At 41.4% G+C, this 107982-nt stretch overlaps 3 protein-coding genes across 3 annotated transcripts; 1 reads left to right on the top strand and 2 right to left on the bottom strand.

Annotated features, from left to right (window-relative positions):
• Positions 1–23339: 23339 nt before the first annotated feature.
• Positions 23340–40877, bottom strand: LOC143041467 (uncharacterized). Its single transcript, XM_076213365.1, has 7 exons — positions 40742–40877; positions 38375–38593; positions 32457–33204; positions 29420–29522; positions 28888–29041; positions 26201–26317; positions 23340–25032 (listed from the first exon to the last, which is right to left on the bottom strand). The coding sequence occupies exons 2-7, from the start codon at positions 38562–38564 to the stop codon at positions 24776–24778; spliced, it is 1569 nt and encodes a 522-aa protein (XP_076069480.1). The 5' UTR covers positions 38565–38593; positions 40742–40877; the 3' UTR covers positions 23340–24775.
• A 2909-nt stretch (positions 40878–43786) lies between these two features.
• On the bottom strand, positions 43787–92664 carry Rab3-GAP (Rab3 GTPase activating protein). The gene is made up of 25 exons (XM_076213364.1): positions 92459–92664; positions 84389–84577; positions 79613–79694; positions 79288–79411; positions 78949–79156; positions 78638–78814; positions 76176–76326; positions 75625–75711; positions 74361–74497; positions 73019–73187; positions 70249–70383; positions 69103–69344; positions 67414–67574; positions 64285–64380; positions 63578–63725; positions 63240–63431; positions 62696–63106; positions 57058–57303; positions 56480–56653; positions 55326–55507; positions 54838–55056; positions 51178–51327; positions 50868–50993; positions 49457–49609; positions 43787–48519 (listed from the first exon to the last, which is right to left on the bottom strand). The coding sequence occupies exons 1-25, from the start codon at positions 92574–92576 to the stop codon at positions 48352–48354; spliced, it is 4245 nt and encodes a 1414-aa protein (XP_076069479.1). The 5' UTR covers positions 92577–92664; the 3' UTR covers positions 43787–48351.
• A 170-nt stretch (positions 92665–92834) lies between these two features.
• On the top strand, positions 92835–105654 carry LOC143041464 (uncharacterized). The gene is made up of 6 exons (XM_076213363.1): positions 92835–92906; positions 98227–98273; positions 98542–98753; positions 99275–99665; positions 100995–101441; positions 102303–105654. The coding sequence occupies exons 1-6, from the start codon at positions 92887–92889 to the stop codon at positions 102911–102913; spliced, it is 1728 nt and encodes a 575-aa protein (XP_076069478.1). The 5' UTR covers positions 92835–92886; the 3' UTR covers positions 102914–105654.
• Positions 105655–107982: the final 2328 nt, after the last annotated feature.

The raw sequence follows: 107982 nt of genomic DNA, 5'->3' as shown, positions 1-107982 counted from the left end.
AAGTAGAAGGAAGGGTAGTAGCATTATGAAATGAAGATGGTAGTAGAAGAAAAGAAATAAGTGGATTAGTTGCAAAGTAGGACTTGAGAAGCATATGAGAGGTACAAGAAAAAGACAGGAAAAGCAAAACATAAGAAAAAGTAGGCAAAGAGGAGAGCAGATATAAAATAGTGGAGGGGGTTGAGTTAAGTAGAGAAGAAAAGCTAAAAGGTGCAGATGGACATATGCAAAAAAAAAATAATAATAATAAATAAATAAATAAAGGGGGGACTCGCAGATTTGGCCCAAAATCGTCAGGTCACTGATTTGGCCCAAGCTTACCCCAGAGGGACAGAGTCATGCACAGAGGGCTTGTTTTCTTTTTCTCATTTCTGCCTCCCTTGCAAGGTGGAAAAAGCTGTTGATATATGAGGCCCCACATGGAGAAGTGTCCCAGGCGACACAATGGCCGGTTTTGAGTTACGCACATATAACACTATTTTGGCCCTTCTACTTCAATCCGAGCATGTCGGAAATGACAAAACGTGACCTGCAATATGGTTGAAACGCTCCTAAAACAAAGTGAAAACCTCACGCTCGCTCGGCCGGTGCAAAATAGTGTTTTATGTGCGTAACTCAAAACCGGCCATTGTGTCGCATGGGACACTTCTCCATGCAGGGCCTCATATCTATAGAGGGATTTCTCGATTTATGCGAGGGATATGTTCCTGAGGGGAGTGTGATGTAAATATTGCATAAAGTGGACAGTTTAGTTTTACTATTGTGTACTTGACTTTTTACATCACGTTATTCTAAATAATCCATGTAATATGAAAAAAATTATTAGGTTTTTTTACCTTGTGTTATTCCAAAATCACATATTCTAAACACTCATAAATGGAGAATTCCCTGTATATGTATTTCTGCCTTTGGCCTGAGTGGTGTCCAAGCACAATCCACAGGAGGCCTGGTGGCCCTCAACCTGTGGGTGATGTGGTGACCCAATCAATGCAAGTGACCAAATTAACCCCCAAAAAACTCGAGGATTTAATCCAAATTCGTCAGCTCACCAAGTTGGCCCAAACTTACCTCAGGGGGAGACCTGTGGGTGAGATTTGGCCCATTTAGAGCAGGTGACCAAAATGAAAAAATCCTCAAGGCAGATCACTAATTTGGCCCATATTGTAGGCCTGAGTGGTGTCCAAGTGAAATCTACAGTAGCCCTGGCTGCCCTTGACCTGTGGGTGAGATGGATAAATCGGAGCAGGTGACCAGAATGACCCCAAAACAAAAAAACTCCTCAAAGAGTAACCAGGAATTTTACCCAGATTTAGTCCAGAGGGAGAGTCGGGCACATTGCACAGCCAGGTAGACATGAGGAGCTTGGGCCCAAGGGCATGCTGGTGGCGCCCCTCAATACTTGAGCCTTTTCTCCGATTTTTCACATTTCCATCTCTGGTGCCAGTACTGCTGGCCTGAGCGGTGACCAATAGGAATCCACAGAAGCCCTGGCCACTTTCAGTGAGATGGTGTATTAGTATTAGTACTAGTGTACTAGAACTAGTGTATTATTACTAGAGTACTAGTGCTCTAGTTCTAATCTGATAGTACTAGTGTAATAGCACTAGTAAACTTGTGTACTAATGTAATAATACTAGTGTATTAGTACTAGGGTACTAGTACTAGTGAACTAGTACTAATGTACTAGCATATTACTAGTTTATAAGTACTAGTGTACTAGAATACCAGTAGTCTACTAGTACACATGTTCTAGTATATGCATACTAGTGAATTAATGTACTAGTTCTAGTGTACTAATACTAGTGTATCAGTACTAGTATACTAGTTATAGTGTATTAGTACTAGTGTACTGATATACTAGTACTAGTGTACTAAACTTTTGTACTAATGCTAGTGTACTGATGTACTAGTACTAGTAATAGTGTACTATTACTACTTTGTTAATGTACTAGTACTAATTCATGAATGCACTAGCATTAGTGTACTAATACTACTGTACTAATACTAATGTGTTAATAATATTAGTAATGTACTGGTACTATTATACTACAACTAATGTGTTACTACTAGTGTACTAGTACCAGTGTGTTACTACCAGTGCACTAGTGCTAGGGCACTACTTAACTAATACTAGTGTATTAGTACTAGTGCACTATTACACTAATACACTAGTACAGGGTGGGGCAGAACCGATTGAGCAGTTTTGAGGAGATATAAAAAAGTAATGGAGGTACATAGAGAATAAAGTTTATCATTCTCGAGGTTAGCATAACATACCATTTAGAATCCTTATGTTCTGAAAATAATGTCAGCAAGATGGCGGCCGTCAGCTGCAACACACTGTTGGAGTCGTTCTCTGAAGTTTCCTACAGCACGTTCACACATACTGCGGGGTATGGCGTTAACCTCTTCAATAATCTGCTCCCTTAGCTGTGGTAGGGTGTGAGGGCGACTTTTGAACACCTTTCCTTTCAGATGTCCCCAAAGAAAGAAGTCGCAAATGCTCAAATCAGGTGACCGCGCAGGCCACCCTAAATCACCCCTCAGAGAAACCAGACGTCCGGGAAACATGTTTCTCAAAACATTGAGCCATCATCATTTTGTAGGGATGGAAATTCAAATCCATATGCAGAATCCTCCTCAAACTGCATGAGGAGATTCCCAAAGCAATGGCATGCCTTCGTGCAGAACGTCTTGGCGACTGGATGATTGCTGCTCTCACCCTCTCGACATTTTCTGGTGTTCTGATGGACCTGCGTCGGCCATGTGTATCTCTTCTTAGTGTGCTACCAGTTGCCTCCAACTGCCTACTCAGGACCGAATTGTGTTCGCCTGAGGAACAGCATTGTTGTGTGGAATATTGAACCGTTGCCAAAAAGCTCTTTGTGTTGCAATCACAGATTGATTGTTCTCAAAATATGCGTGCACAGCAAAGCCACGATGTGCTCCCGTCCACACCATGTCGGCTACTGAAATGGGGATGTCTGAGGAGCGGAACAAAACCACCCGCACCCCCCTCCCCTCCCCCCGAGCACTGACTCCTCTAAACTGCTCAATCGGTTCTGCCCCACCCTGTATTAGTACACTAGTACTAGTTTACTAGAAGTATACAAGTACTAGTATGTTAGCAGTAATACACTAGTACTAGTACATTACTAGTAATAATATATTAGTATTAGTACACTAATTCTTGTATTAATAAACTAATACAATAGTACAGTGGTTCTTAACCTTGTTGGAAGTACTGAACCCCACAAGTTTCATACATGCAACCTTTCGTAGTTGGAAAAATAAAATGTTTTTATTTTTTACATTCAAAATAGGAACTATATACTGAATTAGTGCACAAACTGTGCCATTGATCATTTGCACACAAAATTACTGTGTTCAAAGAACAAAACCAACAAAACATGAATTTCACATAAAACAAAAACGTAATGAATATTTACTGCAAATCAATGTGACTTTTGCTGTTGCCTCTCAGAGACAATTTCAGAAATGTGCGGCTTCACCTTGACAAGTACCACTCTCATATCATTTTCGCTAATGATGGCCAAGCAGAGCGTGACGTCACGAATCATACGAGTGGGGTGAACCAAACAGCCGAACCCCGGAAACTAACTCACTGAACCCCTGGGGTTCGATCGAACCCAGGTTAAGAAACACTGCACTAGTACAAGTGCATTGCTACTATTAGGAATGTACTGATACTATTATACTAGTACTAGCATATATTAGAACTAGTGTACTAGTATACTATTAGTAGTGTACTAGTACTAGGGTACTACTTCACTACTTGTGTATTAGTACTAGTGTAATAGTGTACTATTACTAATGTACTAGTACTTCCCTGTGGTGGGGGAAAAGAATACTGCCACCAAGTATTTCCACTTGGATCGTAAGAGGCGAGAAGAAAGGGACAGGGATTGGGACTAGGCATCCTTCTCCTTGTAGCCCCACAGGGGACATTCCTAAACAAAAAAGTAAAGGCATAAGAGGGTCTGGGAGTTTTCGGAACAGCACCCTAAGGTTTGGGTCTTTTAATGTGTGTGGATGTGGTACAGATGAGAGTAAAAGGGAAGAGATAGGTAGTATGTTTGTGAGAAGAAAGATGGATGTGTTGGCTTTGAGTGAAACTAAGTTGAAAGGGAAGGGTGAGTGTAAGTTTGGGAGTGTAAGTGGGAGGTTATCAGGAGTGAAGAGAGGGTGAGGGAGGGAAGGGGTGGCTATTCTAGTAAGTGAAGAGATAGGTAAATGGGTAGTGGAGTAGAAGGAGGTTTCCTCAAGGATAATGTGGATGAAGGTGAAACTGGGAAAGATGTGGGTCTTTGTAAGTGCATATGGGCCTGGCAGTGAGAAGAGTGTAGAAGAAAGGGAGACCTTTTGGATAGATTTAAATGAGTTCATAGAGGATTTAGGAAGAAATGTTAACGTAATAGTACTGGGAGACCTTAATGCTAAGGTAGGAAATGGTCCAATTGATGGAGTGGTTGGGAAATGTGGAGTTCCAGGAAAGAATGGTAGTGGAGAGTTGATGGTGGAAATGTGTCTAGAAAGAGTTGATGATAGCAAAATGTAATTTTCACAGGAAAATTAATTTTTCCCTGATACAAACCTGAGGTACTCCTTACCCAAGGATACGCAGCGCGTTTCTACCGCTAACACTGTGTGTGCTTGAAAACACCTCACTCCGAGGGTCTGGGCAACCATTATCCTCAGTAAGGGGCCCTCCTGGGGCAAGGGCCCCCCCCCCTCCCCCCACAAGGGTAGGAGGGTAGAAGCTCCATTGTCTGAGCCAGGTATGAAATTAGTCACGAGGGTTGACCGGCCAGGGAGAAGGAACTACTAGCGGGGTGGATGAGGAGGGCCATTAGAGGTAAGGAGTACCTCAGGTTTGTATCAGGGAAAAATTAATTTTCCTGCGAAAATTACATTTGTTCCGAAGAATACAAACTCTTCGGTACTCCTTACCCAAGGAGACTTGGACTTAGGGGGGAAGGAAGTATTTATCTAGCCTGGGAAACCCTCATAAGGAGAAAATGTAGAGTGCTAAGATCTACGTTGACCAGACCCTTATACATTCCCCGAAACTGTGAAGGGCACCTGGATCTGTTCCCAGAGTGGAGACAGACAGGGCATACTCACTTTGTACCCCTTGTAGGGCTCGAACTGATTCCCTTGGAATGCTTGAGAGCCCTCGGTGAGGTAAGGGAATGTAGGAGTATGAGAAGGACTTGAGATAGGTATCCCCGTGGTTGCCGATCCAGAACTTGGATGAGGCTTCAGGGTTGGCTGTGTGCCATTGGTACGGGGTATGTTATCTCAGGACTTCTTGGGCGGCCACTATGGGGCCTAGAGAGAAGGTCCCTAAGGATTCCCACATGACATCTTTGAGGTAAAAGGAAGTGAACGTAGTCTGGGACTTCCATATACCTGCTTGAAGGACCTGGTTGACTGACCGATTCTTTCGGAAGACTAGGGAGGGCCCTATTGCCCTGAGGTCAAGAGCTTTTGCTCCAGGGTAATCCGTGGGGCTCGAGGCGTAGGCCCTGCGGATGACTTCCTTGATCCAGTAAGAAATGGAAGTCTTAGTGACGGGCTTGGGTGTACCCCTGGTAGAGACGAACAGTCTTGGCAAGTCTGGTCTAAGATGCTTCGTCCTCTTGAGGTAGGTCCGGATAGCACGTACCGGGCATAGGACCATTTCTGCATGTTCGCCCCCTACAAAGTCGTCCAAGGAAGGAATACTAAAAGACCAGAATCTAGGGTCGGCTTTGGCCGGATCCTGGTTTTTGGCAACGAATTGGGGCAGAAAAGTGAAGGAGACCTCTTGCCATCCTTTCGAGTGGGCGACTCGATAAGATATGGCATGCAACTCCCCGACCCTCTTGGAAGACGCCAGGGCCAAGAGAAAAACTGTCTTCAAGGTGAGGTCCTTGAAATTAGCATCTCGGAGGGGTTCGTAAGGGGGGCCCCGCAGAGCGTTGAGGACTAATGCCACATCCCATGGAGAAGAAGTGATCTCCCTGGGGGGGCATGATTTTCTGAAATGTCTGAAGAGCATGGAAATTTCTGGAGACAGGGCTAGATCCATGCCCTTCAGAGAAAACACCTGATTAAGAGCTGCCCTATAGCCCTGCACTGCCGAGAGGGAGATCTTCTTGGACTTCCGGAGGAAGTGGAAGGAGGCAATCAGAGGAATGGTGGCTTGCTCTGGGGCTATTGCTCGGGAGTGGCACCATTCTGTAAAAGCATTCCACTTCCCTTGATAAAGGGCAGCTGAGGAAGAGTGAATAGGGGAGGACATGTCTTCTGCCACTTCTTTGGGGAAACCCTTCTCTAGGAGGATCCGGACCATAGTCTGAACGCGTGAAGCGCCAGGGCTGACGGGTTCTTGTGCCAGGCCCCGTTGACTGGTTGATGTAGAAGGTCGGGTCTTCCCTGAAGGGCCAGGGGCTCCTCCACTGCTAGCTCGAGGGCGTCTGGAAACCATGGGGCTTCCGGCCACCAGGGAGCGATCAAAGTCATCCGAAGGTTGGATGCGGTTCGTACTCTCTGGAGCACCTTCTGGAGCAAGGGAAACGGTGGGAAAGCGTAGGTGTCGAGGTTGTCCCAGCTTTGCAGAAGAGCATCCTCTCCCGCTGCCAGCGGATCCGGGAGAGGGCTGAAATACACCGGGAGCTGGTGGTTCCATCTGGTGGCGAAAAGGTCCACCAGAGGGGAGCCCCATTTGTTGATGAGGAAGGTCGCCACTTCCGGATGGAGGGACCACTCCGTGCTGATTACCTGACTCCTTCTGCTGAGGTGGTCCGCCCAGACATTCTTCTTCCCTGGGATGTAGCGAGCTTTGAGTGCCACTTGGAGGTTCTCGGCTAATAGGAGGATCTCCATAGTGAGATGGCAGAGGTCCTGGGAGACTGTGCCCCCCTGCTTGTTCAGGTAGGCTACTATCGAGGAATTGTCCGACATGATGCCCACAACTTTCCCCGAGATTTGACCCGAGAAGTGACGGAGAGCCAGCAGTACCGCTTTCAATTCTAGCCAGTTGATATGGGCTGTCCGCTCGACCGTGGACCAGGAACCGCTGACGTGATCGTCGTTGAGGTGGGCCCCCCAGCCCTCCTTGGAGGCATCGGAGAAGAGGAGGACTTCGGGGGGAGATGGGCCGAGGGGCATCCCCACGAGCAGGTTGCACGGGTCCTTCCACCAGAGAAGAGAATGCTTGACCTCTCCGGTAAGGGTGATGTGTTGACGGGTGTTTCCCCTTAGCGGGGACCACTGGGACTTGAGGAGCCACTGTAGGGGTCGCATTCTCAGTCTGCTCCTGGGTATTAACCTCTCGACGGAGGCCATGTGGCCCAGGAGGACTTGGCACTGTTTGGCCGTGAGGAACCCGGTCGATAGTGCCTGCACGACGAGAGAAGAGAGATTCTGGATTCGCTTCTCTACTGGGAATGCCTGCATGAGGGAAGAGTCCAGAACCATACCCAGGTACGTGACTCTCTGTCTTGGAATGAAATCTGACTTCGTCTGGTTGACCATGGAGCCCAATTTGCGGATGAAAGCTAGGACCGTCCCCAGGTGGTCGCGGCATAGCTGGGCGGAGTGTGCCAGGATCAGCCAATCGTCCAGGTAACGGAGTAGGCGAATCCCTCTGGAGTGGGACCACGCTGAGACGAGTTTGAACACTCTGGTGAAGACTTGGGGTGCTGTGGAGAGGCCGAAGCATAGGCAGGTGAATTGAAAGGTGGTGCCCTTGTGGACGAAGCGGAGGAATTTTCGGGATGAGGGATGCACAGGTATTTGGAAATAGGCGTCCTGGAGGTCCAGTGACACCATGAAGTCCCCTTCCCTGATAGACGCCCTCACGGCCTCTGGGGTGTCCATCCGGAACTTCGTCAGGGAAAGGAACTTGTTGAGAGGAGACAGATCGATGACAGGTCTCCACCCCCCTGTAGCCTTTGTTACTAGGAATAGCCTCGAGTAGAACCCCGGGTCCGGAGTTGAGACTTCCTCGAGTGCTCCTTTCTGGAGCAGAGTGGAGATTTCCTCCACTAGGGCCCGCCCGCGATCCGAGTCCGGATGGTAGTTGCTGACTTGGATGGGATAGGGGGAGAGGCTGGGGATGGTGTGAAAAGGAAGACGATAGCCCGCCTTGATGACCTGGATGGTCCAGTCCTCCGCCCCGGCAGCCTCCCATTCTCTCCAGTAGAGAGAGAGAGGCAACCTCCTATCCTGTGCGGGAGGGCAGGCGAGTTCCTAGAATTTCCTGCGTTGGGGTCCAGAGCCTCTATGATGTTTGCGCCCCTGTTCTCTATTGGGGAAGGGGCGGGGCTTTCCTGCCTGGGCTTTGGACTTCGAATGGGGAGGGGGCCCGTCTTCCCGCTTAGGGAGACGAAAAGGCTGCCTCTGCGTCTGAAAGGACCGTGGGGTCGATGGGGGGGGGGGGTGGTCCTTGGCCTCGAGCTAGAGACGGCTGTTCTCTCGATGGCTCTGTTGTGTAGCAACTGGTTGGTGCTAGTGATTGCCGAGTCCACCACATCCGGGGGAATCAGCGTGTGGGTGAGCAGGGGGGCCCTCCTCAAAGGAGCATAAATCTCCCTGAGGAGGGGGTCACTGGGGTCCCCGAGGATGGTGTCTCTCCTGCGGGACTCGAAGTTGGCCCAGGACGTTGAGAGACAGGAAGCCTGATGCTTCAGGGCTCTGCTCGCGCTTGCCAAAAAAGCCTGGAGGTCGCATTCTTCCTGGGGTTGTAGTTCGGGTAAGAACTCCCTCGCCGAGGCAAGGAGGCGTTCTAGCCAGGAGTTCACCGCCAGGGACAGAGCCATTGAATGAATGTGGTCGCTGACTTCCCTGCCGGAGAGGAGGACGTTTCGTCTGCGCAGCGACTCGGCGTCCGCCTTAACCAGCTCTGGTAACCTCGCCGGGATCGAGGCTGCTTTGAGGGTTGACCCCGATGGGGTGTAGAAGCGCTTCTGGTGTTCCAATGGGACCGGAAGCCAACGCGCCTTCTCGGTCGTCCTTGTTGCGAGAGCGTCGGAGGCCTGGGCCATGGCTCTCGCCGTCTGCGTACTCCATGGAAGGTGGAGGGGAGTAGGCTGGGCTTTTTGAGAGTTGGCCGTCATGAAGATGTCAGACTCGAATGTGGCTTCCTCTTCTTTCGGGGGGGCCAGTCGATTCGCCCTCCGAACCCTCGCGAGGACGTCCGAGAAGGAAGGTGGGACCACCATCGAGGATTCCGACTGGGAAACGGGAGGGGAAAGGGAGCGTGCCCCCCCCCCCCCCTACGGCGCTGTGGACATCGTCGTCGGCGTAGGAGGGGTCGGCACGGGCAGAGAGGAACCGCACGCTACCATCCTCGTCACTGATGGGTTCAGGGGGGGGGGGGGGGCTGAGCAAGTGGAAGCTGGTCGAGGGGGGCCCTTGGGGGCGGAGACTCCTCACGAGCTTCCGTGCGGTGCACGAACCGCGCTTGAGAAGCGCGGAAAAATTCCCGTTGGGCCTCCATCTGTTCCTTCAACGTAGTGACGAGTGAACAGAGAGTGGGGAGGAGGTCCGGGGAATGTCCTCTTGGAGAGTCCCGCCTGGGTGCGGATGGTACGGGAGACGCCAAGGGGAGACTGCCTCCTCTGGACGAAGCTGAGTCACCTACGACGAACGCGCGTGTGGGTACACCTCGGGCTTCCTGCCCACCGGGCATAGAAAGGGTTCCGGTGATGACCCGGCTCGTCTGACGATAGGTGGAAGGGGGACTGGGGGTCACCCGAGAAGGAGAAGAGGCTGACGCGCTCCGAATCTCCGAACTCGGTTCCTTTGTCCGTGGGGGGGGGGGGTGGAGCTGCCGGGTAGCATCGCGGGGCCGGCGGACGCATCCGGGAAAAAGCTCGTACCCGGGGGGTAGTTCGCGGGGGCCAGAGGCGCGTGCCCGTCGAAGCTAACCACCCTGTGGGAAGGAACAGGAGACAATTTAGCCTGAGACTGACTCGGGGCGGCTATTGTACAACCTTTCCGTTTACTACGCTTAGGAGGGGGGAGACAACTGCCCGCGTCCTCCGCCGACGTAGCATGCCTTCTCTTTGTGTCGGGTGAGGGGGGAAGCCATCTTCCTTGCCCGCGTACTTTGACCCGTGGCTGCACCTTCCGGTGAGCATGAAAATACGCGGACCACTGCTTATCATCCCATTGAGCGCACGTAGTACACGGGGATGAAGGGGAACATTCCAGATTCCGACAATGGATACACCAAGAGTGTGGGTCCACAGTTGTCGGTGGGAGAATAGCCCGGCAGCGAAATTCACCGCGGGCGAAGGCACACATGCTATCGCGAACAACAACACTAGGACCAGATTCCATACTTACAGAGAAGCGGAGAATACCCGGTGGAGATTAAAGAGTGCGAAAGGGAACAGGGGTCTCAAGCGCTTCCAAGCAGGGGAATGGCGGCGATGCAGGACGTTCCACACAAAGGACGCCGTTGGAAGGGTGTAGAAGGCCGAAGCAGAATGCGTGCCTTCCGTTCGACACAATCGAACGGGTCGGGTTTGGCGCAGGAAATTAATTTTTCCTGATACAAGCACGGGAGCGTGGAATACTGTCCCCGAACTGAACTTCAGTGTTAGCCGGACTGTGAGAGATGTTGACTCGATCGCTACCGCTTAGACAATGGAGCTTCTACCCTCCTACCCTTGTGGGGGGAGCCCCCCTTGCCCCAGGAGGGCCCCTTACTGAGGATAATGGTTGCCCAGACCCTCGGAGTGAGGTGTTTTCAAGCACACACAGTGTTAGCGGTAGAAACTCGCCGCGTATCCTTGGGTAAGGAGTACCGAAGAGTTTGTATTCTTCGGAACAATACAGTGTTTTGGAAGAAAGTCAAGCATAAGTACACATGGGAGAGGGTGGTGGAGCATTGATGGATTATGTAGTGGTAAATAGGACGATGATAGGAAGGTAAGTTGAGAGTGGAGGATAGATGGAGAAAGAGGAAAGGGGCAAAAGGTAGGGAGGTGCTTACAGTGAACTCTTTAAAGGAAAAGAAGAAGGAGTACAAGAAGAAGCTGAAGGAGTGGGAGGGTGTGAAGGATAGAGTAGAGCTAGGTGTGGAGGAGGAATGGGGATGGTTCAAGGAGGGAGTCACAAAGTGTGCAAGGATGGTGTGTGGAACAAGAAGGACAGGAGGAAATAGAAGGAAGGGTAGTGAATGGTGGGATGAGGAAACAAAGAAGGTTGTAGAAGAGAAGTAGCGAGCTTTCACAGATTGGTTACAAAATAGGACGAGGGAGTCATATGAGAGGTACAAAGAAAAGAAAAGAGAAGTAAAGAAAAATGTAAAGGAGGCAAAGAGGAGAGCAGATGTGAAGTGGGGTAAGAGTATGACAGAAAATTTTGAAAGTAATAAAAAGATGTTTTGGAAAGAAATTAAGAGAGGAAGAGGAGGCGAATCAAGTAGAGAAGAAAAGGTTAAAGGTGCAGATGGAGAGATGATAATGGAAGAGAAGGCAGTAAGGGGAAGATGGGCAGAATATTTTAGGGAGTTGCTAAATGTGAAGGAGGATAGGAAGGGAAAGATAGCTGCAGTGGGAAATGCTAAGAAAATGACCGTGATGAGTGAGGAAAATGGAGGAGAAATAAGGAAGGAGGAAGTGAAGGCAGTTGTTAAGATGATGAAAGCAGGTAAGGCACCTGGTCTGGATGGATGCCATGCAGAATGTCTAAAAAAAGGAGGTACAGTGATGGTGGACTGGCTGGTGAGGTTATTTAATGTTTGCTGGAGAGAGGGTAGAGTGCTGGAGGACTGGAGGAGTGCCTGTATAGTTCCACTTTACAAGGGAAAAGGGGACAAGTGTGAATGTAGTAGTTTCAGAGGGATTAGCTTGTTAAGTGTAATTGGGAAGGCTTATGGGAGGATCTTGATTGAGAGGATTAGGAGAGGAACAGAGGGAGTGTGGATTTAGGACGGTAGAGGTTGTGTAGATCAGATCTTTGTGGTAAGACAGATATGTGAGAAAGCTATAGGAAAGGGGAAGGATATTTTTTGGGCTTTTATGGATCTGGAAAAGGCTTATGATAGGGTAGACAGAAAGGCACTGTGGGAGGTTATGCAGATATATGGGATAGGAGGAAAGCTTCTAGCTGTCAAGAGTTTTTATGAGAGTAGTAGAGCTTGTGTCAGCATTAGAAATGGAGAGTGAGTGGTTCGAGGTAAAGGTGGGACTTCGTCAAGGATGCGTTATGTCACCCTGACTGTTCAGCTTATACATGGATGGGGTGGTGCGAGAGGTAAATGCTAGGGTAGTGGGTCAGAAATTGGAGATGGTTAAAGAAAATGGAGAAAAGTGGGAGGTGAGCCAGCTGTTATTTGCGGACGACACTGCGCTTGTGGCAGGATCGGAGGAGGGATTGAGGAAGTTGATGACAGAGTTTGGGAGAGTATATGATAGAAGAAAGCTAAAGATAAATGTGGATAAAAGTAAGGTGATGAGATGTACAAGGAGTGAAAGTGGTAGTAGACTGGAAGTGAGCATTAATGGAGAGTGACTGGAGGAAGTGGATAGTTTTAGATACTTGGGTGCAAATGTGGCAGGAAAAGGTGGAGTGAAAGTGGAGGTAGAATGTAGATTGAGAGAAGCGAGTAAATGCCTTGGTGGATTGAAGACTGTAATGAGGAATAGACATTTGGGAATGGATGCTAAGAGGAGACTATATGATGGAGTGATTGTGCCAACAGCACTGTATGGGGCAGAAACATGGAACATAAGAGAGGAAGAGAGAAGGAGTTTGAATGTGTTTGAGATGAGGTGTCTGAGAAGTATGATGGGGGTTACTAGGCTAGATAGAGTGAGAAATGAGAAGGTGAGAAGGAGAACAGGGGTGGAAAGGGAGTTGGGAGATAGGGTTGATGAAAGAGTATGAGTGAAGAAAGACTAGTAAAAGAGGTATGGAAGGCAGATGTGGGGGGAGTGAACATGAAGGGACGTCCTAGGATGAGGTGTATGGATGGGGTGAAGGGGGCTTTGGGGAAGAGGGGAATGTCTGTTGAGGAAGGACGGGAGAGGACAGAAGACAGGGGTGAATGGAGAATGGTTGTATATGGATGATGTTGTGATGCATGAGGTGGAATGGGCGGGGGGATGGGGGGTGAGGTAGTATGTGTGAGCAAAATTTGACGCAGCCCGAAGGGATTTCTCCCCGTCTTCTCCTTTTATGCATGGGGGGACGGAGAGGGGATGTCGCCGATTTAATGAAGCGGCCTTGCTGTGGATGTGCTGTGTCTTGCGACACTGCTTCTGACCCAGGGCAGTGGACAAGGTGCAGGGATGACCCATCATCCAGGAGGTGCTCAGATGAGAGGGAGGGTGGAGGGGTGTGGAGTGTATTCAGGGATGGAATGGATGGGAATGATTTTAGGCCTTTTCCTTTTTGGCTAACTCCCTTGTAAGGGGAAAAAAGCCTTGGTATATCTATATGTATGTATTAGTACTAGAGAAATACATATATATACCAAGGCTTTTTCCCCCTTACAAGGGAGGTAGCCAAAAAGGGAAAGGCATAAAATCATTTCCACCCATTCCATCCCTGAATACACTCCACACCCCTCCACCCTCCCTCTTATCTGAGCACCTCCTGGATGACGGGTCATCCCTGCACCTTGTCCACTGCCCTGGGTCAGAAGCAGTGTCGCAAGACACAGCACATCCAAAGCAAGGCCGCTTCATTAAATCGGCGACCCCCCCTCTCCGTCTCCCCATTGCATAAAATGGAGAGGACGGGGAGAAATCCCTTCGGCTGCATCAACTTTTGCTCACACATACTACCTCACCTCCCCACCCATTCCACCTCATGCAATCACAACATCATCCATATACAACCATTCTCCATTCACCCCTGTCTTCTGTCCTCTCCCGTCCTTCCTCAACAGACATTCCCCTCTTCCCCAAAGCCCCCTTCACCCCATCCATCCACCTCATCCTAGGACGTCCCCTCATGTTCACTCCCCCCACATCTGCCTTCCATACCTCTTTTACTAGTCTTTCTTCACTCATTCTTTCCATGTGTCCAAACCATCCTAATACTCTTTCATCAACCCTATCTCCCAACTCCCTTTCCACCCCTGTTTTCCTCCTCATTTCTCACTCTATCTAGCCTAGTAACCCCCATCATACTTCTCAGACACCTCATCTCAAACACATTCAAACTCCTCTCTTCTTCTCTTATGTTCCATGTTTCTGCCCCATACAGTGCTGTTGGCACAATCACTCCTTCATATAGTCTCCTCTTAGCATCCATTCCCAAATGTCTATTCCTCATTACACTCTTTAATCCAGCAAGGCATTTACTCGCTTCTCTCAATCTACATTCTACCTCCACCTTTTCCTGCCACATTTGCACCCAAGTATCTAAAACTATCCACTTCCTCCAGTCGCTCTCCTTTAATGCTCACTTCCAGTCTACTGCCATTTTCACACCTTGTACATCTCATCACCTTACTTTTACCCACATTTATCTTTAGCTTTGTTCTATCACATACACTACATAATCCATTAGTGCTCTATCTACCACCCTTCCCTCCACCACCCTCTCCCATGTGTACTTATGCTTGACTTTCTTCCGAAACACTGTATTTGCTATCATCAACTCTCTTTCTAGACACATTTCCACCATCAACTCTCTTTCTAGACACATTTCCACCATCAACTCTCCACTACCATTCTTTCCTGGTACTCCACATTTCCCAACCACTCCATCAATTGGACCATTTCCTACCCTAGCATTAAGGTCTCCCAGTACTATTACATTGACATTTCTTCCTAAATCCTCTATGCAATCATTTAAATCTATCCAAAAGGTCTCCTTTTCTTCTACACTCTTCTCACTGCCAGGCCCATATGCACTTACAAAGACCCACATCTCCTTTCCCAGTTTCACCTTCATCCACATTATCCTTGAGGAAACCTCCTTCCACTCCACTACCCATTTACCTATCTCTTCACTTACTAGAATAGCCACCCCTTCCCTCCCTCGCCCTCTCTTCACTCCTGATAACCTCCCACTTACACTCCCAAACTTACATTCACCCTTCCCTTTCAACTTAGTTTCACTCAAAGCCAACACATCCATCTTCTCACAAACATACTACCTATCTCTTCCCTTTTACTCTCATCTGTATCACAACCACGCACATTAAAAGACCCAAACCTTAGGGTGCTGGTCCGAGAACTTCCAGACCCTCTTATGCCTTCTCTTTTTTGTTTAGGAATGTCCCCTGTGGGGCTACAAGGAGAAGGATGCCTAGTCCCAATCCCTGTCCCTTTCTTCTCACCTCTTATGATCCAAGTGGGAATACTTGGTGGCAGTATTCTTTTCCCCCACCACAGGGAATTCCCCCATCACAGAAAAAGAATACTCAGAGAAATGGTACAGGACAGCAACAAGGGGTTGGGGGACAGCATAACGGAGGGACAGTCGTAGTATAGAAGTGTCATCATTTCTCTATGAACAGACTTTTCCTCTATCATAGACAAAATGATGTGTGGCTCTGGTCCGTAGGGGCGCCCCATATAGACCCTAAATTATCAACTGCATGCTAATTTGCCACAATAACAAGCAGCCAATACCCCAGATGGTAATAATACTAGTTTACTAGAACTAGTGTACTAGTATTTGTTTACTATTACTAGTGCACTTGTATGCTACTACTGTTATACTAGTGTCCTATTAGTAGTATATTAGTGTACTACTATCAGTATACTAGTAATAGTGTACTAGTACTACTGTAATAGTTTCCTAGAACAAGTGTACTAGTAAATTGCACTAGTACTAGTGTACTAATACCTTTTTACTAGTACTAGTGTATTAGTATATTTGTACTAGTATAGTACTAGTTTACTAGTACTAATATACTAGTACTAGTTTACTAGTACAAATATATTAGTGTACTAGTATTTGTGTACAAGGTGCAGGGATGACCCTCATCCAGGAGGTGCTAAAATAAGAGGGAGGGTAGAAGGGAGTGGAGTGTATTCAGGGATGGAATGGGTGGGAATGATTTTATGCCTTTTCCTTTTTGGCTACCTCCCTTGATGGGGAAAAAGCCTTGGTATATGTATTACTAGTATACTAATGTAATAGTACTAGTGCCGTAATACTAGTGTACTAGTACCAGTATAATACTAATGTACTAGTGTATTTGTTTACTAGTATTAGTGTACTAGTGAATGAGTATTAGTGTACAAATGTTGAACTAATACTAGTGTAGATTTGTTGAGATCTACATTTAGTTTGGTGAGACAAATGAAGTGAAGTTTCGTTAGTTTACTATCTTCGTTTTGACTGGTATACAATCACGGAACAACTCTGAGCAGAACTCGAGGGGGGGTTTTGCCAAATTCTTTACATGCACAAGGTGGTAGTTGCTACTACACAAATATAATAATTTATTTTCTTCTATATCTACAATGTACAATGCATGGACTGAGTCTGGACACTCAGTATCCATGCATAGATACTGCATGGATAAAAAAAATAAAAAAAATAAAGGGGGAACATAAAAGAAATATATGTTTCACGTGTGCTGATAAAGAAATGCTGATCTTGTAGATTGGTTATGTTGGACACAGATGTCTCAATCGTTTGGCCAGATGTCCTGGCGAGGTCAGAAGCGCCTGACCCCTCTGGCCAGTCAAATCCGACCACAATGGCGGGTCCCTCAGGGGTTGTCTGCAAACGTTGGATGTTCCCTCTCGCACCAAATGTGTGCATGATAGACATCTAAAAGATTGACTCTTGCCTTCCATCATCTTGCAGCACTAGTGTACTAGTAATGTTGCTTGTCTAACAACATATAGATTTCTTCGGAGCGTGTAGAATACTTCTAGTTAGTAGCGGTTAAGTATATACATACATATACCAATGCTTTTTTCCCCCTTACAAGGGAGGTAGCCAAAAAGGGAAAGGCATAAAATCATTTCCACCCATTCCATCCCTGAATACACTCCACACCCCTCCACCCTCCCTCTTATCTGAGCACCTCCTGGATGATGGGTCATCCCTGCACCTTGTCCACTGCCCTGGGTCAGAAGCAGTGTCGCAAGACACGGCACATCCACAGCAAGGCCGCTTCATTAAATTGGCGACCCCCCCTCTCCATCCCCCCATTGCATAAAAGGAGAGGATGGGGGAGAAATCCCTTTGGGCTGTGTCAAATTTTGCTCACACATACTACCACATCCCTCACACATACTACCACACCTCAGGCAATCACAACATCATCCATATACAACCATTCTCCATTCACCCGTCTTCTGTCCTCTCCCGTCCTTCCTCAACAGACATTCCCCTCTTCCCCAAAGCCCCCTTCACCCCATCCATCCACCTCATCCTAGCACGTCCCCTCATGTTCACTCCCTCCACATCTGCCTTTTAATAGTCTTTCTTCTCTCATTCTTTCCATGTGTCCAAACCATCCTAATACTCTTTCATCAACCCTCTCACCCAGCTCCTTTTCCACCCCTGTTCTCCTCCTCACCTCCTCATTTCTCACTCTATCTAGCCTAGTAACCCCCATCATACTTCTCAGACACCTCATCTCAAACACATTCAAACTCCTTCTCTCTTCTTCTCTTATGTTCCATGTTTCTGCCCCATACAGTGCTACTGGCACAATCACTCCTTCATACAGTCTCCTCTTAGCATCCATTCCCAAATGTCTATTCCTCATTACACTCTTTAACCCACCAAGGCATTTACTCGCTTCTCTCAATCTACATTCTACCTCCACCTTCACTCCACCTTTTTCCTGCCACATTTGCACCCAAGTATCTAAAACTATCCACTTCCTCCAGTCGCTCTCCCTTAATGCTCACTTTCACCCCTTGTACATCTCATCACCTTACTTTTACCCACATTTATCTCTAGCTTTCTTCTATCACATACTCTCCCAAACTCTGCCACCAACTTCCTCAGTCCCTCCTCCGATCCTGCCACAAGCGCAGTGTCGTCTGCAAACAACAGCTGGCTCACCTCTCACTTTTCTCCATTTTCTTTAACCATCTCCAATCCCTTGCCCACTACCCTTGCATTTACCTCTCGCACCACCCCATCCATGTATAAGTTGAACAGCCAGGGCGACATAACACATCCTTGACGAAGTCCCACCTTTACCTCAAACCACTCACTCTCTCCATTTCTAATCCTGACACAAGCTCTACTACTCTCATACAACTCTTGACAGCTCCCAGAAGCTTTCCTCCTATCCCGTATATCTGCATAACCTCCCAGTGCCTTTCTGTCTACCCTATCATACACCTTTTCCAGATCCATAAAAGCCCAAAAAATATCCTTCCCCTTTCCTATAGCTTTCTGACATATCTGGCTTACCACAAAGATCTGATCTACACAACCTCTACCCATCCTAAATCCACACTGTTCCTCACCAATTACTCCCTCTGTTCCTCTCCTAATCCTCTCAATCAAGATCCTCCCATAAGCCTTCCCAACTACACTTAACAAGCTAATCCCTCTGAAACTACTACATTCACACTTGTCCCCTTTTCCCTTGTAAAGAGGAACTATATAGGCACTCCTCCAGTCCTCCGGCACTCTACCCTCTCTCCAGCAAACATTAAATAACCTCACCAGCCAGTCCACCATCACTGTACCTCCCTTTTTCAGACATTCTGCTTGGCATCCATCCAGACTAGATGCCTTACCTGCTTTCATCATCTTAACAACTGCCTTCACCTCATCCTTCCTTATTTCTCCTCACTCATTTTCTTCGCATTTCCACCTGCAGCTATCTTTCCCTCCCTATCCTCCTTCACATTAAGCAACTCCCTAAAATATTCTGCCCATCTTCCCCTTACTGCCTTCTCTTCCATTATCATCTCTCCATCTGCACCTTTTACCTTTTCTTCTCTACTTGATTCGCCTCCTCTTCCTCTCTTAATTTCTTTCCAAAACATCTTTTTATTACTTTCAAAATTTTCTGTCATACTCTTACCCCATTTCACAGCTGCTCTCCTCTTTGCCTCCTTTACCTTTTGCTTTACTTCTCTTTTCTTTGTACCTCTCATATGACTCCCTCGTCCTATTTTGTAACCAATCTGTGAAAGCTCGCTTCTTCTCTTCTACAACCTTCTTTGTTTCCTCATCCCACCATTCACTACCCTTTCTTCTATTTCCTCCTGTCCTTCTTGTTCCACACACCATCCTTGTACACTTTATGACTCCCTCCTTGAACCATCCCCATTCCTCCTCCACATCCAGCTCTACTCTATCCTTTACTCCCTCCCACTCCTCCTTCAGCTTCCTTTCGTACTCCTTCTCCTTTCCCTTTTCATTCAAAGAGTTCACTCTAAGAACCTCCCTACCTTTTGTCCCTTTCCTCTTTCTCCATCTATCCTCCACTCTCAACTTACCTTCCACCAAAAAATGATCTGATATTCCCCCACCCTCTCCCCTTAGCACATGTACATCATTTACTCTTCCTATCATAATCCTATTTACCACTACATAATCCATTAGTGCTCTATCTACCACCCTCTCCCATGTGTACTTACCGTATATACTCGTCTATAGGTCGAAATCTTAAGGATTTTTTTGGGGGCTAAAACCTAGGGGTCGACCTATACACAAGTCATAATCTTGTTAGGTTGAAATCCAGACATGACAAGAAAGGCTAGGAAGAACTCTTACCTTTTCTTTGGGTTCAGAAATAAAGATATTTACCTACTAGTTACTACCAGTAAACGATGGGGACATAGAATACACGGTACATACCAAAACATGTGAAATTCCTTCTAGATACGGTAACCAGCATACGGAATACGATAAACACCGGCTTTGGTTGTTGTGTATTTTCGTCTTAGTGATGTCTTTTATCGTCCTGCTTGTCTGGCACACTACTTCCAAATTGGTGGTTCCTAAAGTGTCAGGTTGATGGCAACGTCGCTGGTTAGCAACACGAGACGTCTTGTTGTGCAGCAGGACAGCACAACAAGATGTCTCGTGTTGCCATCAACCTGACACATATTTAAAGAACCACCAATTTGGAAGTAGTGTGCCAGACAAGCAGGACGATAAACGACACCACGAAGACGAAAATACACTACAACCAAACACCGGGCACCAAAGCTGGAGTTTATCGTATTCCGTGTTCAGGATGTGATAAAGTTTACATCGGAGAAACGTCACACACCCTTAATACACGAATACGTGAACACCGTTACAACGTCAGGCATGATGTCACCACCAATGCATGTGTGACACATACAAACAAGGAAAACCATCTTATGGACTGGAAGAATGCAGAGCTGCTGATACGAGAAGCAGACAAAATCTGCAGGAAGTGTTTAAAAGCAGCGATCATTCAAGGAACAAACAATATTAAACAAAATAGGGGCATGTTCAACATTTCGCCCCACATAATTCCCCTAATACCTATGGCCAGCAAAATTTTTTGAAATATTTAAACCACCCTTTGTGAACATTTTGCCCACGGACGTTTAGGCCAGGTTTCTCAACCTTTCCCAGTGTTCAATCACCCTCCTCCTCCTTCCCCCCCCCTACTTCTTTTCTCTCCCCGTTCCCTCTTTTCCCCTTACTTAATCTCAAGCATATGTATCTCAACTTGTACTTGAAAAGGCTGTAATAAGCGAAACGTCTTACAAATAAAGGCTCCGTCCTCATATGGTGTTTAACTCGTTAGTCGTGTCGGCAACCGCTACTTTCATAAAAAAAAAAACTTGGTAATCTGTTCAAGTTTTTCCCTTTGCTGAAATGGCAACTTTAGTGAAACTTATTAGATATTAAAATCAGTGAAATTGAAAAAAAAAACATAAACCAAAATACATCAGAATTAATGAAGTGAAAAAACATAATAATCAATTTCTATACCAGGCAAGCCATGCCACTTCAAAGCATTAAGACAGTGGAATGCTCACATCACCAAAACAAAAACAAGCCACTCGACCTATATATGAGGTATATGGAAAATTCCAGATTTTTTGGCCAAAAATGGGGGGTTGACCTTTACACGAGATCGACCTATAGATGAGTATATACGGTATGCTTGACTTTCTTCCGAAACACTGTATTTGCTATCATCAACTCTCTTTCTAGACACATTTCCACCATCAACTCTCCACTACCATTCTTTCCTGGTACTCCACATTTCCCAACCACTCCATCAATTGGACCATTTCCTACCCTAGCATTAAGGTCTCCCAGTACTATTACATTTCTCCCTAAATCCTCTATGCACTCATTTAAATCTATCCAAAAGGCCTCCCTTTCTTCTACACTCTTCTCACTGCCAGGCCCATATGCACTTACAAAGACCCACATCTCCTTTCCCAGTTTCACCTTCATCCACATTATCCTTGAGGAAACCTCCTTCCACTCCACTACCCGTTTACCTATTTCTTCACTTACTAGATTAGCCACCCCTTCCCTCCCTCACCCTCTCTTCACTCCTGATAACCTCCCACTTACACTCCCAAACTTACTCTCACCCTTTCCTTTCAACTTAGTTTCACTCAAAGCCAACACATCCACCTTTCTTCTCACAAACATACTACCTATCTCTTCCCTTTTACTCTCATCTGTACCATATCCACACACATTAAAAGACCCAAACCTTAGTGTGCTGGTCCGAAAACTCCCAGAGCCTCTTATGCCTTCTCTTTTTTGTTTGGGAATGTCCCCTGCGGTGCTACAAGGAGAAGGATGCCTAGTCCCAATCCCCGTCCCTTTCTTCTCACCTCTTACGATCCAAGTGGGAATACTTGGTGGCAGTATTCTTTTCCCCCACCACAGAAAAAGAATACTCAGAGAAATGGTACAGGACAGCAACAAGGGTTTGGGGGACAGCATAACGGAGGGACAGTCGTAGTATAAAAGTGTCATAATTTCTCTATGAACAGAGTTTTCCTCTATCATAGACAAAATGATGTGTGGCTCTGGTCCGTAGGGGCGCCCCATATAGACCCTAAAGTATCAACTGCATGCTACTTTGCCACAATAACAAGCAGCCAATACCCCAGACGGTGTTAAGTATATAATAATAATAATAATATGGAGCAAGGGAAAGAGATATGCAGAGCGAGTGCCCTCAACTGTCTTCGTGCCCGGATTCCCGGCTTTATTGATGGAAAGGACATATATACAAGTAGTGTGGCAAGGTTGCCAATGGGATATTATTTAGACAATATGCTGTTTTACCAGCGAAGGAGATTATTTACAGGAGTCTGTTTTATATATAGAAAGAAAAAGTAGAGGAAAGAAGTGGTGAGATTTACAATAGGTGGACATTTGTACAGAAGTATTTATATGACATTTGTGGAAAAATATAAGATTGCCGGCGATGAAGGCAATCGTTCTGAGCGCAGCTTGTGGTGAGGTCTTCTCCTAGACAATGGACTGGTCTGGCTAATCCCCTTGGGAGATGCCAGGTGTTCGAGGAGCACAATGCGAGTGGTCCGACTGGGCCTGGCTGTGAGGTCTGTGTACATGCTTGCTGCTTGCTAGTCGAAGGGAGCAGAAGGTTTGGTAGATGTGCCGAGCTGATCTACTTGGTAGATTTGATAGCAGATATGTTGTCTAGTCGGCTGTAGAAGTTCAACAGGTGCTCGGATTCACGCTATCCCGTGTCCGTCAGCGCAACAGTAATAGTGTACTGGCACTAGTGTCTTATAACTCGTGCACTAGTACTAGTGTACAATTAGTAGTGTATTAGTACTATTGTACTTGTATTAGCACTGGTGCTAGTGTATTAGAGTATTTGTACTAGCACTAGTGTATTAATGTACTAGTCTCTTAGTACTAACACTAATGTACTAGTGCACTAGAACTATTATACTAGTATATTAGTACCAGTATACTAGTGTATTGGTACTATTGTACTAGTGCACTAGTACCCAACTACTAGTATTAGTGTATTTGTACTCTACTAATAGTACTAGTGTACTACTTCATTAGTATTATACTAGTTCTAGTGTAATAATGTACTAGTAGTCATGTACTGACATTAGTGTACTAGTACTAGTGTACTAGAGTATTGGTACTAGTATTCTAGTACTGTTGTATTAGTGTACTTTTACCAGTGTAATAATTGACTTGTACTAGTGCCAGTGTACTAATACTAGTGAACTCCCTCCTTAAACCATCCCCATCCCTTCTCCACTCCTCGCTCTACTCTATCCTCCACTCCCCTTTATTCCTCTCTCAGCTTCTTGTATGCCTTCTCCTTTTCTTTCTCATTTAAGCAGTTCACTTTAAGTACCTCCCTACCTTCTGTCCTTAAGTTAAACAAAGTTAAAAAAAAAAAGGAAAATTAAACTATTCTTTTTTTTAAATAAAAGTACATTTTTATTTCGAAATTTCACATTATATATCCATCATTCACAATTTCAAGCTGTGGGTCACTGCATCTTTCAAACAGGAATATTTACATTTAATATCATCATTAATACCCTACCTGTAGGTAGAGGATTGATCAATGAATACATGGATGTTCTGGATATATGAATTGAATGTGTGAAGAAAGCTTACCAAAAAAGTGTGAAAGACAAAGGTGGATGGAGTGAACTTAGAGGAAGACTGAGAATGGGATGGATGCAAAGGTGAAGGGGGCTTTGAGTGAATGAGTCTATTACCCCCATGTCTTTCTTGCAGGAGACCCCCAACTCCCAAGTAACTGGCAACGGCCTCCAGATGGACCCATAAGTCACCCAAGGAAGAAATACTTTGTTGCTATATAAAGACTGTTAGTGTGGGGCACTGTTGAATGAGGTGTTCTGTGTCTTGTGTGGTGGGTTGCATCTAGGACAGTTTGAATCTGTGGCCAAGACTCTGTGTTGATATCGTTTTAATGCCGGAAGGACGGGGGTAAATGGGAGTGGAGCATGTGGGGATGGAATGGTAGTGGATTTTATGCCTTTGTTTTTTGGCTACCTCCCTTGTAAGGGGGAAAAAGCTGTCAGTATGTGTCCTGAATGTAAGCATGCCAGTCTAGTTCTTCTTTCTCTGGGGATATTTTTATTTATTTATTTATTTTTTCTATTTTATTTTATTTTATTTTTTTGTGGAGCTAATATCTGTAGGGTGTTGAAGTATTCAGTCTGGTGGTCTGTCTTGAGCTTGTTTAGTAATCTGAGTGTGTATATATTTTTTTGTGTATGGATGTGATGTGCTGTACAGGTTGTTATATATATTTGAGTAGTAAGTTGCTGCTGTTTTTTTCCAATTCGGCTGGTGGTGCTTTTATGATGTAATGAGATGGGTGGGTGGTAGTTAGGGCTCTAGCATATAAATGTGCCCCTATTATTTTTGAGTGCTGTTTTATAGGAAGGATTTTATTTTCTGCGTGCAGATGTTCAATTGAGGTGGGTTTGGTGGATCTTGTTATTACCCTCTTAGCTCTATGTGGATGAAGGGTCATTCTTGTCCCTTCCCCATCACTTAGGTCAGAGGAAAAACAGCAGGACAAAAACACCTCCACAGCAGGCCTGGTTTACTCCCATCACTTCATTATGTGTTAAGCCTCCCCTTCATGCTCTCAAGAATTTACAGAGCAGAGAAGAAATTCCTTTGAATTACATCAAATCCTCATTCACAATCACTATACACTCACCTGCCTCTTGGTTTCTCCATTCTATGCTTGACAGACATTCCTCTTGTACCCAATGGATGGGATATATATATATATATATATATATATATATATATATTGGTATAAATCCAAAAACCCTTTTGTTGTCCTGTCCATATACATATATTCCTTCTATGACTTACTTCTTTGATTACCACCCCTCCCTCCTCTTCCCCCCTCTTCTGTTTTTCTTGAAACTCCTCTACTCTGACTGTTCCCTGAGCCTCTACTCCTTCCCCTTCCTCTGGCCAGTTTTCCTCTGGTGGCTTTAGTTGATCGCAGAACACGAGCCACTCTGGTCTTGTACAGCTCTCTCAACTGTGGCTGGACTTCAGCAAAGCTCTGCAGATACTCTTCTGTCTGAGGCTGGACCATCCATGACACAGCATCTACAAAATAATATGAAAAAGTTTACTTACTCCCTAACACTGTGCAGACTTGGTGAGGAACTTATAATTGATAGTGGTTAACTGTGGCTGAAGTCACCAAACCTTTGTCATATTGTATAAACAGCAAAAGTTTATTTAAGTGATTGGTGTTGGACAACCCATTCCTGGGTACTAACGCTTTAAACCCTTCATTAGACATTCCCTTAAAGAAAAAGAAGAACCACACTAGCACACATTTAGGACACCATCCAGCTCATAAGACAATAGACCCAGCCATGGAATCTAACTGCCCTATAGGCAACCATTACACAGAGGACTCTAACCAACTCATACTACACTGCCCCAGATTAACAATCCCTACACAACATAAAAGTGCAGAGGTAGTTATAAAACTCTAGCATCAGTTAGACCCATCCTTGACCATGCAGTACAGTTAGAATAGATATAAATTCACTAGAATCTGTACAGAGAATCACCAAAATGATACATGGGCACATATATTTTCCTTATAAGGACAGGTTTTGGCACCTTAATTTACACTCTAGAAAGACACAGAGTGTGTGTTGATCTTATAGAGGTGTTCAAGTGGATCAAGGGCTTTAATAAGGGTGATGATGACAAGGTCATCATAGTAAGACAACAGCGCAGGACTCACAGTAATGGATTTAAATTGGACAAATTTAGATTTAAGAAGGAAATAGGCAAGAACTCGTTTACCAATAGAGTGGTCAACAAATAGAATAGACTTAGTAACCATGTAATGAGCAGTGAAACCATTAGTTGTTTTCAGAGAAGGTTAGATAACTTTGTGGATGGGGAGGGTAGGTGGTAATGGACATGGAACTCTCTAGTGTTGGCCTTATGGTATCTTGCGATCTCCTTTCTTATGTTCTTATAATATTTCTTCCTACAGTGACCTATGAACCTGTCTGGAGACTGTGGACAATTAAGTGAGAACCATGGTTCTCCTGTGAAAGAGACCTACAGCATTAGACAGATTGACTAAGATTTTCACTCTTACCTAAATGAATATGTGTGGTTCTGGTCTGTAGGGACACCCCAAAAACACTCCCTAAATTACTGACTATTTCATCATACAATAAATATCCCTGAATACAATACTGTACACACATGTACACATATAATTAGAGCATAAATCATCACTTACCTTTAATAAATTGTCCGGATGGATCAACAAAGAAGTTGGAAGTTTTAATTCGTGGTTTTGATACACTTACAATTTCTTGTGTTGGCACTTCTTTCCGTACTTCAAGTTCTTTACCCTCTGTTAAACATTAAAATAATCAAATTATATGAAGAAAATTATAAAACTTATATACAGTAAAGTACTGAATCAGGAAAGTAATGTTCATCATATCTAACTACCTATATACTAAGCTTGTTCCCCTTAACCAGGGAGGTAGCCGAAGTCAAAAGGCTTATACTCACTACCACCCTTTTTATTCTCACTCATTCCACCAACCTTTCTTCTCTCTCATCTTAGCGCCTCATGGACGATAGGTCATCCCTGTATCCCACCCACTGCCCTGGGTCAGAAGCAACAAAGCAAGACAAAGCACATCCACAGCAAGGCCACTTCACTTAATTGGCGACCATCACTTCATGCAGAAAAAGAGGTGGGGAGAAATCCCTTTGGGCTGCGTCAAAATATCGTTCACACATAACCACTCCCTAACCCCTACCTTCCTTGCATCACAGTATCTATACACAGCCCTTCTCACTCATCCCTATCTTCTGCCCTCTCCTTTCCTTGCTCAACAGACATTCCCCTCACTCAACGCCCCTTTTACCCCTTCTATCCATCTCATCCTTGGTCATCCCCCAATATTCACTCCATCCACCTCTGCCTTCCACATCTCTTGTATTAATCTTTCTTCACCCATTCTTTCCACATGTCTAAACCATCCCAATGCTCTTTCATCAACCCTATCTACCATCTCCTTTTCCACATCTGCTCTTCTCCTCACCTCTCATTTCTCACTCTATCCAACCTTGTAACCCCTACCATACTTCTCTGACATTTCACCTCCAACAACATTTTCTCTTGTGTGAGAGACAGGGAAATGAGAGGAATGCATCTGTGTTGAAAATCAGGGATTATCCTGTGCACTAAGAGGGAAATAGAGGTTTTATGGGAGGAGGAACATGTCCATATGTCAGATGTGAATAAAAAAATCAGCATTTGCGATTGCAGCTGTTATGACCTTTTTTCTTTCATTATAAAGTTCGGGAAGGGTACACTCAGCAAAATATCTTCGGCTGAATGGCTGATTATCTAGAGCCATCATTATCATAAGTTTCTTATGAACTGGTTTAGTGCATGCACCATTTATATCCCACAGCTTCTTTGTTTCAAATGTTTTCTTTATTGATAACTGCCTTTTTAACTGAGCTGTCTTCCTTTCTTTGGCTGGAGCAGATCTAGGAAGTACATGTTTGTTTGATGTTGAGGGGCTTGTCAGTGAGGCTGGGCCCTGCTTGCTTTTTTTCTTGGCTGAATTGTATTCTTTAGAATGCAATGCTTTAACATGATTATGAAGAGGTATTCCTAAGTAACCATGTAATATGATACAAGTTGCAGTAGCATATAGGTACATTAGTGAAAGACAACTTCACTGTACACTTGGAAAATATATTTTCTTTTTATTATCCAGTATCTGGCTTGATAATTTTTCAACTATCCAGCATATCTGGCTGGATAGCAAAATTTACTATCCGGTGCACCCTTACTAAAGAAAGGTAAAAAGATTGGAAAACTCATTATCTAAACAACCAGTAGTAAGACAGTGGTGATACAATGGTTGTTACAATGATGAACAAAGAAAATATTGATAAAATACGACTTAAAGATGATTATAATTTCGTTACGCTAATTTTAGCACAAGTTGACTTACAACCATATTAGTTGGAATCGATTGTGGTTGTAAGTCGATCACAACTTACAAAAGCATTTTATGAACATTATCATGATTATAAATACTACCTATATACCAAGGGCTTTTTCCCTCTTACAAGGGAGGTAGCCAAGTTACAAGGTATGTGCCCACTCCCACCCATTCCACTCTCATCCACCAACCTTTCTTCCCTCTCAACTTAGCTCCTCATAGATGATGGATCATCCCTGTATCCCACCCACTGCCCTCGGTCAGAAGCAATGCAGCAAGACACAGTACATCCAGAGCAAGGCCACTTCACTTAATTGGCGACCCCCCACTCCATCCATTCATGCAGAAAAAGAGAAGATTGGGAGAAATCCCTTTGTAATACATCAAAATATTATTCACACATCACCACTCCTCTCCCTCCCATCTTTGCATCACAGTATCATCTATACACAGCCATTCTCCACTCACCCCTAATCTCCTGCCTTCTCCCTTCCTTGCTCAACAGACATTCCCCTTACTTAATGCCCCTTTCATCCCATATATCCATCTCATCGTCAGTCATCCCCTTATGTTCACTCCACCCACATCTGCCTGACTAAAAATTACAGTAGAATATATACAAAGCCTTCAAGATTTTAAAGGGAAATGATAACATCAAAACTGAAAGTTTTTCCACACTAAAAACTGGAAAAGAAATAATAGTTTCAAGTGTCATGATGCACATTTAACCTAGAATTAAGAAGAAACAATTTTACCATCTGCATCAATCATGATTGGAATAAGCTTCCAACCATGGTAATTAAATATAATAGTTATTATTTTTTTCAATTTGCTGTTTAATAATTACATAACAATACCCCATACTGAAAGGAAAGAGAGAGAAACAGAGAGGGGGAGACAGAGAAAGAGAATGAGAGAAAGAACAAGAGAGTAAAAAAAAGAGCCATACCTTCTTCTCTTTTCTGAGCAAATTGGGCCAGAAGACTGAATCCTTCACTCTTTTCTTTAAAGTTCAGCGTTTCTGACACCATGACGGATGGCTTCTTTTTCTCCGTTTTGGTTGGACAATCTTGGGAATCCTGTGATATTTTCTTCTCATCTTGCTAAAGAAAGAACCAGTTATTAAAAGAAATACACTGTATTCAAGAGGGTTGATTCAATGATGCAGAACCTTTGTCCTTTTCATTCATATTATTGTACTAATACTGCTCCTCTTCAATGCTTTTCCCATGAAACAGTCCTTTACCAGTTCTATGACTACCTCTTCTTATCCCCTGTGGTAGGGGAGAAAAGAAGTCTACCACCATGATTCTCATGATGGGACTTGGGATCCCGCTCACCGTATGTTCATCCTACAAGATGTTAAGGCATAAGAGGGTCTGGGAAAACTCCTACCACTAACCGCTAACTCACTAATCATCTCCAGTCCCTGTCCTTCACCCTTACATTTGCTTCCTGTACAACCTCAAACAAACACTTACCTTCTTTTCCTCTTTTGATTTCCTTTTTACTTCATTTACTTCATACTTCTGATGATCAGCAACAGTTGGGTCATATCTCGTCATCTGTGTTGGTCTCCGATTTCTTTGGAGTATAAACATAAAGTTTCGTTGATGAAAATGTTCAAACTTTTTAATAATTAAGATTCAATAGAAGATGAAGTGTGGGCCTCTGTACTCTGTTTTATATAGTTTATATCCATTGCAATCTATAACTGAGGAACACTTGCAAATATTGCTTAAATGTATTTAATTCCTTAGGGTTAAGTTTAGGTTCCACTGGAAAATGTAAGTACACATCATATACATACATATACCAAGGCTTTTTCCCCCTTACAAGGGAGGTAGCCAAAAAGGAAAAGGCATAAAATCATTCCCACCCATTCCATCCCTGAATACACTCCACAACCCTCCACCCTCCCTCCCTCTTATCTTAGCACCTCCTGGATGACGGGTCATCCCTGCACCTTGTCCACTGCCCTGGGTCAGAAGCAGTGTCACAAGACACAGCACATCCACAGCAAGGCCACTTCATTAAATCGGCAACCCCCACTCTCCGTCCACCCATGCATAAAAGGAGAAGACGGGGAGAAATCCCTTCGGCCTGCGTCAAATTTTGCTCACACATACTACCTCACCCCCCATCCCCCTGCCCATTCCACCTCATGCATCACAACATCATCCATATACAACCATTCTCCATTCACCCCTGTCTTCTGTCCTCTCCCATCCTTCCTCAACAGACATTCCCCTCTTCCCCAAAGCCCCCTTCACCCCATCCATCCACCTCATCCTAGGACGTCCCCTCATGTTCACTCCCTCCACATCTGCCTTCCATACCTCTTTTACTAGTCTTTCTTCACTCATTCTTTCCATGTGTCCAAACCATCCTAATACTCTTTCATCAACCCTATCTCCCAACTCCCTTTCCACCCCTGTTCTCCTCCTCACCTCCTCATTTCTCACTCTATCTAGCCTAGTAACCCCCATCATACTTCTCAGACACCTCATCTCAAATACATTCAAATTCCTTCTCTCTTCCTCTCTTATGTTTCATGTTTCTGCCCCATACAGTGCTGTTGGCACAATCACTCCTTCATACAGTCTCCTCTTAGCATCCATTCCCAAATGTCTATTCCTCATTACACTCTTCAATCCACCAAGGCATTTACTCTCTTCTCTCAATCTACATTCTACCTCCACCTTCACTCCACCTTTTCCTGCCACATTTACACCCAAGTATCTAAAACTATCCACTTCCTCCAGTTGCTCTCCCTTAATGCTCACTTTCAGTCTACTGCCACTTTCACCCCTTGTACATCTCATCACCTTACTTTTACCCACATTTATCTTTAGCTTTCTTCTATCACATACTCTTCCAAACTCTGTCACCAACTTCCTCAGTCCCTCCTCTGATCCTGCCACAAGTGCAGTGTCGTCAGCAAACAACAGCTGGCTCACCTCCCACTTTTCTCCATTTTCTTTAACCATCTCCAATCCCTGACCCACTACTCTTGCATTTACCTCTCGCACTACCATGTATAAGTTGAACAGCCAGGGTGACATAACGCATCCCTGACGAAGACCCACCTTTACCTCGAACCACTCACTCTCTCCATTTCTAATCCTGACACAAGCTCTACTACTCTCATAAAAACTCTTGATAGCTCCTAGAAGCTTTCCTCCTATCCCATATATCTGCATAACCTCCCACAGTGCCTTTCTGTCTACCCTATCGTAAGCCTTTTCCAGATCCATAAAAGCCCAAAAAACATCCTTCCCCTTTCCTATAGCTTTCTCACATATTTGTCTTACCACAAAGATCTGATCTACACAACCTCTACCCGTCCTAAATCTACACTGTTCCTCTCCTAACCCTCTCAATCAAGATCCTCCCATAAGCCTTCCCAACTACACTTAACCACTTCAATACGGGACTTAAATCTCGCGGGCGGCAGCCAATGCCAGCCGTACGACGTGTCGTAATAATACTCGCATCATAAAATATAGTCACGGCTTATATCGATCGTTCTCTCTTTCACCCGTGAATTTTGAAAACCACAGAGAATGGGATTAAGAGCAGATTAGGGAGAATGTAAAAACACAGGGGCGACTACAATAAATATAATCAAGACGCCGATATGGCAGCGTCGCGAATCCACTTGCTCCTCATGACGCCTACATGTGCGGCACCGTATGGAAGGGGTTAACAAGCTAATCCCTCTGAAACTACTACATTCACACTTGTCCCCTTTTCCTTTGTAAAGTGGAACTATACAGGCACTCCTCCAGTCCTCCGGCACTCTACCCTCTCTCCAGCAAACATTAAATAACCTCACCAGCCAGTCCACCATCATTGTACCTCCTTTTTTTAGACATTCTGCATGGCATCCATCCAGACCAGGTGCCTTACCTGCTTTCATCATCTTAACAACTGCCTTCACTTCATCCTTCCTTATTTCTCCTCCATTTTCCTCACTCATCACTCTCATTTTCTTAACATTTCCCACTGCAACTATCTTTCCCTCCCTATCCTCCTTCACATTTAGCAACTCCCTAAAATATTCTGCCCATCTTCCCCCTACTGCCTCCTCTTCCATTATCATCTCTCCATCTGCACCTTTTACCTTTTCTTCTCTACTTGATTTGTCTCCTCTTCCTCTCTTAATTTCTTTCCAAAACATCTTTTTATTACTTTAAAAAATTTCTGTCATACTCTTACCCCACTTCACATCTGCTCTCCTCTTTGCAGATGTGAAAAATATATACATATACATACACATATATATACTTATACACACACAACAGACCAAACAATTCCCCACTAAGGCAAATGCTCATATATATATATATATATATATATATTTTATATATAGATCAGATCAGACACACTCCTTGGACACATAAGTCACTCTAACTTCTGAGTCACATCCCAACACTGAAACAATACCAACACAACTTGCCTTGTTTCAGACCCTATATAGATATAATTGGAAGGAAAAAATTCTATTAAACTTACTGAGAAAGCTGTATAGGCTTTTGGGTTCCAAGAATTGAAGACAGAATTTCCAGTTGATTGTTGCACTCATCCCTTACACTCTCTTCAGCATTATAAAAACCACCAGCACAAGAATCTACATCTTCGTTCATACCTTCTGCATTAGTATCATGAATCTCTTGTGGTCTTCTTTTGGTCTCTTCTAAATCCTCATCATCCTCATTATCCTCTTCCTCAGCATCTGAGTCTGCCCACACAGAACTGAATTTCTTGAAAGACTGTAACATCTGGTCTTCTTCTTTTCTTCCTCCATTCTTTAACCTTTTCTTTTTTGGCTGCAAAACTCCATGGTCCAAGTCACTTGATTCATCCGAAGATAATCTATCTTCCTTATCATCCCCTGTTCCATTAGTAACCTGTGAAATACCCTTAAATACTGGAACACCCTGCTTTTTTTCTGACTGAATACTGTCCTCTTGAAATTCTGTTCTGGTAATATCTGTCTTTTTCCTTTTCTTTGGGCTCGCTAGCTTCTCACTGATAACACTCTTTTTTTGCATCTGTTCATGGCTGCTTGAAACAAATGGCTTTCCCCTGATATCTGCAGAAGAAAGATCTGTTCCTTCTGTGGTGGCAGATTTTTGTGAATTCTTCTTGTCCCTTGCAGCCTCTTCTCTTTCTCTTTGCAAGCGTTCCATGAAACTTTCTTTTGCGACTTCAACTCGCAATTTTGAGCCTTTCCACACTTTCCCATTAAGAGACCACACATCTGTAAAAATAAATAGGAATTTATCTTTCAAATAACACTTAAATTCCAGAGGAATAAGTAAATTCATATTTTTTCTTCCAATTTATACTTTACCTTCAAACTTTTCCATGGATGAAGGATTTAAATCTACTGTCTCCAAATTTGCTGATGATGCTAAGCTGTGCTGAATAGCAAATAATCACTTCAATCATCAACAAATTTGTGGACAGTAGATAGTAGATTTGAATTCTTCATTCATTTGGAGTTAATAGTAATTCATACACATACCAAGGGCTTTTCCCTTCTTACATGGGAGATAGCCTAAGTCAAAGGCATAAATCCACTTCCACCTATTAAAAATGATTAAATTATACATACATATACCAAAGGCACTTTCCCTCTAACAAAGGAGGTAGCCAAAAAACAAAGGCATAAAATCCACTCCCACCCATTCTATCCCCACATACTCCACTCCCATTCACCCCATTACCTCCCTCTTATCTTGGCACCTCCTGGATGACGGATCATCCCTGCATCTCGCCCACTGCCCTGGGTCAGAAGCATTGTCGCAAGACACAGCACGTTCACAGTAAGGCTGTTTCATTAAATCGGTGACCCACCCTCTCCTTCCCCTCATGCAGAAAAAGAGAAGATGGGGAGAAATACTTTCAGGCTGAGTCAAATTATTTTTTCACTCATACCCTCAACCCCCATCCCCCACCCACTCCTCCTCATGCATCACAGCATCATCCATATACAACCATTCAACATTCTACCTCCGCCTCCACGCCTCCCTTTCCAGCCACATTTGCACCTAAGTATCTAAAACTATCCACTTCTTCCAGTCTCTCTCCCTTCATACTCCCTTCCAATCTGCTGCCATTTTCTCCCCTTGTACATCTCATCACCTTACTTTTACCCACATTTTTCTTCAACTTCTTTTGCACACCTTCCCAAACTGTCTTTAACTTCCTCAGTCCCTCCTCTGATCCTGCTACAAGTGCAGAGTCATCAGCAAACAACTGGCTTACCTCCCATTTTTCTCCATTTCCTTTAACCATCTCCAATCCCCAACCCATTACTCTTGCATTTACCTCTCACACCACCCTATCCATGTATAAATTGAACAGCCAAGGTAACGTAACACATCCCTGGCAAAGTCCCACCTTTACCTCAAGCCACTCTTTCCATTTCTGATTCTAACACAAGCTCTACTATTCTTGTAAAAACTACTGACTGCTCTTAACAGCTTTCCTCTTATCCCATATATCTGCAATACCTCCCACAGTGCCTTCCTGTCTACCCTGTCATAAGCCTTTTCCAAATCCATAAAGGCACAAAAAACATCCTTACCTTTTCCTAACGCTTTCACACATCTGTCTAACCACAAAAATCTGATCCACACAACCTCTACCTGTCCTAAACCCACACTGTTCCTCACCTAATAATACATACATATACCAAGGCTTTTTCCCCCTTACAAGGGAGGTAGCCAAAAAGGAAAAGGCATAAAATCATTCCCACCCATTCCATCCCTCAATACACTCCACACCCCTCCACCCTCCCTCTCATCTTAGCACCTCCTGGATGACGGGTCATCCCTGCACCTTGTCCACTGCCCTGGGTCAGAAGCAGTGTCGCAAGACACAGCACATCCACAGCAAGGCCGCTTCATTAAATCGGCGACCCACCCTCTCCGTCCCCCCATGCATAAAGGAGAAGACGGGGAGAAAACCCTTCGGGCTACATCAAATTTTGCTCACACATAATACCTCACCCCCCATCCCCCCGCCCATTCCACCTCATGCATCACAACATCATTCATATACAACCATTCTCCATTCACCCGTCTTCTGTCCTCTCCAGTCCTTCCTCAACAGACATTCCCCTCTTCCCCAAAGCCCCCTTTAACCCATCCATCCAACTCATCCTAGAATGTCCCTTCATGTTCACTCCCTCCACATCTGCCTTCCATACCTCTTTTACTAGTCTTTCTTCACTCATTCTTTCTGTGTCCAAACCATCCTAATATTCTTTCATCAACTCTATCTCCCAACCCCCTTTCCACCCCTGTTCTCCTCCTCACCTCCTCATTTCTTACTCTATCCAGCCTAGTAACCCCCATCATACTTCTCAGACACCTCATCTCAAACACATTCAAACTCCTTCTCTCTTCTTCTCTTATGTTCCATGTTTCTGCCCCATACAGTGCTGTTGGCACAATCACTCCTTCATACAGTCTCCTCTTAGCATCCATTCCCAAATGTCTATTCCTCATTACACTTTTTAATCCACCAAGGCATTTACTCGCTTCTCTCAATCTACATTCTACCTCCACCTTCACTCTACCTTTTCCTGCCACATTTGCACCCAAGTATCTAAAATTATCCACTTCCTCCAGTCGCTCTCCCTTAATGCTCACTTCCAGTCTACTGCCACCTTCACCCCTTGTACATCTCATTATCTTACATTTACCCACATTTATCTTCAGCTTTCTTCTATCACACACTCTCCCAAACTCTATCACTAACTTCCTCAATCCCTCCTCCGATCCTGCCACAAGTGCAGTGTTGTCCGCAAACAACAGCTGGCTCACCTCCCACTTTTCTCCATTTTCTTTAATCATCTCCAATCCCTGACCCTCTACCCTTGCATTTACCTCTCGCACTACCCCATCCATGTATAAGTTGAACAGCCACGGCGACATAACGCATCCCTGACGAAGCCCCACCTTTACCTCGAACCACTCACTCTCTCCATTTCTAATCCTGACACAAGCTCTACTACTCTCATAAAAACTCTTGACAGCTCCTAGAAGCTTTCCTCCTATCCCGTATATCCGCAAAACCTCCCACAGTGCCTTTCTGTCTACCCAGGTCCACAAAGGCCCAAAAAACATCCTTCCCCTTTCCTATAGCTTTCTCACATATCTGTCTTACCACAAAGATCTGATCTACACAACCTCTACCTGTCCTAAATCCACACTGTTCCTCACCAATTACTCCCTCTGTTCCTCTCCTAATCCTCTCAATCAAGATCCTCCCATAAGCCTTCCCAACTACACTTAACAAGCTAATCCCTCTGAAACTACTACATTCACACTTGTCCCCTTTTCCTTTGTAAAATGGAACTATACAGGCACTCTTCCAGTCCTTCGGCACTCTACCCTCTCTCCAGCAAACATTGAATAACCTCACCAGCCAGTCCACCATCATTGTACCTCCTTTTTTTAGACATTCTGCATGGCATCCATCCAGACCATGTGCCTCACCTGCTTTCATCATCTTAACAACTGCCTTCACTTCATCCTTCCTTATTTCTCCTCCATTTTCCTCACTCATCACTCTCATTTTCTTAGCATTTCCCACTGTACCTATCTTTCCCTCCCTATCCTCCTTCACATTTAGCAACTCCCTAAAATATTCTGCCCATCTTCCTCTTACTGCCATCTCTTCCATTATCATCTCTCCATCTGCACCTTTTACCTTTTCTTCTCTACTTGATTCGCCTCCTCTTCCTCTCTTAATTTCTTTCCAAAACATCTTTTTATTACTTTCAAAATTTTCTGTCATACTCTAACCCCATTTCACATCTGCTCTCCTCTTTGTCTCCTATACCTTTTACTTTACTTCTCTTTTCTTTTCTTTGTACCTCTCATATGACTCCCTCATCCTACTTTGTAACCAATCTGTGAAAGCTCGCTTCTTCTCTTCTACAACCTTCTTTGTTTCCTCATCCCACCATTCACTACCCTTCCTTCTATTTCCTCCTGTCCTTCTTGTTACACTCACCATCTTTGCACACTTTATGACTCCCTCCTTGAACCATCCCCATTCCTCCTCCACACCTAGCTCTAATCTATCCTTCACTCCTTCCCACTCCTCCCTCAGCTTCTTCTTGTACTCCTTCTCCTTTTCCTTTTCATTTAAAGAGTTCACTCTAAGCACCTCCCTACCTTTTGTCCCTTTCCTCTTCCTCCATCTATCTTCCACTCTCAACTTACCTTCCACCAAAATATGATCTGATATTCCCCCACCCTCTCCCCTTAGCACATGTACATCCTTAACTCTTCCTATCATAATCCTATTTACCACTACATAGTCCATTAACGCTCTATCTACCACCCTCTCCCATGTGTACTTATGCTTGACTTTCTTCCAAAACACTGTATTTGCTATCATCAACTCTCTTTCTAGACACATTTCCACCATCAACTCTCCACTACGATTCTTTCCTGGAACTCCACATTTCCCAACCACTCCATCAATTGGATCATTTCCTACCCTAGCATTAAGGTCTCCCAGTACTATTACATTGATATTCTCCCTAAATCCTCTATACATACACATACCAAAGGCTTTTTCCCCCTTACACAGGAGGTAGCCAAAAGACAAGGCATAGAAACCACTCCCAACTATTCCATTCCCTACATACTCCACTCCCCTCTACCCTCTTATCTTGGTACCTCCTGGATGATGGGTCATTCCTGCATCTTGTCCACTGACCTGGGTCAGAAGCAGTGTTGCAAGACATAGCACATCCACAGCAAGGCTGCTTCATTAATTTGGCAACCCCCCCTCTCCGTCCCCTCATGCAGAAAAGAAAATGGGGAGAAATCTCTTCTGGCTGTGTCAATTCATTTCTCATACATACTCCCTCACCCCCCCATCCCCTACTACCCACTCCCTTCCATGCATCACAACATCATCCATAAACAACCATCTTCCACTCACCTTTATCGTCTGTCCTCTCCCGTCCTTCCTCAACAGACATTCCCCTCTTTCCCAATGCCCCTTTTACCCCATCCATCCACCTCATCCTAGGATGCCCCCTCATGTTCACTCCTTCCACACCTCTTTTACTAATCTTTCTTCACTCATTCTTTCCTTGTGACCAATCTATCCTAATACTCTTTCATCAACCCTATCTCCCAACTCCCTTTCCACCCCTGTTCTCCTCACCTCCTCATTTCTCACTCCATCCAGCCAAGTAACCCCCATCTTACTTCTCAGGCATTTCATCATTTTTCTGTCTGTTGTCCTAATCTTGTGCTTACTAGTTCTAAACCTATCTTGTTTCTGTACACATAGTTTTTTCTTTAAAAAAAACAATTTCTGAATTCACTTAATTCACACAAAAAGTATCTATAATTTTCAACACATCATAAGCATTAAAAAGTTGAGAAACTTACAATCACTGAGTTCCCTTGGATTTGCGAAAACATTGATGTGAGCAAATTTGGATAAAACTACACCTTCTGGGTCCTTCTTCTCCTTTAGTGTAAAGTTATCCACATTCACTTGCTTTCGTATGAAAGACTCAAATTTTTCTTGTGAAACAGTTGGATTAATCCCTCCAACAAACAATCGATGAGAACCCATTTTGATCAAGTTCAACAGGTGCTTTGTCTCTGAAAATAGAAATAAGTGTTACAAGAAACTAAAGTAAAATGTTAACCACCTTCAATGGTGGATACCTTATTTAATTCTATTGTACTTAATTTTATTAAGAAGGATGGGCCTGACTTTGATTATATGGGTCTTCAATTGAAAAATGGCTGTAAATTAGTAAAGCATCTTCTAGAACAAAACCTATAAAGTATGACATCATGTAGAAGGTTCCAGCAAAATATTCATTATCTAAACACTATCTAATTGTGTGTATGTAACTCCTCCCCATCAGGGTTGACCTGGCACCATCATCTACCTCACCCATCTAACCTCGTTCCCAGTCTACCTTTTCCTATCATTCTGACTTAGCTCATCCACCTTCTAAGTGACAAGAGCATTTCAAGTAAGGTGTATGACAGAATCATAATAGAGAGGAAAATCAGATAAAAATGGATGATGGGAGAGGAATGACATTTTCAAAAAGGAAGGTGTTGTATAGATCAAGAAGGTGAGGAACCTACACCAGAAGATGCATGGCTGTGGCCAAAGCTATCACCTTTGCTTTATGCACTTGGATTATTGGGGCAGGTAACAGCCACTGCTGAGAATTGGTGAGAATTGCGGGATTCAAGTCCCACAACTAAGCAAATGCGAGACCAGCACAATTCTATTTATGCCATCAGTGTACTGTTGATCAAGATATGTACTTAATGCCAGTTTTGTGAGAAAACATGTGAGTAAGAGAAGCAATTGTACAATTATTCTGTAGTTCTACATAAGGTGTATGACAAAGTACATAAGAGACATGTGTGGAGGACTATGAGAATGTATGGAGTTCAGGGAGATAATTTGCAGCCAATGAAGTTTATCTTCATGGGCAGTAAAACAAGTGTGATGTCTCGTGGTATGTTGATTTAAGATGGGTGCTTAATATCTACAGCTGTTCAATTTGTGTATGGATGGAGTAATGTAAGAATTGAAAGCAATTTAAGAGTACAGGACTGAAGTTGGAGAAAAACAGCCATGAATGGTAAATCAGAAGTCTTAAATAGTATTGATGGAGTAGGGTCAACTCGGACTATTGCCAACTTGGTCCATCTATTGGACCAAGTCTATCATGGTTAAGTTAGGTGGGTTAGGTTAGAATAGATGAATTTATCATACTTTAATTTCTTCGACCTCTGCATCTATCAAAACAAAGATGGTGTATCAAGCAGCTGATGGACTGAGTTGGTGATGGGCTGAGCTGGCTGGCAAGTGTATTGATAATAGCTGCCAGAATTTCACTAACTGCAAGCCTATAGTCCCATGACAGTAAGTAATAGTCCTCAGGCCCTCACACTGATAGATCACCATGGAAATAAAAGATTGAAGTATTACCTGAGTTGTATTAATATATTTACCTAATTGTTGTGTAAAGGAAAATATCAACATAAATGGGGTCTTGTAATTTCTTTTCCTTATTGATCAAACCTGGGTTAGATTTAATCTTTTTCAATTTCACTTTTTTAGGCTATGTAACACACAACCACTTTCCCCTCCCTTCCAGCTAATCTAGAATAAGTTAGGTTGTGCCTAATATCATATGGTTGTCATTTGAAGGAATATACTTATAGAGCATTCACTTACATCAGAAACCACTTGTTTTACTCATTTCCTCTTCCTAAAATATAAATTTTTTAAGATTAGTGAAGTTCAGTTTCATGTGAAATTGTGATATACCAAACCACTAAATAATAAATTTCATGATTATTTACAATGTTGAATATCACCTATCAATAAACAATCAGAATGAATGCTTTCACTGACCAAGTTGTGGTACTAGTACAGGTGGATGGTAGATTAGACAATAATTAATAATTTACTAAGGAAAAGTGGAAGAGACTTCTTACGCCGCGAGTTAGGTCTTTTACCAGACAACCGTTTTCCTTTGAAGGTAGAATTCATATTTTCCTTGCGTTTTTAATGTACTTTTTTGAGTAACATTTGTTTCTGCTGAAAATCACTTTTGCATTCATCATTCATGCATACCCAACCAACTTGCCAAATCAATCTGTAAAGTGTAAGACTAAGACCACATTGTGACATTGGTTGGGAAATAAAATATTTGTAGGTAATATTTCAAACGGCCAGGACAAGGACGAGTAGCACTTTCTGGCTAATATTACCTTAGTCATTGACGGTTTATAGTGAGTAAGCTCCAGATCTATTGCATACCAACGGATGTTCCTGTTAGAAAAGTTATAGATACTCGTATCGAGTGTTCGCTTTAATGCGACACATGTGTAATCCTTACAATGTCAACAAAACATTCGTGAACAAGTAAACAAAAGATATAAATCAATCAGAGATCTGTTTTTCACGATCACAATATACATTACAGGGAATGAATATATGATAAACAAATTCAATCACAAATAACTTTACAACATTTATAGAAAAATAGGTTGGATTCACTGTTTCATCATCATTTAAAAATAAGGAATAAGAAATGACTACAGTTACCCAGATTGGGTCTGCCAACTCTTTAGGATCGAAGAGAAAGTGGTGATATGATTACAGTATTCAGGTTATTGGAGGGGAAAGATTGCGTTGGCAGAAGATATCTCATGATTAAAGATGGGAGGGGTAGGTAGGATAAATGATTAGAGAACAGGAGACGGGATTCAACGAATGCTGCTCCACCATGACCCCCCTCCCCCTAGCGCTTTTATTTATTTTTCCATGTTCTTCTTCTTGATTAGGAGAGATTGCCAGGAGAAAGAATAAGAAAATAAGCAAGAGAAATAGAGAAAAGCGCGGTCTACAATATACCACGTGGGGGTTGCCCGTTAGGTTATCATGGAGAGACATATCAGTAGAGCTACGGACATATGACATATGGCGTCAGATCTTACCGAACCTCCGACTCGCTAGTGGTTCATTTGGACCAATGTAGTCAGCAACCAAATTGGAATAGGGTAGAGGTGTTCCACAAAGAACTAGCGAAAAAGAAAAGGAAAATAGTGGAAGCAACCTGCATCCAGAGCTCGGCGCGTTCCTCGGTGCGTTCCGCTTTAGTTTGGCTGCGGTTAGCGTTCCCAAACTAAGGTGTTGACCGAGTATGTGACCTACGATTTTTTTCTTTATTATAGTATGTGGCCTACCGGACTTTTATTTCGGCATGAACCTGTCTCTTAAGCTTTAATAGTTTGGGAACACTAGCCGCGGCCAAACTATAGTGGAACGCACCGAGGAACGCCCCCAGTTCTGCCCACATCGCTTCCCACCCCTGCATCAACCATAAACTTAGTAGGAGCAGCAAGCAGCGTGATCATCAAGGTCAAGAAGATGGGTAGAGACAGAGAGGTAGACATAGGAGGAACGTGACATGGTCGAAGTCATCAGGGAAATGTAGGGGACAGATGAAGGTAGGAAGGTGGATGGAGGTGGCCGTGGCAAGGATGAAGTATATGTTCTGGATTGTTTGTAATTGTATGTACTCTGAGGATGTCCTGGTAAGGACAAAATGTCAGTGAATAAAAACTCCAGTTTACCTCACCACCTTTCCATACGTTCAGAGTAGAGAGTTTATTCAGAACCAGACATTTTGACCCCTAGGGTCTTCCTCAGTGCAGGGGTTCTCAAACTTTTTTGGCTGCGACCCCCTACAAATTACTTCGATAGAGTCGCGACCCACTTACCCAACAACAATGAATTTCTGACAATCACTATAACGCATTTCCTTGTCTCCGTGTATCTGCTTGCCTGTCTATGTATGCATGTATGTATATATGTATGCATGTAGCCTATGTACGTGCGCACGTATGTATGTATATATGCATGTACGTATGTAAGTTTGTATGGATCTCGATCTCGATCGCGACCCCTCTGGGGGTCGGGACCCCCACTTTGAGAACCTCTGCCTCAGTGGACTGAAAACAGGAGAAGACCCTAGAGGTCAAAATGTCTGGCTCTAAATAAACTCGCTACTCTAGCCTTAACTTTTCATTTTTGCCACCTCACCTCTATATTTGTCAATCTTTATTTACACTCGGAGATAAGAACAGAAAGGACCTCCTCTCATCCATGACCTTAAGCCTACTCACCTAGTTTTAAAGGCAAGAAGAACAATATTAAAGTATCATTATTACAATTTATTTAGGTTTTATGCATCATTAGTATTGAGTTTTAGGATAAAAACATATTTTCACTTTATATTGTAGTTATGTAGGCATATAAAGTACAGCACCCTTAAAATAATCTTGAAAATCAACTTGCAAACAATCCATGATACAAATAACCATTCAGAACATAATTTGTTCATAAGTTGGATAGTGTCTGTATTGGGCAAAATCTTTTTTAGATTTGAGCTGAGGTGTTTTACATGGATGTCTGAGATCTTATTACAGCACATCAAAAAGAAACACTTATCACTGTACAATCAATCTGTTGTCCCTCATCTCTCTTGTACAGTACCTATGGGCTCTAGGAAACCAACAACAGCCTCTCAGTATGACCATAAGTCACTTAGGGAAGAGATATTGTATTGTAATATAAGGACTGTTAGTGTGGGCCATTGAGGCATGATATGTTCTGTGTCTTCTGTGTGGTAGTTGCATCTGGGGCAGTTTGTATCTGTGACCATGTTTATTCTGTGTTGGTCCTGTTTTAATGACATGTGGTGCCCTGAATGCAGATATGCTAGTGTGGTTCTTGTTTGGTACATACATACATATACCAAGGCTTTTTCCCCCTTCCAAGGGAGGTAGCCAAAAAGGGAAAGGCATAAAAACACTCCCACCCATTTCATCCCCAAATACACTCCACACCCCTCCCACTCTTCCTCTCATCTGAGCACCTCCTGGATGACGGGTCATCCCTGCACCCCGCCCACCGCCCTGGGTCAGAAGCAGTGTCGCAAGACACAGTACATCCACAGCAAGGCCGCTTCATTTAATCGGCGACCCCCCCTCTCCGTCCCCCTTTGCATATAAGGAGAGGACGGGGAGAAATCCCTTCGGGCTGCGTCAAAATTTACTCACACATACTACCCCACCCCCCACCCCCCCGCCCATTCCTCCTCATGCAGTCACAACATCATCCATATACAACCATTCTCCACTCACCTCTGTCTTCCGTCCTCTCCCTTCCTTCCTCAACAGACATTCCCCTCTTCCCCAAAGCCCCCTTCACCCCATCCATCCACCTCATCCTAGGACGTCCCCTCATGTTTGGTGAGGGAAGGTTTTCTCTATGGGATTTATATCTGTAGGTTGTTAAAGTATTGGGTTTGGTGGTCTTTCTTGAAGGGTTTGTTTTGTTATCTGGGTGTGAATGTGTATGTGTGGACATTTTGTCTGGTTTGGGTGGAAGGTTGTGGTAGATATTTGAGTAGTATGCTGCTAGTGTTTTTTTGTTGTTGTTTTTTTACACTGCTTCTGACCCAGGGTAGTGGGCGAGATGCAAGTATGACCTGTCATCCAGGAAGAGCCATGATAAAAGGGAGGGAAGTGGGTGGATAGAAGTGGAGTATGTGGGGATGGAATGAGTGAAAGTGGTTTTTATGCCTTTGTTTTTTGGCTAGTTCCCTTGTAAGGGGGAAAAAAGCCTTTGGTATATGTATGTATGTGTTCTGTTGGTGATACTTTTGAGATATATGAAGCATGTGTTGTTTAAGGTTCTGGAGTAGTAATGTGTTCCTGTTATTTTCATGTGATGTTCTATTGGGAAGATTTTGGTTTCTGAATACAGGTGTCCTATAGATATGGTTTTAGAGCATCCTGTTATTAATCTCAGTGTTCCATTCTACAGTGTTTCTAACCTGTTTATATTTGATATGCTGATTGTTGGGAACCATGGTATGGATGTACATTTTAGAGTGGTTCTTATAAACCATTTATAGATGGTTATCACTTATTAGTTTCTTTCTGTTTCCCAAACTCGATGTTAGTGACGATCTTTAAGCTTGTTTTCTTGTTGACAGTTTCCTGTCAGGTACTTGAAATGTGGGCCAAATGTGTTATAGGAGTATCAAATGTTAGACCCAGAATTTTTGGGTTCCTTTCCAATCGAAGGGCTTGGCCATTTGATTTTACTATGTGGTGGTTTTTTGATTAATGGTTGTCTGGAGTGAGCACTGTTACTGGGATGAAGTTTCCATTCTGCTACTTTTGAACCATTGATCCAGTTTGTTCAGGTAAGCTTGAGTGTTCTTTGCCGTTATTTGTATTTACTGTGCTGAGATATTATTATCCTGTTATCTGCATGAGAGAACTTTGTTATTTAGTTGTAATTCAGGAATTGGTGGATCACTATTGAAGAGGTTGAACAGTAAGGGTGATTGTGCTGTACCTTGAGGGACTCCGTTTTTGTGTATGCTGTGTTCATGTAGGAAGTGGAGCAGTTCTGTATGTTTGTTTGCGAGTCCATTTATATCTATTTGTAGTATGTTTAGGGTGTTTTTGTTTTGATGTATTTGTGGGTGTAACTTCATTCTTGTGTTGGTTACAGCTCTAGTTTACTGTGTATTAGTTTGTGTTTTTAAATGCTGTACATTTTATATGGAACCCTTTGTGGCATGTGTTGCATTTGAACATGTTTGCATAGTTAATATGGTGCATGTGGGGTAAGTTGGGGAATAGGGTGTGAACTGCTTGTAGACTTTCTGGACATATCTTTTGAGTACATTCTTTGTGTAGGCAGAGGTCTTCCTCTTTTGATTGCCCAGGGACTCCAGCAATGCAGCTTATTGCAGGCCAGATGCAGCAGCACCACTGTACAAACAACTCATAAGTGACTTATAGTGCCCATTGGAGGCTGTTGCCAGTTTCCTAAAGGCCATGGTTCTTCTGCAAGAGGGACCAGGAGCAATGGATATTTTGATACAACACAAACAACAGTCCAGGGTTTCTGCAGAGATCTGTGGGAGGGCCTGGGGAACATTGGCAGACACTGTAGGACTGTGGGTTTTCCACTTTGTGATACTTGAGGCAATAATTACATTAATTAAAACAGTACCAGCATATAATCTGCCAAACAGCAGACTTCAATTACCCAGATGCAAACATGACACAAGAGACAGAGTTCATCATATTACACTATCTTATACTCACCCCTTTCAGACAGCAACACAAAATCTATTCACTAAGTGATTTATGGGCAATATCCATTGCCAGCTTTCTGGGAGCTACAGGTCCCCTGCTTAAAAGAATCAGGTAATAGATTCATTGAAAGTATGGAAGAAGGTCTACCCATCCTTGGGCTATGAGTGGTTAGTTCCTCTGATGGATAGTGTTGTGATCTGCCTTTATGTTCCAGCTCAGGTGGATGGTGTATTATTAGCCTAATAAAGGTTCTTCTGAAGTCCTGCATTCCCATCCCTATATTTTCCCATACCTGTTTATACTAAGTTTAATGACAACAGAAATAGTTGAAGTTGAGAGAGATATCTTGGGCCCAGTTCAGAGTCTGAGGGTCAGTCCTTTGGGATTGCATCACCAGGGGTAGGTGAAGTTGTTGAAAGGTTGTTGCTGTTGTTGTTGTCATCGTCATTCCCTAGACTGTCTGTTTGAGCAGTCCTGTCTCCCCAAGGAATGCCTTGGCCGAAACGGGGTTTCCCACAAATCCTTTGTGGAGTGTATGTTGTGTTGTTTGTGTGCATGATTGTGTATAATGCAGTCTTCCATGATGTGTTGAATAGTATGGGTTGAAGTGTTACATCCTGGGCATTTGTCCACAATGCAGTAATCCAGTCTCTTCTGGTAGCTTAGAAGGGCTGGGTGGTGGCTGCATCGCAGTCTGCCCAGGTGGACTCTGTCCTTTTGTGGGAGAGAGGATTCAGAAGGATGGATATCAGGGGGTCTGGCATGCAGCAGTGTGTTGTCTTTTAGTGTGTTAATGGAGCAGTGAATGATGTGATTATGAATATGGTGGTTTTGGAGGAAGAGAAGAAAGTATTTGTGTGTGATATAGTTATTTGGGTGTTTTTTTTTCATGTTTCTTGGTGTGTGTGGGTGTTCTGCTATGTAGTGTAGCTGGTGTGCTGTGTTTGTGGAGGCTGCAGCAGGTGTTTGTGTGCCTCTCATGTCATGTTGTTGCTGTTGTTGTTGCCATTCCCTAGACTGTCTGGTTGAGCAGTCCTTTCTCCCTGAAGAACGCCACGGCCAGAGCGGTGTTTTCCCACAAATCCCTTACAGAATGTATATCACTGTGTTACTGGCTTGCATGATTGTGTTCAATGCAGCCTTTCATAATGTGTTTATGGTATGGGGTGAAGTGTTACATCCTGGACAGTTATCTGCTATGTTTCATCCAGTCTCTTCTGGTAACAGGTTTTGGAGATGACTGGCAGGGAGACAATTCTCTCTGATGTCAATCTTGCTGGTCCACTACTTGCGGGTGTATGTAATTATTCCCACACCTGTATATACAGTGTTGTAGAAAATGAGAATGGTATATCCAAGTGTGGTGATCACTTTCAAATCAATGGGAGACATGATTTGATTCTACAACATTCATTATTTTTGTCCTGAAATTTTCCAAGTATATCCATAAAGAAGTCTAATAATACAAGATTTACACATTGGACAGAGTATTAAATTGTAATGATACAAGTTATACATCATGGATGGGTTGAAAAATAAGTGTTGGTACTTACAGGAAACATCTTTGTCACATTATTTTGATGTCTTGCAAATAGTTATATTTGTAAAGTAGGAATTCATTAACAAGTGAGGGAGAAGTTTTTATTATGAGAAGCAACAATAAGAGAGCTGTGATACTGAACATGATGTTCCTAATATATATACATGTGCATACAGCTCCTCTGCACCTTGATACTTTAATCCCTGGCATATCTTCTATATATGTTGCAAAAATAAAATATTTATTATCTTTAAAAGAAAGACTTATCTTTCAGTGTCAATTACAGGAAATGAAATAAAATAAAAATTGCTAAGTATTTTGTGTACAGCACTTCTGGCAAACCTATTTGATTTAACGTTTTTGTTCTCTACACTTTCTTTTGCAAATTTCATCAACACTAACAAATGATTCCTGTGAATACCTTAGTTATTGCCTTGATTTTTATTTTCAAACACATTCCAGGTTGTCCTATCTTGTGCAAGGTTAGTGCATTCAGATGTGTACACAAATATAAGACTTGAGGCTGCTTCCATTCTATGAACTTTGTGGAGGAAAGGCTCAACCCTTAAAAATTTTATAGTCAACATACTCATATGAAAACATTACAGCAGCATTCATATAGCTAATACTATGTTAATCAGACAGATACTCTGATTAACTTTGAAGAAATTCGAAGCCAGAAGTAGCAATCCAGGCTACATCACACTTCTATAGCATAACATCACAGTTATATTAAAAGTTTAAAGCCAGCCTGACCCACTTGAACCATAATAAGTTAAAAAAAAAAGGAAAACTAATAAAAATACTATAAAAAAATCTTACATGTATATCTATAAAAGATAATTTATATATATATTTTTTTGTCTTCAATAAGACCTAATTTCACATCCCATTACACAATTTTGATGATATAATTCAATTATTACAGTAACTTATATTTTCCCTTCTTTGCTTTTGTATAACTAATATATGACTCGAATTTTTTTTGGTCCTTTATCATTTACTATGATCATGGTCACATTATGAAGTTTATCAATTTTATCTATGAAATCATATTTCTTATCCTATTATTATTTTCTTATCTCCATTTTCTTACTTTCTCAACAGTATATTTACAGTCTTATTTTAAAATATGTAAGTGTTAAAGTTGGTGTCATGGAGTTGCATTGTTGGATTGCAGAAATGCAGAGAGTGTTTCATGAATAGCTTCAGCCATCTTGTATTCTGGTCCGGCATCAGGGAGGAGGAGGTTCAGGGCGTGGCTGAGAAGAACAAGGGTCTTCTCCAGCGAAACCCCAGGGCATCTCAGGTTCTTTTCATCCTATGGAAAGATATGTTAAATTCTATTCCCTTTTATGTGAATAAATATAATGAATAACTTCTTTCCAAATAAACCTGTATCAGTAGCCTGCATGGAGTAGTGTGTAGATTGATGAGTAAACAGAGCGACTTGGACTAACAGGAAATATGGATGAGTGATGAATGGTTATGTATAGATGGTACTGTGATGCAAGGAAGGGAAGGGGTGGGGGATGGAGGGGAGAGTAGGGGGTGGTTAAGTGTGAATAATATTTTGATGTAGCCTGAAGGGATTTCTCCCCATCTTCTCTATTTTCTGCATATGGGGACAGAGAGGGGGGGTTGCTGATTAAGTGAAGTGACCTTACTGTGGATGTACTGTGTCTTACTGTATTGCATCTGATCAAGGCAGTGGGTAGGAGACAGCAATGACCCTTCATCCATGAGGAGCTAAGATGAGAGGGGGGAAAGGGTGGTGCATAGGAGTGGAATGGGTGGGAGTGTTTGATATAGTGCCTCATAATTGGCTACTTAGTAAATTACACTCACATGGCATCATAGGTAATATTCATAACTGGGTCAGACTGGCTAATGGAGAGAAAACAACAGGTTGTAATAAATGTAAATCTGTCCAGCTGAAGTTATGTAGTGAGTGGTGTTTCCCAGGGATCTGTGCTTGGTCCGGTTCTCTTTTTGATTTATGTAAATTATATGGAGGAAAAAGCCTTTCGTATATGTATGTATGTATGTATATGGATAGTGGTCTGCTACGTGAAATATGAATTTGCGGACAACCCAAAAATTGCTCGTAAAAGCAGTAATGCAGTGGATGGGGATTAACTACAGTCTGACGACACAAAAAAGATGGGCATGACTGCATTTATCAGAGTTTGAGGGCATTTCATATAATTGTTTATAGGTGATCTTACAACTAGAAACTACTGTGTATCAATACTTACAAGTGTTTTGATCCACTCGTATATTGCTGGTGAGGTAAGAGCCAAATGGTGAGCTGTGCGAGAAGAATTGGCCAACTCATGGCGCAAGCGCTCACCAGCAATCATGACCAACTGTGACCCTAGAGTTGTTCTATCGCTCACACTGTGCAGAACCTAGAATATATATTAAAAACATGTTCTATGTAGAGCTGTATATTTCAACAGAAGTAAATAGCATTCTATATCTTTCATCTTGGATTCATGATCAAAATATTGTGTTCTTAAAACTAACATCAACACATAGATTGGTGTTGTCCCGTAATATATTCAGGACTTCCTGATAGTTAGTTTCTTCCCACCACTTCTTATCTGTTTCAATTTTCTTTGTGCATGATCCATGAGGAGCCAAGATGAGAGGGAGGGAGGGGTGGTGGATGGGATTGGAATGGGTGGGGTGAAATGGGAGGGAATGGAATTATACCTTTTGATTCTGGCTACCTCCTTGGTAAATGGGAAAAAGTCCTTGGTATATATATGTATGTGTGTACTGTATGTATGTATGTGTATGTATGTATATATGTATGTATGTACAACTTTCCCTTCACATAATCAAAGCCTTAAAAATCTCTCATGATTGTTTTCCCCAGAACAAATGATATATTGCAGTTAGCTATTATAAGTAATTCTTTGAATCACATATTTATACTTGTATTCAAAGTCATACTAAATATAATACTGTGGCTGTTACTTCTCCATTGAACCTATAGTGATAGCAAGAAAGAAACTACATGGTAGGATGCCACTATGGGGAGAAGTAACATACATACATACATACATATACCAAGGCTTTTTCCCCCTTTCAAGGGAGGTAGCCAAAAAGGGAAAGGCATAAAAACACTCCCACCCATTTCATCCCTAAATACACTCCACACCCCTCCCACCCTCCCTCTCATCTGAGCACTTCCGTCATCCAGGAGGTGCTCAGATGAGAGGGAGGGTGGGAGGGGTGTGGAGTGTATTTAGGGATGAAATGGGTGGGAGTGTTTTTATGCCTTTCCCTTTTTGGCTACCTCCCTTGAAAGGGGAAAAAAGCCTTGGTATATGTATGTATGTATGTATGTATGTATGTTACTTCTCCCCATAGTGGCATCCTACCATGTAGTTTCTTTCTTGCTATCACTATAGGTTCAATGGTCTCCTACAATGGTATAAAAATCTCTTTTCCTAGAGGTTTCTGTACACTGCTACTGTCATGTGTTTAGCTGGTCTGTGTGGGTTTATAATTCTAGGGAAAAAAAAAAAAAAAGAGAGAGAGAGAGAGAGAGAGAGAGAGAGAGAGACGAGAGAGAGAGAGAGAGATGAGAGAGAGGGAGAGAGAGAGAGAGAGAGAGAGAGAGAGGACAATTCTCAACAAGAAAATAACATACTGTACCTCTTCTGCTAAGGAGTCATGCCCAGAGTTGTAGAGTTTACAAACATGATGGCGATGAAGTGAATCTACTGAGAGTCCCCATGCCTTTCCAAGATCTAAAGCTTCACGTACTCCTTCTGCTACACCCTGTACCAAACAAAAATGAATATTTCTCACTAATCATGAGCATGATGATTGCTATTTGAAATGTCTTTACATTGAGTAGAACCTTTAATTGAAAACTGGGTCTCTTAACCACTTATTTTGTTTGGATATCATCATAATTCATTACTTAACAGACAACCTATTAATAAATATCATAAATACTTACATAATTGATATCTTCTTCATCAGGTAGCCCTGCAACTGCAGCAGATATCACTCTACACAGAAAGGCAAGTCTTGTTTTACTGACCACAGAATCCACTGAACCTGATAATGTCCAGGCTGTGTGGAAAGGCTTGAAGAACACACTTCTCCCCTAAAACATATTTTGAATTAAGAATCTCATTTGGATAAAAAATACAGAGGTGCTAAGATAAGAGGGAAGAGGGAGGGTGGAGGGGTGTGGAGTGTATTCAGGGATGGAATGGGTGGGAATGATTTTATGCATTTTCCTTTTTGGCTACCTCCCTTGTAAGGGGGAAAAAGCCTTGGTATATGTATGTATGTATGTATGTATGTATGTATATATATATATATATATATATATATATAAAGTGAAAACATAGGCATGATAGATTAACTCCAATTATATATGTGTATTTCCCTAATAGTATTATACAGGATATGAACCATGTTTGTTGGGTCCTGTCTTCGCATTCCCACTCATCAAATCTAACCTTAAATTCTTCCATTTTATTTGGCTACACTATTCCTTCATCCACATTATTCCATGTTGTTGTAGTACTGAGTTTGGTGGTCTTTCTTGAAGGGCTTGATTAGTTATCTGGGTGCATTATATGGGAAGAGAGCTATGCTCGTAGTGACCCATCTTTGTATCTTTCAGCATCTAGTTTGTTCTTAAATTCTTGTATATTTTTTGCACACACTGTTGCCTCATCCAATTTCTTCCAGATATCTACCACATTGTGAGGGAAACTATTCTTTTTTCAGATCTCTTCTATAACTATCCTTTTTGAGTTTCTTCTCCTGTCCTACTATGTGGTTTGGGTGGTAGGTTGTGGGAGATATTTGAGTAGCATGCTGCTGGTATAGTTTTTTTGTTGCATTCTATTGGCGGTGCTTGTAAGATGTAATGTTTCTGTCATTCTCATATGCTGTTCTATTGGCAGGATTTTGATTCCAGAGTCCAGGAGTCCTATGGGTGTGTTCTTGGTGTATCCTGTTATTACTCTCAGTGCTCCATTCTGTGGTGTTGTAAGTTGTTTATGATTAATTTGTTGGTTGGAAACCATACTTTGCAGGTGTATTCTGGGGTGGTTCTTATGAACTGTTTATAGATCTCCTTTCTCTCAAACACACTACCTATCTCTATCTGTGCCACAACCACACCTTTAATGACCCGAATTAATGAAATTTATGAAATAATTATATGTGCATATATTTACCTAACTGTAGTATACAGGGAAGGAGCAATGCTTGTTGGTTCCCATTTCCTTTTCTTTAATTTCTCCAAATTAATCTATATCTTTGATTTCCAATTATCATATTTGGATTTGAACTTGTGTATCAATTGAGCTTGGGCTATATCACCTTCTAAACTACTCCACATATTTGTACATTTATATGGAAAACTGTATTTCTTCACATCCTTTCAACATGTGGTCTTTCTTAATTTACTTCCAGGACCTCTTAAAGCCCTCCCAACTTTAATCAGATCTCTTCTATCAATGCAATCTATCCCCTTCAGTGACCTGAACACTGTAATTGTGTCACCTATTTCTCTTCAATCTTTCAAAGTTGGTAGACCCAGTACATTTAGTCTTTCCTCATGTGTTGCACTCTTTTGTGAGGACTGGTTGGAAACCTTCATTCATTATTTCTGCCTGAGCTGAGGCCTCTTCAAAGACCTCACCATCTACTATTACATACATACATACATATACCAAGGCTTTTTCCCCCTTCCAAGGGAGGTAGCCAAAAAGGGAAAGGCATAAAAACACTCCCACCCATTTCATCCCTAAATACACTCCACACCCCTCCCACCCTTCCTCTCATCTGAGCACCTCCTGGATGACGGGTCATCCCTGCACCCTGCCCACCGCCCTGGGTCAGAAGCAGTGTCGCAAGACACAGTACATCCACAGCAAGGCCGCTTCATTTAATCGGCGACCCCCCCTCTCCGTCCCCCTTTGCATATAAGGAGAGGACGGGGAGAAATCCCTTCGGGCTGCGTCAAAATTTACTCACACATACTACCCCACCCCCCCTATTAACTTGTTGATTTCTTCCCCATGTCTCAATTTACTATTTATGAACCTGAAGAAATTTTGGTTCATCTTTTCATTTTTCTACTGCACCTCTTTCAAAATTGCTTTCTTACTCCCTGCAAATTCTGTGAGATCATATAACTGGTGGTGATTTATAACAATTTTGGGGACAGAAATTCATAGACCATATATAATGATTAATCACATAATGATTTATGCCTGTATTTACAGACTTTTTGGTACTAGCAGCACACAAACACAACTATAATATCTAAGGTGGAAGACCTCTGACAAGAACAAAAGAAAATGATAAGGTTCCTCTATAAATTCAAGTGTCACAATCCACTGACACTCGGGCTAACCAAAAACAACAATATTATACATACATATACCAAGGCTTTTTTCCCCCTTACAAGGGAGGTAGCCAAAAAGGAAAAGACATAAAATAATTCCATCCCTGAATACACTCCACACCACTCCACCCTCCCTCTTATCTTAGCACCTCCTGGATGATGGGTCATCCCTGCACCTTGTCCACTCCCCTGGGTCAGAAGCAGTGTCACAAGACACATCACATCCACAGCAAGGCCACTTCATTAAATCGGCGACCCCCCCTCTCCGTCCCCCCAAGCATTAAAGGAGAAAACAGGGAGAAATCCCTTTGGGCTGCGTCAAATTTTGCTCACACATACTACCTCACCCCCCCATCTTCCCACCCATTCCATCCCTGAATACACTCCACACCACTCCACCCTCCCTCTTATCTTAGCACCTCCTGGATGATGGGTCATCCCTGCACCTTGTCCACTCCCCTGGGTCAGAAGCAGTGTCACAAGACACATCACATCCACAGCAAGGCCACTTCATTAAATCGGCGACCCCCCCTCTCCGTCCCCCCACGCATAAAAGGAGAAAACAGGGAGAAATCCCTTTGGGCTGCGTCAAATTTTGCTCACACATACTACCTCACCCCCCATCCCCCCGCCCATTTCACCTCATGCATCACATCATCCATATACAACCATTCTCCATTCAACCCTGTCTTCTGTCCTCTCCTGTCCTTCCTCAAAAGACATTCCCCTCTTCCCCAAAGCCCCCTTCACCCCATCCATCCACCTCATCCTAGGACGTCCCCTCATGTTCACTCCCTCCACATCTGCCTTCCATACCTCTTTTACTGGTCTTTCTTCACTCATTCTTTCCATGTGTCCAAACCATCCTAATACTCTTTCATCAACCCTATCTCCCAACTCCCTTTCCACCCCTGTTCACTTCCTCATTTCTCACTCTATCTAGCCTAGTAACCCCCATCATACTTCTCAGACACCTCATCTCAAACACATTCAGACTCCTTCTTTTTTCCTCTTATGTTCCATGTTTCAGCCCCATACAGTGCTGTTGGCACAATCACTCCATACAGTCTCCTCTTAGCATCCATTCCCAAATGTCTATTCCTCATTACACTTTTTAATCCACCAAGGCAAAACAACAATATCAAGAACAGATAAAGCTATTCAAAGTTCATAAATTATATTGATGACAGGTAAAAATAAGCATATAGACATATATTCACTTAACTGTATTATTAAAACTCGTACCTTTGTATCAAAGTAAGAAAATGGCTTAACATTCTTGAGAGAATAGAGTGAGATGAGATGAACAACACAAACAAGTTGCTGATGGTGGAAAACCATATCATAAGAGGTCATCTTTTGGGAGATGGTGCAGTCTGTCAAAGCCGGAGAAACTTCAATGTTGGACCAATACTTATCAACACCAAGCAAAGGAGGTTTGTCCACTTCACATATGACATTTGCCTACATGGGGTAGAAATAATATTTCTTAGAATTCATAAAGATATTTGCTAGAAGCTAGAAAATTTGGCAGTGTGTTTGGCTTCGAGATAATGTCCATTAATATATACAATAGCACAATGATGTAGACTCATAAAGCCTATAGATATCATCTAAAAAAAGTGGTAAGGAAAAACTGTTTTCTACTTACATACATACATTTACCAATGGCTTTTTCCCCTTTACAAAGGAGGTAGCCAAAGTCAAAGCCATTCCCACCCATTTCTACTTACTTCCATAATAATATCAAGAAGATCTCGCACAGCACCAAGAAAAGGAGCAACTGAATTTTCATTCATTCCTAGTTCACGATAACAATTCTGACTTTTCAGATGTCTTCCAACTTTTTCCATAGTGGTGCAGATGGTCTGAACTTGTCTTGCAATCCATGTCTCCCAAAACATCACACTCAAACCTATAAAGAAAATATAGTTTCCATTAACTTTTATGAAAATAATATAAAAGAAACATAAAACTTTATACTTATGCTTTCCCTTAATGTTCAGATATAACATCTGTGGAGAAAAGACTGTGAAGATAATGGACCGCCTTATTTCTTCCTAACATCTTAAATATCACAACTTATATATATATATATATATATATATATACACACACACACACACAAATTTCTAAACCATTTCCAGCCAAAATCTATAAATCTAAATACAATTCATCTTCATACTAATTACAGATTTTCCAAATACTGTATTCTATACATCTTGTCTGATAAAACCAATTATAAATTTGAAAGAAATTAAAATAATACACTTTCAATAATAATTTTCACATAAAATGAAAAATATTTTTGGGCCAAGTCAATTTATCATCCATCCACAACCACCCTTGGGTGTGTTGATAAAAGACAATCTTGCTCTGATTGTGCTTGTGTGATGTAATGAGATAAATGAATAGGGCTGAGGGTTCTTGCATAGAACAGTGTACCTATTATATTAATGTGATGCTCTATGGGTAGGCTTTTTGTTTCTCTATGTACGTGTACTACTGGAGTGGTTTTCGTTTTCCTTGTTATTATTCTCAATGTTTTATTTCATACAATTTGTATGGTGTCTATGTTTGTTTTCCTTATTGTTAGGTACCATAGTAGAAGTATAGTAGAGTGTGGTTCTGAAGAAATGTTTACAGACTGTGATTAGTTTCCTTTTCTTGTCCAATGCCCATGCTTGCAACTTAATTTAGTATGTTCTTGTTTTGATTTTCACTGTCAGATCTTTAATGTGTGCAATGTGTATCAAACCTGAAGTCTAGCATTTCTGGGTTATTTTTAATGAAAGGGTTTGGTCATATAAAAAGAAAATAATTTACACTTCTCTATATATTGCAATGATTCAAATCTTAAAAATGACAACAAAATTTACTGACATACCATGTTTGATGTATGCATTATCTATCTGACTTATAAGAAATATTGCATCTGTTAACGTCTTCCAAGTATTTTGATCCTTATGCCACAAAGCGCCCAACTCCCATGCCATGTTTGTCAACAAGGAAAATGGCTTCATTGAATTTGGGAATGAAATACTAATTGATGCCAGGTGTTCTGAAAAAAAGGAAAGAAAATCATTATATTAGTCCATTAGTCCTTCTAATATCGAAATATAATCATGTTTCCCTTAAACATAGATGAATAAGAGAAATCTATTATGTTAACTGACACTGAGTTCACTGACATATAATGAAATGAAAAAGGCAGAGATACACAATAGGATTAATCGTAAGAATGTAACACATTTAACAAAAAAATATTACGTTAGAAAGTCGGAAGAAGTATTCTGAAGACCTGCTAAATTTAACAAAAATGGGGAATTCAAATATCAACATTGAGAAGGGGTGAAGTGAAATGTGGTATGAAAATAAAGTGGGCATAAATTAATGTAAACTAAGAGGAGAATCTAGTAAATCATTGTAAATAAAACAGTGAGAAGGAAAAATACTGGTACATACTTTGTATTTCTATGACCAAATTTCTTTCAGCAGGCAACATATCTTCTACTTCAGACATCAGTAAGATGTCTTCATTATTATCTTCAGTATCTTCTACTTTATCATCATCATCATCAACCACCATCTCTTCAGTTTCACAAGGAGTCTTGTTTTTCTTCTTTTCATTTTCTTTTACCATTTCTACAATGACACTTAAAGGTATTCCGCAGGTTACAAGCCAAGTAGAAACCAATTCTGCTGCATAGCCTGTAAGGGGGAAAAAGTTTGTATGTATCACATTCATTTTCCTTGTTGCTCCCCCTGCCTCTCTCACCTCCTCCACTTTCATCAACTCTCTAAAATAATCTACCCATCTTCCCTCTATTGTCTTCTCTTCCATTAACATCTTTCTATCAGCACCTTTTGCCTTTACCTTGCTGCTTGACTCACCCCCTTACTTTTTTTACTTCCTTTCAAAATATCTTTTATTTTAAAATTTCTTTTTCAAACTCGTACCTCATTTTACATTTGTCCTTTTCGTTGCCTCCCTCACCTTATGTTTTGTTTCTCCTCTCTTCTTCTTGTACCTCCGATATGTTTCCCTAGTTCTACCTTACAATTCATCTTCACATCTTTGCACACTTTGTGTAGGCCATTCAACGCTCTTTCTCCTTGAAACACATTCATTCTTCCTTCTACCCCTTCTTCCACTTTATCCCTCGCCACATATTAATAAATCAGTCCATTGGCTCAGGTCTAACATGAAAACCATGGTTCCCACATAACCATCAATAGTCACTGGAATGGCCTGTAAGTCATTCAAGCAAGAAATACTGTGTTTTCTGGATATGGCTAGGATGGGCCAATTTAAGATAATCTATCCTAATAGCTCTCTTTCCACCCCTACATTTTTCACTATTCATTCTTTTAATATCAATAATATTTCTCAAATAATTTGAAACACATTTAAACTCTCTGTTTTCTACCTCAATTATATTACAAGTCTACTCCATACAGTACCATGTGTACAATCTTCATGCAATCTTCACATACAAATTACAATACATACATACATACATATACCAAGGCTTTTTCCCCCTTACAAGGGGGGGTAGCCAAAAAGAAAAAGGCATAAAATCATTCCCACCCATTCCATCCCTGAATACACTCTACACCCCTCCACCCTCCTTCTTATCTTAGCACCTCCTGAATGACGGGTCATCCCTGCACCTTGTCCACTGCCCTGGGTCAGAAGCAGTGTCGCAAGACACAGCACATCCACAGTAAGGCCGCTTCATTAAATCGGCGACCCCCCATTGCATAAAATGAGAGGATGGGGAGAAATCCCTTCAGGCTGCGTCAAATTTTACTCACACATACTACCTCACCTCCCAACCACCCGCCCATTCCACCTCATGCTATCACAACATCATCCATATACAACCATTCTCCACAATCCTTTTTTTTCCAACACACAATGTAACATTTTTTCTGCACTGAGGGGTCATTTTCCGGTGATCACCCCTCTTCTTCTACTTTTAGCCGGAGATGTAGAGAGCAATCCTGGGCCCACCACAAAATACACATGCCCAACATGCTCTAAACCCATTACTTCGAGCAGACAGACAAAGGGCTCAGTTCAGTGCAATATGTGCAAAAACTGGGCCCACCTCACTTGTACAACACTTGCTGACACAACCCAATACACAAACACTTGGACATGTTCTACCTGCCCTCCAGTAGCCCCAATCCCACCTCCCCAACCACAGCCAACACCCTTACCCACTCCCAATTTCCCTTTGCCCTTACCCCCGATTAGTACTCCCCTTCCTTTGTCCCCGATCTCTCCTTTCCCCCCCTCTGACCCAGATCCTACACCTTCCCCACTACCACCCCAACCTCAACCCCAAACGGCAACATACAACACATACAAAACACACAACATCAACATATTACAACACAACATTGACGGTATTAACACTAAAAAACATGAACTTGAACACTTTCTTAAACAACACAACATACACATTGCAATTCTACAAGAAACAAAATTAAGACACTCACACAAAACACCATCATTTCATAATTACACCACCATCAGACAAGACCGGACTGACGGCAATGGCGGTGGACTCATCACCCTGATCCACCATTCCATCTGTTTTGTGGACACAAGTGCCACAACCAAAATTCTCCTCCCTACCACAGATAACACAACAGAAACCCAATCCATTCGTATCCGCACAGGTAACAATTCAACACTAACAATAGTTAACATGTACATTCCCCCCCAATCATCCCCCACAGTTCCAAACACCTTCAGACCTCAACTCAGCCAACTAACCTCAATCCCCAACCTGATCATGGGTGGTGACTTCAACGCCAAGTCGTCTGCCTGGTTTGTCGACAACCCTGACACAGACAGAGGGCTTGATATACAGACTCAATTCGACTCATTGACTATCATGAACAACACGCATAATCATACACATATCCCATACCAAGCCCTCTACACTCCCTCCTCTCCTGATATCACCTTTTGCTCCCCCTGCCTAACCCCAACAACATCATGGAGAGTGGTCGGAGCCCTTGGTTCTGACCACCTTCCAATCATCATCACCACCAAAACAAGATGCACCCCAGCTGGCCACAGACACACTTACACCAATTACAAGAGAGCTAACTGGGAAGCCTTTACTGAAGAGACAGAACAACATTTTGAAACACTTAACAGTACACCAATCACAAACATAAACAATGCTGTGCACGCTTTTAATACAATCATACAAAACGCAGACAAGAGATACATCCCTAGAGGCAACAGAAAATCACACAACCCCAACTTCACACCAGAAATCCAAGGCCTCATCAGACAACGTGACACACTTAAACACGATACCCCCACACCTATCCCTCAAAACATAGCAGACCAAATACAAACACTAAACACTGTGATTGCCAATAAAATACATGAACAAAAAACACAAAATTGGCAAAACTTTATCAATACACTTGATCACAAAACAAACACCAGCAAATTGTACAAAACACTCAACAGCATTACACTATCCAACACTAACACTACACGCTCTCATGCAGCAATAATCACAACAACAGATAATCTACCCTCAAACAGACAACAAGCAAACGCACTCATACGTCATTTTGCACAGACGAGCCATCTTACATCTCACCCTGACGACCGACGCACCATTCGACGTAAGAAAGACTTTCCCACATACTCAGACTATACACCCTTCATAGACAGTCAGACAAAACTCATAATGCATAGTCTCAAGCACTCATCTGCCTATGGCCCTGATAACATAAGCAACATCCACCTAAAACACATTGGACCACAAGGTATACACGCACTCACAAACATTGCAAACTACAGCTATTCACACAACACTATACCCGACATCTGGAAGCATGGTTAAATAATCACCATTCCAAAACCGAACAAAGACCCAACAATCCCAACATCGCACCGCCCAATCACACTTCTCTGCACCCCCTCTAAAGTCATTGAACGCCTAATACTTAAACTTGTCACACCATATATTCCCCTTGCTGACTCACAACATGGTTTTAGGCCACTACACTCCACAAACACTCTTCTGACAAACCTCACACAAAGAATTTTAGATGGCATCAATTCAGATAGGCCCCACCACAGAACACTTCTTATAACATTGGACATTAGTAAAGCTTTTGATGCCACAACCTAACAAATAAAATATATAACACAGACATGCACAATAACACCAAAAGATGGCTGGCCAATTATCTGGCAGGCAGGAATGCTCATGTGTCATATAATGGCCAATCATCGCACATCAGAAACATTAAGAACGGAGTACCACAGGGCTCAGTTCTATCCCCCACATTATTTAATCTATACATGCATGACTTACCCACGCCAGACACCTCAGAAATACAAATCTCTTCCTACGCAGACGACATAACAATCACATGCACACATCGTAACACAGACAAAGCCGCAGAAATAATCCAGCCTTACCTTGACACACTCAACACATGGTTCATCACAAACAGACTCAAAATAGCTCCAACCAAATCTACAGCAACACTTCTCACCAACTGGACAAAAGAACACAAATACATACCTCATCTCTACATCAACAACACTCTAATACCACACACAAACACACCGAAAATTCTTGGTGTAACATACGATACATCCATGTCTTTCAAACAACACCTCACAAACATAAAAAACAAATGCACACCTAGACTTAACGCACTTAAGTCAATCACTGGAACAACATTTGGACAAAACAAAGAAACTAATATAACAATATATAAACAATGCATACGCTCAGTGATGAATTATGCGAGTCCTGCATGGGCTCCTAATCTCAGTGAGACACACCACAACACCCTTCAAATCATACAAAACAAAGCCCTAAAAACAATTACAGGCTGCACAAATACATCACCTACAGACCATTTACACCATGAAACAAAAGTCCTCAAAGTCAAGGACCACCTCGACATGAGAGGCACACAAACACTTGCCGCAGCCACCACAAACACATCACACCCGCTACACTACATAGCAGAACACCCACACACACCAAGAAACATTAAAACTACACCCAAAGACCTTTATTACACACAGATACTCTCTTCTCTTCCTCCACAACCACCAAATACCAGCCTCCGGAAACATATTCATAATCATATCACTCACCGCTCCATTAACACATTGAAAGACAACACACTGCTGCATGCCAGACCCCCTGATATCCACCCTTCTGAATCCTCTCTCCCACGAAAGGACAGAGTCCACTTGGCCAGACTGCGATGCGGTCACCACCCAGCACTTCTAAGCTACCAGAAGAGGCTGGACGACCGTGTTGTGAACAGCTGCCCAGGATGTAACACTTCACCCCATACCATACAACACATAATGGAAGACTGCATTATACACAATCATGCACGCAAACAACACAACATACACTCTATAAAGGATTTGTGGGAAAACCCAGTTTCGGCTGTGGCCTTCCTTGGGGAGACGGGACTGCTCGGACAGACAGTCTAGGGAACGACAACAACAACAACAACCATTCTCCATTCACCCCTGTCTTCTGTCCTCTCCCGTCCTTCCTCAACAGACATTCCCCTCTTCCCCAAAGCCCCCTTCACCCCATCCATCCACCTCATCCTAGGACGTCCCCTCATGTTCACTCCCTCCACATCTGCCTTCCACACCTCTTTTACTAGTCTTTCTTCACTCATTCTTTCCATGTGTCCAAACCATCCTAATATTCTTTCATCAACCCTATCTCCCAGCTCCTTTTCCACCCCTGTTCTCCTCCTCACCTCCTCATTTCTCACTCTATCTAGCCTAGTAACCCCATCATACTTCTCAGACACCTCATCTCAAACACATTCAAACTCCTTCTCTCTTCTTCTCTTATGTTCCATGTTTCTGCCCCATACAGTGCTGTTGGCACAATCACTCCTTCATACAGTCTCCTCTTAGCATCCATTCCCAAATGTCTATTCCTCATTACACTCTTTAATCCACCACAAATTACAATATTCTCTTGAATTCATTATCCACTTTAATCCACTTTAATCCACCACAAATTACAATATTCTCTTGAATTCATTATCCTTTTAGAATTACCTTTCCCTTGATTCTGGAGAATTTTGCAGGAAACTTCTTTTGCAGATATTTTTCTATGAGTTGAGAGTGCTGGCACTGCAAGAAGCCTGGCAAGAGGCTGTAGCAACTCCAGTCTTTGGAGAATCAAATTCCACTCCACCATTTCCATCGAGAGTCCTTCCCAATCATTTAATGACGCGGTACCGATTTTACCAACTTCACCTTCTGTCACCTCCATTTCTTCCGTTTCCTTTTCAGATGAGCAGTCCATTCTAGCTTTGTTCTTTTCATTTTTAATTTCAAGATTGGCATGAATACCTCGGCAAGCTAAGGCAGCCAAGTATGAATGGGGAATCATGCTGGAATTGGAGAGAATGTCTCGAACAGACACCCACCAGGGGCTTAGAGCACTTACATCACATAACACCTCTTCTGTAGAGAAAATAAAAAGTCATCATTCTTATTCAAGACATCATAACTGCATTTCATACAAATTCAAACAGATAAACTTGGCACTGGACACATAAATACATACATACACTGGATAATAGCAAAATATATTTACCAGACAGTGATGACAGAACTGACAATGTAGTTGTCATGTGTAGAACTGAAACCTCGTCTAAAAAGCTGTGTGTGGTCCATTGCAATAAGAACAAATGTAACAAGTCCTTCAGGTCTGTGCCACTCTCCTTTACACTCTGCTGAAACACAGTAATACTCTTTCTTTTCCAGGCCCATCCATAGAGAAATTGAGCTGAAAAAATATACAATTAAATGTGATGACAATATACATTCAAGTGTTAAAACTACCTAATTTCATATATTCTTTTAATTAACATGTATACCATACAAAACTAAAGCCTTATGATAGAGATAAAAAATGAGCAGAAAATACAGTACCTAATCGGAGTTTCTTTTCGTGAGACAATTCGCCTTTACAACTTATGGGAACAGTGTTGTGGCAAGAGCGCACCAATGTAGTTACTGTTACTTCCCAAGAACGTAGGAAGGAGCCCAAGCCCATGGTATCTGCACTGTCAAACGTAACCTGAGGACAAAGTACTATAATAAATTTCTCCTTCACATTTTATTGAATAGTAATGCACTCATTACAATGTTAAAAAGACTGCAATACAGTGAAACTAAACAAGACCTGTAGGAGTGTCCACGGACCATTGCCAGCTACTAGGAGGCTGCAGATTTCCAAAGAAACTTGTATATACATATATCAAAAAGCCCTTTCCTAGTTCCTTGAGGATGATGGGTCATCCCTGCAATGCAGCAAGACACAGCACCTCCACAGCAGGGCTTAAAAGCCTTACCTGGGTGAAGGGTGGGTGCATGACTTGTCTGGCTACCCATTTATTAGGGGGAAAGGAACTTTGGATATATGTAAGAACGAGTTTCTCTAGAAACCTGCAGTTCCACAGTGCCAATGGTCTTCAGACACTTCGACAGACCTTTCTGGGAAGAAACTGTCTGTGTTGTATTAGTGTGGGACTATTTCTATGTCACCAGTTACAAGTAAATACAGCTGTCACCAGATCTGTGATCTGAAAATTATCATCACATCATTTATATCTTAAAGTGTTACATTATTTACATACCTTTTTATGGGGCCGTGATTCATCTTTTCCTATGATACAGAGTGAAAGTGCCTGCTGTGTTTCACTTGGGTCCATCATTAAGTGATTTGATAACTCCTGAAAATATACATGTACACACAAATCACATTATTCTGTGTAGGTGAATAACTTATAATAAAAAGCCCACATATTTATCATTAAACATTATTAGAATTAATTCTATTAATTGAATTTAAAATATTACAACTTTTTGTATTCCTCTACAGCAGCAGTTCTCAATTTGAAGGGAATTTCTACCTAATGGGAGATTTCATGTTTCAATAGGTGGTGGGTGTTACGGTGGTTGTTACAAAGATGGAGAGAGAAATAAGGAGGTGAGGAAGAGAATGGGGGTGGAAAGGGAGCTGGAAGATAAGGTATATGAAAAAATACTGGGATGGAAAGAATGAATGAAGACTAGCAAAGAGAGTGTGGAAGATAGTGGTGGATGAAATTAACAAATAAAATCACACTGTGATCGCAAAACAGACTCTTCAATACTGACAACCAAACTTCCTAGTCCATCAAACCCCCTCATGCATCAGTTCTGCAGAAAAATCCCTCCAAAGAGAAGCAAGAACCACATTAACATGTTTGTGTTCAGGTCATTATCCAGCACAAAGATGATACCTGTATTGAACAGGCCTGAGCAAAGAAACAAACTGCTCCATATTGGACCATCACAGCGGAAAACGAACACCTCATCTTACACTGACATGACAAGTACAGGAAATATATGTGATCTTTCTCAGGTCATTAGGATGCCACTATCCACACAAGAGTGATTGAAGATGTTAGTCAGGGGCTTTAATGCTACTGGATCCTCATACATATACCAAGGCCTTTTTTTCCCCTTACAAGGGAGGTAACCATAGTCAAAGGCATAAATCCACTCCCACCCATTTTATCCCCACATACTTCACTCCCATTCACACCCCTTCCTCACTCTTTTTCTTGGCTCCTCCTGGATGATGGGTCATCCCTGAATCTTGCCCACTGCCCTGGGTCAAAAGCAATATAGCAAGACACAGCACATCCACAGCAAGGCCACTTCATTTAATCGGTGAGCCCCCTCTATGTCCCCTCATTTAGAAAAAGAGAAGACGGGGAGAAATGCCTTCAGGCTGCGTCCAAATATCATTCATACATACTCTCTCACCCCCCATCCCCCACCACCCACTCCCATGCATCACAGCATCATCCATACACAACCATCCTCCACTCATCCCTATCTCCTGTCTCTTCCCTTCCTTTCTCAACAGACATTCCCCTCTTTCCCAATGCCCCTTTTACCCCATCCATCCATCTTGTCCTTGGTCGCCCCCTCATGTTCACTCCTTCCACCTCTGCCTTCTACATCTCTTTTATTAATACTTCTTCACTCATTCTTTCCATGTGTCCAAACCATCCCAATACTCTTTTATCAACCTTATCTCCCACCTCCATTTTCACTCCTGCTCTCCTCCTCACCTCCTTGTTTCTCACTCTATCCAACCTAGTAACCCCAACCCTACTTCTCAGGCATTTCATCTCAAACACATTTAAACTCTTCCTCTCTTATGTTTCATGTTTCTGACCCATACAGTGCTGTCAGTATGTTTCATGTTTCTGACCCATACAGTGCTGTCAGTACAATCACTCCTTCATATAATCTCCTCTTAGCATCCATTCCCAAATGTCTATTTCTCATTATATTTTTTAATCTCCCAAGGCATTTACTTGCTTCTCTCAATCTACATTCTACCTCCACCTCCACTCCTCCCTTTCCCGCCACATTCACACCCAAGTATCTAAAGCTATCCACTTCCTCCAGTATCTCTCCCTTAATACACACTTTCAAATTTCTGCCATATTCTCCCATTGTTCCTCTCATCACCTTACTTTCACCCACATTTATCTTCAATTTTCTTCTTTTGCACACCTTCCCAAACTCCGTCACTTCCTTAATACCTTCTCTGATCCTGCTACAAGTGCAATGTCATCAGCGAAAAAACAACTGCCTTATCTCCCATTTTTCTCCATTTCCTTTAACCATCTCTAATCCCCGGCCCACTACCCTTGCATTTACCTCTTGCACCACCCCATCCATGTATAAATTGAACAGCCAAGGCGACATAACACATCCCCGATGAAGTCCCACCTTTACCTCACACCACTCTCTCTACTCCTAATTCTAACACAGGCTCTACTACTCTTGTAGAAACTCTTGACTGCTCTTAACAGCTTTACTCCTATCCCATATATCTGCAATACCTTCCACAGTGCCTTCCTGTTTACCCTGTCATAAGGCTTTTCCAAATCCATAAAGGTCCAAAATACATCCTTACCTTTTCCTAAAGCTTTCTCATATCTACCTTACCACAAAAATCTGATCCACGCAACCCCTACCTGTCCTAAACAGACACTGTTCCTCACCAATTACTCCCTCTGTTCCTCTCCTAATCCTCTCAATCAAAACCCTCTTATAACCCTTCCCATATAACTGTGCCCTCAACATAAATACTTGGCATAACATACACTTCTACAACATTCACACTATACATAAACAGATATCATATAGATATGCAATACATACTTCAACACCCTCAAAACTATCTCTGGTATAGACTCTGGATAAGACAACTGAAACCAACAAACTAATATACAAAAAGTACAGAGATAATCACAATAATCTTAGCAAACAAAATACACTATCTTAAAACATATATCTATCTATATATCAAGGGCTTTTTCCCCCTTGTAAGGGAGGTAGCCATGTCTAAAGGCATATAACCACTCCCACCCATTTCACTCCCATACACCACCCTTTCCTCCCTTTCATCTTAGCTCCTCATGAATGATAGATCTTCCCATATATCTACTTGTCCTAAATCACTTACATCCAAAGCAGACTCATAATAAACTTTTGTTAATAAATTCAGTCTTGATATGATTTAACATCACACACTCCCCCCTTATCGTGAGGCTAGGACGGTGCCCCTCACAGAGGGCTTTGTAGCGTGGAATTTATTGAACCATTCCCTTGGTTCAACTTCACTGGTGGCAGGATTCGAACTGCCCTCACCTCGATATTCACAGCAAGTAACGACGCCTTAATCCACTCAGCCTTACCTTGCATATTGTCTCTTTATCTTCATCAGGAGAAGCCTCATGAGCTATATGCAGACTGTTCAAATTATTGTAAAGCTGAAGAAGCTGCTGTAGTCTCTGAATCAACTGAACCAAAAGTTTAGTTTCATGGTCCTGTTTCTTAGCATGGTCCACTGACTCGCCTGAAAAAATAAAATAACAACAACAGTAATTAAAACTTAATGGAGCATTGTAGGATGAAGTGCTCTGTGTCTTGTGTGCGATGATTGCAACTCAGGCAGTTTGAATCCTTGGCCAGTCCTATCCAATGTTGGTACTGTTTTGATGCTCTTTGTACTTCATCTTTTCCTATATCCTTGTCATTTTCTTCTCATTCACTCATTTTCCTAGCTCCTCCCACAGCCACAATCAATTCCTTCCTAACTTCTTTCAATTTCAGTAATTTTCTGAAATCCTCTACTCACTTTCCCTTATAGCCTTCACGTCCATCTGCACCTTTTACATTTTCCTTTCAACCTGACTCATCCCCACACTCTCTTCACTTGTTTTAAAAACATCTTTTCATACTTCTCCAAACTTTCTCTCAAACTTCTACTCCATTTTATATCAGCTCTCTTCTTTGCCTCCCTCACCTCACTTCTCTTGTACGGTTCCTTAGTTCTGCCTTTCAACCAATCCACACACACTCACGTATTATTTCCTACCACTGTCCTCATCTCTTTATCCCACCATTTTCTACCACTGCCCTTCTGTTTCTTCCCATCCTCCTTGTCTCACATATCATCTTTGTGCACTTTATCACTTTCTCCTTGAAACATAGCCACCCTTCTTTCTCTCCTACTTCCCCTTTATTCCTCATCACCTCCCACACTTACTTCAGCTTCTCCTGATAGTTTCTCCTTTTCCTTCTCATTAATTTTGTTAAATGTCAGCACCCCTTTCCCTTCCGTCCTTTTCTCCTCCTCCATTTTTCCTCTACTCTCAATTTCCCTTCTACCAAAAAATGATCCAACACTCCCCCACTCTCTCTCCTGAAATCATGAATGTCCAGAACTTATCCTATTCTTTCTTTGAATAACACTCCATACTCCAATGCATAGATTAAAGTACTGGCCCCTGTAGAGTCTCTGTTCTTGAAATTTGGTTGTTTTAGGTTCACTCATTGAAGATTGTTCACCACTTCTGGTCATTTCTATGAATATCTGTCCCAATGATCTTGGATAGAATGTGTTTAGGGACCTTGTCATACATACACATACCAAGGGCTTTTTCCCCCTTACAAGGGAGGTAGCCAAAGTCAAAAAGTATAATTTCATTCCCACCCACTCCACTCCCATTCACCAGCCCTCCCTCCGTACATCTCGCCCATTGCCCTGGGTTATAAGCAATGCAGCAAGGTAGTCATATGTCTTGTTTATGTCAATGGCGATCATAACAGTCCCTTCTGGTGGGGGTTTCTTTCCTAACTTATTTCAATTCATCCACACTCACCTCATCCAGTCACTCTGATTTCCCATTTATCAAATTTGCCACTGCACCTTCCTCTTAACTTCCACTAAGATCTGCCGACTCAATTCTTCTACTCATTCCATCTCTCCCAGCATTGATATTCAACTTTATCTTCACTCACATCAATGTAATAAAAACAGGAATCCATGACTTTGTATATCAGGATCTCATTGATACATGGCATATCATATGGAAACTAACCTGCATTTTCTCCCTCACTCCCAATATAATTTGGTACAAGTTGGGTTAGTATATCCTCAAGAAGAGATGCCGTCATGTGACGTGATGTACCTATCAACATCACGAGAGCCTGATGAATTACACTCGAGGTTCTCATTTCCTTGATTAAATGAACAACTTCCTCTTCATTTGATGGGTTCCTCATCTGTGCCTTCAATGTTTTCAGTAAGTGAAGATCTCTGGCACGTCTACTTGTTTTGTCACTAAAACAAAAAATATCAATAATGAAATGTGGTGTGTGTTAAAACACAATATATAAAATAAATGTCATAGAATATATCCAGATGGTTCAACAGCGGTATGTGAATAAATACTGTAGGAGAAACAAGTTCACAGTTATAAAGCATGCCAACAAAAGACCTTTCAATCCATATCAAGGCTGAATGGAAGGGAGAGAAAGAAAACTTCAAACTGTGTAACATTCAAGTGCCTTGCCTAAAGGCTTGTTCCATTCATTGGTAATGCAGAAAGTAAGACTGTTTCTATCTTCTTCTAAATTAAATCTATGTCCTGATATCTTGAGGCTATTATTTCTGGTCTTGTTAGTATTCAAAGTGAAAATATTTTCAACTTTGATGTGATCAATTCCTTCTCAGACTAAAACTCTAAAGAATTATATTATATCCCCTTCCCTCTGATTCCCTTAAGAGAACAGGTTCCAAAGTTTTATTTGGTTTTTTGTTTGTTTTGTTTCTTATATGGAGTATGAATCTTATGGCTTGTAACTGTACTCTTCCCAATCTGTCTTTAATAAGATCTGGGGACCATACAAAAACAGCATATTCCAAATGTGGTAAGACCAGTGATCTATATGACTGGCTCATGATAGCTGGACTCTTATAGTCAAACGATCATGTTACTAATCCCAGTATCCTATTTACTTTGTCTGAGGCAACATATACTTGGATGATTTAAGGTTATTACTGATGACACCAAGATTCTTTTCATTCTCCACTTTGGCTGGAGCCCTCATTCCCACTCCTTCTGTTGTCTAACACCTGTACTTCTCCCTCCTCATAAGGGAGGTAGCCAAAGTCAAGGCACACACCCACTCCTATCCACCACCCTTGTTTCAGAAATATAGAACCACACAAAAAACAGTCTTACCTGAGTGCCAGATGGAAAGGAACATTTATTTCCATTAAAGTGCCCTCAGGTGTCAAAAACAGAACAGGATAAAGACCGCAGTTGATGGTCCTTAACCTGTTCAGCCCTAGCATTGTATGAGGTGTATACAGAAGCCTGAAATGACAACATAAAGAACTGTGTGAACATCAGAACTAGAATTAACATGTCAAACAATCAATCAGTTCTCCCAGAACTCTTCTGCAGAAGATCCATGGCTCCCAGGTAATTGGCACAGCCATTGGATTGGCCCATGAGTCAGGCTTTTAAAAAAGTATTCTTTTATATTAATACATATGTACATACATACATACATATACCAAGGCTTTTTTCCCCCTTACCAGGGGGGTAGCCAAAAAGGACAAGGCACAAAAACATTCCCACCCATTTCATCCCCGAAAACACTCCACACCCCTCCAATCTTAGCACCTCCTAGATGACGGGTCATCCCTGCACCCTGTCCACTGCCCTGGGTCAGAAGCAGTGTCGCAGGACACAGCACATCCACAGCAAGGCCGCTTCATTAAATCGGCGACCCCCCCTCTCCATCCCCCCATATAAAGGAGAGGACGGGGAGAAATCCCTTCGGGCTGCGTCAAAAATTTTTGCTCACACACACTACCTCACCCCCATTCCCCCGTCCAATCCACCTCATGCATCACAACATTTTCCATATACAACCATTCTCCATTCACCCGTCTTCTGTCCTCTCCCGTCCTTCCTCAACCGACATTCCCCTCTTCCCCAAAGCCCCCTTCACCCCATCCATCCATCTCATCCTAGGACGTCCCCTCATGTTCACTCCCTCCACATCTGCCTTCCATACCTCCTTTACTAGTCTTTCTTCACTCATTCTTTCCATGTGTCCAAACCATCTTAATACTCTTTCATCCACCCTATCTCCCAGCTCCCTTTCCACCCCTGTTCTCCTCCTCACTTCCTCATTTCTCACTCTATCTAGCCTAGTAACCCCCATCATACTTCTCAGACACTTCATCTCAAACACATTCAAGTTCCTTTTCTCTTCCTCTCTCATGTTCCATGTTTCTGCTCCATACAGTGCTGTTGGCACAATCACTCCTTCATACAGTCTCCTCTTAGCATCCATTCCCAGATTCCTATTCCTCATTACACTTTTTAAACCACCAAGGCATTTACTCGCTTCTCTCAATCTACATTCTACCTCCACCTTCACTCCACCCTTTCCTGCCACATTTGCACCCAAATATCTAAAACTATTCACTTCCTCCAGTCGCTCTCCCTTAATGCTCACTTCCAGATTACTACCACTTTCACCCCTTGTACATCTCATCACCTTACTTTTACCCACATTTATCTTCAGCTTTCTTCTATCACATACTCTCCCAAACTCTGTCACCCACTTCCTCAATCGCTCCTCCGATCCTGCCACAAGCATATGTACATGTGGTATATGTATGTATACATACATACATATACCAAGGCTTTTTCCCTCTTACAACGGGGTAGCCAAAAAGAAAAAGGCATAAAATCATTCCCACCCATTCCATCCCTGAATACACTCCACACCCCTCCACCCTCCCTCTTATCTTAGGACCTCCTGAATGACGGGTCATCCCTGCACCTTGTCCACTGCCCTGGGTCAGAAGCAGTGTCACAAGACACAGCACATCCACAGCAAGGCCGCTTCATTAAATCGGCGACCCCCCCTCTCCGTCCCCCTCATTGCATAAAATGAGAGGACGGGGAGAAATCCCTTCAGGCTGCGTCAAATTTTGCTCACACATACTACCTCACCCCCCATCCACCCGCCCATTCCACCTCATGCTATCACAACATCATCCATATACAACCATTCTCCACTCACCTGTCTTCTGTTCTCTCCCATCCTTCCTCAACAGACATTCCCCTCTTTCCCAATGCTCCTTTTAACCCATCCATCCACCTCACTCTAGGATGCCCCCTCATGTTCACTCCTTCCAAATCTGCTTTCCACACCTTTTTTACTAGTCTTTCTTCACTCATTCTTTCCATGTGTCCAAACAATCCCAATACTCTTTCATCCACCCTATCTCCCAACTCCCTTTTCACCCCTGTTCTCCTCCTTACCTCATTTCTCACTCTAGCCTAGTAACCCCCATCATACTTCTCAGACACCTCATCTCAAACACATTCAAACTCCTTGTCTCTTCTTCTCTTATGTTCCATGTTTCTGCCCCATACAGTGCTGTTGGCACAATCACTCCTTCATACAGTCTCCTCTTAGCATCCATTCCCAAATGTCTATTCCTCATTACACTCTTTAATCCACCAAGGCATTTACTTGCTTCTCTCAATCTACATTCTACCTCCACTTTCACTCCACCTTTCCCTGCCACATTTGCACCCAAGTATCTAAAACTATCCACTTCCTCCAGTCGCTCTCCCTTAATGCTCACTTCCAGTCTACTGCCACTTTCACCCCTTGTACATCTCATCACCTTACTTTTACCCACATTTATCTTTAGCTTTCTTCTATCACATACTCTCCCAAACTCTGCCACCAACTTCCTCAATCCCTCCTCACACTGCACATAACAGATTTTTTCAAGCACTCCTGACACTCAACCACCTTAAACAAAACTAAAGTATTTTTTCCTAAGTGACTTATGGGTCATTATGGCCAGGTTCCTTAGAATAAGTTTCTTGCAAGACAGATGAGGTTATGGAGTGACTAACTGAATATCAAATTTTTTTTTAAGAACATAAACATAAACATTAGTATCCCCTTTACCTTGAGTGTTTGGGAACATTAAAAGCCTCTACTCTTGGCCCTTGCTGTGATGTCCAAATCTCCAGGAGTCCTCTTCTTGGTGCATAGATGATCAGAAAAGACACTTTCCGTTGTGTTCCACCCCATTCTCCTTCAACTTCAATCCATCCACAATCAGCATCTCTGTATCCTGCAAAAAAAAGATAAAGAAATACAGATATTATCCATGTGTATATACACACACACACATACACAATGGGTTTTTCCCCCTTTATAAGGGAGGTAGCCACTGAAGGCAAGGCCTATACCCACTCCCATCCACCACACTTTGTTTATTCCTAACTTAGCTCCTCATGGATAATGGGTCATCCCTGTCCATTTTACAATTATGTTCAAATTCAAACAAAGAAAAAAATTGCTTTGGAATTGAAAAAAATTTACATCTCATATAGCCTCCTGAAAAAGATTAAATTCAAGTTCCAAGGTACCACTGTATATACTTAAGGGCCTTTCCTCCTTTTAAGGGGTGGCTAAGTCAAAACATACCTTATTATCACACAATTAAAACATATTTAACCACTCCTCCCATCTCATCAGCTCTGGGATAAAACATGCAATGTGTAGAAAGATCTTAGAATATACTGCGCCTTGAACATCAGTACTATTTGGAAAAAAAAAAGTGATATGAAGTTGAATCTAGTTCATCAAGTTATCACTTCACTAGCTTATTCCATGATGATGGTTTGAGGGTCAACTTATATGGTAAACACAGGTGCAAGTGGTTCAACTAAAATAATCTTAGGGCTGTAATTTATCTATTTATCTATATACCAAGGGCTTTCCCCTCCTAATACGGAGATAATTAAGTCAAAAGGCCCGTACCTACTCCCACCCATTCCACCACCCTTTCCCCTCCCTCTCATCTTAGCTCCTTGTGGATGACGGGTCATCCCTGTATCCCAACCACTGCCCTGGGTCAGAAGCAATGTAGCAAGACAGTACATCCACACCAAGGCTGTTTCACTTAATTGGCAACTTCCTCTCTGTCCTCTCATGCATAAAAAGAGAAGACATGTAATCTATCTATTTATATACCAGGGGCTTTCCCCTTTACCAGGGAGGTAGCCAAATCAAAAGGCATATTCCCATTCCCATCCATTTCATTCCTATCCATCACCCTTTCCTCCCTCTTATCTTAGCTCCTCATGGATGACAGGTCATCCCTGTATCCTGCCCACTGCCCTGGGTCAGAAGCAATGCAGCAATGCAATCTATGCTGCATAAAAATTCCCTAATGGCACTTCAATCAGTGAAAGATTAACATCTCTCTTCACAGAAATCATAAACTACTCAATCTACTTACCTTTCCACATCTTCAGAGCCACTCCTCTGTTCACATCAACGACTGTGATTCTACCAAAATCATCAGAGACAGCTGCAAGTCTTCTGCTGTTAGACAGCTGTATAGTAAGACCAACCCTCTTATCAGGAAGCGACCATCTTCATGTAAATAAAAAGACACATATTAAACCTCAATATCCTGCTCTTGGAGAGAGAGAGAGAGAGAGAGAGAAAAAAAATCAGTGGTGAAACAGAAAAATAGAGGATATGAATTTACCCCCAAAAATCGATTTAAATTAAAAATTAATACACATACCAATGGCTTTTTCCCCCTTACAAGGGAGGTAGCCAAAAAAACAAAGGCATAAAATCCACTCCCACCCATTCCATCCCCTACATACTCCACTCCCATTCACCCCCCTCCCTCCATCTTATCTTGGCTCCTCCTGGATGATGGGTCATCCCTGCATCTTTCCCATTGTACTGGGTCAGAAGCAATGCAACGAGACACAGCACATCCACAGCATGGCCACTAACAATAATATAATGACTAAATATATAAGAGAAGAAAACTACAATAACCCCAATATTTCTCATAACTTAGGTACTAAATATGAATATCATAGTAGTAGTCTTAATAATAATTATTGTTTATCCAAAGAAACATCATGAGAAGATAGAGCCTTTACTAGTACAATGTTTTGCTTATTAGAGCGTCATTAAGTACACGTACTTGATAAAGCTCTATTAACCAATACGTCTTACTAATAAAGGCTCTGTCCTCCCATGATATTTCTCTTGAGACTTGTTGGCAAATGCCAATTACATACAAATAATAATTGTTGCCTCAATTTTTACTAAGTCAAAAACCTTGAGCCCCACAACAGCCAGCAATGATCCTTGGGCCCTCTGACTGATCTCTATGAGAATAAACTTTGGACTGTTGTTTGTGTTGTACTAGTACAGGACTTTCTATGTCACTGACTGAAAGTGGTTAGAACAAGGGGAACAGTCACAAGCTGTATGCTCTCCACAGTTCAAGGTCATAGAGAGATCTTGGGCCCTGTCTGGAGACCAAATGCCAGCCTCTAAAGGCTGCACCTCCTGATGGAGGTTTAAAGATTGTTAGGTTTTGAAATTGGACGTCTTCGCTGTCCGTCTTGTGGGACCGCAAGATGTAGGTACAAGTCATTGTTCCCTAACAATACTAAATCAAATTTATCTGAAAAAAGACACATCCCAATCTAAAAAATGCTACATTTACAAACAATCCGATTTCTCATTACCTGCAAGGTATTGGGGTCGACAGTTCAACTTTGGGTTTCTTTTCCTTTTCTTTTTCCGGAGATTTAGGTTTTCCAAACAGCCAGCCACTGTAATTTAGCAATAATTTTTATTGTTTTCATACTGTCAAACAAAGAAGAAAGAAAAGAAGGAAAAAAAATAATAATAATGATGGATGCTGGTGTTCTGCAAGAAAGACCATTGACTATCTGTTTTTTGTAACACCTTCATTTTTCCTCACTATTTTCTCGCATCTTTGTATGTGTCTGTGTGTGCATGTGTAAAAACTGTTAAAATTTCATAATTCCAAGAGAAAATTCTTGAATAAATATAAATATGTTATGAAAATCATAATAGCATGAACACATGCAGTACATATTTTGGAAATCAAACATCACATATACTACAGAGTATTGGGTGTAATATAAAATAAATCAAACTTTTTCACTGATATATATATTGTCCAAAGTTTCCATACTATTAATTCTTGAACTAAAGGCAGATGCATGCTTCAGTTATACTGACTTAACTGCTGAAAGTATTATCCACATACCTAGCGGCTGAAACCAGTGCATTTTTCAACTTATTAGCATAATGGAAGGCAGCATCACCAACGTAAGAAGGAGCTATTCCTTCTCTTGCAACCATGAACCCGACATAAGGCACTTTTCCAGCTGTCACGAGCTGGACCGCTGCTGGCACACCTGCCAAGAAAATATACGATTAAAGTCATGGGTGCATGCCTTGATTGGCTACCTCCCTTACAAGGGGCAAGAAGCTTTAAGTATATAGATAGAAAGAGTGAAAGGGAAAGAGTGAGAGTGAAAGACTAAAAGTGAGAGACCAAGAGTGAAAGAGTGAGAGCGAGAGGAAGTAAGGGAGGGAGGAAGAGAGAGAGAGAAGAGGAACAGAAAGGAGATACATATGAAAAGAAGGAAAGAGTGTTATTTAAAAAGAAAAAAAAAAAAAAAAAAAAAAAAAATTGAACACTGGACAGGTAGAGATCTGCAACCTCTGCATTTCTGTGACGTAGCAACAAACAACATATCACATATGCATCACAGTACTGAACCCCAGGGAGTGGTTGGAGAGAGAGAGAGAGAGGAAAAAAAAAAAAAAAAAAAAAAAAAAAAAATATGGTGAATGTTCATATATCATTCCATAAATACAGCCTTACACCATGCAATATTCTATAATATCTTACAATTTTTTTTATATTTTTCATATTTTCAACTGGCTATATCCCTTAAGTAAGTTCGATATCCCATCAGCGTGTCAGCCACCCAAAATTATAACTTTGAGTAGTTAAACAAATTTACGTACATACATTGTATACTATATACTTATACCAAAGGCTTTTTCCCCCTTACAAGGGAGGTAGCCAATTGTATACTACAATTAGGTATATATATACTGTATTAAAAGGCCTTTTCCTCTTATAAAGTGAGGTGGCCTTGTGCCTTTTTGTGCCTTTCCCTTTTTGGCTACCTCCCTTTTTGGCTACCTTTAAGGGGGAAAAAGCCTTGGTATATGTATGTATGTATTAAAAGGCCTTTTCCTCTTATAAAGTGAGGTGGCCTTGTCAAAACATACACTCATTCCACAACATTCCAACAATCATTTGTCACCCTCCCACTATTGTTAAACAAGTGATGATTGATTTGGTTTAATGTCAAACTCCCCCCCTCTTACCATTAGGCTAGGAAGGTGCCCCTTTTCAGAGGGCCTTGTAGAGTGCAACTTAATGAACCATGCCCTTGGTCCAACTCACTGGTGGTAGGACTCAAACTGCCATCATGTCCATATCAATGACATAACAGAAGGAACAAGCTATGTCAACATGTTTGCAGATGATGCAAAAATCATGAGAAGAGTGAAAAACGAGGAGGAAGGTAGTATATTGCAAAAAGATCTAGAAACTATTTTTGCATGGAGCCAAAAATGGGAAATGAAGTTCAATACCAAAAAATGCAAAGTACAAGAAATAGGCAACAGTAGCAAAAGGCCATCCTTAAACTATTCCTTGGGATGTGAACATTACAAAAGCAAAAGAGGAGAAAGACTTAGGAGTGTTGATAAAAGACAACCTGTCACCTGACAGACATATCAGCAGGATTGTGGGAGAGACATATGGATTACTGCAGAAGATTAAAGTGGCATTCCATTATATGGATGAAGAGATGATGAAAAAACTCATCGAAACCCTGATATGTCCAAGACTGGAATATACGTCAGTAGTATGGTCCTCACACAGAGTGAAGGATATAAGCAAGATTGAGAGAATACAAAGGACAGCAACCAAACTGGTCCCCAACCTGGCAGATAAACCATATGAGGAGAGACTAAAGGTACTGGGTCTGCCAACTATGAAAGATAGAAGAGAATGAGGTGACATGATTACAGTGTTTAGGTCACTAAAGGGGATAGATTGCATTAAGGAAGATCACAGGTCAAAAGGATGTGAAGAAATACAATTTTCCATATAGATGTATAAATATATGGAATAGCTTAGAAGGTGATATAGCCCAAGCTCATACAATAGCCTACACGAGTTCAAATCTAAATGTGACAATTGGAAATCAAAGATATAGATTAAGGTGGAACCATACATAAATTTGATTCTAAATATGTTAGAAAATTAGAGAATAGGAGATAGGACCCAATGAGCACTGCTCCTTTCCTGTATAGTACAATAAGGTAAATACAAGTACTCTAACCTGTTCGGCAAGCAAGGATCCAGTTGCCCAGCATCTAGCATCCAGTGAATTAAACATACATACATACATACATACATACACCAAAGGCTTTTTCCCCCTTACACGGGAGGTAGTCTCTTACACGCACACACACCCCCAACTCCCCGCCTACGAGAGTTGGAGTAACAACTCGAAATGCAGCGATACTGAAATTATTTCAGCCCTGGGCTGGATTCAAACCAGGACCACTGTTGTGACAGTCGGGGGACTCTACCAACCACGCCACCGAGTGAGTTAAAGATGAAATAACTATATTTACCTGAATTTACTGACTGTTTAAACCCTTTTGTGAGAGATGCTTGGGCCATATGGTCATACAGATTGGGTGATATTACTCCTGATGAGACGCAGTCAGAAACTTTCTTCTGATCATTTAAACCCCACTTCTTATAGCCAAGGGGAGGAACAGTGATACCTTCTCCGCCACTTGCTGCAGCTACGAGAGGGGAAAAACTGTTTGAAATGCGAGTACACTCTTAAAATATTTTTTTTTACCAACAACTAATTCACTTAACTTCTATCATGAGCAATTATCCAATTTTTACCTTTATATAAAAAGAAAAACTCTACCTTTTGCAGCCTGATTTCTACATCCTCTCAAAGTTGTGTACAATGACAGTCCATCTATTGTTGTCACACTTTGGGGATACAAAATTATTAGTTCTTCCCCGAAATCAGATGCAATACCCAAATTTCCCCCACCTTCAATTACAGTACGACATTTCAAGTTGATAACTTCACCTTCTTCAAAGAATTGGGAAAACAGAAACATTCCACTCTGCAAAAAGTAAATGAACTGATTTAAGTTGAAATTCTTTAAATAATTTTCTAATGCATTAAAGTATACTATAAGTCATTACAAATAAATATATAACATTATGTTAATATACTTGAACAAACGTCATTAACCTCAGTAAAAAATGAAACGTAGCCTGACGAAAAGCCAATGATTATACAAGTCCAATCAGGTCCACCTGCACTACTCTGCTTTTGAGACACTAACGGCAAGCACAACAAACATGAAATCTCATCTCTGCAATAGAATAAACAAGAAATCTCATCTCTGCAACAGAATAAACAAGAAATTTCATCTCTGCAATAGAATAAAAGTTAAATCACTTACTCTTACACTACCTTAAAGAAAATAACAAACACAACATTTGTTTACAATTATATCACCAGTTGTCCATTATTTTTCTGTTTAGGAAATGACCTATCAGATGCCAAATCTTACCCATCACTTTGTCCGACAGTTCCTTTCCATGTAACATGAAATTTCGTCCTCTCTTCACCATCCACTGAGCACTCATAGCGTCCTGCCACAGATACAAACGCAAAGTAATATGCTTGTTATTTTGGCAAAGTAGCATGCAGTTGATACTTTAGGGTCTATATGGGTACCCCTACGGACCAGAGCCACACATCATTTTGTCTGTGATAGAGGAAAACTCTTCATAGAGAAATGATGACACTTATACTACGACTGTCCCTCCGTTATGCTGTCCCCCAACCCCTTGCTGCTGTCCTGTACCATTTCTCTGAGTATTCATTTTCTGTGGTGGGGGAAAAGAATACTGCCACCAAGTATTTCCACTTGGATCGTAAGAGGCGAGAAGAAAGGGACGGGGAGTAGGATTAGGTATCCTTCTCCTTGTAGCCCCACTGGGGACATTCCTAAACGAAAAAGTAAAGGCATAAGAGGGTCTGGGAGTTTTTGGACCAGCATCCTAAGGTTTGGGTCTTTTAATGTGCGTGGATGTGGTACAGATGAGAGTAAAAGAGAAGAGATAGGTAGTATGTTTGTGAGAAGAAAGATGGATGTGTTGGCTTTGAGTGAAACTAAGTTGAAAGGGAAGGGTGAGTGTAAGTTTGGGAGTGTAAGTGGGAGGTTATCAGGAGTGAAGAGAGGGTGAGGGAGGGAAGGGGTGGCTTTTCTAGTAAGTGAAGAGATAGGTAAATGTGTAGTGGAGTGGAAGGAGGTTTCCTCAAGGATAATGTGGATGAAGGTGAAACTGGGAAAGGAGATGCGAGTCTTTGTAAGTGCATATGGGCCTGGCAGTGAGAAGAGTGTAGAAGAAAGGGAGGCCTTTTGGATAGATTTAAATGAGTGCATAGAAGATTTAGGAAGAAATGTCAATGTAATAGTACTAGGAGACCTTAATGTTAGGGTAGGAAATGGTCCAATTGATGGAGTGGTTGGGATATGTGGAGTTCCAGGAAAGAATCATAGTGGAGAGTTGATGGTGGAAATGTGTCTAGAGAGTTAGTTGATGATAGCAAATACAGTGTTTCGGAAGAAAGTCAAGCATAAGTACACATGGGAGAGGGTGGTGGAGGGAAGGGTGGTAGATAGAGCTTTGATGGATTATGTAGTGGTAAATAGGATTATGATAGGAAGAGTTAAGGATGTACATGTGCTAAGGGGAGAGGGTGGGGGAATATCAGATCATTTTTTGGTGGAAGGTAAGTTGAGAGTGGAGGATAGATGGAGAAAGAGGAAAGGGACAAAAGGTAGGGAGGTGCTTAGAGTGAACTCTTTAAAGAAAAAGGAGAAGGAGTACAAGAAGAAGCTGAAGGAGGAGTGGGAGGGAGTGAAGGATAGAGTAGAGGTAGGTGTGGAGGAGGAATGGGGATGGTTCAAGGAGGGAGTCACAAAGTGTGCAAGGATGGTGTGTGGAACAAAGAAGGACAGGAGGAAATAGAAGGAAGGGTAGTGAATGGTGGGATGAGGAAACAAAGAAGGTTGTAGTAGAGAAGAAGCGAGCTTTCACAGATTGGTTACAAAATAGGACGAGGGAGTCATATGAGAGGTACAAAGAAAAGAAAAGAGAAGTAAAGTAAAAGGTAAAGGAGGCAAAAAAAGAGGAGAGCAGATTTGAAGTGGGGTAAGAGTATGACAGAAAATTTTGAAAGTAATAAAAAGATGTTTTGGAAAGAAATTAAGAGAGGAAGAGGAGGCGAATCAAGTAGAGAAGAAAAGGTAAAAGGTGCAGATGGAGAGATGATAATGGAAGAGACGGCAGTAAGGGAAAGATGGGCAGAATATTTTAGGGAGTTGCTAAATGTGAAGGAGGATAGGGAGGGAAAGATAGTTGCAGTGGGAAATGCTAAGAAAATGACCGTGATGAATGAGGAAAATGGAGGAGAAATAAGGAAGGATGAAGTGAAGGCAGTTGTTAAGATGATGAAAGCAGGTAAGGCACCTGGTCTGGATGGATGCCATGCAGAATGTCTAAAAAAAGGAGGTAGTACAAGTGATGGTGGACTGGCTGGTGGGGTTATTCAATGTTTGCTGGAGAGAGGGTAGAGTGCCGGAGGACTGGAGGAGTGCTTGTATAGTTCCACTTTACAAGGGAAAAGGGGACAAGTGTGAATGTAGTAGTTTCAGAGGGATTAGCTTGTTAAGTGTAGTTGGGAAGGCTTATAGGAGGATCTTGATTGAGAGGATTAGGAGAGGAACAGAGGGAGTAATTGGTGAGGAACAGTGTGGATTTAGGACAGGTAGAGGTTGTGTAGATCAGATCTTTGTGGTAAGACAGATATGTGAGAAAGCTATAGGAAAGGGGAAGGATTTTTTTTGGGCTTTTATGGATCTGGAAAAGGCTCATGATAGGGTAGACAGAAATGCACTGTGGGAGGTTATGCAGATATATGGGATAGGAGGAAAGCTAGGAGCTGTCAAGAGTTTCTATGAGAGTAGTAGAGCTTGTGTCAGGATTAGAAATGGAGAGAGTGAGTAGTTTGAGGTAGAGGTGGGACTTCGTCAAGGATGCGTTATGTCGCCCTGGCTGTTCAACTTATACATGGATGGGGTAGTGTGAGAGGTAAAGGCAAGGGTAGTGGGTCAGGGATTGGAGATGGTTAAAGAAAATGGAAAAAAGTGGGAGGTGAGCCAGCTGTTGTTTGCTGACGACACTGCGTTTGTGGCAGGATCGGAGGAGGGACTGAGGAAGTTGGTGACAGAGTTTGGGAGAGTATGTGATAGAAGAAAGCTAAAGATAAATGTGGATAAAAGTAAGGTGATGAGATGTACAAGGGGTGAAAGTGGCAGTAGACTGGAAGTGAGCATTAAGGGAGAGTGACTGGAGGAAGTGGATAGCTTTAGATACTTGGGTGCAAATGTGGCAGGAAAGGGTGGAGTGAAGGTGGAGGTAGAATGTAGATTGAGAGAAGCGAGTAAATGCCTTGGTGGATTGAAGAGTGTAATGAGGAATAGACATTTGGGAATGGATGCTAGGAGGAGACTGTATGAAGGAGTGATTGTGCCAACAGCACTGTATGGGGCAGAAACATGGAACATAAGAGAGGAAGGGAGAAGGAACTTGAATGTGTTTGAGATGAAGTGTCTGAGAAGTATGATGGCGGTTACTAGGCTAGATAGAGTGAGAAATGAGGAGGTGAGGAGGAGAACGGGGGTGGAAAGGGAGTTGGGAGATAGGGTTGATGAAAGAGTATTAGGATGGTTTGGACACATGGAAAGAATGAGTGAAGAAAGATTAGTAAAAGAGGTATGGAAGGCAGATGTGGAGGGAGTGAACATGAGGGGACGTCCTAGGATGAGGTGGATGGATGGGGTGAAGGGGGCTTTGGGGAAGAGGGGAATGTCTGTTGAGGAAGGACGGGAGAGGACAGAAGACAGGGGTGAATGGAGAATGGTTGTATATGGATGATGTGATGCATGAGGTGGAATGGGCGGGGGGATGTGGGGTGAGGTAGTATGTGTGAGCAAAAATTGACGCTGCCCGAAGGTATTTCTCCCCGTCTTCTCCTTTTATGCATGGGGAGACAGAGAGTGGGGGTTGCTGATTTAATGAAGCGGCCTTGCTGTGGATGTGCTGTGTCTTGCGACACTGTTTCTGACCCAAGGCAGTGGACAAGGTGTAGGGATGACCCGTCATCCAGGAGGTGCTAAGATAAGAGGGAGGGTGGAGGGGTGTGGAGTGTATTCAGGGATGGAATGGGTGGGAATGATTTTATGCCTTTTCCTTTTTGGCTACCTCCCTTGTAAGGGGGAAAAAGCCTTGGTATATGTATGTATGTATGATGGTTTGGACACATGGAAAGAATGAGTGAAGAAAGACTAGTAAAAGAGGTATGGAAGGCAGATGTGGAGGGAGTGAACATGAAGGGACGTCCTAGGATGAGGTGGATGGATGGGGTAAAGGGGGCTTTGGGGAAGAGGGGAATGTCTGTTGAGGAAGGACGGGAGAGGACAGAAGACAGGGGTGGATGGAGAATGGTTGTATATGGATGATGTTGTGATGCATGAGGTGGAATGGGTGGGGGGATGGGAGGTGAGGTAGTATGTGTGAGCAAATTTTGACGCAGCATGAAGGGATTTCTCCCCGTCTTCTCCTTTATGCATGGGGGGACGGAGAGGGGGGGTCGCCGATTTAATGAAGCGGCCTTGCTGTGGATGTGCTGTGTCTTGCGACACTGTTTCTGACCCAGGGCAGTGGACAAGGTGCAGGGATGACCCGTCATCCAGGAGGTGCTGAGATGAGAGGGAGGGTGGAGGGGTGTGGAGTGTGTTCAGGGATGGAATGGTTGGGAATGATTTTATGCCTTTTCCTTTTTGGCTACCTCCCTTGTAAGGGGGAAAAAGCCTTGGTATATGTATGTATGTATGAGCAAATTGAAGCCAATTTTGAAATAAAGGGTTGAAACTAGAAAGGATTACAGAACATATGAATACATGTTCATTAACTAAATTTAATCCTGGTGAGATTAAGTTTGTTTCATTTTGTTATATAAGCTATGCTTCATCGTAACATGCTCTATCATTTTCAAGCACTTCTGTTTCATGGTTAATTTACAACCACTTCAATGATAAGCTACTTTATTCTTGGTACAGCCTGCCTATTCTCTAATTTCTGCATTATATAACTACTAACCACAGGTAGTGGTACATCAGAAGCAGGAGCAAGGTTCATTCTAAATGTCATGCTAGACTGATTATCACTATTAAAGAACAGATATTGAAAAATAAAGCAAAATACATCATACATACCAGTAAGAATGGCCATTCTATTTTTGTAAGCTACAACCATAATATCAGCAACTGGAGATACTGCAATGAGACACTGGTTGAGCCATGATGATGACTCAGATCCAGAAGGACTAGATGTGCAAGAACTTCCTCTGCTGTTTTCTGTGTTTTCCAGATCCCATGAAAGCCATTCATCATTCCACATGGACTCTGTGAGATGTAGGAATGGCATTAGGTTTTCATTTTTATGTTACATCTTAATCAAAAGGGATCAACAGTGATTAACTAGAGCTGTTGATCCTATGAGATGGATTTTGAAAACCCATCAACATTCTCACCTCTACACAGGAAATCTGGCACTCTCTTAGTACAATAGGTGACATAAGAACAGTCCAGTCCAACGTTTATTTCTAGATTTATGGGAGGGTCTGAGGACCACAGCCAGCCACTGTGGGTGTTATTTATTTATTTTATTTATTTTTTTTTTTTAAGTAATACTATCCTTCACACCTCCCACACTTCTTTTAGCTCAGTGGGAGACTGACCCACCAGGATACCAGGAAATTTTCCAGCCCCCCCCCCAAAAAAAGAAATAATAATAATAGAAATGAATAAATAAAATAATAATAAAATCAATAAATAAATAAAAAAAAAATTGATAAATAAACAAATAAATAGATGGAGTACACACAAACTAGACACTGCGGGATACAAAGGCAGGACACCATGAGCGTAGCTCCCCTTCCCACAAAATACAGCTGGGTAAATACAAACTCATACATATATATACTTATACATGCCCACACACCGTGACCAATATATATATATATATATATATATATATATATATATATATATATATATATATATATATATAATAACATTAACTAAAAACATAAAACAAGAATTTGAATGATTTATGACTTATGAGGAAGACAAAAGTAAAATAATTCTAAAAATATTTAATACTAACTACAGAAAAATAACTGACAGAGACAATATTGAATAAGTATTTTAGTCTGAAGGCATTTGAAGAGGAAAACTGTAACAGTGTCAATGTCCTCCGCCAACCATAGCATATGAACAAGTTGCAAACATCAAAACACGTGTTTTGTGCAAATCTTTCGCAACACTAGTTTCCATGTTACATAAAAGTTATCTTCATCAAGGGAATCTACGAACATAAAGCACAAGTTCTTATAACATTACAACTAAGAACCATAAGGCAAGAAAAAATATTTTTACGATGAATTTTAAAGATGAACTAAATATGGGACCATCTTAAGTTCACTGTAAGGTCTGTACAGGATGGGGGACAAAACCATTATGTACAGGACACGCCCGTCTCGTATATAAGGGACATCTTGCAACCCTATGTATTCTGAATTGGCAATTTGACTACAGCAGATCGTTTGAAATTCGTGTCATTTTCATCCTACACTTTCAATTCAATGTGCACCCTACTCCAGTATTTGTTTCATATATTTATGTTATCCTACACGATATCGTTCGATTTATATATATATATATATATATATATATATATATATATATATATATATATATATATATATATATATATATATATATATATATATATATGCTACATTTGGCAATTTAACTGGAGGATTTGAAATTAGTGTCATTTTCATCCTATCGTTTGAATTATGTCCATTAGTTGCCATGATCCACATTGAATATTTTCCATTCTACTCCAGCATTTGAATTTCATATATCTACGGTATAATATCCATATTTATTTTAATTCTCGTGGTTGGTCCATATGTATACTGGATTTGACTAAAGCGTTTAGATTTCGTCTGTCATTTTCATCATACTCATGAGCGATCCGATTGTACCCTTTTAATTTCACTTTCTTCCTACTCCAGCACTTGAATTTCATATATGTATGTCACCCTACACATGATATTTTGTTTCTAGGACTTAATTAATATATATGTTGCTTTTAGCAAATTGATTTATGTATATGGATTTCGTCCTGCTCACGATTAATCCAATCGTTTGAATTTTTTCTATCGGCTATTTTCTTAAAATTTGAGTTTCATTTTAATCCTACTCCAGCATTTGAATTTCATATATCTATGTCATCTTTGAAGTGATATTTCAATTTTGGAGTTTGATTTATATATATACGGCATTTGGAAATGGACTCCAGCATTTGAAATCCATCTGCCACTTTCTTCCCACTCTTGTTTTGATTCCATCGCTGGAATTTTATGTGTTGTCATCGTACACTTTTAATTTAATTTTCTTTCTACTTCAGCATTTGCTCTTTATATTATATGTCATCCTACACACGATATTTTGATTGACATATATACCGCATTTGGCAATTTGACAAGACCGTTAGAAATTCGTCTGTCAATTTTTATCCCATCATTTGAATTTTATCTATCGGTTTCCATCGCACACTTTGGATTTAATTTTCAGCCTACTCCAAAATTTGAATTTCATATATTCATGTCATCATGCTTTGCTGTTTACGTATCGTGTTTGAATATTCGTTTCATGCACCACATATTCGAATTAGATCTTATCTTACAGATATCGTTTGATTTTGTCGTTCACACTAGTCAATCTTGAAGTGGATCCAGTGAGCTGAAAATCGTAAAAACTCGATTACGCTCTTCATTGTCAAGTGAGCTACTTGAAATTTTTATGTTCATGAGCATCGTAAAAAATAAATTTTCTGTGGATAGTATTACTATTCTTGTGAAAAAATAGACACTTTTCTAGATTCCCTGCTGTTTAAGTGATTCGTGCTTTGTAAATTACTGAATTTTGATTATTGTAGTGATATGTGCTCACATTAAAAATCTATACATTCCAATCTTAATATTATTTTGAAAAAAAGTTTAGTAAATTATTTGGATTAGCTGTTCTATGATTTAAATTTTTATTATGAGATTATCAATATTTTCTCGTAGTTGTATTATACCAGCATTAACATAAATAAACACAACAATACTGAACAGTTGTAATATTTTATTTGCCTAAAACCTTTATTTGATTCCTTTAACTATGTTTTGGGATGGGGAAGGATGTTTTTTGGGCTTTTATGGATCTGGAAAAGGCTTATGATAGGGTAGACAGAAAGGCACTGTGGGAGGTTATGCAGATTTATGGGATAGGAGGAAAGCTTTTGGGAGCTGTCAAGAGTTTTTATGAGAGTAGTAGAGCATGTGTTAGGATTAGAAATGGAGAGAGTGAGTGGTTTGAAGTAAAGGTGGGACTTCGTCAAGGATGCGTTATGTCGCCCTGGCTGTTCAACTTATACGTGGATGGGGTGGTGCGAGAGGTGAATGCTAGGGTAGTGAGTCAGGGATTGGAGATGGTTAAAGAAAATGGAGAAAAGTGGGAGGTGAGCCAGCTGTTGTTTGCGGACGACACTGCGCTTGTGGCAGGGTCAGAGGAGGGATTGAGGAAGCTGGTGGCAGAGTTTGGGAGAGTATGTGATAGAAGAAAGCTAAAGATAAATGTGGGTAAAAGTAAGGTGATGAGATGTACAAGGGGTGAAAGTGGCAGTAGACTGGAAGTGAACATTAAGCGAGAGCGACTGGAGGAAGTGGATAGTTTTAGATACTTGGGTGCAAGTGTAGCAGGAAAAGGTGGAGTGAAGGTGGAGGTAGAATGTAGATTGAGAGAAGCGAGTAAATGCCTTGGTGGTTTAAAGAGTGTAATGAGGAATAGACATTTGGGAATGGATGCGAAGAGGAGACTGTATGAAGGAGTGATTGTGCCAACAGCACTGTATGGGGCAGAAATGTGGAACATAAGAGAAGAAGAGAGAAGGAGTTTGAATGTGTTTGAGATGAGGTGTCTGAGAAGTATGGTGGGGGTTACTAGGCTGGATAGAGTGAGAAATGAGGAGGTGAGGAGGAGAACAGGGGTGAAAAAGGATTTGGGAGATAGGGTTGATGAAAGAATATTAGGATGGTTTGGACACATGGAAAGAATGAGTGAAGAAAGACTAGTAAAAGAGGTATGGAAGGCAGATGTGGAGGGAGTGAACATGAGGGGACGTCCTAGGATGAGGTGGATGGATGGGGTGAAGGGGGCTTTGGGGAAGAGGGGAATGTCTGTTGAGGAAGGAAGGGAGAGGACGGAAGACAGAGGTGAGTGGAGAATGGTTGTATATGGATGATGTTGTGACTGCATGAGGAGGAATGGGCGGGGGGGGGGGTAGTATGTGTGAGTAAATTTTGACGCAGCCCAAAGGGATTTCTCCCCGTCCTCGCCTTATATGCAAAGGGGGACGGAGAGGGGGGGTCGCCGATTAAATGAAGCGGCCTTGCTGTGGATGTACTGTGTCTTGCGACACTGCTTCTGACCCAGGGCGGTGGGCAGGGTGCAGGGTGACCCGTCATCCAGGAGGTGCTCAGATGAGAGGAAGGGTGGGAGGGGTGTGGAGTGTATTTAGGGATGAAATGGGTGGGAGTGTTTTTATGCCTTCCCCTTTTTGGCTACCTCCCTTGTAAGGGGGAAAAAGCCTTGGTATATGTATGTATGTATGTTTTGGGATGATGTGGGCCCTTTTACAAGCTTTCCCAGTAGAATATTTAGACCCAGTCTGTCACTGTATCGGCTTCTCCTGATACTCTTGGTCCTATTTCTTCTTGTTTAAAATGTTTAGCGGGAGTGGAAGAGGAATGGGTATGTTTCAGTGAGGAAGTGATAAGGTGTGCAAAGATGTTAAGTGGAACAAAGAGGGTGGGAGGGAATAGATGGAAGGATATTGATTGCCAGGATGATGAAGTGAAGATGGTAGTAGAAGAGAAGAAGCAAGCATTCAGGGGTTTGTTGCAAAGAAGGATCTGGTAATCATATGAGAGAAAAAAAAAGAGAGAGAGAGAGAAGCAAAGCATAATATAAAGGAGGCACAGAGGAGAGCAGATATAAAATGGGGTAGGACTATGACAGAAAACTCTGAAAAGAAAAAGATGTTTTGGAAGGAAATTAAGAGAGGGAAAGGTAAAGGGTGCAGATGGACAGATGTTAATGAGAGTGAGGGCAAGAAGGAGAAGATGGGTAGAGTATCTTATAGATTTGTTGAATGTGGAGAAGGATAAGGAGGGAATGATTGTGGCATAGAGAGATGCTAAGAAAATGATGGTGATAAGGGAGGAAAATGGAAGAGATATAAGAAAAGGTGAGGTACAAGGAGCTTTGAAAATGATGAGAGCTGGTATGGCACCTAAGTTGGATGGGTGTCATACCTTTATGGATTTGGAGAAGGCTTATGACAGGGTAGATATGAAGGCACAATGGAATGTATTGCAGATTAATGGGACTGGGGGAAAGCTGTTAAGGGCAATAAAAAGTTTTTAAGAGAGTTGTATAGCCTGTGCTAGAATTGGAAATTGTGAGAGTGAATGGTTTGAGGTAAAAGTGGGGCTGTCAGTGCTGTGTCATGTTGCTATGGCTGTTCAATGTGTACATGGATGGGGTGGTATGGGAGGTAAATGCATGGATATGAGATTGGAGATGGTTAGAGATAGTGAAGAGAAATGGGAGGTGAGCCAGATGTTGTTTGCAGACAACATTGGACTTGTGGCAGGGTCAAAGGAGGGTTTACTGCAGTTAGTGACAGAGTCCGTTTCCTTTTTATCTTAACTAAATGTGGATGAAGGGTCATCCCTACCCCCTATCCACTTCTCAGGTCAGAGGCAATGCAGCAAGACAAAGCACATCTATAGCAGGGTCAGCTGCTTCATTTACTCAGCAATCATCCATCCTCATCCCCTCACAGAGAAGAAGAAATCCCTTTAGGCTACATCAATCAATCAAAAAATCCAAATTAAATCCTCACCTTGACCCATGAAGCATTTGGAACAACCCAAAGGAAAATACTGTCACCAAAACAGCAGTGGAACATCGTCAATAAAAACTTTTCTAATACAAGTTTCAAACCCACAACTCCACAAAATAGGAAAATATTTCAAGAAATACTAAAAATCAAGCCAGACACAGATACCACTCCTCCCTTAAAAAAAAGTGTGTGTGTGTGTGGGGGGGGGGGTCAATAAAGAAATTTAAAAACTCCCATTCTGAAAGCCCAGGTGAGATTTTGAACACTCACCTAGTGCTGTTTTTATTTCTTTTTTCTTTATTATCATGTTCCAATAAACCAAAGGACAAATATACTATGATGAGAATGATTTGACAAGTGTTGTACAGTTAGGTTATAGAGATGGTCAATGTTATAGATCTTAATCTAGTTTTCCTTTTCATGTTCCAATAAATCAAAGAAAATTACTAAGATGAGAATGATTTGACAAATACTGTACAGCTGAGTTATCAAGAAGGTGAATGTTACAATTGAGGTGAATGAAAATAATATCTATATACCGAGAGCTTTTTCCCCATATAAGGGAGGTAGCCAAGTCAAAGACATGTACCTACTCACCCATTCCACTCCTCCCCACCACCTTTTCCTCCCTCTCATCTTAGATCCTCATGGATGATGTCATTCATGTATCCCACCCAATGCCCTGGGTCAGATGCAATGTAGCAAAACACAGTACATCCACAGCAAGGTTGCTTCACTTATTCGGCGACCCTGCCCTCTCCATCCCCTCATGCAAAAAAAGAGAAGACAGGGAGTCATTAGCACTCTCTACCCTCCCCCCCAACCCCCTGCCCCTCCCTTCCTTGGATAACATTATCATATATACACTGCCATTCTCTATTAACCCCTTGAGTACCAGATGTGTGTTTTGTGACACCTGCGTGTCGCGGCTGAGTGCACCTGCCAGGAACCGAGCGTGCTCCCCGTGACACGCACATGTCACAGTTATAAGCTGTGTGTATTGAGGGCTCTCAAGGCCTCGGTTTCTGGGTTATTTCTAACCACGTGGTGGCAAGTATCTGTGTTTACAAACATAAGGCTCCAGCCATTCGTGGGACGGTTTGAAACGTTTGTTTACGTAAGGTTGATGGGTCGGTAACGAAGGGGTTAATCTCTATCTCTTGCCTTCTCCCTCCCTTGTTCAACAGACATTCCCCTCTTGGTCAATGCCTACAAGGGAAATGTCTGTTGAGCAAGGAGGGGAGAAAGCAGGAGATAGGGATGAAAATACTAAATGAAAAAATTACCAATGGACAAAATTATTAAAGTATGAAATTACTAGACTCCATTCTATACAAGAGCCCTTGAACTTAAAGACTCGTCTCACTACATCACATAAGCACAACTAGCTGAACATAACAAAAAACACTTCAATAGGATATTTCTTAGACATATATATGAACCTACCCCTTATATTACATCCCCACAGCAACACATTCACTACACAAACTCTTCATGACAGATGACTTAACTCAATACCACACCAAACCCCAACTGACATCTGCTCCACATGAACATCCCTCTTAAGAGAAAAAAATACCACACCAAACCCAAACGGACATCAGCCCCACAGTAAAATCCCTCTCAAAATAAACAAAACCCATACTAATACACTAGTATTCAGGACACCATCCAGCTCCAAGACAGTACCAGCACAGAATAGGCCTGATCGCAAAATACTGCCCTAGATGCAACCATTACAAAGAGAGCAATGAACACTTCATCTGATATTGCCATATGCTATCCCAAACAACTACACAATATTTCTTCCTTGAGTGACCTATGGGTCCAGTGATTTGTTCTTCAAGACATCTCATTATAATTAGGTCATTATCATCCTTGCCCTTGGGAATATTACATAATTTCACATAAATTTCTGTTCTTCTTAGACTGACAATGAAATTTTATGTCCACGAACCAAAACAGCTAAATAAATTATTGAATATAAATCTAGTCTTACACATCACAGGGGAAAAGATAAATTCAAAAGATAGGGCTATGTCATGTAACATGTTTCAACCTAAACTTAATTCCAAACTCCAGAGAAGCATCACTGTCCGTAACAACGGATAATGATGAAAGGAATTTTGTTATTTCCAACTGGATAGTACCACTTCAGTGTCAATTATGACAAAACATTCACAGAATAAATCTAGAAATTCGATTTTGCTTTCAAGTGCATCTGTCCATTACGTTACTGTAAACAAAAGATTTTTACTTACCTTTCTCATCACCCTCTGTTTCTAATTTGGTGGTCGACGTTGAAAGGTGTGGACACAACCATCGTATTAAATCCGAATGCTCAGTAAAATGTGCTAGGTTGTTGAGAGAGCAGGACATTTTTGCCGATTTAATAGTTACTATATACCTTCATAAGGGTTACATGTCTCGTCCTGAACAGCTGATTCTGTATGACGTCTTCTTGTTTTGATCACGTGACTTAACATGAAAATCTATAATAAATCTATGTAAATGATATTTCAAAGACAAAACAAAATAAACTTTTATCCAATATAATAAAATATCATTACAAATTCAGTTGTTAAATTTTCTGGTAACACAACAATCATAAATAACGGAGTTTTTCAACTGATCACGCGGGAAAACAAATAAACATTAAACTTTCACCAAAGAAAAAGTGCATCATATTATGTCAGCCAAAGTAAAAAGGTTAGATTATAATTGTCCATGCCCATGTCACACTGGGAGGGAAAGAATACTTACGTAATATAATGAATATTAGCACAAACTAGTTTTAGAATTCGTCTGCAGAAGTAGAAATAATTCACCGACACAGAAGTTCTCTGGTAGAGGCTATTTACTATTTAGCCTATGGCTTCATTTTTGAATTACTAATTATAGTTGTTAACCCTAGTTTTGGTCAAATTAAATTGTATGAAATATCTAGAATTGGTCATTACGATAATTTTAAGATTGTCACATATAGTACCGATGTTTTAAGTTATAATTTCCTCTGATAAATTTACAACAGTTACAGTAGTGATTAGGTTAAATTTGACTTAGTTATTTCTGACCAATTAAGATATTGTTCGTGGTAGATAATTTTGTTGGATAACGGAGGGCACGGTACTTATCTCCCAAAATATTCATCAATTGTAGGTGTATATTTGTAAAAGGAAATGTGGTTTCATTCAATCAACTGTTGCCTCAAGTTTCACAAGTGAAAAACTTTCAGCCTCACAGTGGCAGGCAACAGTCCTCAGGTCATCCCACAGATCTCTCTGGGAAGAAACTTTTACTGTGGACTGTTTACTGTGTTGTATGAATGTAGACTGTTTCTTTGTCACTCGCTGAAAGTGGTAGGGGATGGGGAACATTCGCTGGTTGACAGCTCACCACAACCTTTTAATGTAAAAAAATATACATTATATATATATTTTTTAATATTCTGTATATATCATCCAGTTCTGACATATATTACAAAAGATATACCATATGAGATGTATAGACAGTGTTAAATTTGATCCATTCTGAATTTCGAGCTATGGAGGTCTACTGAGTACTGAGGCATTCAGTCTTGACGTCCTGTCGACATGAATGACACCTGGTCTGGTATAGAGTTGGAATCTACTCAGCAGTAAACAGTATAGCTGGGTCTTGGTGCTTATTTGCTCACCTGCTCATTAAGATGTCTTTTGGCCAATTGACTAATCAGTTGACAATCTTTCAGTATTCTCATAAGAACATAAGAATGAAGGAAACTGTAACTAGGCAGCTCCATATCCATCACCACCTGTCATCCCCATCCATTAAGTTGTCTAACCATTTCTTAAAACAACTGATAGTTTCAGCGCTCACTACGCTCTATTCTATTCATTGACCACCTTATTAGTAAACCAATTCTTGCCTATATCCTTTTTAAATCTAAATTTGTCCAGTTTAAATTCATTACTGCGAGTCCTGCCCTGTTGTTTTAATATGATGACCTTGTTTGCATCACCCTTGTTAAAGCCTTTGATCCACTTGAACACGTCTATTAGATCACCCTGTACTCTGCGTCTTTCTAGAGAGTGTAAGTTAAGGTGCCTGAGCCTCTCTTTGTAAGGCAGATTTCCGAGTCCATGTATCATTTTGGTCATTCTTCTCTGTACTGATTCTAGTGAATTGATGTCCATTCTGTAGGATGGAGACCAAAACTGTACTGCATAGTCAAGGATGGGTCTAACTATTGCTAGATAGAGTTTGATAATTACCTCTGCACTTCTTTTCGTTACCGTCCTAGCAATGAAATCTAATGCTCTGTTAGCTTTGTTCCTGGTGCTAATGCACTGTTTTCTGGTTTTAAGGTCCGGACTCACTAGAACTTCCAAGTCTCTCTCGCACTCAGTTTTCTCTAAAAGCATGTTATCTAAGCTGTATCTATTTTCGGGGTTGTGTTGCCCTATGTTTAACACGTTATACTTAGAGATATTGAAGTTCATTTGCCATTTCAGCGACCATGTGAACAATTTGTTAAGATCATCCTGCAGAACCTCTGCGTCGTCTCCTGACCTAATTAGGCATCCTATTTTAGTGTTGTCTGCAAACTTACTAACATCACTATTTATCCCATTGTCTAAGTTGTTTATGTACCTAATGAACAACAAGGGACCCAAAACCGAGCCTTGGGGAACCCCACTAGTAACATTGCCCCACCCAGATTTTACTCCATTTATGGTGACCCCCTGTTTTCTGTTACTGATCCAAGCTCTAATCCATTCTCATCCACTCCAAGCTGTTCTTTCGAGAACTGTTGATTTCACTCTCTCAAAATCTTCCTCTTCTCTCAATGTTATTTTCTTTAAACAAACTTTCTTGTTATTTTCTGGGTCTGCTGACAGGTCTTTTTTTCTCCAACATTCATACATTCTTGTGTCCCTTCATCTTGCATCTGTAATATATACACACGACCATCTCAATTGATTTTTCATGATTGTAAGAATAGATTTTACAGAAAGTAGCTTATTTTTTTCATTTCTGCATGAATATATGTACATTTACTGCAGTTTCTTGCCTGTAGTATATTAAGGGGACCCCCCACCCAAAATCTTTTTTTCTGAAGGATCTTGCTGATTTTTTCTGTGTGATATCTAGGTCTGAGGAAACCTTCACAGCATGAGTTTTATTCAGATCTGACGAGTAGTTTTTTATTTTTTAATAAAAAACGTAAAAAATACCATATTTTTGGGCTTCTTTCAAATCCTATCTCCTCTTACAATTTTTATTCGATGTCTTTCATTTTACAGCAAAAGAATCTTCTACATATATAAAAAAACAAAATAGAAAGCTTTTTTTAATATCTTTGTTTAACGCCGAGTAAAAAATATATAAAAAAATTATCGAAAAAAAAGCAAAATTTTGACTTTGACACGTTATTAAAACAAATTATTTAACATATGCAAAAAAACTCTATTTTATTTTTTGTCATTTATCTAGCTATTAATAGAGACCTCATATGCAAAAATTGGTTGAAAATTGAGGGAGGAGATAGACTTTGAGTATCAAAAACTTACATTTTTCAGAAATGAGTGTTAAAGTTTTTTTTTCCCTTAGTTTGACTAAATTTTACATTGGACCTCCTAAGACCCATTGAAAACAGGTTCCATTGTATTTTCATGATGATTTTGCATCTTTCAAGTAACTCAGGCACTTTGTACCCTCCTACAGTGTAGGATATTATTCACTCAAAGTGAGGGTCTCATAAGCCGCCACCTCACTCTTTGTCGCAAAGTTTGAGTTCTTGGTCTAGAATGACCCAGCAAGGTAGTCTGATTGCTGGGATTCAGCTCTCTTTCTTTTCTTGGGTTTCCTTTCTGGTGTTGGAACAGGCTCTTGCTGCATCAGGGACATCACTGTGAGGTTTGAGACTCTAAACCCAAGGTGTTGCAACAAGGAGGCATCCTTGTAGCTACTTGTTAGCAAACAGTTGTTTGCGTAGAGACAACTTGTCTGATATATGTGTAGAGGACAGAGGATCAGGTGCTGAGGATGTGGATGTAGATGGAAGGGAGAGAGCTGCTGGAGGGAGTACTAGTGGTGGTGGCGGAGGTGGTGATAACAAAGTTGATGCTGGGGTTCTTTCTTTCTCCCCTTGAGTTGCTAATGTAGACGTTCTTATCTTCTGCAAGTGTGCCTTTTGTTTGGATAGCTTAGGCATGGCTAATATCTTCAAATATCTCTTCACTGAAAAATAGATGCGAATTTCACACGGCAAATTAGTGAATGCGGCAAGCTAACGTGTACATGTCCTTTACTTTGTAAGGGTCAGGCCACTGCCAGTCGTGCAGGCTGAACTTCCTCACACCACATACTCACGTGCATGCCGGACGTAAGAGAAAACTTTATGAGTGTATCAAACGCAAAAAAATAGGGTAAAATATGGTCAAGACGTATGTAAACAATGGTCGTGCGCAGCATGTGGCTGCCGGGGGGAGGGAGGGTAGGCCCTTTAAACCCTTTAAAAATGGCGGTACGATAAAAACACTTTACCAGCATCTAGAGCAAGATCCCTACTATGTATTTATGCAATAATAAAAAAAAAAATCGAATTTTTCTTAAAAGAGTTTTGTGCTGACATTTGAACAGAAGTTGTCCATAAAACATGTAATGAACTTGCCGAACTATTTAGAATTTTTTTAACATGCTCCCCAAAATATGAAATATAGTGTAATTTGTCATCTAGACAGCTAACAGACTTATTTATCAGTGACAGGAATCTTCTAAGGTACTTAGGGATGTTTGTAGGTGCACAGTCCTTCAAATGAAGCCTGAAGACATTCAATAATTTCTCACCAAAGTTAGGAATGCATACAAGAATTATGGAATCCAACTGCAGATGTTAGCTATTGATCCCAAAGCACAAGAACATTCTGTCATATGTTCATACCTCCAAACTCTGCCAACTGAAATGAAAATAAGATTATATCCCCTTAGGCAAAGATGAGTTCAATCAGCAGACATCTTCAGTTTGACAAATCCCTGCCTCCAGTAGGAGGTAGCATCGATGAGTGGTGGGCAGTTACGTTGAAGAAGTATCCAACTGAAAAGCCATTGTACTAGTATTAAGTATCTTATTGGCCTTAGGATGGAGCACTCCTGCATGATGAAAAATATAAACAATGAAAGTAGTAATAGGCTCACTATTTTAGAGACCTTAGTGATGTCTTACAGACCAAAATAGCGTTTTTTTATGATTGTAGACTGATCGCCATTTAAAAATATAAATATGGATCACTTTTAATTTCTACTGTTCCTCCATTATACTATGCTTTATAAATCTTCTTTGACATGCAAGGACAAAAATGTTGGTTATCACCAGTGAAAAACCAACCCACCCATTTTTTTTCCCATAATTATTTTAATCATTCTTTTGTATGTCTCCAGTCCAGTTACTGTTACTATTCACCAGTCCTCCTCAGCTATCACTTATGAGTACAGAATCATTTGTAAACAAATGAATATTGCACTGTATTCTTTCATGCATAGTGTCACCTTCCCATCTATCTCTCACCCACATCCTTCAACAATGTCCCATCTAGTTCATTAAACAACATTTGAAGATGAAATCTTTATTAAATGTACAATGTTTTGCTTCATAGAGCTTTGTCATATATAAAGATGAAGAATACACTTGCAGTATATAAAGGTGTTGGAGTTTTTATTCTTTGGTTTTGCACTTGAAAAAACTTCAAACAAGTGAAACATTGTGCATTCAATAAAGGCTTCATCATCAGACAGTATTTGCCAAAACTGTCAACAGTTGCCATTTTCAAATATACAACTCATTTGTATGCCTATCTATGAAACAGATAAACTATTGTAGGATATCGCTCAATCCTGTTTCATAGCCAACTTTATACAGAGCCACCTAGTTTTCTTTTTAAACATATACATATTTATTCTCTGAAATGAAGTGGAAAAGTTCAACACAAAATTCTGATTCATGCATTTGATTGTTTATGTAATTCATACATTATTTGGTGATTTCCAGAAATAATAAATCTGTCAATTATGCAGCATTCATGGATGACAGTGAGGGTAAGTGTTATAGTATTCGTTAGTACTAATAATAGATACACCTTTGACTGAAAAATGCTGACAGACATTGTATTGATTAATTTAAAGGTTATGAATTTCTCATTATTGTGAGTGCAAGCAGAAATGATCTTGTTTAACTATCTATAGGACAAAGGTCGAGTCACTGGTACTTCAGTGACTTAGAACCGCTTGTTCTCTGTGAAATAAAAGGCCATTTGTTAAACACTACAAAAGTCATCAGTTTACAGTATTTGTCTAACCTTTACAGATGAGGATTTCATGGGATTTTCATCCCACCACAAGAACAAATCCATCCAAGGTAATGCCCAAGCTTCAGATAAAAGTCCTAAACAGATGAAGAAGAGCAATCAGAAGATAAGTGACTCTCCTGAAGTCTCTACCCACACATCAGCACAGGAACAGATGTCAGGAAGGAAAGCTCCTGCCAAACGTCTTTCTTTGGAAGAAAAACTATTTCAGGTAGAGGACAGATGTTTTGATTAGGTAGCTATATGTTTATAATGAGAGGAATCTTAGGGCCAGTGATGGGAGCCTGGATGTGGTAGCCCATCAAGATGATCATTAGAAAAAATAATTTCCATGCTTTTCATCTTCAAATCCTATCAACACCCTCAGGAGATGCCCCCTGTAGAGGCTGGCTGGGAATGTTTCTTTGTTACTAATTTGCAGAGGTAAGGGGAGGAAAGCAGTTGTGAGTTATCAGTGCTCTTTGTGTGAAAGGGTGGAGGAAATTCATTTGTAATTGATAGAGAGAAATCTTGAGCCAGGTCAGGAGACTCTACCTCCTAATGAAGGTGAAGGTGTTAATGAGTTTTGAAGGAGGCGATTCTTTCTGACCTCCATCTTGCAGGATTACCACAAGTAGACACCTATCATTGGTCCCTTAAACTTCTTAGATATAATGTCGAATATTCTCACTGCTCTTTTTATACACATTAGTGAATAAAGATGATTTTATTTAACAAGTGTCCTATTTGCAGCGAGAGCTAGAAGCTGTTCTCAAGATGTCAAAAATAGAGGGAGGTGTGAATGGTGAAAACTCGTCTGATGATGAATTCAAAAGTGATAGTTTCTCGAAACCAGTGAGCCAGACTCCACCATCATCCAGTGAAAACAAGGCAAAGGCATCTGCAAGTTCCAGATCAAAAAGTTGTGAAAATGATTTATCAGAAAAGAAGACAATAAAAAGAAAGGAAAATAGAAATTTAGAAAGTGAAATAATTAGGAATGGTGACAGTCAGCACCAAACCAACGGCAAACAATCAGAGAGTGAATTGTGTGGAGTGTTTATGAACGGAGATGAACCAGTACCGAGCACCTCCTGGGGCTGGACAGGCAAAAGACAAAGGAAGAAAGTTTCTTTCGCTGAAGGCAAGTAAAGCTTTTCGATTATGGTGTAAAGCAACAATCATATTGTTGATAACCTTTTAAATCTAAGTTTATTAATACCATGGGGCTGGGTAGAAAGAGTGCAAAAGATTGGATAGAATGTATGAAAAGATGGTTCAGCTCAAAAGGATGTTCTTCGTATATACTTTGTAATTTTTTTCACTAGTTTTGCTACAAGCTTTTGGAAAAGCTTGTAGTGAAACTAGTCAAAAATAAAACTCGGATTAAGACACCAGTCTTTCCTCTTCCAAAATATATATATGTATATATATATATACACATACACACACACACACACATGTATGTATATACTCATGAAGGGATGAGGAGGAAGAGTTGCCATATAAATGAAGTGGTGGTGGTAAACCAGTTTGGCTGTTGACTGTGCCGTGGAGGTGCTGTGTCTTGCTGCATTGTTTCTGACACAAATAATAGGCAGGGAACAGGGATGGCCCTTCATCTACAAGGAACTGTGAGATTTTTAAAAGGAAAACAGATGGGTAGAGGATGGGTGCATGCCTTGGGTGGCTGCCTCTCATGTGAGGGGGAAGATGCCTTTTGATATATATACATGTATGTATATATATATGTATATATATATATATATATATATACATATATATATATATATATATATATATATATATATATATATATATATATATATATATATACTGTATATATATATATATATATATATATATATATATATATATACATGCAAAACAAATCACTAAGCACACATGACAACAATACTTGCAGAAACCACTTGGAAAATAAAAGAATTTAATACCAAACATTTTCGTCTATTCAAGACATCATTCTTTGTGCCCTGATGATGTCTTGAATAGATGAAAACGTTCGGTACTCAATTATTTAATTTTCCAATTGGTTTCTGCAAGTATATATATGTATATATATATATATATATATATATATATGTATATATACATATATATATATACATATATATATATATATATATATATACATATATATATATACACACATGTATATACATGCTCTCACCCCTCAGTTTAACAAACCCTAGTTTGATGGATATCAGAGGCAACAGGCTTAATTCAGTGGCTGAGAATAAGTTTCTGATTCCCCCACTATATAATCATTTATATGAAGTACCCATCTTTATAGTCCTTGGTAAGTCTGATATTGAATTACAGTAAATATGATGAATTGATTACATTTATTGGACCAGTGAGCCCCTTTTGGCTGTTAAATTATGGGATGGGTGTACAGTACTTCTTAATTAGAATCTAATATTCTCAAGTTGTTTGCTTTTTTTTTTTTCAGTTGATTCATACTGCTGGGAAGATGAGTCGTATGAAAATGCATCAGAGGACAGCAGTACTTCAAGCCCCAAAAAGAAAAAGAAGAAGGAACCTGAAAAGAAGAAGTCGCCCAGGAAATCTCAGAGTTCAAAAGAGGTCATATCAGAGAAGGAAGATATCATAGAAGATAAATCATCCAAAAGTTCAATAATTTCAGAAGAGATAGCTCAAGAAAGAGGAAACTCAGAAGAAACACCTTTGGTAAATTCGGTATCCACAGAGAACTCGGAGAATGAATCTACAATAACCAGAGAAACAAATCCTGCAGGTGAAAGTTTATCAGATGAGACCTCGGACAAATTTGACAAAACTAGTGATCCTTTAGAGGATGTGGTGGTCAAGGATGAGACACCAGAGAAAATCACAGGTCCTGCAGGAAGGAGAAATAAGAAAGCTGTAATAATTGATGGTACGTAACATTGTATGCCCACTCTCAGTATGTGTACTTTCAGTGGTTATAGATTTTATAACTTTTTATATTTATTTTTGGTATAGTGTTGATATTCGATAATGTAATTTTATTGTAATGCTATAATGGTTACCTCAAGTTTTATTGATGGGAAACTTGCAGTTCCCCAGCAGCTGGATATGGTTTTTACTCCCATAGATCTCAGAGAAGAAATGTTGGACTGTTTTCTATGTTAATTTAGTGTGGGAGTGTTTCTATGTCATTGGCTGAATAGGGGAATATTTGTTGATTGTCAGCTCTATGTAAAAAGGTGGAAAAGTATGGTTTAAAATGTTAAAAGGACATCTCAAGTTCAGTCATGAGACAAGTGTCAGCCTTTTGGGGCTGCACCTCCAGGTGAGGATGAAAGTGTTGACAGATATTGAAGACAGGCAAGAGTGAGATGATTCTATTGCTGTCCTCTTGTAGGACCACCACTTGCAGGTACCCCTTTTCTTTTATATAGTGAAGCTATACAAATATTCCAGTCCTTTGCCACACTTACCTCCTATAGGTACACATTAAACAATCTCACTAGTCAATCCACTGTAACTTCTACTTCCTTTTTCAGACACTGCATGACACCCATATTTTTCTACAGTCCTATTTCTCTCTCTCTCTCTCTCTCTCTCTCTCCCACTGCCACATTAATTTTCCTGGCAGCATCCACAGCCACAATCAGTCAACCCCTAACAACCTCCAAAATCCCTTTGGTTTTAGGGGTTGGATGGAACTACTGGTGTTGCATGGGTTGGCAACCCCTTCATGAGGAGAGCTGCCATAAATTGCAAGAAAATTGTTTATATTATTTCATTGTTGCAGAGGATTCTGATGACTGGGATGAAGAAAGTGATGACTCCATCTTATCTGAAGAGAGTGATGACTCCATCTCATCTGAAGAGAGTGATTTCGCTCCAAGTCCCAAGAAGAAGACAAAAGGGAAGAAAGAACAAGTGAAGAAGGAAACCAAAGTAACTAAAGCTACGACTAAAGAATCCGCTAAAGGTAAAGGTAAGAAAGCAGAAAGAAAATCTATATCACCTAAAAATTCTACAGTGAAAACCACAAAAGTGGTTACTTCTCCAGGACAATCTCCAGCAAGCTCTAAAGCATCAGCAATAGTGCCAAAGAGAATACTTCAGAAGGAAAACACAGTTCCTAAAAGCACCAAAGGAACTGTCAAGTCATCTCAATCATCTGTTGGGACAAAATCATCACTGTCTACCACATCATCTCCTTCTCCTGGGAGAGTTCCTGTGGGTCTTGTTAAAACGCCATTCCGTAGCCCATTGCTGAATGACGCCAACAGGGGAACCATATCCCCTGTCAGTAGTAAAACCACACCAGGGGTGGGTGTAGGTATTGGGCTGAGGCTTGGCCTCTCGAGGAGGTCCGGAGGAAAGCCTTTACATCCAAGTCTAATTCTTAAGTAGGTATAATCCTTTCAACCCAGTAATTTTCTTTGGATTTTATTCTGGTTTTGACCAGGACATTTTTCAACAGCAGGGCTGTACATGGACTGAAGAGAATAAAATGATGTCAGAAAACTCCTTCATAAAGTTGTCTAAATTTTTAGATGCCTTGTGATAAAAATTCTTCAAAATGTGTGTGTGTATATATATATATATATATATATATATATATATATATATATATATATATATATATATATATATATATACACACACACACACAAAATTGTTTTCTCCATTATAAGGTGGTGGCTAAGTTAAAGCATACACCCAACCCATACCTGTACTGTGATATTGTCAATTCTTTAGGGACTGGGCACCCCTATGGACCAGAGCCATTCATTATTTGTCTGTGTTAGAGTAAAATATGTACTCACAAATGAGTAATAGAGACATTTTTATTGTTGTTGTCCTTCTGTTGCCTCCTTGAACCTATTCTTTGCCATTTAACCTCTTCAGTACGAGTCAGATATTCATGCACACATTAGCTGCCTGATGTACGATGATGCATCACAATAGGTGCATTATAAAATATAAAATTACAGCTGTTATACTCATTCTCTTTCACCCAGAATGTAATCACTGAAAGAGTAATCAAGCCAGTTCACAGAATAAGAGGGTCACTCAGCTACAACTACAAAATAAATATAATCAGGAAGCCAACACTGGCATCCTTATATACTCACTTGCACCTCATGATGCCTACATGTCTACACGACTCAGTGGCGCGGTTGGTAGAGCGCTGGACTGCCAGCATGGTGGTGCTCACAGTACTTGTGTCGAATCCTGCCCAGGGCCGAAATTATTTCGGTATCGCGTTGCTTCAGGTTGTTACTCTGACTCTCGTGGGCAGGGAGTTGGGTGTGTGTGTACGGTCATAGCATTACCCATAGATCGGTCATATGAGCTCTGAGCTCTCTTCAGGGAGGGAAATAGCTGTCGATCACGAGTCCAACACGTGATTGGAAGACCAAGGTGAATACATAGGTGTTGTATTCAAGGTTCCACCTTGTCCTTTTTTGATCCTCCTATGGTGATGGTGGAGGGAAGGGAGATGCTACCACTGTGTTGCCATAAAAAATAGGGCATTTAGTATAATAATAGGATGTGCCAAAACCACCCCATTAGAACATGTGCACATAGAAACCAAAAATCTCCCTGTAGAACATCATATGAAAATGATGAGTATACAGTTCAATGCAAAAGCCTTCCTCCCTACTCACCCATCTCATTACATCACATACGCAAGATGCAGGGATGACCCATCATCCATGAGGAGCCACGACAAGAGGGAGGGAGGGGTGGTGAATGGGAATGAAGTATGTGGAGATTAAATGGGTGGGAGTTGATTTATGCTATGAATTTGGCTACCTTTCTTGTAAGGGGGAAAAAGCCCTTGATATATGTATGTATATAATTATAGTCTTCTCATCTCTCTTAAATCAACACTTTTTATCCCATTATTGCATGGCAACCACTACATATTTTACCTCATTTATGTCAAATGATTTTATTTAACCACTCAGTATGTTTCTTTTTATTCAGTGTACTTATTTGTTACATGTTCAGAAGAAGAAGTGTTAACTGTTAAGCCTATCTCAGTAAACTCTTCACTCACATTTTTCTTTCTTTTCTTTTTCTTTTTTCTTTTCTTCTCTTTCTTTTTGTTGTGACTGCTGGCAAACTATATTGGTTGTTTATGTAACACCCCTTTGCTAGTAAATGAGTTGATTAACACCGTGCTTACTAATTGCACTTATGTTATTCTGACCGCCATGAGGCTATTTTTATTTATATCTTTCACACTCCTTTGGTCATGAAAAGATTTGATACCGTATTAATTAATCTCATCTACACTGTGGCATTTTACTTTTAATTATGGCTGTTACCAAAGTATTCATTTTTGCAGAATGCCTTTGGTAATGTAGGGCTTAAATCTCTTGATTAAGCTTTTGCACATTAGGTGGTATTTTCCCTGTTTTGCCTGTTGCCAGGCTATTTTATTCATCTCTGTGACACTCCTGTGGTAGAACAGGGGTTAAACTTGTCTAAATTAATCCTTTCCATAACAGGTTGTACTTATCCTGTTTGTGACTGCCATTAAGCTGTTTCATTCATCTCTGTTGTTCTTCTTTATTTGGAAAGGCATTAATTAACCTCTTCAATACGAGTCAGTCTCGTGGGCAGCATTAGCTGCCTGATGTACGATAATCCGATGATCCACCATAATATTCACGATATAAAATATAAAGTTACAGCTATATTACCCGTTCTCTTTCGCTCTGAATATTAATAACCACAGAAAATATGATCAAGCCAGTTCACAGAATATGGGGATCACTCAGCTACAACTATAAAATAAATATAGGACGCCAACGGCGGTATCATCATATACCCACTCGCGCCACATAACGCCCATGTAGATTACTTGCCCAATATCTAAACGTGTTGAAGTATGATAATTATTGATTATTGCACTGAATGTCTGTGACTCCTGTCAGTTGAATAAAACAATTAGACTGAAATATAAAGTGGCAACTGGTATAACAAATTAGTTTATCGACTAATCACTCCACATTCCTCATGGAGAGTTTCTGCAACCTTTATGTCCATGTCAGTTGTATTACTGCTATATATTTGTACATCATCTTTATATGTAAATAGTTTGTCCGAAACTGTGCACTGTATTGAAAATATTTTGTACCATATTCAGATTAATAAAGATTATTATTAATTTCGTATTCTGTACCCTGAAAGATTGTTGTGATTGTGTAAAGTGTAATGAGAAAGCAATGTCATGCCTAGAATCTCACATAGGAGTAAAAGCAGTGTTAAAATATGAATAGAATAAATAAATGAAATAAAAAACAAATCATAGGAAAATAATACACAACAAATTCTAAGAGAGAATTCTAAAACATTTTGGGGAGAAACAGAAGTAGAGGGACAGCTAACGGATGAGATTAGTTAGTGCTAAACTCATCCAGTTCAGAGTAGTATATATATATATAATATATGTACATACATACATACATATACCAAGGCTTTTTCCCCCTTACAAGGGAGGTAGCCAAAAAGGGAAAGGCATAAAAACACTCCCACCCATTTCATCCCTAAATACACTCCACACCCCTCCCACCCTTCCTCTCATCTGAGCACCTCCTGGATGACGGGTCATCCCTGCACCCTGCCCACCGCCCTGGGTCAGAAGCAGTGTCGCAGGACACAGCACATCCACAGCAAGGCCGCTTCATTTAATCGGCGACCCCCCCTCTCCGTCCCCCCTTGCATATAAGGAGAGGACGGGGAGAAATCCCTTCGGGCTGCGTCAAAACTCACTCACACACACTACCCCACCCCCCACCCCCCCCGCCCATTTCTCCCCATGCAGTCACAACATCATCCATATACAACCATTCTCCACTCACCTCTGTCTTCCGTCCTCTCCCTTCCTTCCTCAACAGACATTCCCCTCTTCCCCAAAGCCCCCTTCACCCCATCCATCCACCTCATCCTAGGACGTCCCCTCATGTTCACTCCCTCCACATCTGCCTTCCATACCTCTTTTACTAGTCTTTCTTCACTCATTCTTTCCATGTGTCCAAACCATCCTAATATTCTTTCATCAACCCTCTCTCCCAAATCCTTTTTCACCCCTGTTCTCCTCCTCACCTCCTCATTTCTCACTCTATCTAGCCTAGTAACCCCCACCATACTTCTCAGACACCTCATCTCAAACACATTCAAACTCCTTCTCTCTTCTTCTCTCATGTTCCACGTTTCTGCCCCATACAGTGCTGTTGGCACAATCACTCCTTCATACAGTCATATATTATATCTCTTCCCCGTCTTTTATGCATGAGGGGGGGTCGCCGATTTAATGAAGCGGCCTTGCTGTGGATGTGCTAGCTGTGTCTGGCGGCACTGCTTCTGACCCAGGGCAGTGGACAAGGTGCAGGGATGACCCGTCATCCAGGAGGTGCTAAGATAAGAGGGAGGGGTGTGGAGTGTATTCAGGGATGGAATGGGTGGAAATAATTTTATGCCTTTTCCTTTTTGGCTACCTCCCTAGTAAGGGGGAAAACTTTGGTATATGTATGTATGTATATATATTTATATTGTGTGTGTATTATATACCAGAAAACGTGTACCGAAGACCAAGGCCTTTTCCTTTACACTATTGGGTCATAACATTCGCTCCTAGTAACATGAGAAAGGCTTGAACCCACAATAAGAAAGATACGAAATTTACACGTTTGTTACTGGAACTAAATAATTCACATAAATGTGAACCGAGTGAATGGAAATTAACAAGAAATATGGTATTCATGAACACTTGAAAGAGAAATAAGGTTTTAAATATATCGTGGACCTTTCGGATCATCGCTTGCTCGAAGGCTCGTTTCAACACGTATCGATTTTTCGACGTGCGCCGTCCTCGACACGACGCCTTGCTCTCAAATAACCATGAATGTCTATGGGCGCTTGGACACGTGGTCGTGACGTGTGAAAGCGTTCATAGACACCCACGGTCATATGAGAGCACGACGTCGTGTCGTGGACGGCGCACTGCGAAAAGTCGATACGTGTGAAACGAGCCTTACAGAAACTCTTGCTTCGCGATTACTTGTGCTTTGAAGAGCGATGCATTTATCTATTTACTATTATTATTATTTATCATCTTTAGTCATAGATCTCTTCAACACTAATGGAAGGTGCTTAGGGCAGTAAGCACTTGTGCAGGGATAATCTACAAAAAACTATACATAAATGCCAGTCCAAGATTATATACAAATATCATAATTAAGCAAATAATGCATAGATGCACAATGCAGCGCTCAGAACCATTACTAGGGCAGTTACCTGTTAAGATTAGTTACAGAAAAAGATGTGATATTTTGCTACATAAACGAAATTAATAAATTCTTTACTTTTGTTTAAATAAGGAATTTCATTAAAATTCTATATAATTTATGTGCAAGAAACTCCAAATATCACAAATAAAAACCACTATTAAATGAAAACACAAT

Source organism: Oratosquilla oratoria, chromosome 31, assembly GCF_046742065.1.
Source record: "Oratosquilla oratoria isolate Oo_2021 chromosome 31, ASM4674206v1, whole genome shotgun sequence".
Classification (NCBI taxonomy): Eukaryota; Metazoa; Arthropoda; class Malacostraca; order Stomatopoda; family Squillidae; genus Oratosquilla; species Oratosquilla oratoria.
This window is presented reverse-complemented; position numbering and strand designations above follow the sequence as displayed.

Excerpts from the sequence above, each read along its gene's own strand:
- LOC143041467 (XM_076213365.1), bottom strand. The coding sequence starts at position 38,564 with ATGGGTTCTCATCGATTGTTTGTTGGAGGGATTAATCCAACTGTTTCA. Across the intron at positions 33,205-38,374 it reads TCCAAGGGAACTCAGTGATT|ATGTGTGGTCTCTTAATGGG; the intron begins GTAAGTTTCTCA and ends TTATTTTTACAG. Across the intron at positions 29,042-29,419 it reads AATCAAAAGAGGAAAAGAAG|CAAGATGAGAAGAAAATATC; the intron begins GTAAGTGTTTGT and ends TTCTTTCTTTAG.
- Rab3-GAP (XM_076213364.1), bottom strand. The coding sequence starts at position 92,576 with ATGTCCTGCTCTCTCAACAACCTAGCACATTTTACTGAGCATTCGGAT. Across the intron at positions 74,498-75,624 it reads TCGACCCCAATACCTTGCAG|ATGGTCGCTTCCTGATAAGA; the intron begins GTAATGAGAAAT and ends ATTTACATGAAG. Across the intron at positions 57,304-62,695 it reads TCTCCAGAATCAAGGGAAAG|GCTATGCAGCAGAATTGGTT; the intron begins GTAATTCTAAAA and ends TCCCCCTTACAG.
- LOC143041464 (XM_076213363.1), top strand. The coding sequence starts at position 92,887 with ATGTCAGCCAAAGTAAAAAG. Across the intron at positions 92,907-98,226 it reads ATGTCAGCCAAAGTAAAAAG|AAATAATAAATCTGTCAATT; the intron begins GTTAGATTATAA and ends GGTGATTTCCAG. Across the intron at positions 98,274-98,541 it reads ATTCATGGATGACAGTGAGG|ATGAGGATTTCATGGGATTT; the intron begins GTAAGTGTTATA and ends TAACCTTTACAG.